The 143,109-nt window shown below is 41.7% G+C and overlaps 8 protein-coding genes across 17 annotated transcripts in view; 2 read left to right on the top strand and 6 right to left on the bottom strand.

Annotated features, from left to right (window-relative positions):
- Positions 1–267: 267 nt before the first annotated feature.
- Positions 268–8,755, bottom strand: prdm2a (PR domain containing 2, with ZNF domain a). Of its 4 annotated transcripts, none has more exons than XM_069140396.1 (3): positions 8,678–8,755; positions 2,408–6,632; positions 268–2,286 (listed from the first exon to the last, which is right to left on the bottom strand). In XM_069140396.1, exon 2 carries the CDS (start codon positions 6,562–6,564, stop codon positions 2,440–2,442), a length of 4,125 nt encoding a protein of 1,374 aa, XP_068996497.1. In that variant the 5' UTR covers positions 6,565–6,632; positions 8,678–8,755; the 3' UTR covers positions 268–2,286; positions 2,408–2,439. The 4 variants fall into 4 exon arrangements, with proteins under 4 accessions (XP_068996497.1, XP_068996495.1, XP_068996498.1 ...); XM_069140394.1 differs by having other exon boundaries at positions 8,503–8,747; XM_069140397.1 differs by lacking the exon at positions 8,678–8,755 and adding an exon at positions 8,270–8,362.
- A 6,641-nt stretch (positions 8,756–15,396) lies between these two features.
- On the bottom strand, positions 15,397–25,905 carry pdpn (podoplanin). Its single transcript, XM_069140996.1, has 4 exons — positions 25,203–25,905; positions 18,527–18,892; positions 18,197–18,305; positions 15,397–16,963 (listed from the first exon to the last, which is right to left on the bottom strand). The coding sequence occupies exons 1-4, from the start codon at positions 25,900–25,902 to the stop codon at positions 16,957–16,959; spliced, it is 1,182 nt and encodes a 393-aa protein (XP_068997097.1). The 5' UTR covers positions 25,903–25,905; the 3' UTR covers positions 15,397–16,956.
- Positions 25,906–26,649: 744 nt separating this feature from the next.
- On the bottom strand, positions 26,650–85,418 carry LOC138193024 (forkhead box protein J3-like). 2 transcript variants are annotated; one of them, XM_069140794.1, is made up of 13 exons: positions 85,091–85,418; positions 76,542–76,665; positions 75,800–76,269; positions 58,865–58,939; positions 55,579–55,662; positions 48,443–48,544; positions 44,610–44,768; positions 39,917–40,163; positions 36,686–36,964; positions 33,711–33,812; positions 31,071–31,346; positions 29,954–30,055; positions 26,650–28,795 (listed from the first exon to the last, which is right to left on the bottom strand). In XM_069140794.1, the coding sequence occupies exons 3-13, from the start codon at positions 76,151–76,153 to the stop codon at positions 28,671–28,673; spliced, it is 1,905 nt and encodes a 634-aa protein (XP_068996895.1). In that variant the 5' UTR covers positions 76,154–76,269; positions 76,542–76,665; positions 85,091–85,418; the 3' UTR covers positions 26,650–28,670. The 2 variants fall into 2 exon arrangements, with proteins under 2 accessions (XP_068996895.1, XP_068996896.1); XM_069140795.1 differs by having other exon boundaries at positions 39,917–40,130; positions 85,091–85,417.
- Positions 85,419–92,092: 6,674 nt separating this feature from the next.
- rimkla (ribosomal modification protein rimK-like family member A) lies at positions 92,093–108,058 on the top strand. Its single transcript, XM_069140417.1, has 5 exons — positions 92,093–92,337; positions 99,878–100,108; positions 102,159–102,245; positions 103,493–103,696; positions 104,976–108,058. Exons 1-5 carry the CDS (start codon positions 92,175–92,177, stop codon positions 105,476–105,478), a joined length of 1,188 nt encoding a protein of 395 aa, XP_068996518.1. The 5' UTR covers positions 92,093–92,174; the 3' UTR covers positions 105,479–108,058.
- A 1,681-nt stretch (positions 108,059–109,739) lies between these two features.
- Positions 109,740–116,168, bottom strand: zmynd12 (zinc finger, MYND-type containing 12). The gene is made up of 8 exons (XM_069140759.1): positions 115,924–116,168; positions 114,222–114,336; positions 113,268–113,439; positions 112,839–113,008; positions 112,476–112,598; positions 112,266–112,359; positions 111,550–111,683; positions 109,740–110,077 (listed from the first exon to the last, which is right to left on the bottom strand). The coding sequence occupies exons 1-8, from the start codon at positions 116,064–116,066 to the stop codon at positions 109,946–109,948; spliced, it is 1,083 nt and encodes a 360-aa protein (XP_068996860.1). The 5' UTR covers positions 116,067–116,168; the 3' UTR covers positions 109,740–109,945.
- A 122-nt stretch (positions 116,169–116,290) lies between these two features.
- On the bottom strand, positions 116,291–119,427 carry emp3b (epithelial membrane protein 3b (MAM blood group)). Its single transcript, XM_069140913.1, has 5 exons — positions 118,914–119,427; positions 117,924–118,011; positions 117,728–117,830; positions 117,483–117,623; positions 116,291–116,912 (listed from the first exon to the last, which is right to left on the bottom strand). The coding sequence occupies exons 2-5, from the start codon at positions 117,999–118,001 to the stop codon at positions 116,737–116,739; spliced, it is 498 nt and encodes a 165-aa protein (XP_068997014.1). The 5' UTR covers positions 118,002–118,011; positions 118,914–119,427; the 3' UTR covers positions 116,291–116,736.
- Positions 119,428–120,144: 717 nt separating this feature from the next.
- ccdc30 (coiled-coil domain containing 30) lies at positions 120,145–135,988 on the top strand. 5 transcript variants are annotated; one of them, XM_069140238.1, is made up of 28 exons: positions 120,145–120,231; positions 120,992–121,173; positions 123,369–123,551; positions 123,757–123,877; positions 124,157–124,347; positions 124,564–124,623; positions 124,800–124,862; positions 125,526–125,682; positions 126,064–126,135; positions 126,884–126,999; positions 127,089–127,201; positions 127,309–127,501; positions 127,743–127,841; positions 128,168–128,296; positions 128,441–128,578; positions 128,912–129,090; positions 129,302–129,569; positions 129,886–130,008; positions 130,452–130,622; positions 130,871–131,080; positions 131,636–131,793; positions 131,948–132,113; positions 132,664–132,785; positions 132,885–133,026; positions 133,207–133,343; positions 133,736–133,853; positions 134,326–134,390; positions 134,494–135,988. In XM_069140238.1, exons 2-28 carry the CDS (start codon positions 121,159–121,161, stop codon positions 134,702–134,704), a joined length of 3,720 nt encoding a protein of 1,239 aa, XP_068996339.1. In that variant the 5' UTR covers positions 120,145–120,231; positions 120,992–121,158; the 3' UTR covers positions 134,705–135,988. The 5 variants fall into 5 exon arrangements, with proteins under 5 accessions (XP_068996339.1, XP_068996340.1, XP_068996344.1 ...); XM_069140239.1 differs by having other exon boundaries at positions 124,570–124,623; XM_069140243.1 differs by lacking the exon at positions 126,064–126,135.
- Positions 135,989–136,073: 85 nt separating this feature from the next.
- Positions 136,074–143,109, bottom strand: part of znf362b (zinc finger protein 362b) — a 9,789-nt gene continuing 2,753 nt past the window's right edge. Inside the window, exons 3-9 of one of the 2 annotated variants that reach the window (XM_069140249.1) lie at positions 142,749–142,983; positions 141,996–142,100; positions 140,847–141,165; positions 140,132–140,356; positions 139,110–139,188; positions 138,857–139,015; positions 136,074–138,310 (exon numbers count right to left, since the gene is read on the bottom strand). In XM_069140249.1, the coding sequence (XP_068996350.1) occupies positions 138,194–138,310; positions 138,857–139,015; positions 139,110–139,188; positions 140,132–140,356; positions 140,847–141,165; positions 141,996–142,100; positions 142,749–142,983 (1,239 nt within the window). In that variant the 3' untranslated portion in view covers positions 136,074–138,193. Of the gene's footprint in view, positions 138,311–138,856; positions 139,016–139,109; positions 139,189–140,131; positions 140,357–140,846; positions 141,166–141,995; positions 142,101–142,748; positions 143,011–143,109 lie in introns of both variants that reach the window. The other variant, XM_069140248.1, reaches the window with a different exon arrangement.

Below are 143,109 nucleotides of genomic sequence, written 5' to 3' on the forward strand. Positions count from 1 at the left end.
AGAAGAGATGCAGTGCTGTTACACCCCACACTCTGCTATCTCTCTGATGGAGCCACAACTCCAGAGGTAAAAGTAAAGAAAGTGCACCACCCACTGGCCATTTTAGTACTTTGCATTCACACAGTGCAATAGCTGCATGTAGGACTTGATTGAGATTCTTTTAAATAACATGAACTGAGGATAAATCAATTTGTTAATCCCTACACATCCAAACATGTGATTACCTTGATTTGTTTGCTTAAGAAAGGTTGACACAAACGTCACGTATAACCTTTACATTCTCCATTTATTTTTAAACACTCGCTTGAAAAAAACTTTAGTGCAAATCATACAGAGGAATTGTTCAAAGACTGATAACATGATTTTTAAATTATTAATAAATATACATGACTCAATTTACACTTCAAAATGCTACAAGCACTTTTCACAGTTCAAGAACAGTCTCCTAAACCATCCTGTACATCCAACATGTTGCAGTCTGAATGAATGAAAGGAATATTACCAGCAAGGGTTAAAAAGGCAAACAATGTAGAAGTACCATCGCTCTCTCTCAATCATAATGCAATAACTACCCTGTATAGCACTGGATCTTTAAACTAGTAGCAACATTTTAATCAGATATAATGCGTTAGACTCCCTGCTGGAGGTAAGTGACTTCTTGCCACATTTTCATATGCAACTACAGGTTTCAGAGAAAATTACCCCATAACTGATCACGTTTCCATTTTGTGATTTATACATGTTGGAATTCATTACACAAACTTCACACATTAAACTGTTGACAACTGTTACACAGATTATAAGTAATGATGAAGTGCTTGTATGTTACAGATTAAAAAGGCCTTAACAGACTGTACTTCTAATCATTGAGTTGGGAAAACACCGCAAAACAATATTTTTGACGAGCACTTGTAGAAGAGGTGCAAAATAAAAGCCAAAAAGCGAACTGGACTACCGAAAATATGTCAGGATTTCAGAAGAAATGCAGTAAAGCCAAGCACTGGAGCCGGCTCCGTCAATGCTCTTTAGACATGAACTTATTGTTGTGAAAGCAGCACTCAAGCATCTGAACTGTACAGGATATTAACATAGTACTTCTGATTGGGATTGCAGTGCAAATACCAAATGCACAGTTTTCAAAACATTGAGAATATATTTGTGGTGATTTGAAAGCCCCAAAATTGAGCCTGTGTGATTCAGCTGTCAAAAGAGCAATGCATTCTCACGCCAAAGGTCATAGGGAAGTCATTTCTTTGAGATCATTTTCATATGGATGCATGAAGTAACTTTTGAAGGGCCAAATGTGCAAAAAGAAAAAGTGGGGTGATTCTATTCGGCTGAAACCACCAAAATAAATTCTTCATCTGGGAAACACTGAAGAATGTTTTTTTTCACCACTTTTATGCCACATTTGTCATATCATATACATTTGATGCCACATTAAGGGAATTATTCTGAAAATGTTCACACAGATATGCACAGTAGCAGCTGGGCCAAACAGATAATTCACAATTTTGATCTAAGAAGGCCGCAGCATTAAATCTACTAAATGTTACATTCACATTAATGATGGAAAACTGCCTTCCTTAACATGAATTAACATCGCTGATATCCTTAACAAGAATTTTGACACTGCACAATAAAGTGTTACTTTATTCTTATGTAATCTTCAGTTCAGAAACAATCATCCACATTCATATTTTCTTATTTTTGAAATATGACTTCCATGTACTTGTCATCAGTGACCACACTGATCACCAGAGCAAAAGATCATCTGATTCAGTGTTTAAGGCCTAGCTGCATCAACATAATCAACCCTAAATAAATGAAGCAGTAGTACAAACTCACAGACAGCATGCAGTAAAACTTTAAACCAAAAGGCCACAGACAACAGATAAGAAAAAGTGCAAATGCATGCTGAACATGATTGCCACCTGCCAGCCTCTCCGAATAACCAACCAAGTAGGAAATGAGAGCAGCAGCCTTCCATCTCATGTCCTCCCATTTCCTGCCCAATGTGTGACACATAGCATTCAGATTAACTTCAAGTTCAAATCCAAGTCACCGACAAAGAGTTTACGAAATTAAGGAGAATTCTACAAAACTCCAGGTTAACACTCAGTTATAAACATCCACTCACTGCAGTATCCTTCGTTGACTGTTTCATCTGTCCTGAATTCAGTCATTTATTATACAGTGTAATGCAGCCTACAAGTCTGCTGGGTTTACAGTGTGATTACCAGTTTTCTCCCTTTAAGAGTCGAAGGAGGTCCATGCAGCAGAGTCCTGGAAATCACATTTAACATAGGTTAAGAAAGACACGGATGTGGCATTGCTTTATATCATCTGTATTTATGATTGTCATTTAAGATGGTTTATTTATTCGCATGTGTCTTTTTATACATACCTGCTGATCCCTGATGGGCTGCCGAGTAGTCGTCAAGCTGTAGCGCTCTGCTTCGAGCTGCTGGTAACGGTTTTCGTTGCCTCCTCTCGGCTCTGGGCGGGAGGCAACTCGTCCTTCTGTGGTGCAGTCTGCTGAGGTTTCACTATAGTGATTTTAATGGGGACTCCTTTGACGCTGTGCTGCACTCTGCTGTATTGCCGCATCGACGGGTTGAAAGTACGAACAATGGGAAGTTCATTCAAAGTGGGCGCTTGTTTTGGCTGTGCTCTCTCTTTAATAATGATTTTACTTCTTTTGTTTGAAAAGACAGTTTGCACTGGTAGGATGGCGGGTCGCTTTGCGGAGCTGGACGTCTGCAGTCTTGTTTTATGCTGCGGTGAGGACTGTCGTTTCTCTTCAGCATGAGAAACCCGTTTATGCAAGTGTCTGTCATTTTCCTTTGTCACAGAGATTCCTCCTTCTTTCCTTTTCTTTATTTCCTTAGGTTTCTTGGGGCAGACAGCCATGTGCTTGGTTCTACTGCGACGCATTGTGAACTCCCTTCTGCAGTGTGGACAGACAAATAGTTCTTGCTGCTCATCCACCTGTGCAGGTGCCACTTTATTTGATGAAGAGCCTGACTTGTTCCTCTGTGGCAGCACCCTCTGGACCAACTTTTTCTTCCTTTTGCCCAGTACTTTGAACTTTACCGGTGGGTCTTGACTAGGTTTGGACCTGTTTGACTGACTGACTCTGTTCGAAGTATTGAGTCCATTAGTAGAATTAGTTGTAGACAGCACTCCATTTTGAGTTTTTGCAAAGTGCCGTAGAGGGATAGGATTCTTTCTGGGTGTGTATCGCCTTTTATCGCTGGCAGTGGCACAAGCCAAGATGTGCTTGTGTAGCTCTGGCATGTTATCAAAGCTTTTTCCACACTTGGTGCACCGGATAGCTGTGGTAAAGGTTTGTGGGATGTTGTGGGTGGTGAAGTTTGTGGCTGAAGCCAAGGAACCTGCAGGAGATCTGTTATGGTAAGGAAAAGGAGGGGGCTTGAAGCTGGGATAGTGTTGGTTGATGCCAAGACGTACATCAGGCCCTTTGATTTTGCCTCCATCTAAAGCCATGATTTTAATGGTTGTAAACAGTTCTTCGGCTGCCACGTCTACTTCACCGTCCTCCTTTTTCACCACCTTCTTGGGTTTCTCTGCCACTTCAGGAGCTGGAGGATCCGTGCTGACTTTAGTTGGGTTGTTGTAGTTTTGAGGTCTTAGTTTGCCCTTTTCTTCTTCTGTGTATGTACACTGTTGGCCGGGATGCAATTCTTCCTGATGCTGTTTCAGATTGCAAAGGTAGACAAATTCTTTTGTACATGCACTGCAAACGTAAGTCTTTCCCACACCGTGGAGGCTTAATCGGTGGTCGAGCAAAGCAGAGGGTTTGCCGAAGAGCAGCACGCAGAACTCACATTTGTAGGGCCATTCATCAGCATGGTCGCATACGTGTTGGCCGAGTTCTTTCATTGAATGATAAAGCTTGTCACACACGTTGCAGATGAAATTCTTGGTGAACGTCTGCTGTTTTCCATCAGTTTCTGGGTTATTTGAGTGTTCCTCCCCTTCAGTTTTCTCAGCGGGGGGACAGGTTTCAGATGAGAGTTCAGGCATGGAAACAGAAATATCAGCTTCATCTTTTATGGTTGTTGCCTCTGTACTAACAGGCTCTGGGTCAGGACTTGACTCACCCACAGCGGGACCATCTGATATAACCTCGGTGGGAGTAGACAGAGTTACCGATTCAGCGATGGAGGACACGAGGATAGCGGGGTCTGCAGTTTGAAGGTTGGGCACTGATACAATCTGTTGCTGTTCTATGTGATTAACAACCATCTGTGCAGGTGCTGGAGACTCAGCAGCATGTTCGTGTAAGGTAATTGCAGCTGGGACTACACTCCCCGGAGCTTCAAGAGCTATTGTACACTCTATTAACACTGTGTTACTAGCAATGTTGTAAGAGCTGAGTAGAGAATCATTTAAAGTTACAGTGGGTGTGAATGGCACTTCTGACACAGGAGCGGATTCAACTATAGGGGGATTGAGAGCAATTTGATCAGTGAGAAACAAGTGGTTCGGTAGATTTAGAGCTGGGTCGAGGGGTTGGGAAAGAGTGACAAGGTTTGCAGAATTTGTAGCTGCAAATGCAGCAGCTAAATCACACTCTGAAGAATTTAATGCATTTTCTGTGCAGATTACCAAGGGCTCGGGTGATATATTCGAGGCTAAAACCTGGATTGGTTGGCTTGGAGGGTTGGAAATAGGTGGAGGTGGTGCCAAAACTGTGATTAATGAAGGAGCAGTAGGGAGCACGGTGTGTGAGGCTGGCGAACCAAATGCTATGGTGCACGGTGAAGCTGGCTGAAGGGCAAGAGGAGTAAGAGAGACAGGTGAAGGAGTGAGAGAACTGGGAGGGAGGGTAAGTCCATAAACAAGCCCTTCTGCAACAGGCTCCACAGGGGTCACAATTTCTGAACCTGTGACTATCGTAAAGTCTGTGACTAACGGAGTCTCGGGATTCCCTAGATGTATGTTTTGTTCTCCAATTTTCATTAAGGCATTTTCCACCATACACATATTAAATTCTCCTGGGATCTTTTTTTGAAAACTCAAATCCAGTGCAGCATCAGATAAAGCTAAATCTTCATTTCTTTTGACCGCGTTAGAAAGATCCAGAGGCTGCTGGTTACAGGAATTACCGCCGGTCACGGGAGGCCAGCCCTCTGTCACAACAGGTTTCCCTGCTGGCTCCGCTACAGATGGTGTTGTGTCATCGTTCTCACTGACTGTTTGGTGCACAGGTGAACTATGCTGAGTCTCCATCTGCCCTGTATTTACAGCATCAAAATCTCCTGCATCTGGCATTGATATTTCTTCATTGGATGTTGGAGTTTGTTGTGGAGAGCTCGTTGGAGAGCCAGTCCTTCTTTTAAACCTTCCTGTTCCAGACGGCAGGACAGACAGAGAGACAGGTGAGCATGGCTTCTGGCCGTCTGTGATAAGAGCGAGTGTAGGTTTAAGGCCATCCTGCTTCTCCAGGAGCTGCTTCAGCTTTGGAGACAGAAACACAGTTCTCTCCTTCTGCACGACTGTAGACTCTGTATTCTGAGGAAGTAGATTTTCTATTAAAGAAGATACGAGTGAAGATGAGGATGACGACACAACTACCTCAGACTCCAGTTCAGTTTTAATTTGTGGTAAGAGAGGTGGTGTTGCAGTTCTCCTCTTGGCAGGAGGTTGCCCAAGTATCTCCTTGCCTATAACAGAATCTGTATTTAAAACCTGGCTGATCTGGGCGGGGTCTAGAATCAGGGCATCCAGTCCAACTAAAGTCGAAGACCCAGAATGAACCTCAGCTGCTTCACAGTTACTGACTGTACTTGTTGACACTATCTTACCATCAATGTAAAAGCTGAGATTCTCTGAAATATTGCTGGAGACATCGAGCATGTATTGTTCTGCATGTTCTCCTTCACTCTCCAGAACAACTGCAGGTGCTGTACTGTCATCAAGTTGTGTTTGCTGTTGAGACGTTTCACTGACTATTGTCTGAAGAGAGTCCTCTTGGGGCAGCGGGGTTTTGTCCACATGTCGGAGTTGCAGGTGGTTTTCATGAACCCTGCGCTCGTGGCGTCGCTTGTTGGTATGTGTTGTGAATATCTTATCACAGTACTTGCAAGCATGATGGCCCTCTAATACTCCTGGCTTGTGTGGCTGAGCTGTGTGCTCTCCAGCTGACAAAATGGAAGTATCGGGGCTGGTGGGGGAGGAAGTATGAAGCTGAATGACTGAGCCTCCTGAATCCAGAGGCTTCATCTTGTCATGCGGCAGCTGACTTGAATTCAAACCAGAAGACATGTTGTTACTTTCCCTTTTGTGTGTATGCGCTTCATCATTTGCCGAAGCGTGGGTGTGCATGTGTAGTTCCAAGCCTTGTTCGCTTGAAAATTGTCTCTCACATTGCTGGCAGAGAAAAGAGTCCATGTCTCTCTCAAAATCCTGGTTGAGATATTTATTCATGCCCGGTTCCACGTTAGGTTCCTCTTCATAAATGACCTCATCTTCCTCCTCCCCTATGTCCTCATTGTCTCCTATTTCAGAGATGTACAAGTGAGGAGAGTCCTCCATCTTCTGAGGGGTTTATATCCAGTTCTCTGAAGGAAGACTGTCACACAGGATTTTGATAGTTGTCACACCTATAGAGAAGATGACGAAAATATTAGCACTTAGCAAACTGACACATAATATAAGCGAAGTAACATTTAAGAGCTGCTGCAAATTTATTTATATGTTCAGTATAAATATTCACACGTTACAGACCAATACATCAACAATATTTACCTGCAGTTGGCGTTGTCTGCTTTATCAATCAGTTAGTAATTACTATATTTTATCTTAATGACAGACAACAAATTGCCACCAACTGATCTAACGCTTAACAAAAATATTATTACTAACAAACAGCTAGTTCGCAGCGTTGTATTGCAATTATGCTCGAATAGTGTCGTACAGGTGTTTATGGTATTGCCTAAATCCTGCATATCGTATCACAATGTTATATAGGTCATCCCTAATCAATAATACCACGGACTACATCATGTAAATAAATTCAACACGTACATAAATTCAATCACGAAAACCCTCCAAATCCTCAGCACAGAAAACAAGACACTAAATTAAACTAATATGAGGAAAGTGTATCGCGACATCTGAACATTTTACTGGTCAGAACCGAGGAGATGTTTTGTTTGGCAGATAAACACACAGGCTTTACTTTGTGTTGGAAGACAAAAAGATACAGAAATGAACCGCGGAAACCAGTTCAGTGATATAAGATGACACTTTACTAAATGATAAGAAGCACAAAACGGATCCCAGTGAACAGCTTTGGTGTGGGAGTAGCTGAGCAGTGCACTTAACCTCTTTGGTCATGTGGCAGCTGAATATGTCTTGAATAAGTCCAATCTTGTTAACTTATGCATAATGTCCCTCTGGGTATCAAGGTTACACAATGAAGGGTCAAACACAAAATAACACGCCCGCAAATTTTGTAGCACTGTTAAATCTAAATGTTATACACACAAGAAGTGTTTTCTTTTTAATGGACTAGTTGCAGGGAGCACAGGGCCAAAAATACAGCTAATCTGTCTCCATGATTACCTGAACATTCACACCCGGTGATGGCCACAGATACTTCATCATCTCTTTTATTTTTTTTTATTTATTTAATCGCAGCTATCTCTCAGTTGTTATTAGTAACGTATAAACAAATAAAGTCGTGCATAAAGTGATGCAGTTTTACAATGAGCTGCTGCACGGTAGGACAAAATGGCAGGTCCGACCGTGTGACTGATTTTAACGTGGTGAAACCCACAGCAGCTTCACACGACTGCATGCGCAATCAATCACACCAAGAAAAATATGCTCAGCTGTTATTTCAATTAAGTTTTCACTTACCTCGTTATTCAGTTTTTAAAATTAATCCTGCATAATTATTACATGACCAGCGCAGTTTCCGGGCGCTCGCAGACAAGAGGCGAAATGTAAACAAAGACTTTTAGAGCCTGAGTTTTAAACACGTTATCATCATCATCGTCATTTAAAAAAAACACAACAATCCTGTTGCACAAATAAAACTGATCCAGTCACGATGAGCAGAACCGACACTTCCTCCAGCACCGTCCGAAGGCCCAAACACCCATGTCCCTACATACAGTGCTGCAACAGGCTTATCTGACACTCAAACAAGAACATTTACGAGAAGATACTCGTGTATATGTCTCATGAACGTTGTAAGTCGGACCGGTGTCGGTTCACCAGCATCTCGCTTCACCTGGTGTGATGACGCGCCCCCGTCCTCTCGCACCATTGCTCGCTGGTCACACAACACGTCGTCACATTTACTCTTTTTTTTTTTTTTTTTTTGCTACACGGTGCAGCTAAGCTCGTCCACTTTGAGAGGTCAAACTGGCTGCCTTCCCCCCCCCCCCCCCCGCCTCAACCCCCCTCCCCCCCAAAAAACGAAATGACACACGTACAGCCGCGAAGGACCGAAGGACCACTTACCAAAAGTGAAGGAAATCAGCTGTTATCGGCCATTAAAAGTAGTAACAATGTGCTGCTAGCTCGCAATGCTAGCTCGCGAGCCCCCTGGCTTACGTTTAAGATCGAACGTTCGACGCGACAGTGACGTCACCCTGACCGTGACCGTTAGAGGAGCCGTTACCGTTTCCGTACATACTTCGTGTTCGCAGCCCAACGGCCGTAGAACGGTTTGAAGTGTTCCTCTCGTGCAGCTTGTGGACAGCTGGGGGTTTTTTTTTTTCTGACTTAATGTACCGACCGAGCTTCTGGCGTTCTGATTGGTCAGAAAAAAGTGGATGTCAACATTGAACCAATCAGGAGCAGGTTTGTTTAAAATCTCAGAAGAAGAAAAAAAAAAAACAACAACAAACAAAACACCGAAAGGCAGTTGTCACTTCAAACATAAGCGCTTAATGGCCCGCGTGAACAACATGTTTCACTAAAATGTAAGCCCATGAATCTAATTCTAAAGGCTTTTTAGATATATTACAAATATTTGTTTTCATATTACACATTTCTTAGCTGTCCCCAGCTGTTCAGCTGTTTTAGACATTAATGTTGTAATCAATTGTAAATTAAAAAAAAATAAAAAAATTAAAAATCAGGTTATACAGTTACATGATAACACTTTTAGTTTGGCGTTCACTATAATTAAAAACTTCAAAGAATAATAAAATATTCAATATTGCCACTGCAGTAACAGACTGTAAAGCATCGTTATCTTATTCATCATGATAAAGCAGTTGCATGAATGACAAACAAAATCTCCATAATATCCCCTGAAGCATTACTTTCAGCTCTTGTGCAACATCCTTTGCGCAATAACTGTAAGATAAATAAAGAAATAATTAATTCCACGTGCCATATACATGAGTTAAATCAACGGGCATACCAACAAGCCTTAAACAGTTAATTGGTTAAGGAAAAATAGCCTACCTAAAGTGTATCTAAAGAAAAGGTTGAACATAACCAAAGCTATTTCTGTCTAAACAAACTTAATCATTGCAGTGTATTAGTTTGACCTGTAGATGGCGCAATATAATAAAGTCTCAATAGAAAGAAGTGTGCTATGACTTCAGAGCGCCTCTCAAGTCAAACTAACAGTTACAGTTACAAACATAACACTAACAAGATGAATAATTAATATAAGCTTATCTGCAAGAAAGTTAGACAAAAAAACAATATCATTTTATTTTTATCGATAGATATATGCATACACTTTTTACTTGCAAAAATATTTTGTTAATATATTGGTAAATGCTCAGTATTTAATTTGGATGATGCAGTTAGATATTTAGGCCATATTTCAATCTTTTTAATTTCCATTGTCATCTCTGTTGAACAGCTGTTGAGAAAACAGAAGTCACATTGTGCTGACAAGTTGAAGATTAATGATGTGTTCTTGTATGTGTGCGTTCTCCTCCCCAGACCACTTCTCTGTTTCCCTCAACAATTGTCAACTGAATCACAAGGCACTGGCTCACATAAAGCTCACACCTACACTGGCAGAAAGCAACCATCTGGTCTCACATGGCATTATTTCCACCTCATCAGAGAAGGTCTTTGAGAGAATCTGTAGGAGTCCAACGGACCCCACAAATGCATCTCGGACATTGTGCAGCACATGGGTGGTGTTCTTATGGCACATGCATGGTTGGTATCTTGTTGTAATGGTGCATGTGGGCCGAGTGGTGTTTCACTATCAAACTACATGCCAGACCTCTGCGAGCCGTAATGAAAGATCATAAATAACAGGCCTCTCTCTGTATTCAGACTTTTCTCCTTCTCTGTATTTAAGTTCAACCTCCCAAACTTTGCAGTAAAGTTGCTGCTACAGTGTTGAACTGGAGGAACCATCTCTGTTTGCCATTGGATTCTTAGTTCGGTGGCAAGTTGGCTCCGATTGTGTTTATTTATATACAGCTTGTCACGGTATAAGTCACTGTGGACATGCCGAGTGCTCCAGCATGTCTTTCACAGCTGATGGCGATTGCAGCTGTGAAATTATAATGAGGCCTTCGCTATTGGGGCTGCTCGTCAGACACATACGTCAAATCATCGTATAAGCAGGTGCTGACCGCCTGGAAGCCGTGTGAGACGCATGGTTAAGCAGTCAAAGTTGTAGGAATGAGTTTCACTAGAACTGAAAGTATTTGAGCACTTGCAGAAAATATCACTATCAAACAGCAAACTGTGCATCATGTTTTTCATGATTAGAGATTCAAATGTGGCTTTACAGATAACACATTTTAGCAGTGGCCCTTTGCAAAAGCTTAAAGGCTCCTAACTCTGCATGCTGACCTGAAGTACACATGGATAATGTGTCTGTAAAGCTACAACTGTAGCATATGTCAAGTGATTTCTGAGAAGTTAATCAGGTGAGAAACATCATCTGCCTGTGATCAAACTGACAACATGTTTCACTGCCAAGTTAAAGCTCAACATGTTTACTATACGATACCGTATGTTGACATGAACGTGGAAACACAATTCTTAAGCTTTGTGAGAGAGGCAGTCACAATGGTGGGTGACATTTGAGGACTTAACGTGTAGGCTACCTACATAGGTGAGGTCTTTAAAATGTACTTGGCCACTTTTTTAATTATTTATTGGTTTATTTTGATCATTTTTGCATTGCTGTCAGCTGTAACAGGAAACAGCACTTCTGCATACCTACGTTATGATGTTTTCACATGTATGTGAGTGGTTGCATGTGGACATCTAGTCCTGCAGGTATGAATGTGTACACTCTAATTCGCATCTGATGAAGTTAACTGTTTAGCTCTTGTAGCCACTGCATTAGAGATAAAAGTACAATAAACAAATCAAATATGAACAATAAGAAAAAGCTTTTAGCATTTAGTTTTGTGATGCCAAAAGATTTGACAGTTATTAATATCTTTGAAGATAACATTAAAAGCAAACAGGAAGCTGAGTGACTATGAAAGTAAACCGAAACAAAGTGTGACCCAGACCCTGTGGCAATAGGCGCCTGTTCGTGCCAATGTCTCTGTGCACAATGAAACATTCACCATCCACATGAACATATAAGACAAGAGAGACAAAGAGAGAAAAGAGGGAGAGGTGGTCCACAATGTCTCTGTGTATCAGACAGATCACTGCGCAAGACTTTGGTATGAAACAACAAGGCCCTCTTATAGAACATGTGTGCCACACAGCGCACACAAAGACTCGCCTGTGATCACACAACATGTCATGCCACTTGGACAAAATTTTATTGCTTCATGGTGTGGGATGCCAGATGTGCAGGGAGAAGTATGTAAATGTGGACACCTCGGAGCACAAGTACAAAATGTACAGTACAAAAACACATGATGCTGCACATACGTGCACACAACTGTAGGCCACTGTACTGTATATTTATGTGCTGACGGCACACACACACACACACACACACACACACACACACACACACCACACTCACTGGCAAATAATCCCCTAAAGTCCAATAAACACACGTGTCTTCCAAAACTACTGCCCCTTTCTCACTTTTGTACACACATATTTTGGAGATCACACCGATCCCCATAATGTAGCACGCCATATGCACACATACTGCACAAACACATTTATTAGCACACACACCACATTAATCCATCTCCCCTTTAACTGCATCTGTTTATCTGTCCCACCACACTGGCAAGATTGTGTTATCTACTGTGCCAGCCACACTCTCTCTGACCACACACAGACACACTATCTTCCCCAACTTTGTGGACCTTGCCTCGCTCCCCCACCCGCATCCACCCTTGGGCCCAGCTGTCTGTGGCACTCAAAGGCCTATGGGCTGACATTCTTGTCATGACATCACAAACCCCTGCACTCCCCGGGCCTGGCATGTGGGGTTCGTTGCACGCAGGCAGACCTCCACTTCTGCAGAGCTCCAGTCACCGTGGGACGGTATTAATGTCAACTCTGTGAGATGAGCACTGGAGTGTAAGAACATAAATTAGTGACATATATGGAAAACTTGTTCACACCAGTGTCTTGTCTCTTGGAACTAAAACAATATTTTATCTCCATTTAAACCAAGCATCAATTTATCCAACAAGTGCATTTTGGCCAACAGTTTGGAGAGATCATGTCCCAGATAGTGGCTTTGTGAAGGCACTGAATTATGGGTATCTTTTAAAACTTTTTCTGACATAGTAAACTTTATGACAAACGGATTTATACCCTGCCCAGGGGATTCCTTTCCCTGTGGAGCCTGCATGTCTCTTTGTGGGTTTTTTTTTTGCATGTGTTTCCTACACATAATCCAGTCTCTTCCCACAACCACGGGAACACAGGGCTGGTCAACTGGCAGGTCTATGCTGGTGATAGGTGTGAATGTGTCAACCTATTAAGGATGACTCTCAGTGTGAGCTGTGATGTTCATGATCCGATGAAGACAAGTGCGTTTAGAGAATGGAGCAATGCTTCTCAAAATGAATGCAAGACTCTTTTGAAATATATAATCAGGTGATCTGATTTTAAACAAGGTGAAGTGAACAAAGCAGATGACAGAAAACATCATGTTTTTGTTAACCACACACGATATAAAATTTTGCAAGAATCCAGTCAGCTAATCTAGTTTTGTCCTATACATACGTTTTAACAAAAGAAACACGGTCATGTATTGAATTAATGTAGTTGCATATACTTGGTGTGTTTAGGCAAGATTTACTGACAGGTTGTCCACGTTCTCTTAAAATGTACCCAGAATAGATATTACTACAATGGATGAACGGACAACATGACAACAAATTTCTGGTGCTGTGAAGTTTTAGTTGCAACTCAACAGCAGGAAGAACTGAGACCAAAGTACCACTTCATTGTCACCACGCAGTGCAAACAACAACCCTTTTACTGCTTGTTCAAATAACATAAGATGACTGGAGATTACAGTATGTATGTAAAAAAAAAAAAAAAAAAAAAAAGTAAAATAGAAAAAAAAAAAGTGTAAAAACTGTCTTGTGGTACTTGTGGAAAAATAATTAATGGCTATTTAATGTAGAGCTGATTTTTAATTTTTTTTAAAAGATTATTATTTCCCTTGCTTTCCCATTTCCGGGCGGGTGTACTCTCTTATGTAAATGTTTACCGCTGCGATTTCTTATTCCAGAACAGAAAGTGTTTTGTATCCTTTCTTTAAATACTTTAACAACTATAAAACATCTTGACAAGGTAGAACTTCATAGTTATCTGTTGTCCAAATTGATAAGAGTGAGCACAGACAGGCTACAAGCCCAAATGTCATATAAGACAAGCTGCTGCAGCTGCAAACAACAAATCTTACAGAATTAGCTGAATGCCCGATGTTTATTTTCAACCCTGCATTTACAAACTGTCATTGTTATACAATCTGTGCTTTCTTTAAACTGTTGGGATTATTTTTTGCTGAGTGAGCATCAACAGCTTTTCTACAAACAGACCGGATAACCAATTTAGAGTCTCCTCTGTGTGGAATATATCACAAACAGGCAGCTAGGAGTGACCATGTATTTCTGGTTACCACTGTACAAACCGAAATAAACCGGCCTGCTTTAAGTTAGAAGGAAATATGTTTGCTGTATCCATCAGTCTGTTGGAGCTGAGCAGTTTCTTCCTTCCTCTCAGACGAGCACAGGAAAAGGGAGGGAAACTTTGTGTCGTGACTAACCTCTGACAATCACATAAATTTCTTATGTACACAAATATGTATAAACAGATACTGTATGTAACATGTGCAAACCTCACAAACAAGTGAATACACATAGCTTCTGTACCCAAAATGTACTCATACTGCACTCATATTTATGCCTGCACACACCACACTAACAGGCGGTCTTGAGTCAGATAATTAAAGATGAGACATAGACCTGTCTGTGTACTGTTGAAACGATGTGTCATGAATTTGACTGCGACTTTCCTCTGCAAATCACACTTTTATGGTGTGTCTTAAAAGCTGCCTTCGCCGAGACATTTTGCTGCAGCATGACAGTTATAATAAGTTTACCATGTGTTCATCTGCACAGAGGGCACTGAGTTTGTCTCTTTTCAAATATTTCTTGGTTTGTGTGTGGATGTAAAAGCACATGACCGATGCCGGGCCCACCCAGGAAGTGACTCCACCCTGTAGCGATGAACAGAATTCCCCCCTTGCTGAAGGGGAGAGAGAGGCAAGCAGCTTCACAGCCACGGCCCATAGCCTCTCCATTTGCCCCTCTCAAAAGACTCCATTGTTCCCCAAAGTCTGAGGCGAGAGAGTGAGCTAAAGAGAGTTATGAAGCTCGCCGTTGGGGCAGGGGCTGGGGTGGTGGGTGTTGGGCCGCTGCCTAAAACCACACGGAGGAGAGGGAGCCAGACACAGAGCATCTCTCTGTGCGACTAACAGACTACTGTTGGAGCCCTGCCTCAGCTTAACAGCACCGTATGAAAAGCTCCACAACATGACACAAAAAACACACCTAACTGTCAGAGGGCTCAACCGACTCAACGACTCGAGGCCATATGCTCCTCCATATTTGGTGCTGTTTGTCCGCCTGCTTTTTTTTTTTTTTTTTTTTTCGAAAATTTGAAGCATTACTTGAATGGGCCAATCAGAGCGGTCAGCTGGATGCTGCCCCTGTGGAAACTGGTTAATACTGGTTAATAATGTTGCACTTGGAAATACAAATTTAAAGTCATGAGTTTTTAACTGTCAAGTATTTAGGAGTGAATGCAGTCAATGTGTTCACTTGTAGACGTTTCCATGTTAGTGGCGACGTAATCTAATTGACAGGAGATGACTAGGACACAATAAACAGATATTTGAAATAGCTATCTGGACATATTTTCACGCATAAAAGACAAAGGAGAGCTTTTAGTGAAGAATTTGGCGACATATTTCTTGGAGTGTTTTCAGTTTTTTATTGAAACAGTATGAACAAAAACACTGCAATTAAATAAAAGGCTTGAACGAATCGGATGGCACAAATGAAAGACCCAAAGAGGAGTGATAGCATGCGGCAAAGCAGAAGGGAGGAAACAAAACACGTATCGTTGCAAACATTTGCAGTGTCTAAAGCCTATTCATTAAACATTACACCACTCATTCAGTGCACATATTAAACAAGGTCGTAAAGCAAGCAGGGGTAAGCTGAGACTTCATTATTTGTACACCCATTTAGCACACTTACAATTGCAAAAATAACAAAAAGCAGCAAAACTGCCCAACACTGCACTAAAACTAAGTGCAACTATAAACTGTCATCCTGTGCACGCAATCTGTGTTTAGCTCAATTCAAAGACTGGATGACTGTTCTGGTAATCTAACTATGAACAGAAGTACTATGAATGTATTGTCATGACAATGTTATCACTATGTCTAACAACCGCTGGCGGTGTGTAAGCCTGTATAACGAATAAGCCACAAGTCATCCAAGTTGTTCTTTTTGGAATGGGTGTCAGATCAAAAGTACAATCAAATTCACATTAATAATGCACTTCAAAAGTTAAAATCCTCCAAGCTAGCTAGAGATAACCAGAGACAGTGGCACAAACCCTTCTGCTAAATTTCACAGATATGTATTAGGTTTTTATATGTCAGTGTTAAAGTGGGCAGAATGTCACGTTACTCTTGCAAATGAGGGTGCCTTTTCTTTTCTGCTGGCCCTCAGAGCTCATGAGTGTTATGTCAGACTACAACTTCTGCACAGGGTGCTTCATACAGTTGGCCAACATGTCAGGGATTCTGGCTACACGAGAAAATATTCGAACTGGTGCTCAGGGGTGTTTAAGCCACAACAATAGCCAAAGGCTGCCTGTACATACTGCGTATTCCATTATATCAAATGCTAGCCTATGCAACTGCAACGTATGAGAAAGTCATTAGCTGTATACTATGTAGTCCCCTTGCATTGTATATACATCTTGTGGAACAGTACTCCTTGCTTTCTTTCCTAACCCCAGCCTCCTTTTGTTTTGTCTGTATTTCCCATTTTCTCAACATGAACTAAGTCAGTCACTACATCACTTTAAAGGAGAGAATTTTTCCCCTGAGATGTCAGATAATCCCTTTCATCTCTCTTTTTTTCTACAAAATGCATTACAAAAGCCCTGCAATTCTTTGTGACATCCCGCTGTCCCCTTGTTTTGTTCTCTTCAAGGGAAGTAGGGGCAGATGGAGCTTTTTGTAACAGCAGCTCATGGGGATCAGGGAGGTAAAGCAGGGGAGGTGAGGATGTTGGCTCATCTTCCCCTCTTGTCTCATACATGCAGTATATACATTAATGCACACAAACTTCCCTCCCCCCTCTCTTTTTTTAATTTTTTTTGGCAACAGTCCAGAGTCCTTGTTAGATTAGTTTAGTTCTGGTATCGTGCTTGTTTTTAATGATCAGAAATGACGTCACAGTTCAGTAGTTCAGAATTTCCAGAACTTTGCGCGCTCCTGCTGCTTGGCCTTCTTCTTCCTCAAGGGCTGTGGGACAAAAACAGAGAGCCCATCATTGATTGAAAAAAAAAGAGGATTATTATGAAGTTAATTTATTTGTGGGCTAGTTCTGTGTTATTTACAATTAAAATCTCCACTTTTAGGGGAACATGGATATGGACAAAAATATGGGAGGTGAAAAAAGCTGGTTTGTAGATTTAATTAACAGATTAAAGATGTAGGTCAAAAAACAAAAAAGGGAAACAGTACAAGGTTTACATAAGAGGCTTAAAAAGGGAGACATTTGGATTTAAAGCATTTTGAGAGCTGACAAGATGAGTTTTTAGACAATTCATAAAGATTCAGTCCAATATACTGAGAAAAATGTTTTTTAAATACACCGATTACCAAATGAAATTCAATTATTAGTTCCTTGGACAAAAAACAAACAAACAGAAATTGATGACTTTAGTTTGCAACTCCACTTTTGATGAACACAAGCCCTCTGTTTGTAGGGATCAGATCAAGCTGTTGATATAAAACCAGTGTACCTGATGACCACTGGCCATGTAGGCAGACACTGAGTCAATAAACAAGTTAATGTGAAGGCCAAAAGAGAGCCACTTGTCACCATGAATGCTCGATTTTCCTCCTACAAGCATGGGACTGTGTGTCAGCCAAAGGAGCAACAACTGTCAGGCTTTGTCAGTAGTTTCGTTTTTTGAGGGGGAAAAGATATATCTGTTACATATCTGTAAAAAGGTGGGCGAGAGGTTAAAGTGATTAGCTGAAAGAATCAAATAGTGAAATTTACAGAAACCATAGTGCTGTCTTTTTTGGCAGGTTTTTTGTTCCTGGCAGACCTGTGACACAAAAAACATGCATAATTATTATCATCAATCATTATCATCGTCTTGTCATAAGGGAAGGGTGTAGTCCGTGGGAATATGTGGTCCATGGGAATCCTGTCTCTTGGAAGGATTCACTCACACGAGCGAACGTCAACGCTCAAATATGTCCAGCACCCGGAGACCTATTATGGTTGAAATGCTATGGAGTTTGTGCTCGACTCTTTGAGGTCAGCTTGTCTCACAGAACAACTCTCATTACATCATTGCCTGTTTTATTTCATCACTGGATGTGTCGGTGATGACTAAATGCTTGTGCATTTAGATTCCATATTTAGAGGAAGCCAGAAGTGATGACTCAGTGCACATGGGTTCAAGCTCTCTCTGTGTATATGTGTGAGTGTGTGTCCACCAGGAGAGGTTAGGTACTTACGAGTATTTGCCCATCCTCCTCACCACAGCAATCACCACGGCGATGACGATGATCACTGCCAATATGGCACCAATCACAATGCCGACCACATGGCCAGAGGTCAGTTCATCTGTGAGACAAGAGTTTAGACATATACATTTTTTAATAACAGTTTGCATTTGATGTTACTAGTTCTATGATACTATGAAGACCCTATGAAATACCATCTACCTCCCTATGAGAAGAACCTCTGAGAAAGATACCGTGTTTTGGAATGGAAAAATGGGAGGAGAGTCATATCTGATCATTGGGGTCATATTTATTCCAGCTTCCATCCAACACATTCCTCACCTGTGTGGCTTACAATGACCACCTCTTCAGTGGCGTCTACCTTGGCAGGTATTGTCATCTCGGGCTTGTCCACAGCCTCTGTGTCCTCAGTGGTGCCTTTGGTCTCGAAAACAGGAGCGTCAGTGAGAAGAGGTTCTGGTGCCGCAGTTATAGTGTTGGCGGGGATTTTTGTAGCAACGACGGCCTCTTCGGAAGTGAATGTGTCAGAGGGAGTCACTGTGGTAACTTCAGGGACCGACGCAGGTTTAGTTGCAGGGGGTCTGGTGACAGCAGTGAGTTCCTCTTTTGAAGGCTCGGTGATATAGATGACCTCTGTTACTCTCTCAGTGGTACCACTGTTGAGGCCTGTAGGGATCTCTGTGGGGCCTGGGGAGAGTAATTAGTAGAAAGATCACATAGGTTTAATACTCATCTTTTCTCTCTTCCTTCTCCTCTCATTCTAACCAGTTGAGGCAGACTGCTGCCCACCATGAGCTCTGTCAGAGGTTTTATTTTATTATTAAAAAAAAAAGAGATACCTCTCAAGGATGAATTGTTGCGTTTCCCTCTATAATATTTACAGTATGTCTCTGTAATTTGTTTTTGAAAGGAGCTATTTAAAGTATGCATGTTGCTGATATCTGGTATCTGTGTGTTCCTATGGTGCAGCTGAGATTAAATGAGTTGGGAAAAGCGTTGTTTCTCTGAGCTACAAATATTCCTGTTAAATAATTTTCTACTTGCTGAGCAGTGTGGTGGTTGTAAATGTAAAACTTAATTTTTAAGTATTGAAAACAAATCAAATTGTATTTTAACCATAATTTAATTTCTCAATTTGGATTAAACTTTACTAATGTGAGCACAGCATTATGTTGCTATGTATGTATGTACTACATTTTGTTTTTACTAAAGTTACTAAAGTCAAGTCAATATTCAACCCGATGAGTTAAAGTTTATAAAACTTTCCTGTTCCAATTCATTTAGATAACTACGAATTTATCATTATATATCAAAAAGGGAACTTTGGAACAATACCATTATATAAGAGGACAATGCATTAGAATAATAAATGATTGTAGGGACCCACAGCAGCGTGCCTATACATTGTCCTGACTGTTGAAGTATTAGGTGCTGCAGCAGGACAACATGGTAACTGACACAGAAGATTTTCCAGTGTCAGGATGGGTTTCAAAAAAGGTCAAAATGAACAAAATACATGTTTAGATTCTTCCCCAATACCATGATGTCATAACACAACCTCTCCTCTTTCTTCCCCTCTCTCGTAGCGATTCTCCCATGATCAGCACATGGTTACTGTAACACCCCGCCCAGTGACTTCACAAAGCGTACATCCTCCCTCCATTCCTCCACCCCTCCTCCACCCCTCCATCCTGTCTTTGGAGCCGAGTGCTTGCATTCTCATGTGCCACATCCTCTGCCTCATTTCCTGTGGAGTAAGCTGCTGCAGCAACAGCCGGTGTGTAAGGAGAGCGCGGGAAGGCTTGTGAACCCTTAGCCATTTAATATGCACAGTCACTGGAGGGTGGGGTTGCAGGGACAACGCCTGGACGCGTTGGAACGAACGCAACTGAACGATTTCCAGTTTCTCTAGAGTCAGTCTTCTCAGGAAGGTTTGATAAAATGATGGATGACATCATGGTGAAATGTCAGACATGTTTTTCTTTTCTTTATTAAAAGTCATATGAACGTGTCAAACATCAAACTTTTCGGATATTTAACATCTAAAGACAGGCTTTGTCCGAGCTCAGGAGTCCATCTGCGATTGCAGTAAAAAAAAAAAAAAAAAAAGAAGAAAAGATGAACATTTTGTCCCTCCTGTATAAAGACATGTATTTATCCTTGTGTCTTTCATCAGGGTCTGGACTGTGAACCGGTCTGGGTTCAACCTAATCATTTCCCTGCAATAACCCCAGCTCCATCTTCAGCATCCTTCCAGCCACAACTGAAAGCTCAGCCTGGACAGCACTGCTTCGAAATTAAGGAGGAAGATTTCAGTGTGGCACCAAAATTACAGTCTGCAGTTAAGTTTCCACTGACAAGATGTTGGCCTGAGATAGCTCCTTCTCTTTGGAAAAATAAAAACTTCTCCCTTAAAGCTATCTTACAGTACAGAGCAGGAACGAGCCTGTGTGTAATTCTTCTAAACTTAGACTCTGACATCATGCTCTCTCCATCTCCATTTTGTCCTGTTCTTCTAAATACTTGAAATAATAGAGAATACTTTACAAGGGTAAAAATAACTCTTGAATGGCTGGACTTGTCTAACAACCGGTGCCGTCCAGCACTGGCTAGCGTGTTTCATTAGCAACAGGCGGGGTAAATATAACAAAACATTTGTTCCCACTGCGGCCGACTATTGAAGGGGGTTTTCAGATGGCGACTCCGACTGTTTGTTTGGAATGTCTGTAAGCGATGATAAAATGGTTTGTGCTTCACAGACTATGGCTGTACACTATGTGTAATCGCCCACTCAACCTCCACTAACAATTGTTTCATTATGTGTACAGTTCCCACAATTAGCTCTGAGTAGTATTTCCTCCCCACTGCGCGAACCCTCCTGGGTTAATACAGCTGCATTAGTGAGTGCTGCAGCTACAGCCTCTCTCTGCCTTTTAATTTACTTCTCGCCTGTCTCCCTCTCCATGACCACTCCTTGAGGACAGGTCTGTTGCAGCTGAAGCGTTTGAGAAGACCGAATCCCTGGAGAGAAAGGAAGAGAGAAAAAAGGAGGGCAGGAGAGTGGAGGGGAGCTCTGAGGGACTGGTATGTTTCAAAACGGAGAAGCCGGGGAGCAGCAGACCCGTGTCCCTTCAGCTGCTAGATTTCACTGTGGACTCGGTCTGTCTCTGCTTACAGCGAGATGTGTTACTATGTGTAAAGGTTAATATGTAAGTGACCCTGTGTTAATCCTTAGAGGGTTCGGAGCAAAGGGTCAGGCCTCGAACAGGACCCCTGAAGCTGGTGAGGATTTCTACCAGCACACAGAGTTTTAGTCTGGATCAAGCAGTTGAAGGACAGTTTCTCTACATGTGGGAGCTTTGTTTAATTGCACTCCTCGATACTCAGACTTCTGATAATGATGACCAGACACGTTAACACCCCAGAACAGGCTACTGTGCGACAACTCGACAGTCAGAAGTAGTCCCTGCTTCTTTTTCTTTCTTTTAATCCTAGACTGAGAAACGTCTCAATAACTGTATCATTTTGCTAATTACCAGTCATTTTCAGTGGTGCACTCGGGTCATTTTATACCTGTTGACATCAGTTTGACCACACACGCTCTCGCACTCATTTCCATGTCAAGCATGCCTGAAACATACATCTACCTGCCTAAAATCATCCTGTCACTCAACAAAGGTTAGCCAGTGCCACCCAGTTTATATTGCATGTCTTTATGCCTATAAACCTATGGATCTTTGCAAAATGGTCATTAAAGGGGTTGCTTCAACAGAATATAAAAAAATATAAAAATGTAGTAAAAAACTATTAAGATAAATAAAAAGGCTTGTGGATAAACTTTGGTCTCGCAATTTCCTTAAAAAGGCCTTCAATGATGCAGTTGCACAAGAAAGGTAATGTGAGGTGGAGTGTAAAAGGCAGGCAGGTCAAAAGACAAAGAAGTGGTACTGTGAAGAAACACAGCAAAAAAAAAAAAAAAAGCTGTGCGAAAAAGGTGGCAGCTCCCACATGAGACTTCGCTCTTGCCTGACATAAAAACAAACCTACAGAGAGTGTGAAAGAGCGAAGGAGGGACGCAACAATATGCAGTGTGAGACAGGAATCAAGGGAGTAGCAGCTTCCATCCATTACGATCACAATCAGATGCCACTGAGGTTCGTGTGTGTGATCCAAATTCACAGTGGTGTGTGGGAGGGGAAGTGTCCATGCAGCCGATGTGAGGGAGTGTGAGTGTGTCCACCTTTTGAGCCCAGGAATGTTTTTGCAGCGCTGAAGGAGGGAAATGAGAGAGATACAGGCGTCCTGCCCACCTCACCGCTCCAGCATGAGAGGCTGCAGCCTACCCCGCTAAACCAGTGAGAGACATCTCCAAAGATCCTGGGGTGTGCCATGCAACGCACCCCTGGGGATTTTAGGGCAGGAGACAGGCCTGAGTGGAATATTCTCAGCCCCTCTTATCACAGACGCAACACAATAAGTGTCCACACTCATACAGGAACTGATGTTTTTTTCCTCCTGGTCTAAATTGGATAAGAGGATGTTCAGCAGGTTCCATCTGGACTCCATCACCGAGAGGGGGGGGGGGGGGGGGGGGGAGACAAACTGGCACCAGATCAAGTAGGCCTTTAGTCTTCGGCCTTACAAGCGCGATTACATTTCAAGAATGCAATGAATGAGATGACGTGAAACGCAACTACCGTAGAAATGACAAAATAAACAGGTTGCACTGTAACTTTTTTTCAAACAAAATTAAATAACCGTGATGAAAACAAGATCTCTGACCTTTACAAGTTTATCAAGCAAGCCTCTTGATCTATTTCTAATCTTGCTAACCTTCAAAATCCAACTCCCACATCATAAAACACCTGCTCAGTTGTGTAAGCCTTCCTTTGTCAGGAGCTCTACTTTTCTTTGTCATTTTCTCTTCCACCATGTCTCACCTCACAAGACATGTAGGTGCTAGTGATTTGAGACATTTGCATCTGTGCTCACAGGGAAGGCACCAACAATCAGCTTCTGATGTCTACATGTTTCTGGACTTTCACTCTCTTCTGAGAGAAGCTGAAGCACCAGCCTCAGGTTGTCAGGGTGTGTGCCTGGTCCGGGCTAAACCGGCCTCAGCCTCCTTTCCATAAACAGATGTTTCTTTCTCCTTGCGGAAATTTTTAGAAGTATGACTGAGCGTTTTTTTTTCTCCTCGAAATGAGACTCAGTTGACGTGAGAAGTGCTCATTCCTCATTTACAGGCATGTGTCTCATATTTGGAGTATGAGCGCAACATTTGAGTCATTTCTAAGACTGGGCACGGACAAAGGGCATTGACCTCTCCCTTCAGCAGCCAGATGTGACGGGATGTTATTGGCCCAGCAAGGCAGACAAAACTCATTAAGAGGGAGACCAGGGGTGGGGTGGGGTGTGTGTGAGGGTGAGTGTGTGTGTGTGTGTGTGTGTGGGGGGGGGGGGGGGGGGGGGGTTACAGGATTCATGGGGTTTCCTAGTTAAGTGAGCAGGCAACATGGAGTTAAAAGACCTCATTTGTGAGGCTGCAGATGTGGAGCGAGCGACTTCCTTTGTTTCTCTTCTTTTTCGTGAAGCGCAGAGAGCAGAATCAAGAATCTTTCTGAGAGTTTAAGAACTTGCTTTTTCAGAGTAAACCTCAATGGAAATGGGGCAGGCATGTCAACCGGTAAAGGTTGTTGTATAAAAATAGACCCATCCCCTTTTTGTCCCCCCCATCACCACCCCGTGTCTACACCAGCGCCTTCTCCCAGGGTTAGACTCATGAAGTTGGAACAAGGGAAGGGGGCAGAGAGTTAGAGAAAGGCGGAGGGCTGTTAAGAGACGATGGGAGAGAGAAGTGTGTGTGTGTATGTGTGTGTGTGTGTGTGGGGGGGGGGGGTTAAGTGGTAATGTTCGATACCCCACCAAAGATGGGTAAATGCCAAGGGGTGACTAACAACATACGGGTAAAAGTAAAAGAGGGTGGGGTCCCTCTCTTAAAGCTCATCACATCTCTTGCTCCTCTCTCATCCATATGACCCTCTTAAATATAGAGCTTCTCTCTATTAATACACACACACGCAAACCAGCCCTGCCCTACAGTTCCCACAAGCTCCCCCCCCCCCCTGGTGCCTGCTATACTTCCCCTGGGCAAATAGTGCTGGTCAAGGCAAAGGAAGGAAGCAGAGGGAACGAAAGAAGGGAAAACATACATAGTGAGAGAAAGACAGGAGACCGAGCAGAGACGCAAAACAAAGAAAAAATCAGAGTCAAAGGATGAAAGTTGCAGCAAGAGAGAAATGAGAGACTCGGGAGTAAAATGAGAGGAAGCAGTGGATAAACTTTCAGATAAATGTGCACGGTGTACGTTACAGTTTACAGTCCCCTCCCTCCCTCCCTGCGTATGAGCTCTGTTTTTGGGAGGCTTCCAAAGGATATTCCTTTCTTCTCTTTGGCTGTGCCAAGAATTTACAGACACGAGGCAGCATAGCGGCTGCTATTACATCATATTTTTCCCTCGTGTGCAAATCAAACTTTTCCTCTTCTTCAGAGCTCAATAGCGGGTAACGGCATGAAAACGAGAGACAAATATAGTGAGGAGGGACGAGGTTAACCGTTAAAAATCAACATTGAGTATCCACTTGAGTCGCTCCCTCTTTGTTAAATTAACACCTTCAGCCAAAGTTTCGGTGATTCTCAGCTACGGTGGAACACGGGTGTCAAACTACAGCTGTAAATAAGCAGTATTAAGTGATGAATTTTTAATAAAAGCATTAATATAAAAAAAATTCCAAATATTGAAATCATATAATGTTATTAATAAATACACAAATGAAAACTGAACATTTTTCCCCACTTGAATCCAGCCTCCAGATTGTTATTGTTCAATCAACAGGGATTAAAGCAGACAAAGAGTGGTGCGGGCACATGGAGGCAGAGGGAGAGAGGGGACACAGTGTGCTAACAGCAGGACAGTGAGGGCTGAAAGTTCACTTACTTGCATGTGTGAAGGCACAGAAAGGGCCGACCAGGGCCACAAGGAGTAACAGCTGAGCTTTCATTGTGGCGAGAAAAAAAAAACCCTCTTCTCCTGTCTTCTCTCCACTCAAAACCTTCCGGGACTCCCTTGGGGGCAAAGAGCACGACACCGGAGACCTTCCACACACCGCCGAGCACACGCCAGACACACACCGACCGGCCTCTCCGGAGGGAAAAGGTGATGGACCAAAAAAGGTCAAGAATGGAAATAAAGTCTCTGGAGGAGGTTTGGGGACAGCAGCTGCCTGAGATCCTCTTAATTTGTGGAGGGTGAAGATGAACGGGCCGTGCCGGGGCTGGACGCTCTGGAGGGAGAAAAAGAGAGGTGGAGGGATGTGGAGAGGATAAGCGAAAAAAAGAGGAGCTCTGGCCACTTTGAGGAAGTGTAGCGAGAGGGAGAGAGAGGATTGGCACACTGCAGGAGAAAGAAAAGAGGGTGCGTGTGAGTGACTGAGAGGAGGAGGGGTGCTGGTACTGGTGGTGGTGGGCTGGGCGGGCTGAGGAGCCAGGGGCAGGTTGGGTAGGGAGGAGGGTGTCTGGATAGGGGCAGTAAGGTGGTTTAAGCCCTTGTGGTCCAGCCCCGTGCAAGACGTGCTCTCCCCCTTGGTGCACAGCCAGGCCAGCACTCCTGTTTGCAAACCCTGCATTATTAGCAGCATGCACGAGCAAACACACACTTGGAAATACAGATCAAATGACAGTTGACTTACTTATCAAGGAAAGACTGGATCTTTAGCAAGACGAGCGTTTTAAATGCTTTCTGAATGAATGGAGAGAGATGTAAACAGAGCTTTGAGTTGTCTTGAAAGATCCTTAATCACAAAGTTAAGAGCTGAGTACATAACAGAATAGAGCTCCACTATGTTACCTTTAGCATTCTTTAACAGTACTTAACTGTTAATAAAAGCAAGCACTGAATGAATCTAACACCTGTAATGCATCTGTATTGATCCTCTAAAACATCAATCTTGTTCTTTCAAGAAGCTTGCAGCGTACATCTGTGGCTGACAGACAGCACCAAGAGAGCTGCTTTTTAAACAGTTTGCCAATGAAAAGGCGCCATAAATACAGTTAGAACATTGTGTGACTTTCACACGGGCAAGCATGGGTGGTCTGTCCAGTTTACATGCGATAGAGGACAAACAAAGTGTTGCTTGGCACTAGGCTGACACCTGTTGGACAACAATCTATAGGTTATTTTATCAACCAAAACTGAACTTACTGTTAGTTTAGCTTTTACCTGAAAAAACTGATTTAAAATTTAAACATATTCCAAACAAGGAGCAGCCTGTTCGATTTAAAGTCATGTAAAGCTCAGAAATCTGTCTGGCATCCCTTAAAGTTTGTTTTTTATAAGACTGTTAATTCAAACATGCAAACAGCTGATGAAATAACAGCAGCAGATGTGGGGTTAGTGCAGTAAAAATGACATTTTAATAAACACTGAAACAGATTTTAACTGCTGAACCGCCATACACAGATTATTTATGACACACAAAATGCCAATGCCAGGATTTTTTTTTTTTTAAATCACTTATTTACAATATACTGAAGGTATGTACATAATGTGTCTCCTGAAGGACAAATAACAAAATACGGGTCTCCGTTTGCTCTTTCTGTTTTTTTTTTTTGTTTTTTTTTACCAGTCTTTGTTTTTCAAGGGCAAACAGAGGAGTTAACATACTGTTATTTACAAGGACAACAACACACAAACATACAAGATATATATATATATATATGCTGTTCACTGTAATACAGCATTTCATGGTAATAATAAAGAGTATTTTTCTTTTTTTTTTCTACAATGAGACCTTGTTTTGACCACCTGAACAATTACTGAGATCTTCTGAACCAAAAAGCACTTTAATGCCACCTTTCACTGTGTTAATACACAGAAATTCACTTGTTTCATATGCGTTTTTTGAGCTGTATGCTGAAGGAAATCAAAGAGGACTACACACACTAACTGTACACACAGACAAAATTAACATCACAGTGAAAAAAAATCTAAGTGTAGCATTTTGTTTAGTCTTTTCTCCTTTGCTGATCTGCTATTTATTTTAATTTATTTTATTTTTTTGAATCTCTTTTGAAACAAAGAAATATAAAGTTTCCTTTTATTTCTGTCATTCACTAGATGCTATCAAGCTTGGTGTTGTGCAAAAACTGCTCTTCTTGTCCTAAATGAGGCATCTTTAAATCACAACCAACCTTCCCTGCCTGCTCATAAATGATATGCACATTTTCCAAAATTATATCTCAGAAACTGATGTATTATGTCGACAAAGTCCAAGTCTGGCCAGTGTCTTGTTTTCAGTTTGATTAGCGGATGTTGTTTGAGTTACTGAGAAGCCTATTCCACAATATTTTGTATTACTTAGCTTATACAGCTGACAGATGATGATTTGAAACCTTTTGACCACAGTTATGGGACGCTTGCGGTTCGCCAACAGGATCTGAACACTAACAGCACCATACGACACACAGTTAACCTCACATATAGAGATGTAAATGAAAGAGATGTGATGATGAACGTTAATATTACACCCTGAGAACATGGCACAATGGACTGCAGCACACACATAGTTATGGTTAGAGCATTTCAGTGATAGAATAGACTGAAAAAGGATTAAAATTTGTGTCCAGTGTGACAGAACAAAGATCAGGAAAGAACAGTGCATAGATCTTTTTTTAAGCAGGTGAAACAAAACTGTGCCTGTTTGAACCAGCAGGTGGCGCTTCACTCAGCTCTGATTCAGGTGGATACACCATAATTTTCTTCTACGAAAATCATCCTTCTAACTGTTGTTATTGTTGTTAAGACCCACAGCCACACAGGTGCCCAGTAATAGAGTGAACAAAGAAATGTTACATGGAAGAAAGGATGAAATATTTGGACGTGTGTGAAAGAAAATGTGACTTTCTGCAGAGAGTTTGGAGAGGACACGTTTTCTGTTCATTTCAGTCACAGGTGGTGACATGTTGCAGACATTGGACACAAGTTGAAGCAGGAAACACATTTAAGAAAAGAAGAAAACAATTCACAGACGATTTGACGACACTTTGGCGACTTGTAACCCTGTTGGCACTGGGGGAGACAGCATGAGACAATTAAGAGGGCTTCGGACGTCCTTTTGCTTTGGACGATGTGCGTTTACACGTCCAAGTCTATCCCGTTTCTATTTTTTTTTTTTTAAATGATTGTCTTTGAACTCATCAGCTTCTTGTATCAGAAAAAAAAGGCTAGCAAGATTAGAAAAGTTACTTCCCACGTGTTTTCTGTTGGATTGTCGTCGGTTTCTTCACAGGTGAAAGGAGCAGGTTGGCCAGTTCCATACCTCACGTCAGCATCATCACACATCATGTCCGTGTCTCCTTCTCGTTTCCAGTTCCTCCCTTCATCTCTCTGTTCGACTGCCGGCTCAGTTTAGACAATGGAGTCCCAGTCGAAGTCATCCTGGATGTCGTCAGCAGCGAGCATCCGTCTCACCTGAAAGTGTCCGGGTGGCAGCGCGTGTTGTTGCTGCTGCTGGCTCAGCTGGCTGTGATGACCTGAACATGAAAAAAGAAGAAGATACCGTTACACACGAGATACTCACTTCAATACTGCTCCTGTTTAACTGCTGAGACCTGAATTCTTTCTTTTAAACATGTGAGCAAGATAAAAAAAAAAAAACAGTTGGAACAGAAAAATAGGGTCTGAATTGCAGACTCTCTGACTCCCGATGTCAAGGGCGTGATCACGAAGTGCACAAATCTCAAGTCAAAAACAGCAATCCTGATGATCTTGTCAAACAATACACCCCGAATTCATTAAATTCCTGACCACATAAACTGGTATAAATAACAAGTGATTCTGATGTGGTGACTCGTGTTAGTGAGCCATCGTAACGACTCTATTGATATTATTATTTTAAAAAATTACGCCTCCGCCAACCAGTAAAGTTGTTATTTACATCCGTGTCTGACTCATATAATCTATGAAATGAAGACTTTGAAGGACTTTGACCAATAAAGCTGATTCTGATAGATTACACAGTTGTTGCCATGACAGCAGACAATACTTCAAATATGGATTTTGCTGCAAAGAAGCAACAAAAACATGGATGCTTCACACAAATCTTTAGCCCGACAGCACAGAAGATCTATACAATCAGCACATTTTAAGGTGTACATCCAAGATCAGTGTCACCAACTCAGTATCTGACCACATGTGAAATATGGTCATAATCTCTTCAATTCCTCGTTATGGCATTAAATAATGTCCAGAAAAGTATTTCTGCAGAACATTATGATGCTCGGAGGCAGTTCACCTTTTGGATATAAAATGTCATCACTTTATCACTTTCTACTATTAAGACTACTGTGTGAAATTGTATCATAATTAGTGGATTAAAGTTATGGTCACAAACGTGTTTTATGAGGTCACGGTGACCTTTGACCACAAAAATGTAATCAGTTTATCATTGAGGCAAAGTAAACGTTGGTGCCAAATTTGAAGAAGCTCCCTCCAGTTGTTTTTGGGATATCAGGACAAACTGTTGTCAATGCAGAGACTAAACATTATTATCGGTGCCACATGATGACGTGTTATCTTGATTGAAGTCTGGCATTGCCAAATGTCTCATATACAAATACCTGCATTGACACATATACCCTGCATCTCTCCAGGCTCCTCCTGACCTGTTAAGTGAGCGATGGAGGAGTCACCTGTCATTGTGGGAGCCGTGTTGCTCATGGGAGGCATGTGAGGATATCCTGGTGGGCCCATCAGAGAAGAGATACTCTGTCTCGAGTCCATGTACAAGTTCCCTGTGGGAGAGCAGACAAAAGGGCAATGACTAACTGTCAGATTAGTATCCCGACTTTCACACACGCATACTTGTCTTCGCGGAACACGAGCTGTTATCGAGCACACACACAATTTCTCTGCCATCTTATGGTAAGCCAGAGAAATCCAACAGAATCTACTGTCACTCAGTGGATTTCCCACTGAAGAAATATCCCCTCGTCTTCTTATCTTTACTTCAGATGCTGTGAAACTGACGACACCCATAATTCCCTTGTAAATATATAATGGTCTAACAATGGCACAGCGTAGAGAGACTGTAATTCAGCTTCAAGGCCTGAGCTTCAGCCTCCATCACTGCGAGCAAGTGCAGAGATGTCCCTGGGCAAGAAAGACTCACTAACGCATATTTCAAGAGTGGAAATTGAGTACAGAGGAGCATAAGCATTTTAATCTTTACATTTCATTTTCAAAGTTTTAGGGATAAATGCTGTATTTTTTTTATTCCACTACAACATTAATCTGACAGTCACAAGTGATAACAAAAAAACTGAACAACGAGGCTTTTGTTGGTAGAAATTTTTGTACCTCCTAAATTTTCAAATTCATGAAACTATGATATGACATGATATTCAGGAAATTGATCGAACTTGTAAACAGTCTTTTATTCTTCTTTGCTTCATTTCCTTTTTCCTTCTTTCATCGTTCGTCTTTTTCCCCTCCTTCCTTCCTTTTTTACATTCCTTCCAACATTTAATAGATCTAACTGATCTAAAATCATACAGTAAATCTCCTTACAACTAGAGATGGGATTTTCTTACCTATAGCAACTTGTATTTTTATTTCTGACATGTGAGAGGACTTGACCGCAAAAATAAATGCTGGACTTTTAATTTGATGGAGTGCTTCCTATTGTGGTGTTGATACTTTTACTTTGTTAAAAGCGATGCTAAGGAGCATCTAGAGTACTACCCTGTCGGGTGCGAGATGCATGCAATATAATGTGAGCAGTGTAAAAACGCTGCTCTGTGCACCGACCAGTGCTGATGTGTTGGTTATGTTGGTTGTGCGGCCCGTGCTGGTTGTGGTGGCTGGGCTTCGGGTGCATGGCCCCGTGCGGCTGAGCTGGGTGCTGCGGCGCCGACGGTGGTGGTGTCGGGTGTTGGACCTGAGGTTGTGGGTGGGTGGCGCCCTGCGGGGGGATGACCCCCGTGGCCGTGAAGAACTGGTTAATGGAGGAACACAGGTCGGCCATCTGGGCGGCATCCAGAGACCAGTTGTTGAGCTCGGCCTGCCGCATGCTCTCCTTGAGACCTGACAGAGAAAGCAGAGATGGACTGAGAGTTACTCACTGGAGATCGTATCAAGCTAATGTTCTCAATATGTGACATACTTTTCTTCTTAACTAGTTCAAAAAAGATTATTTTTGCAATATCACAGTCAAATTCTGACTTTTTAATACTTTTTGCACTGTTTGATATCTACCATGCTGAATGTCAAATGCTACAGTAAATTACAAGTTGTCATTTTCTGTGTCTGTACTACATCTACAATGTAGACATGTAGATGCTGTAAATCACTTTATTAACTTGACACACTTGTTTCATCATGATCTTAATTAATATAAATGAATGTTCCTTGGATAAAAAGAAGATTATAAGAGGATAAAAATGTGATGAAAAAACAGGCCACCATGATCACTTGTTAAAAGTAGAAAACAAAGTGTGCATGTAATATATCTACAATATAACCGACCAATACAGAATTTTGTGGGGCTGATGCCAATACCAATATTAGGAAGTAAAAAAATTCCAATACTGATATGTTGGCAGACATATAGTTATCAAAAACTTGTGACGAAGATATATAATGGAGGTGGGATATTTTACTATTTAACGATGTCCAAAATGGAATCAGTGCATTGAAAAAGTGAACTTCACTGGGAATGTAAAATATTATAAATAACTAATAAATAACTATAAATTTAAAAGAAACACAAGTAGAACAATATCTAATTTACTGCAAATACCATTTTTGCATAATGTTCTGGAAAAAAACATTTCATATCCGACAACATATATGATGATAATGATATATCTGTGATAGACCAATATCATCGGTGAGGCTCTAATAATCTATATTTCAGTCAGACAACTCTCGTTTTAAATGTTTATTGTAAGAGCAGAACAAAGTTCGGTGTCTTGGTTCCGGACTCATCAGTCCATACAGATGGGTTTACACAGAGATTGGTGATAAGAAAACATCTGAAACCCCCCCGTGGTGCGTTGGTGGTGCGTTGGTGGTGTGTTGGTGGTGGGTTGGTGGTGGGTTGGTGGTGCGTTGGTGGTGGGTTGGTGGTGGGTTGAGCGAACAGGCAGCAGAACTAACGCAGGGCACCGGTGTCGTTGACAGGGCAGAAAGTGTTGGACTGGAAATTTCCCAGCCGCAATAAACCGCCAAATTTGGAGGGTGTGTATGTCAGATGATGACATGCGTTGCTTCATACAGTATATATATGTTTTCATTTAACAGCAACACTTGTGGATCTTGTTTAGTGAATGAGTTTCAGTGTTGTTCCATTTATCTTGTATTTATAGTGGTGAGTGACAATTCCTTAAAAAGTAGGCAGTCTTTACAACTCTTAAATGAGTATTGTCAGACAAATCCAGGACTTAAAAAAAAAACAAAAAAAACTCAACATCGGCCAAACAGAAGTTTAACAAATTAAAAGTGAATTATCTATCATGCATCATTATGTAGTAAAAGAATCCCACTATGGTTTACTGTCACTATTGTTCCAGCCTAATTAGAAACCACTGAGCATCGCTCCCCTGACAACATGCCTGTTCCCATTTAACGTGATGTGGAACGAGACGCTGAACCTAAAACACCCACTGTTGGTGTTTACCTCTTCCAAAAAAGACACACCCAAGCTTCTATTCATCACACCGCTGTCTGATATTTCCCTCAAATCTCATTTACGCGGCTTGTGTTTGGCGGTGAAGGAGACAAGCGGGTCGGCCCCTGCTCTTTGGAGGCGAGCCAGCGACTGTGGAGGATGGCATTACGGCGGTGTGAGGGAGGTCAAGCGTCTCGGGAGGAGAGAGGGAGACAGCAGCAGCCTGTGTGTTATAGGACCAGCCGTCGTCATCAATTGTGTGCGGATGTTGCCGGCTTTGTGCGCTGACCGTGATAAGAGGCTGTTACTGAGCTGGGACCTAATTGGATTATTCACATCATACAATTGGGAGGAGGCGAGACAGCCTGTGTGTGTGTGTGTGTGTGTGTGTGTGTGTGTGTGTGTGAGAGAGAGAGAGAGCGAGAGAGCGAGCGAGAGAATGTGAGAGAGAGAGAGAGAGAGAGAGAGAGAGAGAGAGAGAGAGAGAGAGAGAGTGGCAACCTCGCCATGCAGGATAATGACTTTTATTAGGCCACTACTATTACAACACTGGATATTATAATATTTTGCCTCAGGGTCGAGTGTAGATGAAGGCGCAGGGAGAATCATAATGGTTTAATCAAAGTAACTGATCGGCATCATAATCAATTTTCTCTGTGTTGAAGCAGGCAGCGAAGACAGCTTTATCAATGTTTATTTTAGATGTTCACACTGATGGCACCAGGACTCTTTGTGTGTGTGTGTGTGTGTGTGTGTGTGTGTGTGAGAGTGTGTGTTACCTTGAAACGGAGAGAGGTCTACGTCAGCCCAGTTGTAGCTGGTAGCAATGCGGCAGCTCTCCTTCAGCCAGTCCAGGTTGGGGTACCAGTCAGTTGACACGCCTGACACATCACACACACACACACACACACACACACACACACACCACTTTAAATAAATATTTACGAACTTTACTAAGGATAATCGATAATGTCACACCATATACGAGTTAATTCTGTTTTATCCTCGAGCACTGAATTTTGGCAACAATGGAATAGATCTACATACTGACACAAAAATCTCCCAGAATACAGCGACAACAGGACATCTACAAATTTAATTTCGAGAATCCACCTTTACTGCTCACAGCCTTTCAACAGTAAATGACTCACACTGCCTCATATTTCTGTATGTGAGGGAGGATCAAAGGCATTAATGGCAGTAATTCTGAGATTCTGAGACACCATTTCTGTGATAATGTTAAAATGAGGCACTGAAAGTGATTTTTTTATTTGAATTCATTTCATGTGTATATCTATTTGGTTTTGTTGGACTTAGTGTGTGTGGGTTTTACATTTTTGGGGGGCTTCTTTGTTTGTTTTCAAAGTCATGACTTCTGAAGGGATGTTGTATTTCTTAACCCAAGAAATCTGTTTTGTACTTCTCTCACTAGGCCGACCAGTGTCAAAAACATAATGAAAATACAATTAAATAATCAAATAAAAAATAGGTCGGATAAAGTGATTCTTTTTTTATCAATCATTAAATCATTTGGTCTGTATACTGTTGGAAAATAAAGAATTCATTTGATTACTTCAAAACTGTTTATTCATTCCAAAACTTTCATTGATAAAAAACTGGGAAAAGCAGAAAATTCTCACATTTGAGGAACTTCATCATTAACAACATTGTTGAGGATTGATTTCTGTTAATTAACTAACTGTTTCAGCACTAAAATGAATAGCAGAGTAACAATAACACATCAGCACAGCAATGCTGAACTGATTCATATCAAAAAGAAGTGAAATTTGTCTCAAACTTCTGCAAACAACCACAAGGTGGTATGAGTTCACAGAATATTCCAGCCACAGCTTTGCTGGAGGAAAAAAAAGATGCTTTTCACCGCCTTCACCACCACAAACTCAACAATACATTCTCAGGCCGAGGATCAAAGACAGAGCGGTTGCTTTCATTCATCCTCAGCTTGGTTGAGGGGAATACCAACCTCGATAAATAATGTCTGAACAGTGTTTTTCGCTGGCCTGAGAGCTCTGTTGCAGAGACACAGAGGAGAAGAAAAAAGAGACTGGGAATATGAGCAGGAAAAGCTTTGGAGATGCCGGTTTGTATCAGCCCGGCCTCGTATTATCAAATGCTCTGGGACCTTATGGAGAGAGGAATATAATATAGATGCAATGAGTTTGTACAAAGACCAGCATGCTCTGATGTGTTAGGTGAATTGCATTTATAGCAGTGTGTCCTTGGGAGTGATGAGATGTAGAATCCTTGTTAGGTGCTATATTGCCTCGGTAGATAATATATAGGAACGTGTACCATACACACCGTGTGTGTTCTTTTCACCAGAATCCGTGAAAAAGGAATGCATATTAGGAAAACGGTTTATATTGAGTTTTGACACCTCCAAGGTAAAAGTGCTCGTCTTAGGAATCAGAATCAGAATCACCTTTATTGGCCAGGTATATTTACACAGACAAGGAATTTGACTCCGGCTGTAGATTCATATGATGGCGCCAGAGTGAGAACAACAGTCTGCTGTTTCTGTATTCACATTAGACTAATTGAATTGTATTCTAACCATGCTGTTTTTATTGTTGTAGATATCTGAAGCAGTTAAAACCAGATTTTTAAATTAACGGTATGAGCGTTAATACTGGACTTTTCTTTTTCATTTAACTGTCCGTTCATTGTAATTACAACTAGGAGACTAAGATTACTGGTTTTCCTACTTTGTTGCTTGTATTTACACTTTTTACAATATATAATAATAAATAATAGCCAGTCACCAGTCCAAACTCAGAGAAAGGGAATAATTTCTTATTAATACGGCTGAAAGATTTCAAACTTGTGTCTGTAACAACATCCTTAAGCAGGGCTTTAAAAGTGTAACACCGTGGGTGATATACAGATAACAATATAATAACTACACTCCTCCCAAACCTTCAAATATACTCTGTTGTCAAAAAAATAATGTTAATGGAACATGAAAAAAAAGTTAATGTTAATAGATTTTTTTTCACTCCTATTAATATTTGCATCTATTTGGGGGAAAGTCATTATCATTAAGTTTTGGAAATGCAGTTTCCATGAACTACAATTTGAGCCCCATTTATTTTTTCTAGCATGTATTTCTTTACATTTTGGCAAACTGCCACTGCTAAATATGCCATGCTAACTATCGGGCAGTTCCTGTTTGCAGTGTACACGAGCATGTGCAACTATTGCTGGGTACTGAAGAAAACTGAAATATAAGAAGTGACTTTTTTCTGGGTTTTTTTAGCAGATTTTTTGATATTTATTAAAACTAAGTATGTGCCTAAGTGTTCAAATTTGACTTGGCTATGACTTGAAGGAAATAGTGTAAATTAAGGAAAATGGTTTTAAAGAACATGAATTGCCTTTCACCTCACACAGTATCTCTGTCCTCTGTCTGACAGTATTGTGAAATAATTCCCAAATTGCTAACATTCTGAAAATGTTCAAGTACAACCCTAATGCACTGAATGTACCTTGGCACAAGGTTTTCATTTAATTTAAATTAGACAATCCCAGTGTCAAAGTCGCAGTCTACCTGTTGCTTTTAGATTATTAATTTAAAGGAAATTGGTATGCATTACTGTCTGCCAGTGTTTTTTCAAATGCGTTGTACCAGCAGGTGACAACTAAGGTCAGAAATGTTACAATCTTTCACATACTATAGAGGCCCTGTGACTACAAACTGGAAAGATACAGTAGTACCTGGCAGCTGTGGTCTCACCTGTTGTGGCGCAGCTCTGTACGGTGTGACTCTGGTGGGACAGAGTCGGGTGCTGCTGGGAATGACCAGAGTGCTGTTGGTGCTGACCGTGCTGACCGTGCGCCTGGTGCTGACTGTGGGTGGAGTGAGGGGAGAGGTGAGGGTGGTGAGGGTGGTGCGACGTCTGGCTGTGGTTGCGTTGGTGGTGGTGGCCGCCGCTGCTTCCAGCACCAGGGGAGTGCTGGTAGGAGCAGGCGGTTCGGGCCTGCTGATTGGAGTCGCCGGGCATACTCATCAAACCTGCAGAGAAGAACAACACGAAAGTGGAAGAGGACAAAAAACAAGAAATCAAAAAAATAAACGATGAGCCTATCCCGGCTCACCCTGGACAGCTCGCCAGTCCATCGCAGGGCCAACACACAGAGACAGAACATTCACGCGCTCATTCACCCCTGAGGACCATTTTTGTAGAATCGCCAATTAACCTGACATGCATGTCTTTTAGATGGTGGGAGGAAGCCGGAGTGCCCGGAGAGAACCCACACAGGCACAGGGAGAACCTGCAAATTCCACACAGAAAGGACCAGGCCCGGAATAAAACCCACAACCTTTTTACAGTGGAACGACAGTGCTAACCACTGCATCGCCCTCATGTTGTTTCAACCATCCAAGCTTTTATTTTTTCATATATACACCCTCTCATTTACCAAATTTAAACATTAAATCAACTAAATAAGAAACTGATCATGGATTTATGACCTGTGCTCTGGCACGCCGTTCTATGACATCACGTCTGCAACACCGTTTTGCTGCACCCTCTGCAACGGCTTCATACCCAATCGGGAACGTTTCAGAAGCAAAGCGTTTTGCCTGCCTGATTATGTTGACTTGCTTTGCACCTCTTTACATTGATTGTTGAGCCTGTGGTACGGGTAATTAGGCCACAGTTAAATGGTTTATTTTCATTGTTGTTGTTTTTTTGTGTTCATTGTTATTTCCTGCTTGTTGTGCTGTGGCCTACAAATAAAGTTTTGAGGCGCTTTTAAAAACTTTAATCACAAGCATCGTCTAGAACGGACGCTCTGGTGGTAGCGTCGAAGCCCAAACGCGACGCAGATGGTTCCGGTGGAACCCAGGGGTAAGACTGATATTTTTTATGGTTCTGGTTCCATGGAGTCATAAATCTCTGACATTCAAGTATTTGTAAGAGGTTTACAATTCTTTTTAGAATCACTTTGAGAAGATGACTTTTCAGAGATAAAGATAAACACTGGGTGCATGCTGCATACATACAATAAGTAGCCCTAAAGATTGTGAAGAGTTCAAGCCTGTGGCTTGTTGCTAGTTATAAAAATCTCCCACATCAACTTATGGATTTCATGTTTTGTGTCTGTCACACAGCAGAGGACTCTTGTGAAATGCAGTTTCTATCATGCACAGGTTGCCCCGAGAGTGTGTTTTATCTTCTCTACTGTTCATCACGGATACTGACAGCTGCAGAAACTTTTAAGTTGGCAGCTACCTCGTTAAATTTTCAGATGATGTTGCATTGTTGTCTTTTCTTTAGGTATTGAACTGGACCTTGGTTGTCCTCTTCCTGTTTGTGTGAGTAGCAGAATGACATTTTATTTTCCTTAAATGTTAATGTAAGTTGAGTTAAATGTGTTAAGAATCAGGTGGAATGTTAACAGATGATCATTGAGCAGACCATCAGATATCTTCTTCAAAAACTTTATTCCTTTCTGTCAGGGCATTTATTCTTAAATCTGTCATATCAGTATTTAGTCAGGAGTCTTTTTCCCTCCTCTTTTAGCTTTAGTTTCCCTGCTTATCACTAAAAGACAGGTTCAACCTGAGCACTGGTGTTAAGATCTCTTCAGTTAATTTTTGTGACCATCAAATCCTCGAGAAATCAATGAGTCCAAGCACATCTGAGTGATTCAATGTTCAGTGCTGCCACCGGGGATTTGTTACACTTATCCGTGTATGAAGGTGTTTTTTTATCCAGTTCCTTCACTATCTCTGCTGTGTGTCTGTTTAAAGCTTTCTGAAAATGTTTCATATTGTTTTATCTGCGTTTACGCTTTGATGGACATCCATGCAGTTTTTAATTACATTTTTAACATGACTGTGTTTTGTATGGGAGTTATTATTTCTAACAGGGATGAATAAAGCTGTTCTGAACAGTATTGAAAAATTACCCTTTTCTATAGGTCTTTATGATTTGAAAATGGTTTTCATGCCTGCCTTTCCAAGTTGATCCAACTAAATGATTTATCAATTTAAAGTTCTTTTTTCTGTCTCATTCTGAAATGTAAATTGTCATTGAGACGCCACCTGAGTCAGTGACAGTGTGGTGTGTGGTCTTGGACTCGTTCTGGTTTTTCAAAGGAGATGATAAGCTCTGCTGTCTGTGTGACTCACTCTGACTCTGATTCTCAAATACAATGACTACTGACACTGTTTCCGGCTAAGCCTCACACTTAAGAGACCCTCTCAAGCACCTGCTAAATCCATTTTCCTCCTCATTTTCCTTCTAGGTCTCGGAGTTGCATCTAGTCTTTTTTATTTTTAGCGAGTATTCTCATGGTCTTTTTTTCTGCGTGTGCACCCCTGACCACCAATTGAAGGGGACTTTGTCAGAGGGTGTATCCAGGCAGCAGTTGCGGAGCTCACCAGAGCGCATCAGTCTCTTCTTTTACAGATAATTCGTGGATGCGTGCGTGTGTGTGTTTGAGAGAGGGAAGGTGATATGGGGGTGGTGCGATGGAGGGGGGTCCAAGAGGGAGGAGGCCCAGTGATCTGAAAGGAAGCAATTAGCGAGATGCTTCACAAACTTTAGAACCAATCTAATTAGCTGCTATCAAAGCTGCAGACGCCTTTGCTCTGCTCGACTACAGATGTGTTTGTGAGGCTTTTTTTCCTCCTTCTGTTGAATTCTTATTCTTAATTGCCTTTACTCATTTGACTGAGCGAGCCGTAAAATGCAGATATGCGGAACAACAGATTGTTTGTTTATTAAAATACAATAGAGTAGGAGAAGTGTGTGGCGGAGGTTAATAGTGGGATGCTTGCTATGAAAGCAATGTTAAATTGTTTGAAGTGCAAGGGAGCTTAAGCTTGTCAGTTAATTATGAGCATGAATCCGAACATGGAGGTTTACAATTGTTTATTTCCCGCGAACACACGAGTTATTGTAGCTGTTGGATACATAAACACTCATCCATATACAAAATGAGGGCAGACACCCACCTTGCTGCGAGAAGGACTGCTCGAAGACGCACTTGTAAAGGCTGCGGAAAGATGCGCTAAGGTCCTCGAAGTCAGAGAAACAGAGCTGCTTGTCCCGCGACTCCGGGACAGGTAGACCGTACTGCGGGTGTGGGGGAGGAGGAGGGGGCGGCGGAGGCTGGGCGGGCTGCTGGAGGCTCAGGGACTGGGACGAAGGCTCCGAGTGGCTGCTCACCTTCGAGACAGGCGGAGAGGAGAAACAGACAGACTGTGAGAAGGACAATGGGAGACACAGAGAAAAGATCAGTGAATGCATTGGATTCAGAAAAAAAACTGATCAAATGCTGAATTTACACTGCAGCTGAAAGACTGAGGTCAGATGTCGGCCAACTGAGGTGATGGTGCAGCACTACTGATGCAGTTGAAAAAAACATGAGGTCTTCCAAAAAAACTCAATGCGTGTTGATCCTATACTGCATGTCCAACTGCACACATGTCTGTGAGCGCTGGGAGATGAGTGTTCAATCATGGGGACATTTTGATCATTTATTGTAATAATAATACACATTTTAGCATGGCGGTAAATGTGATTATGTGATGTTTTGGAACATACCTCTGCAAGCTTGTCCCTGAGCCCACAAGCCCCACAACAGACACAGAGATACATAACATTTGATGAACATAAATATTAAGCATACTAAATACATGAGACACGCAAACAGGGTAATACAGGAGGAGACGAGAGAAGTGGAAGGAGTTGAAAGTAGTAAGCAGGGGTCTAGCAGATGGGTTTTAGGATTTTTCGTGTTTGTAAATGTATATATGGACTGCCTGGCCTTAAAGAAAGAACCAGGACATCTACAGGAGATGAGATGGCACGTAAAACATGTGACCGTAACAATTTCTGGGCTGCCTGAATTACAGTCATGCTCACTTACAAGATAAATCATGTTAATTCGTATTGTAAAGAAACCGCTCGAGAGTTCAGAATTTTGTTCTGAATGTGACACAGAATCAATCTGAACAGAAGCACTTTTAGACTGTCTGGACTATGCATGCAATGTACATTTTAATCCTGAGATGAATTTTGTTGAAATTATCTCAATTTGTTTGTGTTGCCACTGACGCAAAGTTAAGATTCTGTCATTCAACTCGTTGGCACATCATGTTCGGTCACAATGTAAGCACCTTGGGGCTGAGCCAGGGTTATCATGAAGCATCAAACTATTTAAAAGTGGAAAAAAGAAATACGTCCAACTTCTCCACGAGAGGAAAATATGAGCAACATGGCCTGGTTGGCCCAGAGGAGTGGGCCACTAGCTGTCAGTCAACACACAAACAAAGTCCTTACCTCACTGTCTGGACGTTGGTTTTTAGTAGCTGAATCTAAATGGACAAACCAGAATTTCAGTGGAGGGAGCTTCATTGTAAAATAGATAGAAAAGTAGAATTCAATAGTAATCACATGGTATTTTAAAGAAATAAATTATAGTTCAACTGTGCCTTTCAAACTCATTCCTTATATTAATTAGTTACAAATCATTTTTTAATAATTCAGCCATTCAGTATGACGATCCCACCAAATTAAATTTCACACAATAAAAATAAAATCTTTGCTGCCACTCATTTCTTTTTAAAGAAACATACAAAAACAAAATACAGCTCTTCAGATTTCTGCCTCATATTGTGAAAGCAGCCTGTCTTCCTCCACCCTCAATCATCTCATCCCAGCTGTCATCTTCCTCACCATCCACCCAGTGAACGCAAGCAATTCACTGTGATCACTGCGCCTCCGCCAATAGAAGCCAACTTACCATGACACATCACCCACACATCTACCTCCACCTATTAGTGGCAGCCTTGCCATAAACCCTCTTGGTGTCTGCAAGATCTCTGCCAGCGATGCCACCAGTAATCACCGTCACTCAGGAAGGGTATCACCTGCGCCAGGTAATGAGTCAGAACTAACCCTGATCCCACTGGACTCAACCACAGATGAGGTCTTAAAAGATGGAGGAGGAGGGGATGCGGGGAGGAGGAAAACAAAAGATGGCCTCTAGAAATTAGAGGTTAACGAGATGAGATTGCACTGACCTTTGCTAATGCAGGTGGGAGGTGAGCGGGGGAAAAGTGATTGATGGTAAAAAGGTGAGCAGCTGTTACAAGGGAGCAATAATGAAGACTTGGGATTTTTCAGCGCTCTTGTAATCTTGGACCAAATGTTATTGAGCAGAGACTGGCCGTTTAAAGGGACAGACATGAACACTTTGACAAAAATACCAAATGCAAAACAGGTCTATCTAAAGTTCCCATATTTAGAAAGGAACTTTAATGACCATGATGAATAAATAAAGCTTTTGTAGCAGCATGAAGTAAAAGGGATGGAGAGAATACAACAGACTGAAAAAAAAGATATAAAAGGGAAAATCGCAAAATGTCAAGTAGCTTCTTGCTCTCACTGGTTTATCCCATGAGGGCATGAATATAGATATAAATGACTGAGGCTGACACAACAGGAAAGCTGCTGGGCTGTAGTGCATGAGAGCAGGAATGTTCAGAGGAACTGTGTTTCTCGTGTACAAATCTAGGTTTTGGCCTGATGGCGGCACTACAGGAAAGGTCATGGGGACTCCCAACACATTTGGATTTAACCTCCCTCAATTCAACACTACAAGTGAAACCTTTCACACCGTTTACAAGTTGTCATAAAGCAGCTGTTATCAGTTAGTTTTCTGATTTCAGTGTATTAAGTTTTAGCGATTGTTGCAGCTGCTGTTGCAGCAGTGTTTTCTGCATCTGATGACCCTGTGATAAACTCCTTCTATTAAGTGTTTTGCTCTAAATGTAAATCGCTAAGCACGGGATGGTTGATGTCCTGACAGATGGGCTGTCTGATCTAGCCCGTCCTTCATAAAAAGGAAACTTATAATCATCTCTCTCTGTCTCACCCACACCCACCCCCCGCCTACTCCCCCGCCCGTGTCGCAGTTAGTCGCACAATGTCGCAGTTAGTGTGAGTAGGGTGGCCACAGTTTCCCTCCTTTAGACGTAACAATAACAGTCTCAGGGTCAGTTTATTGCCTGTCAGAGCTGGTTGGTGAGATGTGCTGTTGTTGGACATCAAAAACCTGATCCAATCAGAGCTGAAGTGAAAAGCCAGACAGGATGGTAGTGGGATGGTGTTTGTGATATATCATTCAAATATGGGGATAACTAACAGAGATAGTTTAGATAGTCTCTCCTGGAAGATACTCATATTGTTGATATTGGATGTATACACAAATAGCCATAAATAGTTATGTAACAAATGAAAAAAAAAAATGAGAGAGAAGTGCAGTCCTTGGCTCCTCTCTCACCTCCGCACAGCTGGCCAAACACAGGATTGTCGTGTTGGAAAGTTACATAGATGGTGGAGCACAGACACCCCTTATCTGAAGTCAGACAGGTATAGGAGGGTGGGAGGCAGGTTTCTGAAGCTTTTCGAGCATCAGACACGCAGCTCAGGTGGAATATAAAATCTTCTTCAACACACACACAAGCCATTTTCTTTGAAGGGTACAAGCACAGCACATAATCAGTGTTTAATTACTGGCTGATGTAATTATCTGCTTTAAATTGTATACAATTTGGCCTCTTTGTTTTAAATCTGTTAATACCGGAGTGATCGGATCATTTAGACGCATCCAAGACGATAAAGATTAATTTGTTTCCTGTCGTTTTATTTTTGCATGACAGAAGTGAGCCTGTATCAAAGCACACCAGCATTTCCCACAGGTTTAGAATTAATTTTGTGGTGTTCGACCCTCAGGGTTGTGAGGGGCTGCAAACAGTATTGACAGTCTGCAGCAAAACAAAATTCAATTCGAAAGCTAAATAATCAGCGCATATGAATATGACGTTCAACAACAAGCAGCAGAGTTTTCAATCAATCTGCACTTGCAGCTGCATTTCCATTTTTTTTTAAAGGAAGAAATGATAAACAAAAGTCAGTCTGGATGGCGTCAGTTTGACTTATTTGAGCCCAAATACATTTTCCATATAGGAAGCACTGACTACAAGTGCATATTTGATTTTGTTTGTCTATGCATGTGGAAAAAAAACAACAACAGTGAAATAATGTTTTTTTTTAAATGATTAACTATCATCAAAATTGAGTAATTAAGCACAATTGGAATTTAGGGTTTTTCTGTTCATGCAATCTGCTTAACTCTACTGATACAGAATAATTCATATGTCATCTCAGCAAAATAAATGTGCTCCGCTGAAGACCACTGAAAATATATTTGGCTGCAAAGTCTGAACATCGAAAACAAAATGAGAGTTTCAGCAGTGTACTGTAGATGCAGCGTACATGTCGTTAGCTGGTTACCACCTCCTCAGTCTGCTGAGGGTGCAGCAGACACCTTCTGTGCAGAATGAGAGTCTGGACCGGTGACTGAATCATCCAGATTGTGTCAGAATCAAGTGAAGGAGGAACATGTACAAAAAAAAAAAAAAAAAAAAAAAAAAAAAAAAAAAAAAAATTGTTTAAATGCTGGTAGTTTCAAATTTGCCAGTTAAAGATGAACAAAACAGCAGAAAAGTGCTTCTGCTGAAATGTTCATAAATAAAAGGTCTGTAGCAGCTTCAGGTCAGCTGCTGTCCTTGTGCAAAATAGACACAAGACAAGGGACTTTCTCCAAGTCGCACATTAGAGATAAAGAAGAGGTCTTACTGGTGTGTAGCTGTGCACGTTGCTGCCGCTGCTGACGGCGGTGTTCAGGTTGTTGAGGTTGACGGATGCCAAACTCGGCTCTGAAAGACTGTTGCTCAGGCTGCCGCCGAGACTTCCAGGACTCTCGCTGCCTTCTGCCTCTGGGTTGTACAGTGCTACCTACACACACGCACGCACACACATGATTCATGTTAACAGTGACAGTAACTATGACTATACAGGGCCAACATTTTTAGGCAATAAACTTTATAAACTCCTTCAGAGGCAGTGATTCATAATTTTATTGTCCCTCAATGCCTCTTTTATTACTTCTTTTTACCAATTCATTTTCAGTATGAAGCGAACACTGCCCACCTCAAGAAGTTACCCATGCACCATTAACTTACGGGACAAATCATGAGGAAATATGCAAATTAAAAAGCACGTCTATGCTAATTAATCCCGCTGCTACAAAAAGGAGGCACAGATGTTTTCTTTTTTCCCTTAAACTTGTTGATTTTGATTATATGTCCTGATCCAGACCACACCTGGTAACTCCAGAAATGACTTTGGCACCGATAAAGACAGAAGTTTGGCTTCAGAGGAGCTACGCTGTATAATGTCTTGCAGTGGAAGATCACAAAGCATTTTAAAGCAATGCCGCAGGATTATGTTGAATCATGTTTCTCTTGTTATATTTGACTGTCAGTACTTGTGAAGCGGCGTGCCAGCGTTAGCTCCAGGCTACATTTAATTGTATAGACAAATGTGAAAATATAGCCTTCGGGTGAGACAACACTAAAGGCTCTCTGGGGCAGTGCTCTACCCTGTAGAAGATCTCGTAGTGGAGAAAAAAATAAGTGTTTTTGAGTGGTGATAATCCTGAATATTTTCTGTTTTGATGGATTTGATCAAATCTGCAGTGAGTGAAATGTGCCACTGTAGGAAAAAGAACATTTGTATATGTTCACGTGATATTTGTGGTTTACATCTATCCATACGAAAACAACAGAAGGACTAATAATGACTGGTTTTAGGAAGGTTTCAAGTTTGTATGTTGTTTTTTTAGACTTCACAGGGCTTAAAGGGCCACCAATTTATGTAAAAACATTACAATACCTGAATGTGGAGATGACTGTAATCTTTCTCAAGTAAAATATTTTCTGTTATCATAATTTCCGAGTATCAAATTATAGGAATGTATTTTTCACCAACTCAGACATCATTTAATGCAAACAGAATCTCAGTGAGAAAACGTGTTACAGAAGATGCTCTGACGCACTGCTGTGCCTGCAGGACACCACCTGTCTGGATGTGGGTGGATATCATTGACGTTGGCATCAGCATCATTATCATCAAAGTCTTCCTCTCCCTGCTCTGAATCATTGTTTCAAAAATGTATAGTGGTGTCTAAGACGAGTCAGGTTTTAGTCCTTCCAGGAGGAACACAGAATGAATGCACACTGACAGGTTTAAGGTTTCCTGTTGTCTCTCTCCACCTGCTGCCTGTGTGACACACCGAACTGTCCGAAAGATGCTGCAACAGTAAACACTTGACGATCAACATCAAGCTGGCTGCTAATGAAGCTCGCCTCCTACTATCAAGTATTTAATAAAACTGGAGAAACTTTTACAGTGCAGCTTAATTATGTCATTGACGACACTGTTAAAACTAGGATGGTGCAAAATGTGTTGGTGTGACAGTGTCTGTTTTCAGGATGGTTAACTTCACCTGCTGTACTCAAGTGTCGAGTGCTTCTTTTCTCCATGCAAAGGTCTAAAACCAAAATACATTACATTTACAATGATATGAAATGCAGTTTGTTTTTACATTTAAAGGACATTTCTGCTGACAAATTAGTAATAAAAATTAAAGGTCTACTATGTAGGATTTCATGGGTTCTATTGGCAGAAGTGAAACATAATACTCATAATTATGTTTGTATTTGCTTAAAACTAAGAATCTTTGTGTTTTCCTCTCCTTATAATGAACTCTTTATATCTACATAGGAAGCAGGTCCTTCTCCAGGGAGTGTACACTGTTGTACCGCCATGTTTCTACAGCAGCCCAGAAGGGACAAACCCAACACTGGCTCTAAAGACGGCATTTGGCGTTTTCTTAAAATTTTGAGGCCACAGTGGATTCTCCTAAGTGCTTGGAAGAGGGGCGGTAAGGTGAGGAATATTCATCTATTTGCAATGTGGAGACTTACCACCAGATATCACTAAATCCTACACACCGCTCCTGTAAGTGAGGCTACATAATGCTAGCAGGAAAAATATAACCACCAAATTTCTAAAGTGTTAAAAAACTATGATCGAAGTGTTTGATTCTGGCAAATATGAGCCAAAATCTATTTAAAGTGAAGAATGAAAAACTGTGATAAGCTGTTAAATCCAGACCTTCACATCACATCCAGAGCAAACAGGCTCTATGTGAGCTGCTGTGGGACAAATTTTCTCTTTTGTCGGGGTCAGACAAAGGGGTCACTTACCACATTGTGTGTGTGTGTGGAGGGGGGGGGGGTCTATCTCTCTGTCTGTGTGTGTGTGTGTGTGTGTGTGTGTGTGTGTGTGTGTGTGTGTGTGTGTGTGTGTGTGTGTGTGTGTGTGAGAGATCAGACAGACGTCACAGGTCCCACTCACCCTCTGACCCTCGTATAGACAGTTACACCCAGTTTAGCTTTTATGGCAGAGTGTGTACGTGTGTGTACGTGTGTGTACGTGTGTGTACGTGTGTGTGTGCATTGAAGTTGCATAAGGTTGTGTGTTGAAAGTGAAGACTTAAGGCTATAGCAGTCCCAGACTCTGATGGTGAAAGAGAAAAACTGAGACTCTTTCAGCTGCACTTTTCAGTTGAATATGTCTTACATCCAGCCGGTATTAATTATAACCGTGACAGAGTTCAACACATTCTTCTCAGCAACAAACACAAATGATCTTCTTGACTTATTCATTTGTCAAAAACATAATTACACATCATCAAAAAAAATCAATATTCATTAGACTCTCACCAAGTTGCAAACTTTATCTAATATTGAAACCGTCTGTGGCTCCTGAAGTAAACTACGACGAGCACATAGCGACGTCACAGATATACAGATATAACGTATATAAAAGTCAACCGCTCATGGCTCACTGACAGCCTTGTCTACAGAACTATTCATGGAGTTGTGCTCCTGTTGATAGAAATGTCCCTCTTTTGACCCCTTTATACACCAAACTTCAGACTCACAGTCATCCACAAACCTTTCAAAATGATTTTGTTTGAGAACCAGCCAGGTAGATAATATTTCTGTAACCACCACAGTGAGCTTACATAAACTCCTGTCAATATAATCAGCAGTGACAATTAACTTGTCCACATGGTATATCATTTTATATGTATTGGCTGTCCTGTTAGATAGCTCCCCTTTTGTTTAATTTTCCATTTGGGAGGTAAACGCATCCCAAAATGACAATTTGACCAGGAAATGTTGAACAAGCGGTCGTGTTCGACTTCGCTAAATTACATGTACTTTGTGACTTAATTTCTGTTTAACTATAAGTTGTACCTTTAAATTTAATTGATTTTTTTTTTTTTTTAGCTCAAAGTCACTACTTGAAAGGTCAGTTATGGCTGCTGCACAGCACTCTGCGTTTTCCCCACCTCAGTAGCTCAAATACAAGCAGGTTGGGAATTACCTTTCCATCCCGCACCATTACTAAATTGATTATTAGAAAATAAGAAGCAGTTGGAGATACATGTCAGGTGGAATAAATGTCTTTCAACTGAAATGTTGTTCTATTTTGGATTATAACACATGACAAATTATTTCTCTTGCACTCTGGGATCTTTCTTACTGGTGTCCTACCTTGTTGGTTACAGAATTAATGGCCAGAGTGGGGGACGCCCCTCCTGACATGATGCAGTCCATCCTCAGAGACTCTGACTCCAGGCTGTAAGGAGTCGATGCCTGCAAGGAGAACAGAGCAGGGGTGTGAGAGGGAGGATCTACAGATCAAAAAAACATATGCATATATGATGTCACTTATTGTAAAAAATAATGCTGCTTTAGCTCAGGGTCCTGGTATTAGTCAGACACTTGAACACAACAGAGCTATTGTTAATGTTATTAGTAACACCTGTACTTCCCTTACTGTGGCAAGTCAAAAAGTCTGCAGTGAAAAAGGCCTGTGATGCCCCTTAATTAGAGGTAAACCTGCAGTGACAGACTTTTGTCTCGTCTTTCTTCCAGAGAGAGTAATTATAAAAACACTGTCGACATGTGCGTTTGTCATACGCTCCTACTAATCCATCGCTACTGTCGCGGCTGTAAAATTGGGCATCAATTGTTTTGAGCCACACAACTCAACACAAAATGGTTTCACTATCAGAATTTGATTTGGAAAGTCTGGAGGAGCCGCAAGATTGAAGTATTTTATCCCAATTTAAGTTAGCCAGCTTGGCTAGTATGAAGGTATTTATGTGTCTTTTTTATGCAAGCAAAAGAAGAAAAAAAAAAAAAAAAAACAGTTTTGAGAGCAAATTTCTCACTGCAATAAAATAAAATCAAGTTATACGTAAAAATATATGAACTGAGAATAAAATTATTTGCATTGCAAACAAATTTGCTCTTACAGTTTTGGAGCACTATAACATAAGCAGATCTATATGTAGCTCAACACAGTCCTCTGCTGTCAGAGGTGTGTGTTTAAAAGTCGACTCACCAATAGAAACTCTGTCTCATCCATCAATATTCCCCGCCTATACATCCAACCCAACTCACAACCAAAAGTTTTTTCTTGGCAACCAAAAAGTCTAGTTTCATAAGCTAAATTCTGATCAGAACTAACAAAACTGTAAGAGCAAATTTACAAACTTGATTTTGGGCTGCAGTGTGAGAAATTTGCTTTCAAAACTGTTTTTGCTTTTTTTTGCTTGCAAAGTAAAGACACAAAAATACCTTCAGACTGTAGGCTGGTGGAAGTCTATGGTGCTCTGCCATTTTCCTAGTATGCACTGATGTGGCCAGCGCAGGAATGTCTCACCAGACACTAGATTTACAAACTCTGTGTACTGTGAGATAGAGAGGTGTACCTGGCAGTGGTAGATGTAATCTGCATTATGTGAACTCATTTGGTAAGGGCTTGAATGTAACAGACATTCATTTATATGTAAGTTACCTGCTATGGGTTTAAGATAAAAATGTGTTAATACCTCCCCCTCAGCAAAAACACAAGTGTGAAAATGGGCAATTTACTTGTACATGGTGAGAAAGAACATTAACATGAAGTACGGTACACACTTTAAGGCACTAAACTTGAAGATACATCCCAAAACGACCCAACAAATAGTTTGTATTTATCAATTAACTTAATACAAAGTTAAATAAAGAGGAAAAACCTCAGTCAAATCCATATGTGGTATGACAACAAAACAGCAGCAATTCCCTTACGTAAATTTTCACACAATCTTTTAAGGTAATTTCTTACTTTGGTCCATTAAAACACAATGTCTCATTAGCTGAAGATCTTTTGGGACATAGTCTGTGAGTAAATTTAAGTTGTTAGTATTGATGTGTTTGTAGTTCTGACAATAAACTCCAAACATTGATTTAAATCAGTGAATTGTTACACTCTGGAGATAATGATGAAATTTACAGAAAGCATAATAAAAACAATAAAATATCAAAGACCACTTTCCTGTTGTCCTGAGTGTGGGGAACAATAAACGACAAATAAAAATCAGAGTAGCAAATACATGACTGCTTACCTGATTAAAGCTTTTATAAAGCTTATTCACCTGCCAAGTTCATCATGTTCAGTTAATAAATCGCTTCGACCATGCAATGAAAACTCAGGGCAATAATGACCAAAATTACAATAAAGTGAGCCCCTGCCATTGGCTGGGGCATTTACTTGGTAAGATAAGCAAAGTATAGTATAGCGTGTCGTATTCTTTTTCAAGGGTCAAGTCAGGTTATATCTAAATATGTATACAAATATTTTAACAGTATAACTGCGAGTCTTGCCTGTTAATTAATACGTAAAGCTATTTCAAATATGCCCTCCACTAATTAGAAATATCCAGAGGAGTTTGAAAATGAGGAGAAAAATGAAATGTGACAAAGGTTATGAGAAAATTTCTGTGTGCTGCGAGATCATGATTCTTTAGTGAGCCTCCTGAATCACCGCCGTGCCCTCCAGGCTCACACCATGTGAACTAGTCGAGGCGCGCTTCATTTAAACTGCTGGACACTTTAACAGCCTGGAAAGTGGTCACATCACTTGCACTTGATAAGATAAATCAAGCCACCTCATGCATTATTCATGTATCAAAACGTATTCAGCTGCAGTTCATCTTCGGCTGTCCTCACAAAGAGCTAAAGTAGGGTTAACTGAGAGTGAGGGTATGCGGAACTATTCAAAGATCGATGAGGGGCTACATTGACGCCCGCCAAATGAAAAAAAATAATAATAATTTTTTTGTCCTTGTCTGACTCCTTTCAGGGTTCAAGACAGCTTGCCTGCCTTCCCAAACTGCTTACAGTAAGAGGATTGGTTGGTAACAATGCAATCTTTAATTTATGATAAACTCCCAGCAAAACGGGTTGTCGGTTCCCTCGTGGAGGCACTTAAAAAGAAGACAACGGAGAGGTGAAGAGATGAGTGAGGAAGGCTTGCGGAAGAAGGCTAGAAAGGAAGAATAGGTAGTGAGATAATTGAGTGGTGACAGACAGGCGGGCAGACAGACAGGCGGATGGAGAGGCATACAAGAAATGAAAGAGTGATTATGCTGAGGGCACTGGAGATGCAAGTACTACACTAAATGTACACACTGCCTGTCTACACATTTATACGACGCATTATGAGGTTGACGTTTAGCCTCGCTGCCAACTTCAAATCTTCGACTATGTGCAACAAAACCCCAATGAAAATAGTGAGACATATTTAGCCCACCTTTTTTTCAGACGGTAATACTGCCATAAATCTTAGCACTTAAAACCTCCCTGTTTCTCCTTAGCCCATGTGACAGCCCACAGTGTGTCTGCCAGCGGTGCAAGTGAGGCGTAAGAAAAGGGGTCGAAGGGCCCATCCATGTAAGACGAGATGACAAGGCTCTGAATTAATTAATGTTTGTAATAAAAAAAAAAATCGTTGGTGAAGAAAATATGTCTAACGGCAGCCCCGGGGCCTTCTGTGGTAATTAACTGGAACACAAGCCTAGAATACTCCCCCTCCTCCCTCCTCTCCTTCTTACTCCTCTTACTTCATTTTCCATCCTTGCAGCTCGACTTTTTTGCTCCACGCACTCTCTCTACCTTGATGTCTTCTTATTTTTATTTCTGCATCCTTTCTTTCTCACTTCTTTCTGTTCTCCCCCCCCCCCTTTTTTTTTTGTACCCTCCCCAATCCCCGTCTCTTTTTACCTCAATTTTTTCCCCCAATGAGCAACAGTGATTGTGCACTTTGCCGCTCCACTCCTGCCTGAGTTCCCTGGAGAGGAGAAGACTAAAGCAACAATACGGGCACAGAGGGTGAGACAGAGGGGAGAGTGGCAGACAAACGGAAAGATAATGATCAAGATGCACAAACAGTGACGGAGACGCTGGATGAGAAATGAAGAGAGCTGACCATGATGAAAGACTCCGCCGGTTTTCTTTAAACTTGTAGTGCGGGGCTTTTACATATAAATAAACATCCGTTGTATTCAAGCGCTTGTCGAATGAGTTGACACAATGCTGATTAAGCCAAAAAAATCTGATAAATCTGGTGTCTGGTGAAACATTTCTGCACTGGCTGGATGAATGCACATTGACCATGCTCTACGGACAGAGCATGTGCATCCGAGACATCCAACAGCCGTGCCAGCAAACTTCTGTTTTAGCCCTATGCCAACTTCTCTAGACTTTCCAAAATGTTTTCAGACAGAATTGATCAAATGAATCAAGTCATTTCGAGGAGGTTAGACAGCCACACAGTAAGGATGGAGGAGGCCACAGCAGAGCGTCTGACGTAGCAACGTGTCAACAGTGTTTTTGTAGTTACTATCGCTGGAGGACTGTGGAGACAAAAGTTAAGCACTACAGGTTTAATGCAACAATCTAAAGCAGGGCCATTCAACGCCAAATCACGGTGGCTGCATTGTAAGAGCTACAAATAAGACACGCCTGCATGTGTGGGCCAATAGATATATTATCAATATTTAATCCTGTGTGGTGCAGCCTGTGGGCATTGATAGCATTGATGCTGGATGTAAACTTAAATCATCACTGAATTACAGCTTTTTTTTAAATTTCTATTTATTTGATATTTCTGGTATCGTCTTGAGGGCATGTAGTAACATGGCAACTAAGTAGGTGTAATCATTTAATGTCTGGAGCTTTTTGTTTTGAAAGAAAAGTTGATTCAAAGCTAGAACACTGTCCTAAAGAGATATAAAGTATATAATCTAGTGCTTAGCCATGGACATCAAATAACTGAAGCTCATTTGAGGTATTAGTCGATTCATCCCATCTGTTTAATGTGTTGACTGAACCTGTTGTATAGAAATTTTGGTCATTAAACCAACATTAGATCCGAGTGTGATAATCAGCCGCAGAGGAAAAACTAAATGCACAGCATACAGTAGTCAGGGATGGAGTCAAAACAACGGAGGTGATACGAGACCTCTGTCTGTGCTGCTTTTGTATTCAGACCCTCAGGTTAATGACTGAACATCAGCCGCATTCTGCCGAGTTGACGCAGGTTTACATATATTTATAGCCTCTGCTGCTGTCAATCAATTTCCCAAAACCAATTTTCATTTCTACTTCTGTGTTTCACATCTATCCTGTAGCTTGTTCCCACTGTTTTTTTTTTTTTTGGCATCTTGAAAATGGCAAAGCCAGGAGCTCGTTGTTTACATGGAATAATATATAGCCACAGGGTTGTTTAATTGTGACTATGGGTTCTGGTTCTGTCATGAAAGTGGCAAATGTGCCCACGATCGGGTATTTCTATAAGACAGATACTTTTTCTAACATTCTCTGGTCGAAGAGGGCCCAGTAATGAGTTGATATCAATCAAATAACACACAGCAAGGGAAACACTGCCAGTTCAACCCAGCAAGGGAAAAAAGGTGCATTTCTGGTAAGACCATTATTACTGCTACTCGGGTAGCGTGCTGCTCACTCTGTGCCTCCTGTGTAGACACCGTGCTACACCGTGTCTCCACAGCAGCTTCAGTCCTGCATCTATACATGAGGCATTCAGGCAGAGCACACAATCACTGGGGTTCTCTGAGCGTAAAACTAGAAAATAGACTTGAAGCATAAAAACAAACTTTGGGGTTGCGATTACGACCGTACGGTCCTGAAAAATGCAGCTGAAATGCTTCTGTTGTAAACATGTCACAGGATGCAACTCAAGCAATGAAAACATAACCTGCATGTTTTGTTCTCTGAGATACTGTGCAGGTTTCTTTTCTTCCGGCGTGAAACAAGTGTTGCGTGGCAATGAAAGTACAGGTGTTCATGGTCCCCAGAGGATGAAGGCTAACAGTTAGTAACAGAATAAGAAATGGATTTATGACCAAATATCAACCTATAACTGTCTAAGCTGTACTTTTTGTTTAGTGCTACTTAGCTAAAGTGCTAACATGCTAAACAAAGACAATGATAAATGCTTTATTACAGTCTGCTACTGCCACAGAGTTGCTAGCATGGATGTACACTCTGAAGAGATCTATTTTAAAGATAGTTGCATGGTCTGAAGCACTTTACGCAAGCGCCTTTAGAGCGTGTCCAAATCCACTTTGGACAGTTTAATGCCAAATAATCTGAGCGCAAAGTAAGGCCCAAGGTTCAAAAGGGTGGTACTAAGGTGCTCTTATTAATCATAGGTGGGCTTGACTGTAACACAAAATAAACCAATCAGTGTCATCAAGCATTCCCTTTAAAATCCAGGTGCGCTTACACCTTGATGGATTGCTATTATAATGGCAGATTGGCTAAGTAGCAGGAAGGAAATCTGCTGTGCAGCTGAAACGGATCTGCTCATGAAGAAATTAATGTACACAATAATAATCTTTCACATTGTAATGTTTTTGTCTTTAATTATTTGCATGTTTGGCATCGTGATGGACTTGTAACCTGGCCAGAGTTGTACCATGCCTTTACCCAAAATCAGCCGGGATAGGCTCCAGCCCCTCCGTAACCCTGTCCAGGATAAAGCGGGTATAGACAAAGGATGGATGCATGTTTGTGAGCTTCTGTGCGTCTCTCTGTGTGTAACAAGCAGAGTTTATGTGCGTTGTGCACCCACATATTTGTAACATTTAAATGTAATGTACCCTTAAAATAACAGTAAAATACTGAGCACTGATTTAAAACCAGGGTGTTTGTTGGTCATTCGCGTAATCACTTTCACTGCCTTAAAAATAGCAATGCACCAACAATGCACCTAACCAGACCTCTTTTTAACAGGTCCATGAGCACTCAGAGGTGCTCAAGTAAATTTGCTGTTTAAACAATGTGGGTGCTGGATGGGAAAATGACAACTGCATCAGTCTAAAACTTAGAGATATGATAAAGTTCTGGTTTTAAAAGCACCTTACTGGCCTGCTAGTGTATCCAGGCATCTTTCTAGTATGGGAAAAAGATAAAGACTGTAACTCTGTTCACACACATTTCTGTAGCATGTCAGGTGTGTGGAGCAGCTTTTCCAAACCTCTTGTTTCCCTGCTCATGTGTCTTCTCAGCCTGTTTCCACAGACAATGCTCACGCTGTCAACAAAATCATTCCTTGTGCTCCTTTGATGACACTGAGCTTGAACTGGTACAAATAAATACTTTATATAAGAATATGGAAACAAATAACAAGTGTTTGAATCTTTACTTTGAAAATGTCTGCATCGATGTTGTTTGAATACTAACTGGCTGCTGTACCACCACACTGTAAAGCTTTAAAACAACAAACTGTCCCGTCAAAAGGGGGTTTACAAAAACAGTATGGTTGAAGTACTTACTCGTTCTCCAGAGCGTGGTCTCTTCTTTGGCCTGCTGGGTACTGTGTCTTCTTTAGGGTTGGTGTCTATGGCCCAATAGGAACCCTGAATGGTGACCAAAATAAAACACACATTAGCCTCAGGTCTGTTTTTCTGTATTTCTGCAGCACTTTTGATTGCTCTGTTGGATTAGGTACACTTTAAATTCCTTTTTATCTTTTTTTTTTTTTTTTTTTTTTTTTTTTTAATAAGGAGTCAGAGGTGGAAAAATTCCACAAATAATCCCCCAAAATAAATATAGAAACACACCGGGGAAAAACAAAATATTCAAGTAAAAGTACTAAATTCTGAATTTTTATTGGTGTTATGTGTAAATACAAAAGCATACTCTCACACATGATCAAATCATGTGTGAGAGATACTGGATTTCATTGTTGTGGGTGGTAAAATGTTGAAGTTATACTATTTGGTAGAACTTGCACTAAACATTTATGTTTATGTAACTAAAACTAACAGATAAAAACCTAAAATTGTCTTTCAATATGCTGTTTGAGTAAACTAAAATCAGTCACCTGTGCACAGCGAGACAAAATCCATACAGGTAACAGCAGGTAACATATGACAGATATAATGCCACAGCAGGAATAACACTAACACACAAATACATATTTCAAAAGGAGATTAGGGAATCTTAGGAGGCAAGTAAATAAAAAATAAATGTGATCAATTTATGAATAAACAGCCAGCCATAAGTGATGCACCTGAAAATAGCAACAGTCAACAACTATAAGGGAAACCTTAATTATTGACAACCAAATCAGTAAACAAGGAAAAAATAAAAATAAAAAAAAAAAATCGAAGGGATCCGTATCAGCAGATTGTTTGTTTATTTATGTCCAGTCTTAGATTTTTTTTAAATTCCCAAATATCCAGAATCGGGCAGGCTATAAACACCCCACATATGTTAGCACAGAAGAATCACACCACTCAAACATTTCACAGCTGTGGACACAAAATATCTTCTAAATCTTTGGCGCATCTTGACAACCGGCCAGTCAACACGCTTTTTAGACAACAGAGGATGACCTTCAAACTGAAGTCTGGTTTGAACTCATCGCAAAGATCTTTCCTCAAAACCTTTTCTAATAAATCAGGAGTCAAAACGAATTACAAATCCCAAATTATATTTGAAAAAAAGGAGAAAAAAAACAACCTCTATTGTGTTCCTGTCATTGACCGTGATGTTGTTACCCTGATAAACAACAGAGTACAACCAAGCACTGTCCTTTAATCAGAAAAAAATTGTCTTGTTAAGTGTCTTATTAACCTGGAAAGACTTTCAATTTTAGGAGAACTGCAGCTTCTTAAACATAGTTTAAAGTTCCTTATCAATTTAATTTCAAATCAACATGAACCTTGAGATATTTTTGTTAGGAAACAATTAAAAATAGTTTTTACTGCAATTGTCAATAACAATATCTGTGCTGTCATAGTTCCAAGTGTGATTCTACTACTACTCATGTCAGTTAGATTTGAACACATTTTATATCACCAATTACAGCTTGTAACTGTTAATATCTGCCATTTGTCTACTTATGTGTGTCAGAGTTAAATCCGATACATTTTCACAGCTTTTCCATCTGTTTCTCAGTATCCCTCCTTATTGTGGATACGATTTTTCTCACTTCGTCCCAGTGAGGCTGCTTCGGTCTTCCTAATGGGAGGAACCAAGTGTCACTAAACAGCAAAAAAAAGTGAAGTAGATGGATCCACTATGTGATAAAACCCACGTATCTGTTGTTCTTCCACTTCTGCATCAAATCAGTTTTCTCTGGGTTTAGTTTTCCAAAAGTGCACACTCCTGCTTCCTTTCCCCAGAAAATCCACTAAAATCCTTTTGATACACAATGTTAAAACACAGCGGCCTCCAGACTAAACACATACAACGAGAGGAGGAAATCAATTGCTTTTAGGTCCTTGATTTCCTCCTGGTCTGATTCTTTTCCCCCCCTTTTCATTTTCCCTCTTCCCTCCTAAGGAGGTCCAAAGCTGCAGACTGAATTCAAGAGGTTCATCTAGGCCACACATACACACAGCTCAACTCTCAACATCTAGCTCCCTCCCATCTCTCTTATTCTTGCCGCTTCTCCTCCCCCTGTCTCTCAGTCCCACATCAGTGAACAGTACACAGCCAATTAACGTTAGCACATGCATGATTTAGCTTCTCCCCTCTCTCCGTGGCTTCAAACAGAGCATGTACATTCAACTTCTCCACACACAGATGACCCCCCCCCCACCCCACCACGCCAAGGTATCGACCGCTTCGATCCACGGTGTGAATTAAGGTGCTGGTCAGGTCCAAGTAAGGCTAATCAGAGGGGAGCCGCTCTCTTTGTGTCTTTGCAGACTATAGGCCTCCACTCAAGCCCAAGGATTTTGTTTGAATTATTTAAACCTTCTTCCCCCTAATTCATTTTTCAATGGCTCCAAAATCCCTGCAGCCTGGAGAAACTCCCTCTTCCACACCAGACCCCGAACAAAATGAGTTTTGAGAGCTCAATGAAAAGTTTTGGCCTGTCAGTTTCTCTTTTATGAAAGTGGTGGATTGCCTCTCACATTATCCCCGTGATGAGTTGAAATGCAGGCATTTGAGCTTTTACTTAAAACACCGCGTAAAGACAAGCTTCAGTGATCAGCTATAATTATATACTTCCCCCCGTCTCAGTGAGTCCTTGGATTCAGCACAAACAAGGAATTGACAATATTTTATGATCAAACTGCCGCTGCTGAAGTGGCCGTGGCAACTCTGTTTTGTAACCACAGTAGCAGCAGCGGTTTAAACATATCTAAAGCTTCCTCTGATTGTGTCCAAGAGAGAGACAGAAGCAGGTCCTAATAAAGCATAACAGATGCGTGAAAGGCCTTGCATCTGAAGGAGTGTACCTACATATACTTATCATTCATTTCTCCCTGTACCACATTATTACTTGGCAGAATCAATATTGTGGGAGCCACAGAAAACAGAGAAAGCAGCATTAGGCATTCAGCACAGCCGGTTATGGAGTTACAAATGGTTTTTAAGTGCAGAGACTGTGTATGTGTGTGTGAGAAACAAAAATAAACACGAGTGAGTGCATGTCTTTGGGTGCACTTATGCACAAGTGTGTGCGCAAACATGACACCAGGTGAAAAGTCACCGCTGCCTTATTTGTAAGATCGCTGAAATAGACGTGCAATTTCATTGTGTGTCGCAGCGTAATTCAAGCAGAGCTTTTCAGTCGTATTATATTGTTCTGGAAATACTTACTTTTCCAGGGTCGTCTTTGGAGCGAGGCACTTTAAGAAAACACTTGTTCAAGGACAGGTTGTGTCGTATAGAATTCTGCAGGGAGAGACAGATTGAGAGTGGAGGGGAAAGGAAAGGCAGCAGAGAAGAAGAAACGGGACAAAACACGGTTACAGAGTGAATTAACAAAAAAGGAAAACAACTTTTACAGTTTATCATATATCTACTGATTCGGCCCCATTCCACAGAGTTCATTGCCACTGCAGCTCTTTGATTTTTCCAGCTTTTTCAAGCACATGCCAGAAAAGGTTGGGAACCAGTGCAAAAACAATCCGTGACCTTGTCGTGTGCTCCATTCCCCCAAAGTACAAGGCAATTTCATCTTCATTCTGATCTGTGCAATGTCGCCCTCATCAAGACACAAGAAAACAGAAATAAACTGGTGATGAAGAGAGTTTGGAGTTGGAGCGAGAGCGAGTTTGTGGAATCAAGGGTAGTAGTAATACTACTAGAAGTAGTTTACAGTGTTTTTTTTGGCAGCAAAAATTAAGATACATGCTCTATCCTGGCGCTCTGCTGCATGTGTTAGAGCCTTGCTAACTTCAGCTCAGGTTTCAGATCTGGCTCTGGACCTCTGTCTTGGCTGTTTTGAAGACACTTTTTTTTTTGGTATTTGAAGGCAGAGCAGTCCTTCACTTTCTCTTCTTTACAATGTCGAATGAAAAATAACAATACGGGTCACAGTTACACACGAGTGAAGATAGCAGACGGCTGTATTGATTAAAACTGAATCATATTTGTTCTGTCAGACACACCTGGAACTGAAAACCTGGAAAAGGAGGCTGAAATACACCGAGTGTGGATGCAGTACGGGGCACGCCAGAGGGACGCTGGGGCAATGATTTGACACGGCCGTGAGGTGGGTGATGATGTCAGCAGGTGTGGGGTGTCCTAGTCTGAGGTGCTCTGGGGTTGAATGCATTTTTTTGAATATGTGAAGGGGGCGAGTCCTACACAGACTTTAAAAAACTAAAAATGTTAAGCATATAACACATTCAGTTTTAGCTATAATGAGAGGAAGCCGATGTTCCTATAGTTTGTAACACCTAGTGTTTGTGTGTGTGTGTGTGTTACGTGCATGTGAGAGGAGGAAAAGGAAAAGAGCGAAGGAGAGGGGGCCAACAACAGTGTACACTAACCTGACATGAACCCGTTCTCCCTTCAGGCTCCCATTCTCCACTCATCTGCTGCTGCTAATTAATACCACTGGGGAGGAGGAGGGGAGAAGACAGAGGGATGGGAGGTATTTCTCTTCTCCTTCTCCCAGGTTCGTACTGCGCAACACCGGCTTTGTTTCCCCAACAAAAAACACCTTCTCTCTGTCTCTAGCATACCATAACAGCCTGTTCCACCTTTGCCTCGCCCCGCTCCTCCTGGAAAAATGCTCCAGCAGTTTCCGACTGCTCAAACTTAGCGGGTCACTGGCTGCTTGTGGCCGTCCATCAAGGAAACATGTGGCAGTCGGGTGATGAAAAAGGCGAGGAGGACCGCCACCAGCTCGCTACACAACAGCAACCATCTGTTCCAAAAAAACTTTCCTGTGGGTGGTGGCGGTGGATCATTACTGTCACTTCAGCAGCCGGCACCTCTACAGTAACTCTGCTAATCTAATGCTTGTTCATTTTCACACTATTTCTTATTACCCAAGCAGTTTTTGCACACCTGTGCACTACTTGTAATGTCTGCACAACCCTCTTGTATTTCAGACTCTGCACACTCTGGCACTTTTCACCTTTAGGCATACGTGTCCTCTGTGGGGCCTGGGTGGTGTGATGAAAAGTTACATGTGCCAACATTACAAATATTTTATTGGCCTAAATTGTTTCATGCCCGTTGTGTGAAGTCATAAATTGTCCCGCTACAGTAAATCGGTAGTTTAACGTACTGTTTCTCGGTTGGTTTGGACCTTGAATCAGCTTGTTTCCTCGTGGCTGTGTCCCTTCTGATCAATGTAACACAATGGGAATACCACAAGGATATACAATGTTACACCAAAAACAAAACTGTATTAGGTGAATGCTGCATATGTAGGATATTTGTAGAGATGAACATGTACAGTGTGCTGCAAACTTGCATTGCATTGCTGAATTAATTGCTTGTCCTGTTGTCTTCATGTCATGTATCTTTCTTATTTTCATCACCATTGTGTACTTGAAAATTACATATGGGGAAATGTCTGTGCAAACATTTTCAGCAATCCATCCAATAGTTGTTGAGATATTTTAGTCTGTACCAATGTGATGGACCAACTAGCAGAGCAGTACTACTGTCCATAAAGACACGCTGCTGGGATGGCGACAAATCTAATCTTGATGAGAGTCAAAATATCATCTGGGACTGTGGATGTTGTACCATATAGGTCATATTTGTGTTGTCTTTGTCTCTGGTGTCTCCGAGCAAATAAAACTCTCTTAAACTGCTAAAAATATTATCAAGATTACATCGACACATTTTGATTTCAAGGCTTTTTTTTCTTTTAAAAGATTATAAAACATATGGTGTGTGCAGAAACGGCAAAATAATGCTCTTCTAATAGTGAATTTGCTTTTGTCAATATCACACACCCTATACACAGCAAGCTACTATATAGTCCCAAACAATTACAGTTTTACCTGTGCAGTTTAATTTACTGTATTTTTCATTGACAGTATAGAAACTTAGCTAACTGTTATGACCATTTCATTTCTAATGTTTAGCCCTTATAGCATGAAGTCCATACACGACATACATTGACGCTCCTGGTCACCCACACATATCCACGAAGGTCGAAGAAAAATAAAACAGCTTCTTCTCCTTGTCACTGACGGGAAGCTGGAAGTAAGGAAAGAACGAAAGAAAAGAAACGAGAACAATTTCTGCGCACAGTTAGCTGCAAGGACGGTGTGGGGGTGTGAGTGTGTCTTTGTCTGTACCACTGCGTGGAGAGGAAGACCGTCCTTTCACCCGGAAAGCATTAGCGTAAGCATACTTTTGTGTGCATATCGCCTTCTCTCCGACAGTTACAGAAACAGTAATCTCTCACCGAATGGGAATAGTCATCGTCAATAAATGTGCTGATTAGCAGTGCTGTGAAGTGAGACGATGAGATTCACTGCTGTGTCGTCCTTCCAACCACTCCTCGCCCCGGCCTGATTAATGAGCTTTTTGGGGCCGGGCTGGGGCCGTGCCATGCCTGCCCAGTAGCTAATGGATCACACCGTCACAGCCGTCGTGTGTGACAGTGTCTACGTGTGTTTGTGTGAAATGTAGGACGGACACTGAATGAGAGTACGGGTTGAGTCCCATAACTGTTGCCTGAGGAAAACTGAAAACAAAACATAAACATCCACTTTTTTTACTGCAGGAAACCAAACTTATTGTTGGCATATTATAATATAAAACTCTACAATCCCACTTAAACATCATTTATTTCATAAAAATCAAATTAAATAACATCCTGAATTTGGACACACACACACATACAGACACATACAGACACACACAAAGACACACACACACACACACACACACACACACACACAGTATGAGTAAGTAATTTCTTTGACAAAGAGTGCAAGGCTTTAAATGTGTGGTATGTACAATATATGCTGCTTATGTGTGTATGTGGTGGCGGTGGATGCTGCTGCTGCTGCTGCTTAACGTAGGATGCAGCATCCTGGATTTGACGAGGTTAGTTATATAAGGCAAGCTTCATAAGCATGGATGACTTTTTGACTAAATGCAATGTGATATAATGTGAAGTGTGACAAAAAGTCAGGTTTTGGAAAAATGCTTTCGGGTGGGGAGGCAAGACAGAGGAGAGGAGTGTAAGACTCTGCGTGTGTGTGTGTGTGTGTGTGTGTGTGTGTGTGTGTGTGTGTGTGTGTGTGTGTGTGTGTGTGTGTGTGTGTGTGTGTGTGTGTGTGTGTGTGTGTGGATCAGACTGAGAAAGAGATAAATGATCTAAGAGAGGATTATGAAATTGACAGATTTGATTAAAAGGTTATCTTCGTGTGTGTGTGAGCAGACACGTTAAAGCGCAGGTTAAAGCAGCCAGAGGGGCATTCAGCCCATCGGCAGGAAGCATGCTCTGTATGTATGTGTGTGTGTGTGTGTGTGTGTGTGTGTGTGTGTGTGTGTGTGTGTGTGCAGATACACCAATGAAACGGGTCACATGGAGAAGAGTGAAGTTATATAAGTGGGGAGGTTTGGAAGATTTGGGTCATGGCAGCTGAGTTAAATACAAAGTGGCAACATGAGATGGCATTTCCCCTGAACTGAGTTTAACAGTCTGGAAAAGTGATGCTTCACAAGCGTGGAAACAAAACTTGTCAGACTTTAAGAAAACAACCCTCATTACACTGAAATTGTCACTTGGCCTGTAAGGTCAGGTGCACTGGAAACACACGGCATAGCTGATGTGGGGTTGCAAAATGTTGTTACATTACCATGCATTTTCTGGATTGACAATCTAAGGTCTCCAACCCAAAGATCGCGATCTGGTTCTCAGTAGATTGCGGAAGGTTCGAACAATATGCAGTGCTTTCTACACTTAAGACTTACTTGGCAGGTATTTATTTTGAAACCTGTCCAAGAGAACGATGGTATCAACACGATTGATTAACAAGTGGACAATGTCCCCTCGCTTTGCTTCACCCGTGTCTGCTCTGACCATGTCAGTGCAGCAGAGGATGAGATCCGAGCACAGAAACTCTCACACTGAGCTTGAAAGAAACGGGAGCTCATAAATTAGGTAAATAATATGAATACAATATTTTGGGCTGGACCGCTACAGCGTGGCCAGAGCTATAAAGCGAGTGATTGTCACTCAGTGAGAGATCAAAGTTATACCGCAGTTCCGCTGTATGGCACATTTTTTCAAAATAAAAGCCCTCCAGTTTCATACATGGTCCAGGCCATAGGTTTTGACTTAGACTTGTGTTTCTTTCAGGAGGGGCAGAGTGTCCCAACTGAATGGGAAACATAGGATTTTCCTGGTTAAATCTTATATTAAAACACGTCTCATACCAGTTACACCACACACAAGTTGCGTGCACTGCAGTAGGCGTTTAGGAAACATCTGTGTAATTGTAGATACAGAAAATAACCCACCATGGAAATCATAAAGAAATGCACATGCTGTTGAATTTAAGCTGTTGTGATACAAAATGTGTATGAAGAGAATCAATTTGTTCCTGTTCACATAAAAGAAGCTTAGTCAGCTGGTTTGGGTGGAGCTCAGCTATGTTAATAAATGTTACTGTACGTGAGTAGGTCTCAGAGGAAAAATGGTTGGAGAACCCTGGTCTAAGGTGACTTGTCGCTGGGCCACTCCAGCACTAAAACATTAAAGCCCGAGTTGATTCTTTTGGGAAGGAATGTCCACTCTTGTTTGAACAGGAAAAATGATAACGACCAACAAAAAGTTTAAGACGACATTTAAAAGATGTGTAAAATCCAACATGCAAGGCCATTGTGGCTTTTGAGGTAAACTGTACAGCTTTACATTTTTGTTTAAAGATAAATTCACCAATGTGCCTTGGCAAGCTGTAACGGAAAGCCTTGAAGTCTCTACAAAGCAAGGCAGGAAATTAAGCCTTCATGCCAGTGTGTATGTTGTGTAAGTCCCAAAGAAACCTCTGTTCAGCTGTGTTTAGGGAGACTCGGGTCAAAGGGCAAAAGGTTTGCTGGCCAGAGTAACCTATGGGGGGCTTATGGAGTCTGACGTGCATACACAAATGCACACCCACAAAGCAGTATTCAGGAGAGCCTCTTCCATGCCCTTCAGTATGAATGTACCGTGTGCACCTAAAGACAGCACAAGAGATATAGAAACAGTAAGAAAGGGAGAAAAGGAAGGAAGTAACAGCAGGAGGGGATATTTGGAGAGAAGAGAGACGGAGGAGATTTTATTAACTTTCAGCTGAACCCATACAGTGCATAAAGAGAGGGTAAAATGTGGCAAGGTTTGAAGGTAAGGCAGTGGAGAAGGAGCTGGGAAGAGGGAGGATGCAAAAGGCACGAAGAAATAAAGAGCCGGAGTTGGCTGGAAGAGGGAGTGTGGGGTACACGCATATACGGACAGGTGTCTTAGAAGTGAAAGTCTCCTGGGTTCTGAGCATCATTGAGACGCCTTATTATATCCTGATGGTGACGAGTGACAGACACTCCGTGAGTATGCAAGGTTGAATACAAGTCACTACTTCAAACCCAATCGGATACATATTCATTTCATTTGATGGACCCTTCCCCCACCCTCTGCACTCCCTCGCTGAAGTACTTCACACAACTCATCCATAAGATGAGAAGTGTGTGTGTGTGTGTGTGTGTGTGTGTGTGTGTGTGTGCGCGTGCGTGTATTTCAGTGTTTTGTTCGTGCATACAAGTGTGTATGTAGGCAGGTGTGTGTGCACCTGGGCACATGAATGTGAGCAGCTATGCACACGCTTGTTCATCTGTGTGAATGTGCGTGTCTACATGCCTACATGTTTAGAACATGAGTGTACCAGAACCTGTGTGTGATGGAAAAAGGAGAGAATGGGCGCGTGTGTGTGTGTGTGTGTGTGTGTGTGTGTGTGTGTGTGTGTGTGTGTGTGTGTGTGTGTGTGTGTGTGTGTGTGTGTGTGTGTGTGTGTGTGTGTGTGTGTGTGGAGGTGGAGGTGGAGGTGGGGTTGCTGCTCTCTCTGGGGAGCTTACAAGTAGCTCCAAAACAATAACAATATACTCAAATGTAGTGCATCACTCCAACCAGCAGGACCTGCTCGAGTTGAGTGATGCGCCCTGAACCAGCTTTGGCAAATCTTTTTGACTTTTGACAATTTAACACAGAGGGGTGTCTACTTGCAAGCCCTTGTTGCATTTTAAATTTCAAGGGCTTTATTGGCAAAGTTTAAAAAAAACTAAGCATCAAAGTAGTTTGTCTAAATATCTGGACACTTTAGTTCTGTACATTTTTTGTTAACGTATGGGGAGAGGACATTGCCAATTTGCCAACATACTTTTGATTTAACTGGCAAAAATTGTTAACTGTTTGCCTGAACAAAATTCTGGCTAAGAACATAAAATTTTTTCTTTGTCAAATCGTAATTAAAAGAATAACTTTTGTAATCAACTGTGCATTAACAAAACAAAGTTGTTGTTTTGTATTTTTGAATAGAAATGGCCACATTAAAAACATAAAGATCATCAATATTAGGCAAGAGATGAGAACAATGCTCCCTTGGGTGTCTCTCATAAAGGGGGGTGTCTGGATATTTTTATCTCCTGAAGTGATGCAGTGTGCAGTCACAGGGAGAGAACTTTCAGCAGCCCTGGAGGTCCATCTGTCTGTAGTAAGAGCTATGTAGGCTGTGTTGGACAATTCTTTGACAGTTCCTTGTCGTGTCTGTTCATAAAGTTCAGGAATTACTGTGCTGCTGAAGTGTAGAAGGGGATATTACAGCACGGCTCAGGTGCTTTATCATACACCGACATCCCACATCCTCCACGACTGCATAGGGCTGCATATCTTTTGCTCTAAAAACCACAATGCTCGAGTTGTGGATTTTGCATGGAAAGGCTGTTTAAATGCTGCGAGAAGGAGGAGTCGCACTTTCGTAAACACTATACCCAAGTTTTTTGTTTTTCCTAATTGTTAATTAGTTTTTTCTGCTCATGCCTTATAGGCTATTTCAAATGAACCGAACAATACAGACATGACCCAAACAGTGACCCGAAAATCAAATATACTGGGAGGCAATATTTGCCCCCCCTCTCCTCTTCCTGGGAGTATATTTACCAAGGAGAGGTCATTAAGCTCTTTAAAACCTGAAATTACAGACTAGAACTTGTTAAAGTAAATGTTCAATATTTCATTGACTGGTTTACGTTGAAGGAGGAAGTGCATCTTGGTCTCAACCTCACTTGTCAAACGGTGACTGCATATTCTGTTTTCTTTTGGTCTGCTTTAAAGGTATAATACGTAATTAAGGAAGTAAAATTTTTTAAAACTGACTAGAACTTTTGAAATATGTTGTACTTAACTCATCCCAATTGTTTCCAACAATATTCAAAAACAGAAATTCATCATTTTAATCAGGGTAAAGATCTGTTTCATTAGGATCGCCTGTAAGTAGGTTTATATCCATTTTACCCCTATACCTGCTGTAACTTCCTGAAAAACACTCTTCTACCTGCTGTTCAAGTCTGTGAGCATTGAGACTCACCTCCAACACAGCAAATAAACTACATTTATTACATGTACCATTATCACTTCTAACTATCTCTGGTTTGGAGTTGAATTTCACCGATGTCCTTCAGTATGTGATACATTCAAAACAATGCACAATAATGTCAGACAGAATTTTACAACTGTGGTAAGTTATCATAGTGGCAATTATTTTATATTCCATCAAAGAGGTAAACTAGAAAAACTCCACCTTACAAAGTTATCTAGCAGGAACGTGCACTTGCATGTATGACATTGCATTGCGCTGCGCTGCAACAAAAGATGCAACAAAAGATGTGACTAGTTTAACTTTTTTGTGGAACCTCCTTCGTGTGTCACATCAGCAGGATTTCTGACAACTAATTTAGAGAGACAAAACCTTTCAGCTGTAATTTTTACTATAGAGTTTTAAAAATAACACAGACCAAATTAGGTCATGGTGGCACACGTCCTGTTGCTGGTTGTGTTAAGCAGAGGGCTGTGGCGAAGTGACAGCTTCTGTCAGTGGCTTTCCGGAGAGAGGAGGCGAGTGAGCAGGGAAGGAGGAAGGAGTACACTGGTCGTACTGTGTATCCCAATAATGTTTGACAGACGCCTTTTTCTATTCTCGTTCTTACCCGAGGAAATGAAGGCCATTCTGGACTGAATATAAACATATTAATTAGATGAGCAGTGTTGAGCTGTTTAGGGCCACTAAAACTGCAATGGATTGCCTGTAGGTATAAACAAAATCCACATAATTTATCTAAATTAGTAAAAAAAAAAAAAAAAACATTTCTTTCTCTTCATTTTATCACGAGCCTTTTCAAAAACTGTACATGTCTGCTCTGACACAGTCCAGGACTGTGTAAAGGTAAAGTTAAAATGGCCTTCTTCCTGTCAACTCTAAGCCTTTATGATTAAAATGTCAATATTACCGATGACAGATGACCTTAAAGTCATAAAATAGCGATTAAAGTCTCAGTAGCTGGACAGGAGTTCCTGAGAGCAAATAAATTCAGAGTTTGGAGATCCAGCAAAGTAACCTGACTTTTGTCTTTTGTTACACTCCTAAGCAGATGTTTGCTGTGATGCACAATTTATTTGTTTGGCAACCCAAACAGAAGAGATGTAGTAGACTTTTCTTCAGATTAAAATTTTGTTTCACAATACAACTTCGCGATAGAAATAGATTAAATATTGAGGTGGTTTCAAAAAAGATGTACATGTTTGTTTGCACGAAGTGTTCAGAGCGAAAACAAACTAAATCGCTGACAACTGACAAGACAGGTTTTATCATTGAATGCCAGTTTTTTTAATCTGTGTCAAAGTTAGTTTTTACATTATATCAACGCTTCCACTGTCTCTCCATTTTGAATTTTGACTTTTGAAACATTAAACCTGCAGTGTAAAACTTTTGCCTCGGCCTTCTGACAGTGAGAGTAATTACAAAACCCCCGTCATAACCTGCTTACATCATCGGCTTCACATAGTCTACTCTGTTGCTACTCTTGCAGTTAAATTAATTGCTTTGAGCATCACAACCCTCCCAAAAACAACTAATTTCACTATCAAATTTTTACAGTGATTGGCCTGCCAAAATTTGGAAAGTCTGGAACAGCTGAACAATTGAATTATTTTTTAATTAGCATTCAAGTTAGCATCGGGCTTAACTGGGAATTAGCTGGCCAGTGCAAGTCTCTGGTACGTACGCATGCTCTTCCCATTGGGAATGCCCAGTATGCATTCATCCGGCTCGATGATGTCTCACCAGACACCAGATTTAAAAACTTTGTAGACTGAGAAATACAGAGAGATTTATCTGGTGGTAATATGCCAAATCAGCGCAGTGTGAACTCATTCATTTATAAGTAAACTCTCACAGTTTGGCTTAAATCCACTGTTCATAACTGACTAAATCTGCTGATGTTTTGACTAGTCAAAATATTTAACCAATAATCAAATGATGACACCATTGACCATTTTTAATAACCTTTTCGTCTAAGAAAATAACCCACAACTTTTACTGGCACAAATCATCACAAACTTGAGCAGGGCAGCTTTAACTTAAACCAGATAAGCATCAACTTTTTCCTCCATTGTTGTTTGACATACTCGTGTTATTTTAGGTCTGACAAAAGACAGGCTCATGTCAGGCAGGATGCAAAACCCATAACGAGTGAATAAGCTCATTCTGTGGTATAATTGTTGCATTCCAGAGTGCTAGAGAAACAGTCCTTGAGCCTATTATTAGCCATATGGAGAGTGCTACAGGCCTGACTGGTTAGAGAGGGAAACAGTGCTGGATGTGCGCCAAATGCTCGAGGAGATAGCAAGAGAAATTCCTCACTTTTAATTAAGAATTGAATACTGAGACTGGTATTAGGTGATTAGTATGTAATTAAAAGCTCTAGCAGTGTTTCACATACAAGCATAATTAATAGCTGCCTCAGTGTGTGCATGTATAGACATGCAAGCAGGGCATATTGGGCGAGTATGGAAAGAGCCTAAAATGGCATATGCTGATTATCTTAATTTGTTTTTCAATTGATGGCAACAAATTTACATTAAACATTAATGTGAAAAAGACAGGTTTTATATTTTGTACACTAAAAATTATATACACAACACTTTTGTTTTTGTTCTCTAATTCCATGAGGTGAAATAAAAGCTCGAAGAATTATTTTATGCACACAAAAGGCTTATTTTTTTCAAAATACCAGTCTAAAATGTGCAGTTTTATCATGCTACACAAAGCCACAGACGTGACAAGTCTTTAAAGACTGACTGCAGGAAAGTCTACCAGAGCTGTCCCATGAACTGAATGTTAATTTTACTAACACAAGTTGTCTCCAATTTCATTTCAGAGAATTTTGCTGTACATCCAACCGGCCTCACAACCGTAGAACACGTGTAAGCAGGCCAGCTCAGGATCGCCACATCTGGTGGTTTCACCTGCGAGATTGTCCGAGACCGGCCACCCAGACAGCTGAAGAGACTAGGGCTGGGCGATTTATATCGATTTCTTTATCGTATCATGATTTGAGACTAGATATCGTCTCAGATTTTGGACATTATAATATCGTTATATGGCATAACAGTTTTTTTCCTGGTTTTAAAAGCTGCAATACAGTTAAGGGATAATTTGGTATGGTACAAGGATAATATTGTGGCACAAAAAGAAAAATTCATGACAACTTCTTATAAATCCGTGTAGCAAAGTTGAAGGTTTTTTGATTAAGAGTAAAGTTGACTGTGTAAACATGAAATTTAGATTTTGTCTTTCAGCTTTGATAGCAAAGTATTTCAAATTTAATTTCAGAGTTGAGCTTTAATATAAATTACGATGACGTATTGAATACCAACATCTTTAACACAATCTGAAGAGGGAGGTTTTGACCTAGACATCCACCCACACACACACACACACACATCTGGACAGCAGACTGGTCTAACATGACATGTAAACTGGGAATGCTAAGGTACATGTAACAGCTCTATGTGTTACTTAGTAACGAGGGGATAAACACAGTCAGAAGTGAGACTCAATAAAACAAACAGACGGCTGTGGCATTTTCCCAGTCACCACCATCAGATTCTGTTAAAATTACTCTGTAAAATACAGACAAAAGCGCGCACGCACACACACACACACACACACACACACACACACACACACACACACACACACACACACATATCAAACCCTCTACACACATAAAAGCATCATCTTGTACACACACACACACGTGTAACACTACATGCTGTGAATGTAAAGACACACAGACTGCTTCAAAGCAGAATCACAACAAGCACAGTCCAGTGGTGAAATCTGGACTATGCTTCATGAGACACAAACTCAGGGGCTTCAGTGCAGCTACAGTCACATAACGACTCTCAGCAGCCAATGACAACAGACTTCCTCCACATAGATAAGTACACTTGACACTGAGCATTGACCTCCTCCGTGCCCGGTCGCAGAACTCCCATAGAGCGTACAGGAAAGTCAGGGAGCCAGAATAATGGCCTAGTGCTGATTTATATCAGGTGATTGTCTGTGACATGTGGTGTTCAGCCAAAGGCCAAAGGCCATCGCGGCAGCGCTGCCCTTTACAACGTCACATTAGGCCTTGCTAATTCGCAGGCAATTAGCCTGGCTGCATAGAAGCTAGCCTGAGGCCACAGGGGTCGCGGGAGAGCAGGTTAGTCAGCACCGACTGAAACAAGCCATTTGGTGAAGGTACACGTCTAGACTGCATTTAACAAGTGGTAAATAATGAGAAGACCTTCACATTTCAATAATAAAATAACGGCATGATGAGCTTTGAATAGCCAACATTTTCCTCCTCATATTCAGCATGAATAGATTTAAGTATTACTTGATATCGAGATGATTTAGTAAACCGCCTAATCATTTAAAAACTTTGAAATAAACTGAAAAGAAAAAGTAAGTAACATTATTTCACCAAGACATAAAATCAGCAGAGAAACAGCCAAAAGCAAAACAAATAGACACTATAAAAACACTCAGATGCATAAAATGAGAGCTAATTAAGATAGAACATAAAACACTAAACAGAGAATACTGTAGGGCATGTGTTGAAGGTCAGTTTTTTTAGAGTTTAAAATCCTGACTGCATGGGGCGAGCTGATGGCCAAGTGGTTCGAGTGCATACCACACGAGCAAAGATGCCCTCAGCAGCAGAGTCCCCGGTTTCCCCCCCGATTGCTGCGGGTCATTGCTCTGCTATCTTTCCGCACACTTCCTGTCTAATCCTTACTGCAAAACTATCCAATAAAAAAAAATAAAAAAAATCATGACTGCACATGGAATAAAAAGAACAACATTTCATTAGATAGATGACTCACTTATGCTGACAAATAAAAGATAGACAGCAAGCGAAGGAACCCCCGTGTGGCTGTGGTTTCCTGCTGTGTACTCATTATGAACTGTGGTAAAGGTGGGCTCAGGAGAGGAGGGACACGTGGGTGCAAAGGGGATGTGAGGGGGCTGGAGAGAGCATGGGAAAGTAGAGCTGTGCACAGTGTAGGACGCATGAAGAGAGAGGGAGAGGCTGGTAGAGATAACATAGGGGAGATAATGCCGTTCCAGTGACACAAAATAAACCGGGAATGACGCAGCCTGATGCAACGCTGTTAGCATTCCACTCCAGTTGTATTTCCTCTCCAGTTTATTCCTCTGCTCCATAAAAAAAGCAACAACAACAACAAAAAAACGGAAATGCAATGCATGCGAGTTACACAAGCTGAATTTAGAAGCTTCGACCAGCTCCATAAACAAATCACTTATGTATGCATGTGCTATTTAATTTCAAGATTTTTTTTTTGTGCTTCGGATTCTGAACCTCCTCCACAGCTCCGGAGGAAGCTTCTCATCATTACCTCTCAGATGAAAAGAGCTCTACATATTCATTTTTCCAGCGAAGACACAAAAATCTCATGACCTTGGGAAGTTCCATGATTATAACTGCTAACTAGATTTGCTTTAAATGCATTTTAAAAGTGTGCGATTGTGTGCAGATTTAGCACGTTGCAGGAATCCTATGACGGTCAAACGACGTATGCATGTGTGCGATAAAGTTGGTCATGGTGTGTGTATGTGGTGTGTGTTGTCCTGGCTTCAACTCTACCGTTTCTGCACTCTCACATTATCATACAGAGCAGACGGAGTGCGTGTGCTGGGTAGTAAAACTCTCCTGTGCTCTCTGACAGCCCCCCCCCACCACACACACACACACACACACACACACACACACACACACGCACACACACCCCACATCGCATCTCCTGCTGAGCTCCCCGTGTGTAATCTGTAGACTGCACACGTACACTGCCTACCTGAGTGGGAGTCTCTCTGTGGGTGTACGAGCTTGTGTGTGTGTGCGCACGCATGTGCGGCGGAGGGTGAAGGAGACGGCAAACACGACAGACCACGTATGAGGCGTTCTCTGAAAGAGCGGGTGTTCGCCTTGAGTCGGTACATTTAGAAAACACGCATCCTTAGAGTGTGTACTCGCAACGCGTGTCTGTGCGAGCCGACGATGTCTGCCAAACATGGCAGCAAGACGATCTCCGTGTCTGCATCCCACTGTGTACAGCTGACAACGATCACCTGAACTGGATTGAACCAGACTTATGTAACCTTTTCAGCGATGGCCATGGCTGGTAGGAAACGGGCCTCAGTGTGTTCAATTGGGTCATCCAGGAAAAGAAAGTTTACAGGCTTTTCTTGCAGACTGATACAGAAATGAAACTTGTGTGATCTGTCTTAGTTTGTTGCTTTGCATGCTTGTAAAATATCAGTCCATGCGCAGGTCAATCCACAGATCTGCGCAACACATTTCCTTTATCATAACCAAACTCGGAGGAAGAAAAAACAAACTGAGTGAGCTCAAAACATTCAGTCTTGTTTTAAAAGTCTGTGTAGTCTACTGTATATTTTTTGTCACATTCTGTAATACTTGCAAAAGAAAACTATTGTGCATTGGCCTACATGGAGGGCAACACAACTCTGGGTTATGTCTCTCTCAACAAACTGCATCGATACCATGGACAAACGCCAGAACGTGCGAAAAGAAAACCACAATGCCATCAGCATAGTGCCTTAATGATGCTACTAAAATGCAGCCGCACACACAAATCAATGAATCTAGCGGTATAATTATGGGATACTAAAACATCCTGGCACTCAAGCACAACCAGCAGGAGCATGCAGTCATGAGCTGCAGTAAGAGAAAGCCTGAATGGTCTCAGTCACCCTTATCCTCTCCCTCTCCAAACAGAAAACTAATTGATTGAATCCTACATGCAGGTAAGAATCTCTGCCAACACAACCTGGCTAGTATCATAACCTTTTTGTCTCCGTTTCTGGCATGCAGCTCCGTTCAGGGAACGGTGCGTTGAAGATTATAGACGGGGAACAAACAGGCTCGTGAAAGGGAAAGAAGAAGAGAGGAAAGAGGAGTGAGTGACTAAGAGAGTGAGGGAGAAGAAGAGGGGGTTCGGTGGAGTGCAAGAGCTTGGGAGATGAAGATAGAAAGTGAAGGAGAGAGAAATAATGAGAGAAGAGGAAAAATGTTCCTACTCTCAGAGAGATGAATTGGTTGATAGTTTGCAGACAGGGTTTTGAGTGTGTCAGTGGAAGGACTATATCCATCCCCTTCTTCACTAATAAGGCAGAGAATCCCCAAGACAAAACCGCAGGGATCTATTCATTTGTCTCCAATAACACAGCCACCTTTCTGCTCATATTAGCCGGGATTTGCATAGCTACATTTGCATAAGGATTTAATAATGTCATCTGAATGAGACAAAATGCACCTGTCAATCATTTTTGGTTCAGTTGAAGGTTTCTGCGCTCTTCGAGGCAACCATGGGATCAAGTTTTTGTATTCAGAGCACTCGCGATACGAGCTCCAGAGGATGGGGTCGAATTTGCATCACGTATCAAATCTGCTAGTTGAATCAGACTTTTTTCACATCCTTTATAGAGTCTCGGTTTAGTTTTAAAGGTTTATAAGTTAAAAAATAATTAACTAGGAACTGAGATGTTTAATTGATATTATACATTAGGGCTACACGATTCTGGATGAAATCACGATTTTCTTGCTTAGAGTTCAATCAAGATTCCCTCTCACAATTTTTTTTTTTCAATATAAATGTTTGTTGCACTCATTTACCTGATAAAAAAGGAAATGCAACAAAGATATAGCGGTGCCTGATTTAAGACTGACATCTACTCTGGACACCAAAAGGGGAACATTCTTAGTTTGACTGCAAGTGCAGCAGCTTCATGAATCTGACACTGAACATAAAAACAATCAACTTCACTGTCTTGTGTTCTCTTATTAAACACAAGTATTTTTCTGTGACTTTTCTTTCGTCAGCGTCTTACTCACCCTCACTGGATCTATTTTCTGGTTTCAGCTGCTCAAGTTGTTAAGTGAGAAAGTAGGAGCGCTTGTTTTGATGACGTTGAAAATCCAACAGAATCATTGTCATTTAGAAATGAGATTGCATTGAGGTATGGATCAAGATTGTGTTTTAACATAAATAATCATGTGGGCCTATGATATATATGAGTGTACCAAGTGGCATGTTGGACCTGATTCGAAACAGACCCAAAAAAGACCCGTTAAAAACCGTAAAAGATCACTTTACAGAAATACATGAAAGTCCAATTTTTACCACCTGCAAGATCAATACATTATTCTGTAGCCAACTGTATAATAGAAAGGCAGATGATAATGTTTTTCTAACTTATTTCATCTCTGAATCAAATTCCCAAGAAGTATCTGAATATATTTTTAACATATCCCTGCTACTGATTTCCTAAAATATTTTTTTATAGTAGCGACGATAACAAAACACATAATCAGAGCCGGATTGTGTTCAGATACATTCAGATCCCCACGCATATTAAAACTCAGACCTGTGGCAGCAAAACAAAAGCCCCACCTAATTAGACAAGTACAATTCCAACCCTGTTTGACTCCGGTCAACTTAATGTTCATTTGAAACGGGTTATATAATTTGCAGCCGTTGACGATGTTTTGTAATTTTCTCTCTTAAAAAATTGCATCCCATGATGTTTTATAATACAGGTATTTCACCGTCCTGGAACCAGACTCATATTGGAGCCAACTATCACAGCTCAACTGTAGAGAGTAAAAACCTAAATAACATAGTTTATGTTTTCTGTCTTGTCTTACCTTCCAGCCGCTGCCCGCCTCTCGGTAGTAGGGGAAGTTGTCACAGATCCACTGGTAGATCTCACTGAGCGTCATCCGCTTGCGTGGTGAGCCGTTGATGGCGAAGGTGATGAGGCTGGCGTAGCTGTAGGGAGGTTTACCGTCTCGGTGCTGCGCGGCTTCCTCTTGGTCCAGCGTTGTTCCTGGGTCCAGGTGTACGATCTTCTTGCCGGGCCCGTGCCCGTGCCCGTGATGGTGCACATGGAGGTGGTGGCCGTGGTGGTGGCCCCCGTCCGCCTTCTGGATGGCTGCCCTCATGCTGAGCTGGGGAAGCCAGTCCATTGAAGTGAGGCTACTCTCCAGCTCAGAGGTCATGGTGTTTGTCGGTTCAGGGGGTCGAAAGGGGAAGGTAAGAGGCTCTGCGACGTGGCGTATGGAGGGTCTCCTGTTGGCTCACTGAATGGGTTCTGTGCAGCAGTCTTGGTTCAAGCCTGGAAAAGCAGGAGGTTTGTTTACCATGCCTATTCATCTCCGTTATCTGGAGCAGAGACACTTGGCAGAGACACATGGATGTTAACTCGCACATTATTTTGCACATACAATGTAACCTTGTATAATGGAAAACTAAATATGTTGGCATGTCTATCACTTTAATACTGCACATGAATATGATCTGCAATGTGAGCAATGGATATGAAAAAAAAAAACTTTTATCAAACTATACATTACGTGTGGGGGACTAGGTAGGAGTTCAGTGTCTTACTCTTCCCATTCCTTTCCATCTTTCTTTGGGCCAAAGCATCTGGGGAAGTCACCGAAGTGAAAGGTAGAGTCCTTCCCCCGTTCATGTTCACAAGTTCTTCATTTAGCCGCTGCAATGGCCGCTGCTGCAACGTACAAACACAAAACCACACAAGACGGTGAGCTTGCTCTGCCAGACAGCCTTCATAAGATATTAATATCGCACAACCGTTCAACTGGCCTCGGCATCTGTCCAACCCGATTAAAACTCGTCTCTCTTTCTCTCTCTGTGTTCTGTCTATCTGGATTTCCTCGCACTCTCATTCCCTCCAAAGTGGAAATGGCAATTGGATCTGCGGAGTGACTAAAAGCTGGGGAATTGTTTTCACAAGTGCCTGCCAAATGGGGGGAACAGCTCGGGAGGAATTCCAACCCTCTAGAGGAGTTGAAAGGCTCGTCCCCTTTCCCTCTCTGTCTGCCCTGCCACCATCAACCCACCACCCCTCCAACACACACACACACACACACACACACACACACACACACACACACACCTTGTTCTCATTCTAACTCTCGACGTGCCTCACTCTCCTGTCAAGTCAAGTCCATGCCCACCCCCCCTCGGAGTATCAGATCCTTGTCAGACAGACACAAACAATGAAAAAAACATGATAACCCTCGACGTCTTGCTTTGGTAGCTATTTTTAGAGCGACACTGAACTTTAAAACGTGTCCTGTGTGGGACAGAATAGGAACTATATTTTTTGGTAGTGGGAGCTATTAGCAGGAGTTTTAACAAGATTTAGGACATACGGAAGACAATCATTTGGTACACACAAGAGAAATTACTCACTAATTGTTCTGTACTTCATTCAGTCACAGAACATTTGTAGATTTGTCACTACTGGACTGAGAATGTCATGTAACTGTTACTCATCGCAGGCGTGAGGATGTTGCTTTCAGACTGATTCAACAAAGAAAATTGTCTTGTTTGGTGCTCAGTGCTTTAGGAGGATAAACATTCGGAACATACAGGTAAAGAGACGGATACGAAGTAGGCTAATGCCTGTGAATTGTTAACAATGGTTGGACGCATTCAACCCTCTAATTATATAGAAATCTACATCTATACCTTTATCACTGTCCCATGCAGTAACCTTCCTATGTCCTTGAACAACAAAGAGCTTACGGGCCCACGCATTCTCCATTCATTCTCACTGTATAAAATGAAGGTGGGAGAACTTCAATGAGCCTGCCTACGAAGACAAACACAAACCCCTCTGTCTCTCTTTCCACCAATCCCCCTGGAGAACCCAACATACCGGGATGAAAAAGAAGAAGGGAAATACTGGGCTCCTGCGAAAAACCTTGCTTAATTGCAAGTAGAGAAAAAAAACAAAAAAACAAACACATGTTTAGCAGCAGATTCGTCAGGCCAAACAAGCCAGGCAGCAGGACTAGGGGAAGGAAAGGGGAACCGAGAGAACACATATGCCCAATGAGGCCTCTTGCACAACACCACCCCCATCTCCTCCTCAAGGCCCTGCCACTGTGGGAGAAGCCACAGCCAACCCCCTCCTCCAAAATCCCAGGAAGCCATCTTAATTAGTGCACCTTCTTTCTCTTCTTTTTTTTTTTTTGCTGGAGGGAAGGTAGCATTGCTAGTTGTACTGGTGGTGGGTAGGTGGGGATGGGGGTGGTGACACACAAGACATAGAACAACAAGTACTTATTTTCCACTCATTAAAAGGAAGCTCAAGCTGCAAATCAGCCTGCCACAAGCCCCGACCTGCTGTGCTGCCGTGGCTGTTGTTGTTGAGAAGTTTGGAAGCGTGGGCTGGCTGCATGACGGCACGGTGGAGCTTCGCACCGCTCGCCTGGTGAGGATTTGGGATGATGAGTAATAGAAGAGAGCAGAGAGAGACGAGGAGGGGCATGACTTGGCTTCTGGGGATAAGGTCCCTGCTGGGCGGGTAGACACAACCAATTACCTAGTCGACTCAGTCAACTGGTCCCACAGTGACTGAGCTAACCTCAGCACTCTGCCTTTTGTTTCTGATATCTGCTGGGTTTCACGTTGGCCTCAGAAGTCTGCGTGGTATCAGGGCAGAGATATGATCACTGCAGAGAAGACAGCTTTTACAGCGCTTATCTCGGGGCTATCAGTTTTACATATGAAATACATTGTATTGTATAGAAAGCATAGACACCACTATGAAGGTGGTTTATTCATTCAAGTAACTGTTCATGGTTGTTTGAGTGTAGTGAAAGAGCAATAAGTACAATATAATGTGCAGTGAAACAGAATACTAACAATTCGTTCTATCTTAATAAAAAAAAATAACAGATACAGCAACTCAGCATGTGTCCGTCATTTCACTCGTACAATATAATAGAATAATTAGGTTAATTGCTGATTCTTAATTGGCCGTAGATGTGAAGGTGAGTGTGGATGGCTGTCTTTCTTACTGTGTTGGCCCTGTGATGTAACAGTGGCCTGTCCATGGTGAAGTCAAAAGAGAGACGTTCCAGATAATGAATAGATAATTGAATGATTGAGTAGTTAGCCTAGTTTGTAGAAAATGTTATGGGATTGTATATACACCATGGAGTTCCTAAAAAATACTGCAGCTCCATTCGATTTTACTGGTTGGCATTGGCCTATGATAGATATATCGGCATCAGCATACGTTGTCCGATATAAAAAAGAATTCTGAACATTATGCAAAAAAGATGCTTGGGGTGAATTTGAAATGTTTCTATTCATCTTTTCTTTTTCTTTTTAATTAACAAATTCTCATTAAAGTTCCCTGTTTCAGTGCACTAATGTCATTTTTGTCAAGTTTTTCATTGAATTTTTTTATTACAAGTGTTTGATAACCATATTTCGGTTGATATATCGATATCGAAACTTATCAATATCGGCATCAGCCATAAAAAAAATTCAGTATTGTCTGTTCTCCAAAAATACATTCCTTTTTTGGACACATTTAAGTGTCACTTTCAAAAACGATTCTTTTATGACAATAAAAAATTATGGGAGTAATAAAACTGAATGGTAAAGTTTCAAAAGGAACCTAATCAGAAAATTGTAAAGTCCATGTTCAACCTATCAATAACAAAATGTATTGGTTTGTATTCATAAATGCATGATTGCATGATTATTTGCAAGTTTAGAAATAAATATGCAGAAAACAGTCAACTTTGTGGCGGTTCAGAAAACTGTCCTAGAGAGAGGATCTCTGTTGCATTACAGGGGACGACTGATTCTAATGTAATGATTGGGGTAATGCAATCAACTTAATGCCTGCAAATACCTAAAATTAAACTGTGTATCACTGTTCAGGAAAGCTTTACAGGCGAGGTACATTTCAAAGAGCTCAAGTTGAATGGGAAATAAAACGTGGTGAGAGGGGGATATTCTGGCTGCTGATCATACGTAGAAGCAGGGTTTGATTAAACAGTTTGATCGGCTTCAGTATGAATGGGTTTACAGTTTTAGAGATAAATGTTTGGCTAACATTAGTGGGTATCAGAAGAGGTTCAAATTAAGGTAGAAAGAAAAACACATGGTAATCATAGATTTTCCCATAGAAATGTAAACTTTGGTATGTTGTCAGTTGCCAGATATTAGGTAGCACTTATAGAAAAGATTGCAAGCATTAGAGAGAGAGAGAGAGAGAGAGAGAGAGAGCAAGGATTTGGACGTTTTTGTACAAGAAATCTTTTCCTCCCAAAAAAATGTAAATACCTCACTCTGCACTGTGGATGGAGCTTGCATGACTGGGAACATTGTCCCTTTAAAAGAGTTGAGGGTACGTGTGTGATTGAATGTATTCACCCATTAGACTTTGTAGCTGTGATGCACTCACTCAGCTGTATGCATCACTAACAGCTAACAGTCCCCCGCTGCTAGCAGGCTTTTAGACTGAGAGAGGCTTTACAGTTCTGCATTTTAATAGAGAACTTTGAATGGAGTGACGGGGGATGGGTGAGAGGAGGAGGAGGGGGGAGCGAGCCAAAGGAAAGAGGCATCAAAATATTTTCAGAGGAAAATGAAGTAATGACAAAATACCCACCCGGAGCGAGCAGAGCAGAGGGGGTTTCTGGGAAGGACTGCCTTGGCAAGAGGAAGGCTAATGTGTCAAAAGAAAGTCTGTAGGCATACTGAGCGCTGTCATGTCTGCAAGTGTGGGCCATTCAAGGCAAGGAGGAAAAGGTCCAAAAAGCAGTATTGAATGTCTTAATTACTTTCTGCTTCAGCACCAGAAAACATACCTCTGAAAAGGTTCAATTCCAAGATATCAAGGCAAATCGGTTGCCCACATGGTGACTGTTTGCTCATCCCTCAGTGGAGCCGGGTTAAGCAATTATTATTTGATACTGTCGACTTATTTCTTTTAAAGGAAACCTGAAGAGGACTGTTTCAAAGTGTCATACATTTCATGGCCTTAGTCTTTAAAGGGAGCAGTCAGGCCAACTGATGGTTGAAAGGAAAAGTTCGGGGAAAAAAACGGAGGATGATAATTTACCCATGGCAAAACAACACCTTCATCAGCAGTTCATGAATACTGCTGGCTGGCCCAAGTCAACAAAAGTTAATCCAGTGGATATCTCAGCTGACACACAATGCACTGATTCACAACATTTCTCTCAAGTCTGAAAGAAAATCTGATTGAAAGAAAGGAGGCAAGAAAAATCAGTAGGTTCCACTGAATCCCTCAAGGCCTAGAATAAAATATTTAACTCGATAAGCCCACACAGAACATAACACCTGAAAACATCTGCCAAAGTAGGGGGAGTTAGCGACCCAGAAGACTTACTACTACCGACGAGGAAAAAGCTATCAGAATTCGAGATTCTGACAACGGCGAAGTTAAAAAGGCATATTTTGTCATAAATAAAACATAGGAGTGCAGCATTTCGGCAAACTCCCCCAACGAAAGGTCCCAGGAGAGAGATGGGATGCTGTTTGTGAACTCATGCTTTGCACAGTAAAGGGGGCTATAGCACTGCGTCACCACGACTCCAACTGCATTCCCACATCCAGCCCTATTCAGCGAGGACTAGTCCTCTTTAAAAATTCATTAATTTACAGCAAAAATAGATTAAAGAGCCCAACTGCACCAACCTAAAAAGTTTGGCTTGTGAATAGCATTAATAATGGAAGCGAGCATCCTAGAGGCTCTGGCTCGGAGGCATGGCTTAGGTTTTGTTGCGCTTTATAATGGAGAGTAATTTGCATTTTTTAGAAGTATTACAGCTTTTTGATGCTTGTTTATAATTACATTGTTTTACATGCAAATTGGCCAACAATTGTTACTCATTAAAACATAACCAGTAGAGTACAACACTCGGCTTGTGCAAGACACGAGCTTTACATCAGCTTTACAATGGAAGCTTTGCACTGAACTCTCGTCGCTGGCAGCACAGCTGTTGAGTTCAGTCCAAATGACAGCCCTTTAAAAGTGATCATCCCCTGTTTTATCTTTTGCATCTTTCCTTTTCAAATCAGAGCGGTGCTTTCCTAACAGAATCAAAGAGGTTTTGACAAGATAAAAGGATTTGCTGCATTTGAATTCAAATTACGTGTACTTTCCTGGGGACATGACAAAAATTACAGTGACTGGGAGCACTCAGGGAATTTAAAGGTACTTGAAAAGAGAGAAAGTCAGCTCTAATGTGTTGTCAGATTTATCGCCAACCCGACCTGATGACAGAGGAGCCTGCTATGGTACATTATAGGTAAATCAATATCTGATTTCAAGGCCCAAATCTGCTCACATCCACTCACTTACAGGGGTTTGGTAATTACTTCTAATAGCAGGTCATTTCGATAATGACTTTGTCTAAGTGATTATTTGAACAGCTGATTATTGATATGACCTCAAGTAATTAAAATGACCGGATGACTTCGTAACGTTGTGGTGGCCTGATAATTACAGAGGCAGATTAAAGTGCTTCTAGCTGAAGCAAAGGAGACCTCCTTCTTATAATAGCTGCTGCCACGCTGTCTTCGAGCAAGGTAGCTCGGCAACAGCCCCTCTAGCAGAAGTGTTCACGACAAAGACCAGAAGACGGCGCCCAGGCATCTATCCGTCCAAAAGAAGAGCGTGGGCGTCTGTGTTTGCTCACAGCATATTGTTACTTATTAAGTTTTTCCATTAAGTAAACAGATCTTTCCAAGGTTAAACACAGATTCTCTTGAACAGCAGCAGGATGAAAAGATGAGCCCACAGTTTGTCTGTTCACAGGCATCAATGCTGCAGCTGAGACAGACAAAACATTCTCTGTACAGCATGTCAAAGAGATTGGATTTTACTTATGAGCTGCAAAAAAAAAGACTCCTGAACGATACGTGCTAGCGTTAATCATGCTGAGATTTTCAATAAAACAAGCTCAGTGTGAACATACCATACAAGCACCAGGATGAAGGGATTTGGTTTCGATTCTATATGTACTTAAATTTTTCTAAATATAAAAAAATCAAGTGGATGCTTACTCTACTAACACAAAATAATTTTTGTCCCAAATTGTGAGAAGTTGAGTGTCTTAACTCCATTGTGTTTTAATTGGGTGGCAAATCATTCTTGGCGGATGGTAAGAAGAAAGTCTGGCTGCCCATCATTACTTGAGAAGTAACACAAAAAGAATATATTACAAGTCATAATGAATATGCAGAGACAACATAAAATTTTGACAGCCATGACTGATTCAAAAACTGGCATATGGAGTTCATCTTTATCAAATAAAGTGAGATGCATGTAGTGCATCCACAAATAGCCCTTAATTCAACTTTCAAAAAGTCATTACTACTCTCGCTTCTTAGCGCTGCATTTGCTGACATTGACGATAATTACAACGACCTTTACGATGATAAAACACAAATCAGTAAAACATTATGAGGGCTCCTTCTCTTCACGTTTCATGAGATTCCGCATAACGTTTTAATGAGGCATTTAGGGGTCTATGAGTGATCTACTGAGAAAGTCTACAATGGCAATCAGCAGTGAGTGTGGCAGCTGTTCAGCAATTAAAAAGCCAAATTACCCTCAATCAACACCATTTACAAGCACAAGTAAATCTCAGTACAAATAATGATGAGAGAAATCTGTTCAGACAGCTCTCATCTTGATAGGAATTAGAGACGCATCCAAATCAGGAGCAGGGTGTTCTCTCTCGAACGCTTTCTCAGTCTGCCGCACACAAACACAAACACAAACACACACTTCTCCTTGTCTGTGTATTTTTGGTGAGATGAAGTTGTGTAGTACTAGCTGGCTGTCCACACTGCAGCATGATGAAAGATATCGACTCCTTACAGTACAAGACGGTCACCTTTCATGGTAAGGTTATGGTGGCTTTTCATGGAAAGATACTACACCGGCCCATTTGAGGCAGCCTATAGAAAATAAATCTATAGCGGAGGAGCATAACTGTACCATCAAGAAACTCAGGTTGATGGAAAACTGGAAATAAAAGGAACCTGCACGCACCGTGATAAAAAAAAAAAAAGACAGCACTCTATAGAGCAGTTTTAGCAAGTTACAATATTTTCTGTGCATCAGCTCAACAGTTAAAATGTTAAAACAACTCTCCTGAATTAGTTCAGGAAAAAAATTTAATATAGTGCTTTTGGCATTTAATATGAAGCACAGGCTGATGTCTTTTAAAAGCAGTATATATGATGCATATCTGACTTGGTATATTGTAAGCTTTAATATTTTATATGTCCTTTATAAAAATGTCCTACACTAGACACCGGGAGCCTCTGATAACTTTGACATGCGACATGATGTATACAGGTATAGATTGTATGCACGCAAACACACTGCACAAATACACAAGACATACACAACACTCCAGTAAAAAATTTAACATCACCAGGAATAAATAATTCATTCATTTCTCAACACATTGCATGGCGTTTAATGACACCTGGGGATTAATATAGAGAATGTTATGTTGTAAAACAAAAGTTGGTCAAGTCTTACGAATCCCCTCAACCCAATTAGTGAGACCTGACTATTTTTTTACTGCCGTTACTTGTTTTACCTTCAGTCTTACAGAAATCCACCGAACTGCTGTCTTCTAAGATGTGCAGCTTGATTTAATACTTGTAAAAAGAACATATAGGTTTCCCTTAACAATGAAATAATAAGGCATGGGACACATCGCCGTGGAGCCCAGTCTCCTGTAGACTTCCAAGCTTCCACTGTCATCACTTCTAAAGTGTTTTCAGTTGTGACCGGCACTGTCCTCTGCACATTTCTACTACTTGGTCAATTGTTTTATTCAGCCCTACTTTCGTGACAGCGTGTTACCTGACCGCCCCGCGGTGTTAACGGCACCACGCAGGCACACATGTAAACTTACAGAAGTTGACACGATTTTAAGACAAATGCGAAACAGTCTGCAGGCATTGCATATATAGTGACAGGCAGCGAACTTGCCTGCCATCAAGTCAAAAACCGATGGCTTTTAACGACACTTATTTCCCCGGTAATTCAGTGTTTCTCACAAACCTCCATGACTTAACATTCAAAAAATTATTGTGCACAGACTACTCACCGCGTCGTAGGTGAAAATGAGCCGGATCAATTTTTTTTTTTTTTTTTTTTTTTTTTTTTTTTTTTTACTCTCACTGGTTCAGAAGCTCCAGACGCCGATTCTGCACTTGAAAAATCCCCTTCGAAGACAAAAGCTACGGTGGTGCCTCGGGGCTGTCACGCTCGTGCTGCGTGCACGGTGCCCTGCAGGCGTCAAACTGACCGCTGCTGTCTGTGGTCATTCGACAGTCATGACGGAAGGACTCGACCCGCTATTCGCATTTGCGCTCAGCAACACGAAGATCCCGGGTCTCCTCTGTGCTGCGCTCGGCTGCTAAACCACCGGAACTACTTCCAACGCCAGCCGGAGCACGTTGAAGATAAATTCATGCACCACAATGGGAAAAATGAAATCACATCCATTTAACTAGTTCCCGATTTCAATATTAATGAGATTCTACTCGAACGTGCCTACCATACTGATTACAAAAAGAAATGCCTATCATATGTTTAGACTAGCAAAAAATAAACAATCAAAAGCATATGATGTGATGTTTATTCTTTTTTATTTTTTTTAATTAATATATGGACAATCACAATTATTGTTTTGGCAGTGAATTGGACTGTCTCATTAATTAAGGGGATTAAAACCATTAAAAAAAAAATCTGTGTGTTTGGCATCCTGACACCAAAATGAATGCAGACATGCAAAGAAGCTTCAATAATGGTGTTTACACTTTGCTAAAAGTGCAACAGTAAAGGCACCCTGTATTTAAACTATTCTGCACCACCAACACATTTGGGGCTTGGCACTACATGTCTTATCTGTTGCAGTTGAGGTATTCCTCAGTTAGACTTCATGTCTGTAAATTGCTGATTTAATACTGGGGAGAAGCCTGATGTGAAGGCACAGCGCACCCACCAGGAGAGGACATCAGTCAGAGCACCTCGTTGAAGCTGAACATTTTCAGCCATAGAGCAGGGATTTGTTTGGCCTTCTTAATTCATGCCGTCTCAAAGGTGCATATATCACTTTATAGTCTCAGAATGCTTTTGCAGCAGTGTTATATTTGTTGTTTTGCATGTAAACATTAGATATGAATGCACATTTTGTGTGACATTTCTATTTAAAAGTGACACGTTTTCCTCCCTCGGCCTTGAATATACCCCGAATATTCTTAGAGATTTCAACCATCAAATATACAATAGGCTATATGTACATGTTCAACTCAGTTCTGAGAATTACAAGTTTAGCCAACAAAGGCATCTTTTGTGAACAGGAGCTGCTTTATCTGTTACAGTATGGTAGTTTCCTTAAGGACGAGTAGTAAGTTAACTGGAAGTAGCTCAATTATATTATGACTGCAACAATCCAGATTTAAATCTGTGCGGACACAGTGGGCTTCTGCATATTGTGCTTGCTAAGAACACAAGTTCCCCCTAACAATTAGTTCCATAGCTCTGCTGATGCATCAGCAAACAGCCCACTCTGTAATCCCACCATAAAGCTTGTCATTTGTAACCAGAGAAGATGAGAGGATGACTGAAACAATGTACACAATAGAATAAGTCAGAATTAGAAACATGCATGTCTGATGTAAAGTACATTGATTTACCTTGTTGTTGAACAGTGCTACTCAAACTTGCTTTGAATTGGAAAGCTGCTTTAGATTGTTTTATTGTTTGTAAGAGGAGTAAATGAAAGAAGTGAAAGTTCAGCCTGGATGCAGAAAGCGGCACTGTTTCAGCCAAAAGCTTCTCATTTCTGAATACATTCAGGCTTCATTGGTAATGTCCCCTTGAAACTAGTTTATATTTAAATAAAAAAATAACGTTATGCTAATTTTCATGTCTCTTTATTATGAACTATCAAATCACAGTCCACTGTGCCTGCACTGTGCTTCTGCAATTGTGATGCAGAAACCTGAAACTTCTGGTAGACTCAGTATGAAGTTTTGACTGCATTATAGGTGACATCTTCTGTTTAACAGTTAAACTTTCAAAATGAATAAATTTGCAGCGTCTATTTTAGTTGAGGGACAATGAAAGGCTTTCATTTTAAGAGTTTAGCAAAGTAGTTGGACTTTCTTGTTTGAAGTCATATTAGAAAATGTCTCATCATTTCAATGGGATCTTTCAGCTTTTCATAAATACCAATGTTCAGCTGTCAAGACAAGTACAGTTTTGATCATTATGTAAATATATATTACTGTAATTATTCTCCACTGATCTTTTAACACCTCAGCAATAAGTCGGACTTCACACAAATGATGTGTTTTTTTCTGTGAGCTTGGTCACATGATGTATCACAGCTGGGCTCATAAACAACTCAGTGCTGCACTCGTCTGGATGGTGGGGTTGCTTGCAGTATTTAGTGAAATATTTGTCATAGACCTTTAGGATTGAGTACAATCTAGCTATGTCTATATCTATGTCAGATAGACAGACAGACAGACAGACAGACAGACAGATAGATAGATAGATAGATAGATAGATAGACAGATAGATAGATAGATAGATAGATAGATAGATAGATAGATAGATAGATAGATAGATAGATAGATCAAATGAAATGAAATGAAATTCATAAAAGAAAACAAAAGGAGAAGGTGGATGACGGTCTTCTGGGCCAACTGTTGTAATCTGTTATTCCACCAGCAGAGGTCTCTCTAGCCTAAGACAACATGTTGCCCTAGTCCAATGTGCACTTCAGTTTCATTTTAATCACATTCAGACCTACTTACAAAAATTTGTCAACTGTGAATAGTTGGTTTATAGTTTTGCGTATCACGTTGATATTGTGTCTTCTCAGGTGTCTCATCTTTGCAAACTGCAGCCAGGCGTGACCTCCCAGCCAACAACAATGAACGGTCTTTCACCTCATGATGACTAAACGTAAAAAAGCTCATGAGCTAAATATTGTCTGCTGATTCTCCAAACATTGAAGGGCTTTTAGTCATTCGATTAGTGGAGCTTTCTGTTGTTCTTCTTCCTTAATCTTCATATTTCATCCCAAACATGTGCGTGTCAAGTAGCCCATACAATGCAGTGTTTTGGTGAGAAGATATAAGCTTTTATTTGATTGCTGCGGTTCTTTTCGGCACAGAATCGAACCAGATGGGAGGACGCTCTTGCAGCAGAAAACGCACGTCTGTCGTTTACTGCGAGGCGTGCGTAAAAGACAAATGTGTCTGTCGTCCGCCTACTCTGTGATGATTGGGCAGCACAACAGGCTCTGCCTGGTTTGATCCTGCTTCCTCTCCGACGTAGCACGTCCTCGTGATCAGAGGATGCTAAAAGAAGCAGACAAAAAAACGTAAATACGAGACATATCGAAGTATAACATTGAGGTTTTCCATTTTCATTTTTATTTATCTCAATCTCTCATCTGCTGAATCTTCTTGGCTATTCCACTTAATAAGAAAGACTCCGAAAAAAAACATTCCCCCCCCCCAGACCAATGTCTTAAGGTATAGGCTGTTGACAATCATAAATAGAATCAGCTTTGTGGTACCATATTCATTTGGTTTATTTGTTAATTTTGGAGATATTTCGTGCTATTGATTTAATTTACCAGTTGAACAATAATTTGAACTTTAACTGGTTTAATGAAAGATACAAATAATGAATTATTGGGAACAGAGTTGAGACTGCATCCAGTCAAATGCAGCTAAAAATATGAAGAGATGTTTGGAAGGCTTGCTTTAAGAATTTCCTTTTATATTCATGCGTTTGTGTTGTGTAACTTCCATAATAAAAGTAATTTAGAGCATCTGTATTGCCAGAAGAGGTATGACATACCTTTCTGTGATCATCTGCTCAGATAATCTTGAAAGTGATGTTGTTAAAACATTTTAGAGAAAGGAAAGGCTAGAATTACTGCCTCAGGATTACATGCCTCCGCCAACCAGTCAAGTTGTAGTTTACATCCATGTTTGTCCATCGTATAATATATGTAGTGAAGGCATTCAAGGCATCCTTATGTGACCTCATGCTGGGCCAATAAAGATGATTCTGATAGAACACAAAGTTGAAGCCATGACAGCAGACAATACTTCAAAGATTTATGGGTGGTGCAGTGGTTAGCACTGTCACCTCACAGCAAAAAAGGTTCGGGGTTCGAATCCGGTCCTGGGCCTTTCTGTGCGGAGTTTGCATGTTTTCCCTGTGCTTGCGTGGGTTCTCTCCGGGTTCTCCGGCTTCCTCCCATCATCCAAAAACATGCACCTCAGGTCAGGTTACCTGGCGCCACGCTAGTGGCAGCCTGCTGCAGCATCTCCCCCCTGAAAGCCCCCCTGCTGTAGTGAAGAAATTTCCCCTCGGGCATTAATAAAGTGTATAAAATCAAAATCAAATATGGATGTTGCTGCTAAGAAACTACAAATTCTAAAGCATGGATGCTTTACATACATCTTCACCGATTTAGGATCAGACCAACTGTGACAAGGCATCACATTCACAAGTATGGGACAGACGTTAGGTCAGAGTAAAACTTGACCTTTGCCCTTTAACCACCAAAATCTAACCATTTCATCTTTAAGTCTAAGTGAACCTTTGAAGAAATTCCCTCACAATATTGCTCCTATAAGACTTGGTTGGACGGACAACCTGGAAACATAAACCCTCAGCACAGGTTTTCAACATCACGAGTACGAGTGGATGGAGGAGGTAGAGGATGGGAGATTCTGAGACGCACTATCTTCCCACAGAGCCCTGACATCAACATCGTGGAATAAACCTGAGGTGACATGAGGAACAAAGCAGTTGAGACCTATAAAGAAGCACAGTGCCGAGTTCCTGAAACCTGCCATGTATTGGTGGTGTAAAGACTGAATACGTGTATGAGCAGTTAACAGCATCACCAAATGATCTGATATCTCAAAAGAGTTGAGAAAAAAGGTTTAAAAAAAAAAATGACAACAGATGTGTATCAGAAGTTATTTTCTCTCCCAGTAATCATCTCACCACCCCTCCGATTTGTCTTCTGTCTGCGTATAAAAAAACAGGATGCAAAGTAGTTCAAACTAGCTCCATCTGCCACAACATGCTGCTTACACATTGATGTTTCATTATTAAAAATCTAATGATGTCATATATAATAATATATCAATCTGAGGGACCAACTTTAATATTTAACTACATTTTGCTTTCTAATAACTTTACAAAAGTAGGATATTTTTTTGCAGGACTTTTAGTTGTAATAGTGTTTTTACATTATTGTATTGGTAGCCTATTTGTACTTATCTAGATATTTCTTCCACTACTGCCAAGTATGATGAAAAAAAGGATGGTACTTCGATTTGGGGATGCTCTAAATTTAAAAACTTAAATTCCCATAATGCTCTGGGGTACATAAACAGGAAGCACATTGTTGCCATAGAAGTAACTTTATGCTTTTAGCCTATATTTATTTACATTTTGGTAAATAACCACAGTTAAAAGTACCCCGAATTATCTGTTAGAACTTCGTGTTTGCAGTAAATCCGTGGATGTACAGATAACTATCACTGAAATCTGATCACATCAAGACAAATTTTAAAACGTGATGATTCTCGGGCAGATTCAGGGGCGTCGTTTTTTCATAATGACTTACGGATTTATTTAAATTGGACCCCAGGTAGTCCTCAGTATCCTCGCGAAGTGTAAGTAGAACTGAATCTAAACGTGTGTGTGTGTATAATGTGTGCTTTTTAAGATTTGACTGCCTCCCCCCCATCCTCCCTCACCCATCCTCCCTCACCCTCACAATGATAACCACAACAGTCAGTTGTGCACAAGTACAAGGACAGAGCGGAAGAGAACAAGAAGTGGGTCACTCGCATAATTTCTCTCCGCTCTCGCACGGAGGTATTTTCCCTCCACTCGGCCGACACAGCTGTCCCCGGACGGCATCGGGAGACAATAGCCGCCGCCTGAATACGACCTATTTGTAAAATAAACGCCTCTCGGGTCTTTAGAAATCGATGCAGAACGGACGGAAAGTAAAGGAAGACAGCAATGTGTTGGGTTTTAAGATGACCTTGTTTCATTTCCTGCCACTTCGGCATGGAAACAGCGCCGTCGGTATTCGCCAGACCTCCTCGCACCGTCTGGTCTGAACCGGTTCGGAAAGTGCGCGGTCTCGTGCGTACTGCAGACCCCTCGCGCTGTTTCACGGTGCACTCCGCGCGCCCCTCCGCCCTCCCCCCCAAAGCCCCGCCTTCGCCTTCCGTCTCGTCGCCCTCTCATTGGTCGGCGCGGTCGCGCCCCGCCCACATCTTCCGCATGCTGTTTGGCTCGCGAGACGGTTTACGAGCCGTGATTGGTCGACGCCCCTCCGAACCTTTTGTTTTGGGGCGGGGCTCCGTGTTGCCCGTGCACGGGCGCGCGGAGAAGTGGAGTTGTAAACGAAGCGCGTGCACTTTTCAGCACCAATACCTCGTGGATAGCAGCCAAACGCGACAGAGTGGAGTCGTGTGGGTTAGCTTACTTTTTTTTTATCGTACAAAACCGACGACTTTTGCGGTCAACTCAACCGCTGCAGTCACAGGGGGGGAAAACTTTATTGGCAGTTGCGAGTCGGCGAGCGGAAATACAAGGCGGCGCAGCCTGAGCTTTGTTTGCCCCGGCGGCAAGAGCTGCAGCTCGGTTGAAAGAGAGAAGTTTTTTTTCGGGTAAAAAAAAAAAATACCGTTATCTTCCGCTGTGTCGAATTTTCTCGGTCTGGGTGAAACCAACTCCACCCGGGAGGACTAAATGGCTGGAGGCGAAGGGGGAACAAAGGTGATACGAGACGATTATTCCTCCTAACCGGTTCGGTCCACAGCAGCGGTTGAGCCGCGGTCCTGTGTGTGTTTTTTTTTTTTTTTTTTTTTAAGCCACATCACAGCCTGCTTCATCCCCGCTAGCCGCCGAGGTCTCCATTGTGTGAGCATCTCTCTCTCTCGCTAGTCCACCGACGAGCCCCGAGTCCCGCGCTGCCGCTGCACACCTGCCGCCCACACAACCGCCTGCTTTCAGCCGGATTTTTTTTTTTTTTTTTTTTTTTCTTCTTTTTCTTATTAACTCTTTGAATCCACCTGTCGTCGTCCCGTCCCACTCACTCCCCCCCCAAAAAAAAAAAAAAGATGTGTTCTCGGGTTTGGTTCGTGACCGACCGGCGCATCAGCCAGGAGTACCCTCAGGTCCAGATCCTCCGGGCTCTGAAGGAGCGCTGCGCCGACGAGGATGTTGAATTCCGCTCCCTCCTCATGGATCAAATCGTGCTGACGATCAGCGAGGGGCAGCTAGGCAAGTATCCCCCCTCTTCATCAAAGTCTACGTGGCGGTGAACTGTGTGGAGCTAACGGCTGACGATGCAGCGGGGTGGTGGTGGTGGGGGGGGGGGGGGGAGGTGGGGAGGTTGGTTTGAGTCCCGATAGCGCTTTTCTACAAAAAGTTAATGGCAGACGGTCATTGTTTGGGGTAACACACTGCCGTAAAGGAGAGGAGAGGAGAGGGGAGGAGAGGAGAGGGCTGGCCCGGTCTGCCTGCGAGTAAGGAAGCAGAAGTGTAAGCAGCGCAGCCGTGACCGCCTAACCCACTTTCCAGCTAGACTGCCTGCAGACTTAAGGAGAAGCGATGACGCCTGATTTAATTTCGTTGAATACGTTGCAAACTCAGATTTACTGAAGCACCTCAGAAAAAAAGGGAAATCTTTTTTTTTTTAATTTTTTTTTTAAAGGTAATATAGAAGAATAGTTATTGGAGAACATGGTTTTAATAGTGAAATCAAATTGAGCTGGTGTTACACGTGATGGAAGCTGTATGGTTTATGATGTGCTTTGTTGTGTTGATCTGGGTTTTAAATGTGGAAAGCTGGCAGCTTATGTGGCTCAGGGAAGAAGACGCAAACGTGTTTGAGCCCACTGAAAGGGTCGTAAGTTTTAAGTCCTCGGTTTAATATTTGCTTCATAAGATGTTAAAGGTAGTGAATTAACATCAGATGTAACCACTACCCAAAATGATGTGTTAAAATTCGTGAAGCTGATTCAGCAGTCTAGAGGACAATGAATAAAGGGGTTTTGGTTCAATGAAGAGAAACACAAATCGAGCATTTATGGAGCCATAAGCAGGATCTGTTTGCGTTACATTGATTATCAAAAAGTGAAATCCGCTCACCATGTTTTAGCTTCACGTGTCGTGATTATGTTCAATCGGTCATTTTGTACCGTCTTGTCCAGACCACAGTGTGTTCAGGTTGTCATGAAATGACAACATTTCACCCGCTGACTCAGGAGGCCTCAATAAAGTGCCAGTAACAGTAGGAACTCTCAACAAACGGACACGCATTGAATTTGGCAGGGTGGTGTGAAGTAGGGTTGTGTCACCAGATGAGAGGTGCCACAGTTTCAATTAACTCACAAATGGTGCAGGCTGAAATTGGCAAAGGCTGAATAGATGAGAGAAAATCTGGAATGAATAAGGGCGAGACTGGGCAGCGTGTCCCTCGCTAACTGTTACCTCATACTGCTACTGTACTAAGGCTTAGCCATGGCGAAGCCGCACAACATGGGGTTTCACACGGCAGCAGATGGGCATTAAAGTGGAGGGTGTGCGTTTAAGAAGTGACGTACGTTTCACGTGCCACAATGCAGCCAAACGAATGTTTGTGAATATGTAGAATTTGCTATTTGTCGCATTTCTACAGTATACCAGAGGAAGTTGCGTTCAAATGCAGCTTTTGCTTTTATGGCGAGATCATCTGACCTAAAGAGTAGGCTAATCTATAAATAACAAAATGCTGGAGCCATCTAAGAGATTATACTCGTCAACATTTATACGTGGATAGACGGCTGTCTAGACCTGTAACAAGTAGCGAGATGTACACATGAGCCAGATAGTTAGCTTGACCTGTAATCCATGCTGGCCTTAAATCTGCATACAGCTCCTGAGCTCTGGCTTGACATCACAGATTAACGGCCAGTGGGCAGATTGGCCGCGCCGTAGGCTTGCTATGCAGGAAGCTACAGAGCGTGCACTCTGCGGCTGGGGTCTTGAGGTGCATGCTGTCCTTGAGCATCTTGCATGAAATGCAGCTTCTTCCCCCCCCCCCCCCTTTCTTTATATTAATATGAATTACACACACTTCATTTACATTACATTTAACTGACGCTTTTATCCAAAGCGACTTACAACACACCGACGGTTCACCATCGGGAGCAATTTAGGGTTCAGTGTCTTGCTCAAGGACACTTAGGGGCGTGGACAGGAGGAGCCGGGGATCGAACCACCGACGAGCGTGCAACCCAGTCTACCGACTGAGCCACGGCCTTACACCTGGATTTCAGACATTTTGGGGTTTTGCATTGAAAATGACCTTTCAACTCCAGACAGGATTTGGCATCTTGACTACATCATCTATATCAAAATAGAGCTGCTTTATCGTGTGTGATGTGCATATCCTTCCAGGCTGCATGAAGCTTCACGTTGATTAGCATAAGGACACCGTACCAGAAGCAGTAAACCATTTGAGGCGGTTGTGGAATTTAAAATAAATGTCAGGAAATACATCTACATGTGCAGTGAAACAAGATCAGTCAGTGTTGATAATCTTCCACATTGGAAACTTAAGTGGTATTTCAGCATACTGTGCTCTGTAATGGCCTTGTGGTCATCGACCACCTCTTTATCTGGTTGAAGTTATTGACCACTAGTGGCTGTTGTCCTGTCATGTGTTTACATTTAAATAAGATGTATACATGTGGTATTTAAGTATAACTTATTTAAGTTAAAAATGTAGAAGCGAATTTACAAAACAGCAATGTTTTGAGGCTATAACAGGAAACATTTTATTCCAATAATCATTTAGGAAACATACATACATATGTAAAAAAAGGCTCTGATCTCAGAGCTTCTTCTAAGATCAGCTTTCCGCTGGTCGTGGACGGCCTTTTCGACCTGAACCAGGAAAGTTCTTGCACACATTATGTTTGTCTTAAGGTCGGTCATAATGCAACGACCACCCAAAAACTGCTAAACACTTTGACAACTGGCCATGTCAAAGGTTATCTCATTCTCTTGGCTCATTTGTGTGATCTCAGGTGGAGGTCCACGTTTCACCCTGAAGTTAATGGCTTTAATGTGTCCCAAGGAGGGATGATCAATACACACACACACACACACACACACACACACACACACACACACACGTGCTCATCCTTGCGTTTTAATGATGAATGATGGCCCCTCACATGAGACAGCTAAACCCAGCATTCAAGCCAGCTAGAGATATTTCACATCCCATGATTGAACAGATTTAAACATAGACCGGATATGAATTGATGTCACAATCCTCTGTGATCCATGCGCGGGCTCCTGGACACACTTTTACCTCAGCGATGATAAATGCAACACTTCTGTGTCAGTGAACATGGAATATTAAGGCATGCTCAGCATCTTAATTTACCATCTGAGGGTGTATCAGCAAGGTCAGAGATGAGGCTCGGATACTTTAGCTTTCATGCCATTCATTCTTTGGTTGTTTATGAAGTGCAGACTTTATGAGAAATTAGACTAAATGATGAATTGCAGTATGGCGAAGATGTTCATTTGATTTGCATCTACAAACTGTTGTTATTTGTTTAACAGGTGGTTTAAAAAAACCACGTGATATTATAAAGTAGGGAGATTTGATGGCTCGGTCATACCGTTGTCATTGCTTACCAAACACTTTAGGTCCTTTATGGCCAAATAAAAGAAAGAAAAAATGTCAGTGCTCTGCCAAGTTATGTTAACATTTTAAGATAATAAAGTGGCTGTATCGTCGCTTTAGGGCTGTGACTCAATTGCACATGTTTTCTTCCAGGAAAACAGCTTGTTTGTCAATTAGCCAGCAGTTTCTCATTTGCAGGTTCTCAACATGCAGCCTGGAAAAGGGCCATTTGCATTTTATTTGCTTTGCCAAAGAGGCTCACAGTACTTGATTTTTTCCTGCAGATAAAAAAAAGCCTTCACAGAAGACAGCTACGTCACACAGTGAGTTTTATATATTATATATATGTATCATCCGCCGACAGCCCGTCTCCCTCATATACATATATAGTCGGGCAGAAATTGACAGTCACGCCCTAAAAAGCCACCTTTACTAACACTTATTATTATGTGAGTGGCTGACACATCTTCCCATATCAAATATGACTATCTGTTCTGAATGTTTAGGCTTTCTTTTTATATATGGCCAGACTACAAATGAACTCTGGTGTGTGTAATTTGTATGATTGCAGTGGCAAAAGAGAGACTCTGAACATTCTAACTTTAAATGATGTCAATGATAAAAACTGTGGTGGGAATAAAACGCAGATGCCCACAAAGCCTCAAATATGATTGAAAGAATTACGCATCCTTATCTTCTCCTCTGGTATTGTCATCATGCCACAAAAATGGCACGCCCTACAAGATAAGTAAGGCTCTGTTGGTTAAGACACATGACAGCACACAAAGGTTTTTGATTTTTAAGTAAAGAAGCATATTTTGGATATTTGGACAACATTTATCCTGCATACCATTGTGTCAAATATATAAAAAAATAGCCATTGAGTAAGGCTCAGGATGACTGTAGTATACAGACTCACTCTGCCACTCCCGAGTACGTTGTCTTTGCCATTCCGGGCAACAAAATATATAGTAGTATATAGTATTTATGCATAGTACCACATATAATGGATTATTTTGGTATTTTAAAATATCCTGACTCATCACTAGAGATCTGAAAATGCCAAATCACAGGTTAAATACACTGATGTTCACCGCTTGATCTAAATGCTGCTGCCAGTGTGATGTAAAACAAGATTTTATTTTCAAAAAAGTATTTCATATTTCAGAGCTCATCAGTTTAGATTTGTAACTTGGGTGTCATCATATTAAAGCTTCATTATGTGACCACTCTACATCTCATCTGAAATGCATGACAGTAATATCAAAATACTTCCCAGCCCTAAACCAAGCACATAAAAGATGACTCTAAATTACAGCGTGGTATCGGTTTGACTCATTTTATCAGATAATTCTTCAGTAGCAGTTTAATGATTTTGCTAAAATTTTGACATGCCGGTCTGCTCGGTTTTTGCCAAACATTTTTGTTGTCTTGTGGCATGTCTTGTCGACTTCAGTTAGTTCAAGTGCAGGAAATGCCAAAGTGGCGAAGTAGCCTGCATGACACAATACACAGGCCTCTGTGCTCAGTGAACAAACGTGGTTGTTTTTTTTTGTTTGTTTGTTTTGCACGGCCTCCCAGTGGGCCTACTGTATATGTATACTGTATGATGTGTGATACCGATGACAGATATGCAAATAAACCATTGAAGGCATTGTTAGCCCAAACCAAACCATGTGAACCCGTGGGTTAACCTGCTGCCCCATCAGGCTAATGTAGACAGGATATCCAGAACTAGAGAGACTGCATTCAGGGCTGACAGGACCCGCCTGCCAAACACTGGCACAGCCTTTTGTGTGCCTGCTTTGTGACGTGGCAGCGGCATGCACAGAATGCTTGTTATGCTTGTTAGCTTTGTCAGGCAGATGGAAAATGGGACGCAACTATACAGTCCTTTTGAACAATGGAAACATGTAATTAATCATAGAGGTAAGGAGAAAAAAAAAATCTGTGGTGGCTATAAACAGGCCACACCCACACTCAAATTTCGACATCGTCTCACATGAACCTGTGCTGCGGTTGTGCTACACTGGAGCGGTCAGGGTTTCTGGAGGTTTTTGTAGCGGTCACATGACAGCACGGCGCACGCGAACACTTGCGCAGATGAATAGGAGTGATTCATCCCGCTGCCTCGTTGGTCTCTGTTTGGTCCCCCTGGAGATGGAGACGAGCGCTGTGAATACTGTCTGTCAAAAACCATGAGACCACATCCCCTGACACTTCCCACTGTAACACCGCTCACAGTGCTCTCAGCGGCCGCACAATCAGAGCAGTGTGCGACAGCGCTTGAATAGGGCTGGAGAGACAGTGAGTCCTCCTGCTTCTCTGCTGAGCTCGTGAGGAGGAGGAGGAAGAGGAGGAGGAGGAGAGAAAAAAAAAAAACCGGGAGGGGTGTGGTCTTTTCATGGCTTCGTACTCCTGTTTTCATGCGCCACATCCCCTCCCTCCCCTCACGCTCTTCCTCTGTTTTAGCTGAGAGACATCCCTGACCTTTTCTGCCTGCCTCCTTTCTCTTGCCCCCCCCCCCCTCTCCCCCACCCCACCCCCCACTTTTTTTTTTTTTTTTTTTTTTTTTTTTTTTTTTACACCTGTCTGTGCACACAATGACCCTAAAAGCAGCGTACAAGATGCGCACTCCGCCGGCTCGATGCACGGTGCGTCAGTAGCTATCTGTCTCTTGTTGTTATGTATCCAGCAACCGTCAAGCCTCTCTTGACCTCTGATGATCTCAGCCAGTGCCATTATCAACATTGTGAGCATGCAGAGCAGAAGATGGCTGAAATTAATGTCACGGCCGAGGCGAAGTACCGCGTCAGTGAATGTAAATATCCGCCTGTGTACGCAGGGTTTTTTTTTGTCACTTAACCTGTTCATCCTGGTGAGCTGTCGGGTCGCAGCCTCAAGACATCGTACAGTCTGTTTTCCACCAGTAAAATGCTGCCAAATCTCGGTCCATGGCAAGTGACTTTATCATCTGTTTTGGCAAATATCACGTTATTTTCAAATCTTGCTCTGTTCTGCAGATTCACATTGGCATTGATAAAGATTTTGAGATTTGTAGCCTTTCTGGAAAAGTTTTTTTTTTTTTTTTTTTTTTGGTGTTACACCAGCAACCATCATATTATACAAGCTTCCCTTTGTCGACTCTACTCTGCTTTTCCATGGCTTATATATATGCTGTGCTGAATCGAAATGGCCGATCAATGACCTATTCAGATGTGTTCTGTTAGCCTACTGTGGTTACTTAGCTCGCATTTGCGTAATAAAAGCTGAGACATTGAAAACCAATTGAACAAAGCACCATTATTTTCGCATCCTCGATTCATTAGATTACACTGACATTGCATTGTGACAAATCAAATATGATAGCCAATTAATTACAAAGGCGTGACTGGATTGTAGTAAAACAGATCCTCAAATATAGAAAGTACTTTCCTGCTGTACAAAATACTGTTTGTAACCCCGCCTGTCTCGTGTGATTACATTTAAGACACGCACCCATGTGGTTTCAGACATCTCTCACACTGCCCCACATTGTGGCAAAATCCCTGAATCAGCCAGGATATCTCTTTATGTTATGGCAGCACTGCAGAGAAGTACTGTATCTGGTGTTTGGCAGTCTGTAGATATTCGTATCAGCAGGTTCCAAATTCGTGGCTCAACACCACCGGCTGGCCGCCTCTGCTTGCTCCTATAATCTGGCCAAATCCCAGTCATAGCTGCACGGTGACGATTTGGGCAAGTGTCCACAAACAGTCTTCGTAAGAGGAGTAAACTTTTCCACCAGTAGATGATGGATTCCAAATGAAACCAAACACATTTACAGTGTTTCCAAGCTTTAAATGTGATTTAGGATGCAACGGGAGCTCTAGACAAGCTAACCGTGCACGCGGAGAAGACCAGCCAGACGATGACAGGTGGCTCTGGCGCAGTGAGAAACTCGCATGAAACTGATATTATTAAGCTCTCCCTGGTGAGTGCTCTTCTGGCCACGTGTGAGGTTCAGGTCGAAAGTTTTATTTTTTGAAATAATTTGTATTCCCGCTAGCTACCAAATGAACAAATGTCAAACCAATCCAGGATTTATTGTCTCGTCGTGGTCATTTCTTTCCTAACCATCCCCATCTCACCCTCCAGGTCTGCGAGTGGAGCAGGAATTGGTGACATCCTACCCGCAGGTGGTGGTCGTGCGGGTGCCAACGCCTTGGGTTCAGTCGGACAGCGACATCACTGTGCTGCGCCACCTGGAGAAGATGGGCTGTCGACTGATCAACCGGCCTCAGGCCATACTCAACTGCGTCAACAAGTTTTGGACCTTTCAGGAACTAGCCGGCCACGGCGTGCCTCTTCCTGACACCTTCTCCTACGGTAAATCGAATGTGTATCTTTCTTACATTGTTTTGTGTTGTGGCAGTACTGTAATACCATACCTCAGACGCACAAAGCAGTTTGCTCTTTCGTGGCAATACCCAGCAAGTCAGCCATTAAGCATGTGATGCAACTGACCTTAATGAACACGACTTCCCAATGTGGGCAACAAATAAAAGCCGTGAGTTAAGGTGGATGTTTTTCTGTTGTTCCACACGAACGGCATGTTCACGCTGGGTCGACCCCTGATGTTTGGCCCTCGGGCCTCTGTGCACGCAACACAATACAGACTGTAATTCCCTGAGCTGAGTACATAAAAGAAGTGTTACGTTCAAATGCACAAACAAAGAAACACAAACACCCTGGCTCTAATAGCGGTATCCATTACAGCACCCACAACATCGAAAAAGAAGTCCCACGGGCCCCTTAATGTGGATTCTTGCGTACAACACTCTCTTTATGAAATATTTCCTTCCTGCTTGGTGTTCATTGAATACTATACGGACAAATGTTACTGCTGAAGTCAGTGATGTAAATGATCAGGTAATATAACCGCAATATCTATAGTCGTATGAGCGGCTGCATAAACAGCAGCGCTGCTGTCAGGTATGTTTTTTGATTTTTTTTTTTTTTTGACATTTCAATCACATTAGTTGTATCACGGGCTTTAGTCCTCACGGGTCAGCGTAAAACGGATTAATAAGCCGCCAGTCAGACATTCACTACTCCACCGCGATTACTCAAACACAGACACGATCCCTCTTGCATACCTGGTCAGAGCCTCATACTTGTCCACCAAACCACTGATTGTTTTCAGTTTCTCCTACACCATTGTTTCGCTTTCTGTTGTTGAGAAAGGCCGGGCCGCCATACTACAGAGCCAGACTGCTGTGTTTATTTGTTTTGCTGATTTTATAAGATAAAAACAAAGACGGACTACCAACAGCATACATTTATTTCTGTTGTCCAAAGTTCAACAGTGCTGTGGTGTTTGTGAGAGCAGAAAGAGAAGGATACAGACACAGGGAGAGAGAAAGAAAGAGGAGGGCAGGGAGGGGAGGGAGGGAGGGGAGGGAGAGGGAGAGAGAGGGAGGGAGGGGAGGGACGGGTGTTTGGCCTACATTCCATCAGTCTCTCTGCACAGTAGGCCTGTCTATGCATGCAGAGCAGCTGGAGAGCTTATGTAACACCCCCCTCCACACACACACACACACACACACACACACACACACACACACACACACACACACACACACACACACACACACACACACACACACACACACAATCCCATTGCCCCCCCTTCATGATTTTTCAAAATAAAAGATGCCATTGCCTCCCTCCCTCTACCTTTGCAGCTTATGATGGTTGGAAGCAGAGTTGTCCACGCTCTTCTTCTTCTTCTTCTTCTTCTTCTTCTTCTTCTTCTTCTTCTTCTTCTTCTTCTTCTTCTTCTTCTCCTCGGCTCCCTCTGTTCTTTCCCCTCTTACTGAAAACACATGTGAATTGGTACATCTGGAAAAAGCCATGGGACAGGGTAGTTCACGTCTGTTCCTTTGACTCAAAGCCAGTTCAGGTCTGAAAGGAAAGACGAGGGGAACGAGAGACGGTAACAAGGAAAGTGGCGAAGGGGAAATTAATTATTAACACCTAATTTTTGTTCAATCATTTTTTTTTTTTAATAAATTTGATTTTAGTCGCTTCTCAAGCCAAAGCAGAGAAGGCTGAAGCACATCTGTTGCTACAAGCTGCCGTTATAAATCACTGTCAGATATGGTCAGCTGCTTCACATTAATGAATCGTTCAGTGAGTCCTCTGTTCCACTCTCATGAATCAAGCAGCAAGTATAAGCTCCGGACAACACTCCTACAGCCTGGCTGTTTTGAGTCACTCCTGTTTCCATAGCGACGGACCACAGTCCCCCTCTCCACCCCGCTAAGTCGGCTGTCATGTGTGAACCGTGCTATCAAAACAAGGACAATTTTTTTTCATATATTTCGCTCCGTGGGTGTTTGCCTCTTTTGTGTCTGCATGCGTGGGCGTTCCCCAGGGGGGCACGACAACTTCCGTAAGATGATTGACGAGGCGGAGCCACTCGGCTACCCGGTGGTGGTGAAGAACGCACGTGGCCACAGAGGTAAGACAATCAGTCCATTACGTCGTCTCATCCGTTCTGCTGGCCACACCACACCTCAAAACATTTCTACGCTGTTCAGCCCGCCCTTATATGAAATTCATTGACCCGGTGTTAAGTGATTAGGGCGGTGGTGCTGCAGCAAACACGAACAAGAAGCTTATAATGCTCCCAGTGTGGTTGCTAGGCTAATCATGATAGATTATTGATAATGGACCAAAGTTTCCTCATTTTGCCTGAATTCCCAAGCTTGTGTGGGAAATTTTTGCCGCGAATGTTGCGTTTCCTACAGATCAGCCCCCGGTGTCTGCTGACCCATTGGCCCTTTCCCCATTCATAGTTATCGACACTTGACTGACTCTACCATTGTTTGAGGAAATAACAATGGCCTTGGCCACCCGAGGCTGCCGTCGCAGCACATTGTTGGGGAAAGCAGCCGTTGGTCAACCACTAACTTGACCCTTTTTATGGAGTTCGGCGTCTCGAGAGCTGCTTTCAGTCTCTCTGTGGTTGACCGTTGACACTGGCTGAAGTCCAGCTCGCCTTCCTTGTCATGGCTGCATATAAAGGCCTGTGAACAAACACAAAGGACTGTCTGAAAATTGTATGAATCATTGGCATTAATAAGTGGATTAAGTCCCACATTTAAATTCAGCGCGTTTTCCGTGGCCAATTTTTCGGATGTGGAATTGATGTGATTGACAACATTTTGTATACCACTCTCCAAACAATGCTTTAGTTATACAAACTAGTATTGTTCAGATGTCTAACTGAGCCACAGGACCATTATTCCTTGCTTGTCTTGTTTAAACGTATGAAGTGTTACATCACGCCTGCCATTGTCCATCTTCTAATGTTACAGCGTTGTCTCATCATTGTTTGGATTGCATGATGTGAACAGACACTTCGCAATCACATGATTTTTACTGGAACAGGGGTCAGAGGTCTTGACAATAAGCAAACAGGGCCGAGCGGTGCTAATTAAAACCGTCATCTTCTATCCTCTGTGAGAAGAACTTCAGTGGCTGCTGAGAGCACTGGCCTGTCTGTTATATGAGATATGGGAACTGGCATGAGACTTGGTCAGCAGAAGCAGCTACTTGTCAGTAAAACTTTACGGAGGTTTTCCAGCCTCAGCTAAAATTACGCAAGCATCTTATTTGCTCAATAACAGAAACGGGCCTCTGACTCGTGACGGCCTGAGGATAAGCTCATCTTTGCTTCTACTCGCTCGTCCTTCCTTTTCCAAGGCAAGGCTGTGTTTCTGGCTCGGGACAAACACCACCTGACAGACCTGTGCCACTTGATCCGCCACGATACCCCCTACCTGTTTCAAGAGTATGTCAAGGAGTCGCACGGCCGTGATGTGCGGGTGGTCCTGGTGGGAGGCCGTGTCATCGGCTCCATGCTACGCTGCTCCACTGATGGTCGCATGCAGAGCAACTGCTCCCTGGGTAGGAACACACATTTAATGATCACACACATTTAAGTACTGAACTTCCTTCCTTTTCCTCTCCTCTCCTTGCAGTTGACAGCATTACTACACTGGAACAGTTGTTAAGTTTGCAAGACTAATCTGTTTTAATTGGGTAGCTTTTCATGAAGTGAATATTTGGATAATTTATGAATGCTATATTTCTAGTCATGTGTTTAAATGGTCCTGCTGTTGTTCGAGAATGAAAGCTGTTCTAGTTATTATTAAGATTTGTAGACAGGGCAGACACACATTGTGTTATGGGTTTGTGGTTTTTTTTTTTGTTTTTTTTTTAATTAGCTAAGTAGTAGATATGTACAGATAAGTCATTCATTTTCATTTGAATAAATGTTAAGTTGCTCTTACCAAATGAGGTAACACAAGTTTGATTGAGCTTTTGGCCCACAGATGAAAGCCCTTTGCTGTTACAGTTTTACAAACTGAGGAAGTTGTGTCTCTGTGGCGATATTCCAGGAAAGAATTACTAGCGGTGCAATTAGTGATGCATTTTCTGTCAACCAGCAAAAATTTGTTCTGCCAGAAATTGTGGGTGGCGCTCACCCAACAGGCTCACTCTTCAACTCACTTGCTGCGCCCAGCTGCAATTACTGCTGATCACCAAAGGTGGCGCTAAATCCAGAGAAACGGCCATCGTCCAGATTGTTACTTTAAGACCTTTCGGGGGGAAAAAAGGTCACTCTTGTATTTTGCAGAGTAAACACTTATATGTGCCTCTTGTATGGAATCACTGGACTGCTCTGATCATTCTTGTACACAAGAACAAAATGAAAAATGCTCTTAACATCTTTCAAACTTTTGGTATAATAAAAGTATGATGATCCATCTGCTCCATAAACCAGTTACGGGATCCGGTGGAAGAAGTTTGTCCTGAACTACCCTCGAGCAGCGCAGCATTCCAGCTGATGAGACTGATTTTCGGTGTCGGAGCACGAGCAGTTTAATTCGCGCTTAGCTGTAATGCACTGTGACATATTTAGGACATCAGTCATCAGATTATTCTGCATTTATGTAACAGTTCATGTTGACACTTCTCCTGACTCGAGGCTGATGTGGTGTTTAATTCTAGGATATTAAATATTGTAAAAAGATAAATCCTTTGAAATTATCTAAAATCATCCACATATTATTATTATTATTTTTTTTTTTAAAGTTTGATTCATAAAAGACGAATTACATTTTGACTATCTGATTGTGAGCGCAGTGGGTATTAACCAGCCGGACGTCTCTTGACTTCGTAGGCGGCGTCGGTATGATGTGCCCGCTGAGCGAGCAGGGCAAGCAGCTGGCCATCGAGGTGTCGAACATCCTCGGCATGGACGTGTGCGGCATCGACCTGCTGCAGCTCAACGACGGCTCCTTCGTGGTTTGCGAGGCCAACGCCAACGTGGGCTTCATCGCGTTCGACCAGGCCTGCGGCATGGACGTGGCGGGCATCGTTGCCGACTACGCCCTGTCCGTGCTCCCGAGCCGCCTCACCCGCAAGATGTCCCTGCTGTCCGTCGTGTCGAGCACCAGCGAGACCAGCAGCGAGCCCGAGGTGTGCACCGTGCCCGCCGGCCGCGTCTCGCTGCCCGAGGCCGTCTGCAACATGAGCATGGGGTCGACCTCCAGCGAGAGCGACCCGGAGCTGGCGGAGCCCTCGCAGTCCTCGCCCCGACAGTCCACAGACCCCGACCTCCCCGATCCAGCATACAACTTCAACACGCTCCTCGCCAATGAGATCAAGTTATTGACTGAGTGAGATTCAAGCAGCATCATGCACACACACACACACACACGCACACGCACGCACACGCACACACACGCACACACACGCACGCTCATCACACATGCATATTCAACACACACACACACACTCACTCACCTGTACGGATGGCAACAAACATTCCTATGAAAACGCATATCAGTCCAAAAACTATTGAAACATAAGAGGTTAAATGCAAAACAAGAGCAGAGAAAAACAGAACACGCATACTGACATCACCACGGAAACGCAACAACATGAGCCTTCCACTTTAAAGAAGAAAAAAAAGATCTGAGGCTGCTCCCCTGACTCTCCTCTCTTTGCACCTCTTTTCCCAAACTGCAAATCCCAGTAAACTTAGTTCACGCAGCAGCATGATGGCGAGAGTGGGGAAAAAACGGTTGTAGAGAAGATAACCTCCAAATTGGCCTCTACTCCTTTTATAATTGCTATTTTTAGGTGGGCGAAGGGATTCCCATAATTCCACCGATCTGCTATGTTTTTAATCCTCACAATACAGGAACTTTATTTTATCTAGACTATGTTGTCATAGGAAATGGTTTTCTGCTGAGACTTTGGTGGATTGTAGGAGAAATGAAGTGTTTTCAAGTTGTTGGGGAGAGGAATACATCCTCATGCTAGGCACATTATACTGTCAGTTCCAATGTAGCAACGTTGTGTTCCCGCCCGGGACACAGAACTGGATGAAGTCCATCCTGCAGCAAATAGAACAAAGAGGTCCAAATTTCATATCAAATTTACTGCTACTCATAAGAAAGGAGAATTCACTCCTCAATGTGCATGTCGGTAATTCAACTAATACATTGTTTACACTACGTTTTATTTTATTATTTTTTTTTTTTTTTTATCAGATTAAAAACAACAAAATGCTCTCAAAATTTAACATTTACGAAATCCCACTTTTGAATTGCTGGAATATAAAAGTAGCTGGTGCAGCCACGTGGACAGACGAGGCTGACCAGGTGTCAGAATGATTTACCTTTCATGCATAGCTCCGAATATTATTTACCAAAGTGACATACGCATGGTAACAGTGCATCATTCTGGGTGCTAACGGTGTCTATAAAGTCATTCTCTGTTCACTGTGCATGAGGCATGCTAATGTAATCTATTACCTGCCCTGTGCCAGGTGATAGAAATAACCAGTAGCAGCTCTGTTTCAGAGCCTCAACCTGGAACATAAAAAAAAAAAATTAAAAAAAATGACTCCACCTCTACTCCATTTTTAATTTCCCATTCCTAGAGAGTATGCTTGATTAGCCTTACCAGCAGCAGCAGTCTGCTGCTTTTTTAAAAACTCCATTAAATGCCTAGCACTTTATAACAAACAGATGCATTTTCTTTTTTCTTTTTTTTTTTCCTTCTCTCTCACTCGGATGACATATTTAGGAAAAGATGAGACAGAGTGTGAAAGCTGCGTCTCCACCTGCAAGCAAAATATACCTCAAAACAGTGACTCCTCACTGCCATAGGATGACGTAGCTCTTCAAACATACAGTACATATCAGCCTGGATCTGCCCCTGACGCGCCAGGTGTTCCTTCCCTTTATGTCTAGGAGCTAAAAAGATAGTTGTGTATTATTTTTTTTGTTTCTTTTTAGCTTTTATGTAAATATTTAGGTAGCAAATTAGCTTCACAGCATACTAGTAATCCAGCTGATGAAACTGGAACAGCTGAAGTAACTGCCAACATTGACATTTTTATAAGCTATTGTGGACAAACTAGTTTGTACAGACCTGCAATATTAAAAAAGGTTGAGACTGAAATTTGGTGCTAACATTTCTGGATTTGGTTAGATGTGATTTCTCAGTCATATTATTTGTAGACTTTACTTTTATGTTTTCACTTTTTTTTTTTTTTTTTTTGGATATAAAAAAAAAAAAAAAAAAAAAAAGAACAATCCTAACCCCCCCAAAAAAATGTTGGCTTGATGTACAAACAAACAATGGAAACTATATTTTTGCAGTCTCCTTGAATGGAATGTTACTTTTTTTCTTCTTTTTTTTTTCCTTTAGATAAGAAAGGAAAAAATAAATCCAGGGATTTCAGCAGCCAAGACCTTATTGTTTACAGTTTTTGTTTCTTAGGATGGACCTCCTGTACACCTTCTGAAGTACATAACACAGTAGTTGTAGGTTATGCCATACATTAAGAATAATTTACAGCTCTGATCAAAAGCACAAATACAAACCCTAAATTGTTCCACATAGTGCCGTTTGTGTTTTTTAGGCTTGTAACCCTTTCTGTTGAACACAACTCAGGGAAGCAGCCTGGATCACAGCCCTGACCCCTCAAAGTCATGACATATCCATCCGAGCTGGAGACGTGTCAAAACACAACACACACCTACAAAAACATACATAAGCAACAATGAAAAAAAGGTTGTCAACTACAGTATAAGACAATGTGGTGTATACCATGGTTAACATGCACTTTTTTTCCTTGCTTGTTTTCTATTGTTCCTTGTTTACTTCCTAATTTATGGTATTTTTTAAAGAAAAAAAAAGTGGTTTGTGTGCACTAATATTGTCTCAATAAAGTGAAACCGCTGTGAAGCTTGATTTTTATTTTCCTTTTTTTTGTGGGCCGACTTCACTAACTGTCTGAAATCCAACAGGGCCCCGGTGGAGGGTGCCAAGTCTAAATCCACCAGACAACAAGAAAAGCAGCTTTTATTTTGAAGTCTGCTGTCGAGTGATCACAGTGGCTCCACTGAGAGAACAACAGCATTTACACTACTGTGATGTTGTCCAGTATCCACATAATCAAAGTATCTGACAAACAAACTGTGAACTACGCTGATGTCCACTCTCTTGGCATGTAAGGGCCGCAGGGGCTCCATCATGAAGTCATATCCCAACATAAACACTTACGTGGGTGAACCATCGACAGTTGTTGTCCCCTATTTTTTTAAGTCTGCGTCTTTGTATTGAAGTCATTCCACCTTGTGTACATACGTGTAAATGAAAGATCACATATCGTCTCGAGACATTACTATCCAGCCATAGGAAACAAGTGAAATGTTCATATCTCCCCTAGAGCTCCTGGTAGTTTATACATCATCCACAAGCTGACGGAGCACATCTAACCACTGAAGGTTTGCTTCACAGTGCCCTGACAACTTTCAAAATGCCTCTTCATTGTCTGGTTTCCTTTGGGAACACTGATTTAAGGATCACAGCTTAGTCAAGGTCCCAGTTCAGACACATGTCTTTCTGTTTGGTCGCTACAGACCAGGGGGCCAAAGTGGATACAAGGCATGGAAGCTACTGAAAGAAACCGGGGCACCGCATGCTTGTGACACAGGGAAGGAAGAAAGAAAAATCCCGAGTGTATCGGGCTGTGTGGTGCTCGGCCAGCCTGGAACAAGCATGTAGGGACCTCTGGACGAGTCACTGTACAACAACAACAACAACAACAACAACAACAGAGCACAAGGTTTCTTTTTAATTCCAAACTGCTGCTAATGTATATTTGGTTCAAAAGTTAAAAAAAAAAAAAAAAAAAAGGGAATATGAGAATAACACAAGTGTTTCCGTGTTTTGCTGCCTCTCATCACATAAAAATGAATCTGAATGCCAAAAAAAACAAAACATTTTGTTGTATAATTGAGTACAAATTACACCAGTAGTGAGATGATGTTAAAAAGGGTTGTTTTGATATAAAGAATAAATGTTTCAGAATTGTATATATTATGTAAGATTTCACAGCGATCATCGGGTTCCTTTAATGTCTGTTTTAAAACGAACCTGAGGTTTGCTAAAAGGTTTACAATATTCTTTTATTTACAGAAGGAAGATGCAATGTTTTTGACTCAGTGAAATAATGCAGCTCCCTGTCGATGACATGTAGACATTAGAAGTCTTTAAATCATATCTGCATATGGTGAATTAATGAAGAGGTTCTTGATTGATAGGTACGAAACAAAGCAAAAACATTGCTTGCCCTTGACCATTATTCTGTTCTATCATTCTGACACTGTTACGAAATGGATTCCAAAAATCATGTAATTCACAAATGTGCAAAATGATGTAAATATATATCCCTCTTCTTTTCTTTTTTTTTTTTTTTTTTTTTTTTTTTTTTTTTTTTTAGATTAAAATAAAGATGAGTCATTATTCAAAACCTGAACATGTGTCCCCTCCTCTCTTTTTTTTTTTTTTTTTTTTTTTTTTTTAATCAACATTGGATGTATTTGCTTAAGAGCCATGAAACTGAGTACAAAAGTAATTTTCTGTCTGACAATATTTTCTCTTTATTCAATTCCAAAAGCACTTCACGACATCTGGATGAAGACTAAATTACATTATAAGGTCTGTCATTTTTTTTTTAATTTTGTTTGAGCAATTATCAGTTTCCATATTCACAGTGTGAGGCTACGCACATGTCCCGATGGAGCAGGGGAGGTATGGGGGGGGGGGGGCGCAGGGCACGTACAGTGACTAGACAGAACCAGGATGTGGGTCTGTGTGCACGCTGTGCACCAGCTGCAGCAGGCCCCGGATTGGCTCTGTCAGGTCATGGTTTGGTATCAGCTGGCTGGCCTGCAGGGCTGTGCTGCCAAATCCCAGTGCCTGGCATGCAAACAGAAAACAGAAACGAACACAGCAACTGCAGCTGTTACTCTCTGGGGAGAATAAAGCCGAGTTACATAACGATATCAGGGAAATTGGACTGCCACCCGGTTGATTTACCGCACTTTAACCTTCTGACAACCGGATCTTACAAAACCACGCACGCTTAAATGGAATCATGCCGAGCCCGGTGAGGAGTTTACTCAGGTTGACAGCGTCATTCACGGGAGTTCCTGCAGCTCCTCCGCCTCTGTAAACAGCCGGGAATATGCGTTGTGTATGTGTTGCTAAAGTGTTTCGTGTTATATCCGCCTACAGCTCTCAGTATTGGGTACAAAAGCCGATAGACTGAGCAATAGACTCTCCTGTGTAACATCTATCCAACGCAGCAACACCGTGAAACACGGACAGAAGGTGAAATCAATCATGTTCCTATGGACATAACGGTATGATTTTACAGTGATACACTTTTCTCAGTGCAGCGCTGACACAGCAAACCCACAAGAAGACCATTAAGTTGGCAAGAACGGAGGGTATAAGTCACCCTAAAACCAAAGTTACCATGACACACCACCATCATTAAACTCAACGCCTAGTTATTTTTATTCGTAGGTCGACAGATACAAGGAAAAAGAGACTCAACAGAAGACTGCCTGAGCAGATTATTCTTCAACCATGGTACCACGACATACACACACCCATTTCAAGAAGCCTCCGCCCAGCACAAGTTTCTTTTAGAAGACAAGAGAGTCCCATAGTTTCTCCGAGGATACTTATATCTGTTATAGCTGACTCGACACTCTCTGGGGGAAAGTAAATAAAACTGAATTCACAGTGAAGATCAAAAATACTCTTCAATCAGCTGAAGGATGAAGTGGAATAGATTCCAGGCTGGTTTAACTTATCTTGCCACAGTGAGCCCTGGTCCTTATTCCTGCAGCTGCTGTTGGATAGCGGCTGAAGTAAGAAAAACTCCAGCTGCATTTCATCCAGCCCTAACAACCCACCAAACCACCCAAAACAGGACAAAAATAAAAACACATGAATTAACTGGGGGGGGGGGGCTTTTTTTTTTTTTTTAATTTTTTTTTTTTATGACTTTCTGTTGTTCTATTCATGTATTTCTACTTGAGCGTGGCCATAAGCTCCAATTCAACCTTCAACCTCCCTCTTACCCAAGAGAATCCACTCAATTTAAAGAGCGACACGGGAGGCCCTGCAGAAATCTACTGATTCATCTCACTTCGAAACAGTTATAACTGACACATGCCTCCACCCAGAGAGAAGCGGAGCCTTCAAACCCAGGTGGGAGTCAGGAGGTTGAGACGGTGCCATCAACTAATTCCCACCTTATCTTTACAGCTTCACCAATTAGAGATAATCCCCACTTGAGACAGCAGCAGGAGGAAAATGGGGAACTGTGTGATGGTGTTAAACAACCTTTAAATCCTTAACCTCGTCGGGTGGCTCACCTTTACGTATTCTCCTCCCAGGAACCACAGCATGGCCAGACAGTGGGCAACCAGTGCAATCTGACTGGAGTCTTTCTGGTCAATCTCCAACACGGTTCTTAACATCACATCCACTTCCACTCGCTGGGCTTTGTCTGATTGGGTCGTGGACACAAACGTCTTTCAGCTTTTACAGCACAGCATGGTCTTAAATACACACAACACTACTAATTATGCATCTTATTCACGCAGCATTCAGGTCAATTAAATTGAGGCCTGTCTGGATCTTCTGTATAGTTCGTGCAAGCATCACTTCCTTCCACGCCCACTTTTTCCCGGTAAACTCCCTAGACGGTCTGGGAAATTGCATCGCAGCTAACAGGCTTAGCATCATATGTAGGGCAGCAGCTGTGATGGAGGGCAGTGGTGCGGATGCCGCACAGCCAGAGATGTGTCAGCAGTGGTCTCTAGTCAGCCCTAAGCATGCTAGTGTAAATCTGGGGTTTAGCTTTCAGATTGCACAGCAAGACAACTCAGCTAAATATAGCCCTGTTGACCTTATTTTTCCAGTGATACGCCAATGGATCTCCTGGCTGTTCAGAGTCGGGGCATGATGCATTGGTGATGTCATTTTCTGATTCTGCGGCATACAGTATGATAGGATCAATCGGGTAGATTGACAAAACCTAAACGCTATTGTTTTATATTACATTTATACTGCACATATTTGATGTCACCATAAGTGGAGTCCAACAACTCGTCGGGGTGGTCGACGTTTTGGATGTGGTCCTCGACAAGTTTGGTCAGACGTCTGTGCCACATATGGGCCACCTACAATATTAAAAATAAACAAATAAAAAGGACTGTAAACTATAGGATTAAACAACAACAACAACAAAATGTAAAGAGATTTATGCACATGGGCAACAACATCGGACCTGGCATACCTGGGAGTACAACGATCGGGCAATTGGCATCTTCCCCTGTTTGGCAAACACACCGGCCATGAGAAAGTAGCCGCCACAGGTGACCGTGCTGTCCAGGCCAAACTCCTCACTGGCATAATATATCTGACAACATCAGAGAAATGTTGGGTGGATGCACGTTACAAGAAGTGAACAAAATACCGTACACTCTGAGAGATGGGCAATGCGCACTGTTGGTCTTCTCGACTGTGAAGGGTCACGGGTTTTATTTGGTGAGCAGACTGTTGCTGCTCCTGACTATGTCAACAAAGCTATTGTGAAACAGTTCCAAAAAATTAATACGCAGACGCTATTTCTAACGAGAGTGCTAATTATGACACAGACATCAGTTGCAAAGTCGTGCAGAGAAGCTTCCAGGTTTCCAGTTGCTGCGTGGAGGCGGCCCAGACTCCTGTGCAGCTGCTGGTGGACAGCGAGACCACAGTCTGGGTTCTTCAACACATACCACTGTGCTTGAGACAGGAGGTCCGACACCAGGACTAGATTACTCAAACCTGGAAAGTACAAGCCAACACAAAAATAAATATTTTATATGCACGCACAATAATGAAGTAAAAACAAATCTATTCAATCACCAGAGTTTCAAGGTGGACACCCGAGATTAACGTTACCAATTAATTATCTGACCAGAATGTGAAATGTGCTCACAATCTCCCCTTCTGTTTCTGAGATATGCCAATATGTTCACAAGTGTAAAAAAAAAAAAAAAGGAGACCGATTGAGCTGAGAAACCCTTTTGTGCTCGGCCCTCACCCATGTTGGCCTCCGCCAGCAGCAGGTAGGCCGGGACCAGCTGGACCGTCCTGGGACCGTGGACGTCGATGCTGCAGCTCAGGCAGAACTGGGCGGCGGGCAGAGCCTCTTCGTGTTTCCCCTCAGAAAGCTTGCTTTGAGCCACCAGCCTGCAAATCTCAATCAGCTCTGCCTAAAGAGGGAACCAAACCCAAGGTACAGATCAGGTTACTTTTACCGAATCATAATTCATCTTGGAAGAAATATTACATAACAGATCCCACAGGCAAACCGCTCCTACTCAGAGAGGGCAACCGCTGCCATAACCCTGCGGTATTCTTCAAACATTAATCACTGAAGATGGATCTGACTCTGGAAACAGTGTGTGTTCAGACGATTGAATAGAAACCCCAAAACATGCTCGTGTCCTGCTTCCCGAACTTATATCAGTCACTGTGCATCACAAACTCCTCTTCAAAAAAAAAAGAGATGAGAAAGAATGAGAGCTGCAATTACACGTCTTCTGTCTTTTTCCTCTTCATCAACGAAACCATCAGTCCAGTTTTTCTTCTACTTCCCTCTGCAGTAAAGTGCCTATTCAACAGTTTCACTCAGCTTGTGTAGTGAAAGAAAGGAAATCATTTTTCAGAATCTATGCCAGTTTTTTACTGATGGTAAATTTACTGCCTACTCTGGGTTTGGATCTGGCAACTTTAGTCTACAAATAGAGAGGAAGTTAGGCACTAAACTATTTGGAAAGAAATGATGACTCGTTGACAGACTTCAGAGGACAAAGGGAATCAACCCTCTCATGGCCTCAGGATATCGCTTTTCGGAATTCAAGTTGTTTTTTTTTCTCCCTGTGTTTTCCTTGACAGTTAGAAATGTAGTGAGAAGCTCCAAACGGGATACACGACACTGTATATTTCATAGTTTGTCACATGTGTGATCCCAATGCATCACACCCATCCTCACCTTTTTAGACTGTGTTTCTGGGCAGCAAACGAGTGCCGGGTTGCGGATGGGAATAAGGAACTGACAAATTCTCTGGTGGATCCCCACCCAGTCGGCCCGCTGGTGCTCTGCATCGCTGAGGAATTCAAAAAAAAAAGACGGGTCATTTTTATTTTCCCAAACACACTCCCTCCCTCTCAGTTTCCTTCTCTCCTTTCAGCCACTTTCGATACCAAGAGTCGTCGTGGTGTTGTGTGAAACTTATGGCTGATATTTTCTCAGCTATCAAGCTGTTGATAAAGTCTTATGATCAGCTGAGCTGAAACGTGTACTGTTGAACAATAGCCGGTAAGAATGATTTGAAAGCATTGGTCACATTGCCAGATAAATAAAATTACATTTAAATGAACATAAAATGTTTCTGGACAATATATACATTTAAAAAGCTCAGTCTCTATCCAATTTAGGAGATAGCCTACCATGCGAGTGCACAGAGGGCAAACTAAATTGTATGCCATTACATAACTGGTCTGTAATTTTGTTCATCTGGCTCTCCTCTTCTGCACCCTTCTGTGGAAACTGTCTTGGTTTTCCATGTGTTTTTCTTGCTGTGGAGCATGTGTGCAGTGTATTTGTGTTCATGGCCTTCAGACAGCAGCAGTGAGCAGGCAGGAATCTGGCCACGTCACATCCACAGCAGTACGGACAAAGATGAGCACAAATCAAAGTGGTCTTCTCAGGACTCATAACACACCTTCTTGTCTCTGCCGAGCTGCTGAGCTGCAAGAATACTTCTGCCCGACAATAAACAGCCAAATAAAATGTTACGGCTCATGTGGCTTGGACTAAACCTTTTTACCCCTCACAATGTTGACGATCTTATTCTGACTCAAGTAGCCAATTCCAAAGACATTAAAAAAATATATAAAAAAATCCTTATTGCTAACTAAAGCTAACTCAGATCTGAGCTAAACCAAACTTGTTTTCTCCCTTGTGGCCATTGTTTTTGATGTGATGATGATATAGGGTACACATTTTCATTAAATTCAAAACATGTGCTTCTCACTCATTTATTTTAAATGCTGAGAGGAAAGCAAGCGCAATAAGTGGCTGTAAGCTCCCTGAGACTGGCTTTAGTAGCTCATCCCTGAGCCCTTAGTAGCTCTCCCCTTTCCATAAATCCCTTCAGGGAGGGATGTCACCACATGCCTCCCCCCCCCCCCCCACCTACTCCCTCCTCCTCCTCCTCCCCCCCTCTTCCTCCCACACTGTGCCAATGAGGATTTCACCAAGCGTCTTATGAGTCCAAGTGTCCGTACTGATCCACGCACGCCACAGGTAATGTTGACTTACATTACAAGCCAATGCTGACCAAATCATATGATCAAAAACCGGGCAACAGTCTCACGAACAAAAATAAACCGCTGTGGTAATGTAATTTCCAGCTGTTCCTGCAGTCACATAAACGCCCCTCATACCGACTTGCTCGGTGGTTTTTTTTGTTTTGTTTTTTGTTGCGGAAAAACATGGCGAACGCTGCCACCTAGCGACCAAACCGCAGACACCAAATTCCACGTAAAATAAAACAGTTTGACATTTTGAAACTGCGCTTTTACGAATAAAGAGGGAGTCATTAACACGAGCAGCGCCTCTTTTCTTTTTTTTTTTTTTCTTTTTTTTTTTAGCGACAAACCAGCTGTCAGCTTGAATAACTCGAGCTTACCAGTAAAAAGTGACCCGACACTTGGTGCATTGGATGTGCGCTATTCTTTGACAAAGTTCACACATCTTTTTCATTCCTTTGGGAAAGGCGAGAGGAGTTATCCTGGACGCCGCTCCCGAAAATGGAGGTTCAGTTTCCATCATCACGAGAGTCTTGTTTGAGACGGTAGCCTACAGCCGGTATTAACTTTGTTGTTGTTGTTTTTTTTACCACATATAAAGTTACCTTACGACGCTATGGGGGACTGTAAGTTTACGGTTGCTATGGCAGCAGCCTCCCTCTCAGTTTGCTTTACACACCAATGGATTATACCATTTCACACCAATGGATTATACCATTTCACAAGGACTACAAGTCTTCTGTTTTGTGTGATATTTATTAAGGGAACTATTAAACACATTCTACATATCAGTTTGAGGTACAAAAATAAATATTTCCAGTTTGCTGTGGGGGGGAGGAAAATAAAAGCCATTCGATTGCCTCATACACTGTACATTACTAATAAAAGATATATGCTGTTTTGGTATTTTGGTACTCCCTTGGTCAACACAACAATTGGCTAAAAAGTTCAAATGTCTTAAAACAGAGGGCAATCCATAACTGACTGATATAAAGGATTCTAAGATCGTGATATAGCCTGTTGTGTCCTAATGTTTTCTTCCAGGATGCATGTACACACAAATATAAAAAAAAAAGACAGGCACATTAGCTGAAGCCTGAGCACACACGCATCATAACATAGGTATTTGTGACTCCTGCAAAATGAACATTTCTGATAAAAAGGAAGTTCTGGTGTTGTTTTCCTTTTTCTGGTCACTCTTTCTTACGCAGGTGGATGTATATGACTCCACTACACAGCAACAAAGGGACACACACCCAGGCCAGGATGAAGCAGTAGCCAAAGTGTCCTGGAGTCAGTTCTTTGGAGTCTGGAAGGATTTCCTTGTTGTGTAATGTGTAGATGAGAGCTGCAGAAAAGGTCATCAGGCCTAAAGAAAAAACAAAAAAAGCCTCAATTCATTTACCTATCAATTATTTCATATACAAATGATAGCAACAACAACAACATACTGTATACAGGGGGGGATGAAAAACAATAGAAATCCATGTCAATACATGAAAACATTTTTAGACTTGTGTTGCAGGAAAATCTGCAAACTCTGTGCCACTGTTGATGTAACTCAGTCAATGTTGACACAAAAACAATATGTGACTTTGATTGCAGATTTGCCATTAAAGGCCCATTTCAAATCATAATGGGCTTCTGGTGCATTCAGCTTAAAAATAAACCACAGGGACAGTGACAAATATTTCCTGCAAATACTTTAAAGTACTGCAAGTACTCAAGTGCAATGGTTTGACATCCAGTCAAACCATTGCACTTGAGAAGAGCAATTCTTTAGGTGTGCTGTACCTTAAATAAAAAGGCTCTGGTCTCCAAACATTCAACTTATTTTCCCGCCATCTGCTTCCCTTCTAAGTTTGCAAGTTTCATACTTTTCTGAAGGCCTAATCACACAAAGACACGTCGATGGCACATTGTTTCACTCCACTGTTACCTGCAAAGACTTGACACAGTCCAGTGAAGTAGAAGAGTCCCCCCTTAGACATGGTGAACAGCTGACCCAGGAACACCAGGAAGGAGACCGAGGAGAAGACCACTGAGAGAACCATCAGGACCTTCACTGCTTGAAGCCACTCTGACGGAGGAAGCCATTTAAAACCATTTAAAAAAAGCCAGTCATAATTACCTTCTTTTTTTATTATTAAAAATCAGGTAACACAAAATGAAATTATTCCAAACCTGTTTCTTTGGTGGATGCACACAACCACGTTCCTGTGGCGTTGTCAAACCTACAGTTGTACCATAGGTCTGAGTTTTCCATGCCCTCCCACACCCACCAGGACTTTGAAGAGGAATTACACATCATAGTTAGATATGTTACACTTATGAAATAAGTGAAAATGAACAAACACGACATCCTAACTACGACTATTACCTTCTCCATGGTGGCAATGAACAGCATAGCCAGTGTGATGAGATGCAGCAGGGTGACAAACATAAGCAGGTATGCCATTTTCAAATCCCTGTCAAAAGCACACAAAAGTTTAAATTTAGTATTCCTGAATGACTGCATCCAAGAGTACAGCAAGGAAATGTTGCGTGGTCAATTTAATGTGTTTGTCAGTTCCACTGTGAAAATCCTGTGCTGGGTAACTTTCCTGTTTTGCCTTGAAACATATAAATGGAAAATGTGAGGAGCTGAACAGAGTATACTCTGTGTTACATAAGCTCACGCTTCAAAAGAGAGTGCAATGAGGTATTTTGAAAACTTCTCCTTGACTGGCCCGTGTGTTGCCATCGTTCAGGACGCTGGCAAAAAACCTGGGCGGACCCACTGAAATCTAAATAGTACCAAAATATTTACCCAGTTAACCTCTCTACCCTTCTGAATGGATGTTTATTTTTCATCATGAAGGGTTAACAGTCTGTAATTCAGCTTACATTTGGATTTCATTAAAGTCCCTCTGCTTGTAAACTCAGATGAAATTCAAATAAGAAGAAAAGCCTGTCGTCTTACACAGATATTTGACATTGTCATGCAGTGCGAGTAATTTCAGTTCACAATAAAGAGACACTCAGTGAGACAAAACAGACGAGATGCAGGGGAATAAGAAACAGGATGAAGAGGTCTGTGTAAATCTAAACAAATTCTGTGAAAATGAGGATTTCGAGTAACCCCCCAAAAAATACACATCTTCAAAAGAAAGTTTCTGACATGATCTTTATCTTCTTTTGAAATATTGTTAAAACAAGTAGTAGAAACATCTGTTAAAGGCACAATTTGATACATATTCATTCCTCTCTCAGTTGGAAGGAGGAGTGATGCAAGGGTGACCTTTTCTCTTAAAAAACGAATCTGGTGGAGCCATGATTTTACAGTACATTTACTGAATTACCATGAAAAATCAAAGAAATATCCACTTACCCTAAATATTGCTTGTTCCCCTGAATCAGACCTCAGCAGCTTAGGAGCGGCTTCACCACTCTACAACATCGTTCCCCACTTGGTGGTCCACTCTTTTCTAGCTTTGCCACACCTCCTTTACTTTTTCAGTCATTCAGTGCAAAGTTTCCAAGGAGAACGCCCATTTCCTCCGTGCAGAACAGAGCTCCCTCTTGCTCTGCCTCACAATCCATCAGTGCATCACCATCCAAAAAAAGTTTCAGCTGAGACCCACCCATTGGCAGAGGCACATAAAACCACATGAAAAGATTTCTTCTGTAAACAGTACACTTAAAGTGCTACTATCCCTCATCCATTCACGTTAGAGCAGATATAGAAAATAAATACACTGCTGCAACATGACTCCCATTTCTGCACAAGAACATAATTAGTTTTTTAAGGGAGTACTGGTCAAACATAGAGGATATATGGGCGGGATACTCCTTCCAAACATGCCGTAGTTTGTGTTAGGGTGAAACTGAGGTGAGAGCAAAACAACAAATTAACGCGCACATTTTTAAATCACCAGTTACACACATACATATAGATTTAAAAAAAAAAAAAAAATTTAAAGAAGAGAGAAATTAAATGAAAAGAGAAAAAAACTCTTGTAAACTTATCTCTGCATTGTTTTTTATTTTAGAGGTAAATGATTATATATAGCCTGTGTATATATTATCATAATAATAATAATAATTGGCCTATGAAAAAAGGTAATTGAGTTAAGTGCTAAACACAATTCTGTTCGTTCAACTTCCAGAAGGAATAAAGAAAACAGTTGGTCGCCATCTGCTGTTCACATCTAGTGACTAATGAGAAAATCTTAATCAAAGCAATATGAACTGACAGTGAATAAAGAATGACACTGATTAGGATAGCATGTATTAAAACCTCTATGATTTGGACAGATTACCTTTTTTGAGTTGCCTGATTGACAAAAACTAAACAATTTTTTAAGGTCGTTCAATTGCCATAAACTTCATTTTGGGCTAAATCCCTGGGTGAACCTTATCCCGATTAGATAATCTCCTTGGAGTGATTACTTTATTTACAACAGTTGTTATTTACAACAACAATATTCCTTGGGATATTATTTTACCAATAAAAATAATAATAATAATAATAATAATAATAATAATACACAAGCACCGCAGTTGATTGGTTGCGACCTTTCCTGATCGATTGTCCCCTGCTTCGTCTGGATGGTACGGTCCGTTGCCTAGGTGCCAGCAGAAGCCAATCCACTCCGCCACGCCTGTCGGCAGCATTGGGCTTTCCTTTCGCTGTTACTCTTTGAAAGGTGGGTACAACTTTTACTGTGCAATGCATCGCTCAGCTTCACCGCCCTGGAGACGCTGGGGTTTAAACAGGAGTCCTGAGATATCACAACGAAGTCCTTAACGGAGTCCAACCGGTTGCTGCGAAACGGCCACTGGGAAAAAAAAAAAGAAAAGCTACGGCTACTGTTAGCGAGCTAGCGTCAGCGTAATGTTAAGTATGCTGTGGTAACTTTGGAGCTAACTTTGCTAACTAGCGAACACGGCGGGGAGTCACATTTGTCGGGTTGGGTTAGTTGCCAGTTTATTAACAAATCCCGTTTTCATAACAAATATGTGGTTAGCAGGGAGCTTGGCCAAAGCGGCTGCTGTCCTACTAAACCTCTCGTTTGCTCCTCCTCGTCAGACATTTTGGAAACAACGCTGAGCCAACAGGGGAAACAGATTTTAATTAAGTGAAAGTAGTCACTCTTAAAGATACAAAAAAAACAACTAGTGGCACTGTCTACAATGCAGGGAATAAGTATTAATCATGTTGCTAATTGCATCACTCCCAAATGCAGGAGGGGAAGCTCAGGCGCAAGAACTGTTAACTTGAATGTTTATGTTAAAATATTAATTTAAGACAAAGCAACAGACCAAACGGAGCTAATCAGATGTAATGTGTCTTAGTTGTTAAACCGTATGAGGCTGATGTAGGGAAGCTCTCAGCTTGTGACTGCACGTCCTAACATGACTTGACAGCATTGTTCTGAACAGTTTCATCTTATTTTTGTTTTGCAGTTAAAGTCAAGGACACCAGACGTGGTCCCGGATGGATTACAGTCACAATGAGTTGTTTTCTGTGGGACACTGTGTCGTCAGGATTGTTCTTCGAGATCAGTATTTCCACCCCTAAGGAGAAAGTTCATCACTCACAGATGCAGCTTTGCCAAACTTAACGCTTGACAATGGATCATGAAGAGGTAACACTCACTCCTCACAAACGCAGCAGTGCCAGTCACTGTTTAGATGCTTTGTACACAATAAAGTGTTATTATTGTTTTAGGCTACACAGTTTGTGACAGTGTTGTTTTTCTCCGAGGTCCCCCCCCACCCCTCTCTGGTTGCAGTATCTGCTGGCATTTTTAATTTGTGTTCAATTTAACAGATTTAGGTAAATGTAAAAAACTGTTGATTTACATGCAACAGTGGCTGTTGGTGACAATATAGTTTATCTCGCATCCATTGATATAACAAAACCACAGTTTTAGGATGGTGTTTGTAATTTGTGTCTGATCTTTGAGCCATTTATTTCACAGGCTCATAGATCGTAGTGATGTTTAAGTACAACAGGCACATAAGAACTGATGCCTAGCCTGTGACAGTGGGCTGCATGTTGTTGGAGCCGTGGCAGCCTGACAGAGTCATCTGAAGGCTGCACAGGTGCTGCTCAGGTTACAAGTCCTACAAAGTACAGTATTGAATTCTGCAACAGGTGTTTAGTGGTGGCATGCCACTCTGACGCTGTGTGTCTGTTAACAGATCAGTTTTCAGCAAGACTGACAACCTTGATGTCGACCAGTTTTGTTAATAAGTTAGTTAGCTGTCATATTACATTACATTTCATTTAGCTGATGCTTTTATCCAAAGCGACTTACAATAAGTGCATTTCAACCATGAGGGTACAAAACCAGAACAACAAGAATCAAGAAAATACAATTTCTTCCAGAAAGCCAAACTACAAAGTTCTATCAGTAAGATGCATTTTCAGTGCTACTAAAGTTCTACTGTTCAAGGTAAAGTCTGAAGAGGTGTGTTTTTAGTTTGTGGTGGAAGATGTACAGAGTTTCTGCTGTCCTGGGGAGCTCATTTCACCATTTAGGAGTCAGGACAGCAAACAGTCGTGATTTTGTAGAGTGTTTAGCTCAGTGAGGAGCAACAAGCTGATTGGTAGAAGCGAGCGGAGGGAGCGGGCTGGGATGTAAGGTTGGACCACGTCCTGGATGTAGACTGGACCCGATCTGTTCGCAGCACGGTACGCAAGTACCAATGTCTTGAAACGGATGCGGGCAGCTACTGGTAACCAGTGAAGGGAGCGGAGGAGGAGGAGGAGGAGGAGGAGGAGGAGGATGAGGAGGATGAGGAGGAGGAGGAGTAGTGGGAGAGAATTTAGGAGGTTAAAGACCAGTCGAGCTGCGGCGTTCTGGATGAGCTGCAGAGGTCAGATGGCGCTAACAAGTAGACCTGCCAGGAGGGAGTTACAGTAGTCCAGACGTGAGATGACCAGAGCCTGGACCAGAGCCTGGACCAGAACCTGGACCAGAGCCTGGACCAGAGCCTGTTGTTGCAGTGATGTTGGCAGTAAGAGAGAGTTGACTGTCGAGTGTCATGCCGAGGTTCCTAGCAGTCAGGGTCGGGATAACACAGAGTTGTCCAAGGTAGTAGTCAGGTCGAGGGTGGGAGAGTCTTTCCCCGGAAGGAAGAGCAGTTCAGTCTTGTCGAGGTTGATTTTCAGGTGGTGTGAGGACATCCACTGAGAGATGTCAGTCAGACAGGCAGAGATTCGTGCGGCTACCTGTGTTTCAGATCGGGGAAAAGAGAGGATCAGTTGGGTGTCATCAGCATAGCTGTGGTAGGAAAAGCCATGCGAGTGAATGACAGAGCCGAGAGAGTTGGTGTACAGAGAGAAGAGGAAGGGACCCAGGACGGAGCCTTGAGGGACACCCGTAGTGAGAGGACAAGGTTCAGACACAGATCCTTGATTACTCGGTAGGTGCGGTCATTGAGGTAGGATGAGAACAGGGAGAGGGCAGAGCCTGAGACACCGAGGTCCTGAAGGGAGGAAATAAGGATCTGGTGGTAATGTAATGTAATATCATATTGATGTAATATCATATTGATTTGAAATGATTGAGAAAAGAGAAAAGAACAGCATAGAGACACAACACACATTAAACGTTGGGCTGGTTGGTGTCGCCGATTATTGAAGATCACAAATATGCAACCTGTGATACCTGAAGTAAAAAGCACAAAACTATGGGAGGGAGAAGAACAGCATAGAGAGATGACAAAATTTTTTAACAATAACTGCATTATGATACAAATGTGGGGGTAAAAAAAGAAAAAGCATCCTCAATAGCTGGTTACAAGACACTCAGTTCCTCCCCTGATTCTTCAGTTGTGGTCGGAGCAGGACCAGATTTCTAGGCGGCTTCAGGAGGATGGATTGCCACCAGAGGCCGGAGTGGAGGAGCGGCAGCGCCACCTGTGGCAGCAGCTGCTCAGCAGGGAGGCAAAGCTACAGTCAACCAACCAGGAGTTGCAGACCTTACGTACGCAGCAGGCCACTGAGATGAAGGAGGTGAGACACTTCTTTGGTGTTTTCAGTTCACCAAATGTCCCAACAGTGTCACAGCTTTTTTTGACCTAACCAATTCCCAATAATTCACAACGTATAGTGTCGTCTCCTCTTCTTTGAAGCTATAGACACATTAAAGAGCTGTAGGGTACAGGACAATGACAATTTCTCAAAATGGTATTATTCTGTTTTTTTGTGACTTTGTCAGGTGGAGAGCTATGTGGCACATATTCGTGGGCTGTTGGAAGAGCGTGAGTGTCTGACTGCAGACTATGAGAGAGACAATGAACAACTGCGACACGAGCTTCTCCAGATCAGACACCAACAAGGTGAAATCAGTGCAACTGTTCAGCGTTAGCATTTTTTGCTTTGGGTTGTAGCCAAGCCTGAGTTACCAGATCTCCTAATTGGAGTATTTCAAACAAACCTCAGCTGACATTTTTTACTTTCCATGAATGTTATAAAATAATTTATACCAAACCATAATTTCTCTGATTTGGATATGAACTCGTGTGCATGCAGGCACAGAGAGTTATCTTGTCTAAAATGTTCTTTCAAAATCTTTCTAAACAAACTAGTGACCCGAGGAAATTCCTTTTTTCTTCCAGAGATTCAGAGCAAGGAGCTGGCAGAGATGTTGGTTCAGGAGGACCTTGGGGAGATGGGCTTGAGCAGCCCCAGTGAGCAGGTGGCTTACTTGCTTGTGGAGAGAGCCACACTGCTAGAAAGGCTGGAGGCCGCTGAGAGGAGACAGGAGAATCATAGTCTCACTGGCAACTTAAAGGAGGACGACCACCAGGTAAAGAGCTGACCTACATGCATCGGGGACTGTTGCATTTCCTCTGAATGTCAGGTCTTCAATGGAAACAAGCCACCCAAGTGTCTTTTGAAATGCTTTGGCAGCTAATATCGTACATAGTACTCGTGATATGTAACGGTTAACTATCCAGGGAACATGCAGGTAACGTATAAATGTGGTTAAGTGAGTCTCTGTCTCTTTGTGACACCTTGACAGGAGCAGATTCGCCATATGATGGGGGATGATATGCAGAAGGCCATAGATAACATGACGAAGGTGAGGTGTCTCTCATTTTGCTCTGGCTGAGTTACAAGTCTGAATGAATTCCATGTTTAACTATGTTTGTATAAAAGAACAACATAGTTTTGTTAATTCACAGAGGGTACAGGCTGATGGTTATATAGTGTCTGTTGTGATTCTGCACACACTGGTTTTCCCTCTGTTCATCCCAGAGTCCCTGGAAGAAGCTGTTTGGCCTGCGCAGGTCTGGTCAGAGCAAACACAATATTACCCCTGTAGGTTTACACTACACAGTTTATACTAACTAAGTCACTAACACTGGTGTTGTGATAAAGAACGTAACTGCGGCATCACTGGTTTGTTTCAAAGGGATGAAGCTTTTTAAAATACATTCCACGCTAACGGATGTGCCTTAATATCTGCATGACCACAATGATGCAGACAACCCTGCTTGTTTCACTACCACATCTGTGAATGTAATTTTCTAGTGGTGTCCTCTGAGCCTAACAGTTAAAGTGCATACGACATAATGTCCACAGTTTGACTCCCTGCTGGATGGACCTTTGTTGCATGTCATACTCTATTCACCTCAATCATTTCCTTTCTGTTTCTACTGTTACTGTCAAATATACACAAAAAAACTGATTTAAAGAATATTATCTCTTGCAGATGAGCAGTAATGGCATGACAGGTAACAAACAGCATGTGTTCTTTTTGTCCCACTGGTTTCTCTATGCGGGTAAATGCTGAAATATAAGATTGTAATAATTCTCCCTGCTCATTTCCAGGCCTTCAATGATGATGAATGTCAGCCTCAAAATGCATGTCTCTTACAACTGCATGTTGGGTCACTTGCATTTCCAGTCTTAACTACCAAACCTCTTTCCTGCTTTTCTCCTGTTATTCTAACCATCCATGCCTCGTTCTTTATACGTTAGGCCCGTAATGAAGAGATTTCCAGAGAGCGAAATGAGCGGCAGCGGCTGGAACGGGACCTGGAAGAGGCGTCTAGGAGGTTGGCGATGGCTCATCAGGATATTCGCAGACTCACCAATGAGCTGGATGCTGCCAAAAACAACAACCTAGACCCAAGTGGTATGTTGACAAGACCTACAGTATGCATGCCTTGAAAAAAATATTTTGGTTGTGATGTTTTATAGACTACATGTGCCTGGACAATTTTGTATTGCATAAGCACTGAAAACGGCCCAATCCTGAAGGCCCAGATTTCTACTTGTAGCTCCATTCAATTAACTAGCCAGCTTGTTGTCTCTGAACTTTAAAATGTATTGTTGTGCAGAGTGGCTGTCATGTCTTCCTTTAATGAGTTATCAGTTACTTGTTACTCATCATCAGGTCAAAGATTTGGTTAATATACTTCACTTTTCATTTCACTTAGTAATCGGTGTTCTTTATGTAAGTACATATTAGTGACTATTATGCTTTATAGAATTACAACTATGGTTATAATTTTAGGGTCTGAGCTTCAAGGAACTGTTCAAGAAGTAGAAAACCTGAGGAGGGAATTGGACAAACTGAAACACTGTGGTGAGACATTTTCTAGTGTGAACTTTAGTTTACTATTCTAAAATGCTGGCTGGCTAAAATTTGGTTTGTACCAGTAAGGTTGGATAGTGTTTATATATTTATGGTTTAGGTTGTAACTATTGATTTTTAGTTGTATTTAATGTGTTGTGATTACATTTTCTTTTTTAAATTATTCAACAGCCCTTCACGTACAGATTAATTACACACCTAGCAACTGATATAATGTTCAAAAACCGATTATTTTTTTTGTTGGTATTTTGTATTTCTTTATTTGTCTAGATTCAATCAATGTGGATATAAGTTACTGGTAGAGACACACTGCAGTACCTGACTAGGAAGTTGATTTAATTACACAACTTTTGTACTTCCCTTATAATTTGGCATTATTGGAAATCATAAAAATAAACACCATAAAATAACCAGATGGATATCAAAAGACACAAATTTAAATCTAGTCCTAACTATAAATCATGTAGGTTTTATTGACTGTGATTTTCTTTTGGGACTAAATAAGTTAATTTTAAACTCAAGTTTCTCAACAAATCCATTATTCTGGACAAACTGATCATCTGCCCTTAACAGTAATCGTCCAGTGTAGGTATTATCTTCATAATTATTTAATACAGTGCGCGTGTGTAAAACTTTGTTTTGAATTTGAAAATGCAAAACGAGAGAGAAAAATATAAATTTTCATGTGAAATGTACTTATGTTTTCAAACTCCATGGTCATGGTTTTGTCTCTCCACAGATATGTTGAATCTGCAGAGAGCCAAAGAGCAAAATGAAAAACTGGATGCTGAGAACAAAGCTCTGAGGGAGCAAGTGCGTGTTGTAGAGTCTGAAAAGAAGAATCTTCTGGACCAGGTTGGCATTTACTGAATTTCGTTATGAAAATTTAAACTCATAAAAGTTGTTGCAGCAGCTTTGCATTGTCTGGTGTTTTGTTTGTTCAGTTAACAATGAATGAAGACGCCAAAGAGGATCAAAAGGGAAAGAGTATTAGCAGTGAACCACAAAACACTCCGTCTGCCTTGTCAGCTCAAGAAAAGGATCACATTCACAAACGGTAAATGCATTAATTCTTCAAGAACCACATCATGGATAACAACGTGACACATTTAAGTCGACATCATCAAAAGTACTTACCCCTTAATCACCATTGTTCTCTGTTAGGTGTCATGAGGCGGTGGAGGACGGGCTTGTGCAGGTGAGAGAGCTGCAACGGCAACTGCAGAGGCTACGCAAGCAACAGGATGAGCTGGAGGAGAGGAACGAGGAGCTGGAGGCCCTGATGGGAGAGACCCAGAACGCCAGCAAAGAGGAGAGGCATCGTCATGATGGAGAACTGGAGGGACTCCACAGGAGGGTAACGAGCAGAACTGAATTCTTACTCGACATCGCTTCATATTTTTTTTTAACTTGATAAAGGATGGATAATTTACCTAATAACTAACTGGGTTCAGGAACATTTCTCAAAGAAGACAGCCCGTTTGACAGACATTTAAATAAATGTATGTCTTTAACTAGAAGAACACACAAAGTAGAATTTGGTACTGAAAACAGTCATCTTTCTTATGGCTGGGTAATAATCTAAACTGGCCACGCAGATCAAAAGCCTGGAGGCCGAGCTGAAGAAGCAGGATGCGCAAGAAAAAATGCAAAAAAATGGAGAAGAGGTCAAATCAACAGAGTCCTTCTTACATTTGGTAAGAAATTAATCACTTTTTAATATTATTAATGCTTCCACTTTAATTTTTTCACATTAGGGAGTAAACAATGTAGAACATTGTGGCTTGTACTCAAATTTAAACAAATATCTGTGATCATTAAAAGGTCCCCCTGAAGCAGAAAGAAGAGTAATACTGCTTTAAATGTAGCATAAAGTGTGTTTTAATTGGTTTTGGCATTTAGGAGTGGCAACAAGCCAATAAATGTGTAAATCCATTTACTTTCTTGTCCTATCAGCAGTGTGAATTCAGTGGCTCAATGCATCCTGTAAATGCTTTGTGCTCTCCTTTCTCCGTGTATGAAGCACTTACGGGACAGCAGCCAGGAGAGACTGGCCCTGCTAGAGGCTCGTCTGACTGAGGAGAAGGACTGGAGGAAACAGCTGGAGTTAGACCTCAATGCTGCTCAGTCTGCCCTCAAAAAAGACAAGGATGTAAAAATCACACGAAGCAACAACACCACAGCTATACAACCGTGTGGAATTCATGTTACAGTTTGAGAAGTTTAGCCCTGATGTAAAGAATTAACGTTTTATTTAAAATGACACAAAAACGGTATTACTCTCCCATTCTCAAAGGCTTTGCAGATAGGTGAGCGGGAGCTAAAGAAACTGAGACTTGAGGTCAACAGCCTTCAGACAGAATGCCAACAGGGGAAAACGCTTATCAAGAGCCTTACCCAAGTCAAGGGGGAAAAAGCAGTTCTGGAGGAAAAGGTTGGTTTATTTTTTTTATGTCTGCTTTGTCTCTATGACATCTTGAATCGGAGTCATTTTGACCATGATGAAACTGTCAAAAAGATTCCTTCTACAGAAGTAAATGATTATAAATAAGAGGAAGTATTTAAATCGGAATGAAACATTTTAAATATACTGTGGACATCCCAGCTTGAATGCATATCAAATGGAAACATGTAAACATAAGATGAAAATACTGTATATTGAGTGTCAACAAATCTAAATAAGCCTGACCACATGTCAACAAACATAATTATGTTGTTATGAATTGACAGTAGAGTTTCTCACCATCTTTCTGGCTGTGGCTGTCAGGTGGCTCAGATGGAGCGTGCCCACAACAGACTCCAGAGCGAGCTGGAACGCTCCAAGGACAGTAACCAGACCCAGGAGGACCTGAGAGGGAACAGGCTTCAGGTCGAGCAGCTGCAGGAGCAGGCCGACCGGCTGACCGCTGAACTCAGCAGCCTCCGGACAGCACATAACACCCTGAGGTGGTTTTCAGCTCAGATTTCAGAGTGTAAACAGTGCTGCTTCATGCGTAGTATTTTTGAGATACGTGGGTTGACATAGATCAGTGTTGGGAGGAACAATGATAGCTCTGCTGTAGCTGGTTTATTTTTACAATATTTTTTTTTTCATGGCTCAAGATAAGGCTACAACACTGCAGCTTACTTGATTTGCATATACTCGCACATTTTCCAGGGTTGAGATGTCCTCTGAGCGGCTGCAGATGGCAGAGCTCCAGGCCGAGCTAAGCTCCAGTGTTCAGGAGAAGCTGACAGCTGGTGGGGAAAGAGAGAGACTGGAGCTGGAGATACAGCGCATCAACAAGCTGCTCCAGTGGCATCAAGAGCAGCTATCCTTGACAAAGGAAGCACTTAGTAGAAGCCAGAAGCCTGAACTGCATACAGCTCATACAGACTCTAGACTTAGTCCAGTGGAGAAGACCAAGGATGAGTGCTTGGATCAGGTAGGACTGGTACCTTTGGGAAGGGTTAAAAGGCTCACATTAAATCCTCTTTTAAGACGTTAATATATGAGATGTTTATATGTTCAGAAATTTGGGCGATATAGATTGATAGATAGCGGAGGGTGAATCTCCTTCAATGTTACAGCTCAGATCAAAGTACAGCTGTTCAGCTCTGGCGTTCCTGAGTAAGGGACGAGGACACTTTTCTATAACTGACCTTTACCCTTAACTTACTTGTGAACGAAGGCAAGCAGAAAAGGGAATTTCCTCTGCCAAGATCATATATGATTCATATGTACGTGTGTTGTGTTCATAGCTCTCAGATTTGAAGCAGGAGTTGAATCATCTGCAGAGGAAGCTGGGGGAAGAGCGGCAGCTGTCCTCTCAGCACCAAATGGCCCTTCAGGCTCAGGTCAACGAGGCTCAGGCACGTGTCAAGGTACATATGATCGTAACACATCCTCAACAACCATGTTGTTTCTGCAGTTTACTTCCTTTACATTCAGTATTTTTGTTTTTCAGTTTATTGTATAATTAGTTTTTCATGTTGCTGAATTTGACCTGATCTGAGTAACATCACAGATCTGAATGACGTGACAATAATATGAACGAAAACATTCAAAAGTTTTTATGTTAGCATGCCATCTTCCTCTCATTTAAATACAGAACAAATGCTGATTGATGCAAGCTGTACGTCTCACTGTTTCAGCGATGTTGCATGCTTTTAATAGAATGTGACTCTTTATTAGAATTATGGAGGGCACACGGGGTTTGCTTAATAATTCATAGCAGCCACGAACATCTTAGCTGGGGACTCTTGGCTACCTGCAGTCATCTGTACTCCTTTTAGCATAAACATCCCAACACTGTTCCCATCTTCAGTCCCAGGACTCAATGCTGAACCAAAAGGCAGAGGAGGCTAAACAGATGAAGCAAGACCTGCAGAGGGCCCAGAGCCTGTTCACCTCGGCAGAGAGAGAGCTGCGCTACGAGAAGGAGAAGAACATGGACCTGAAGAGACACAACACTCTTCTGGAGCAGGAAAAGCTAAAGGTTGACACTTAATTGCAGCACATTTGGAATTCCCTGAATGCCTCTGACATTTACCACCTAATCATCATTTTAGTCACTTAGTCTTAGTCACTTCCCTGTAAAAGCGTCATGAGGAAATGTGTAACTGTAACGTAAAGTTCGACGGCTGAGACATACAGTATATAGAATAAATGGCTTAAAGTTTTTATTTTGGTGGTATAGCCTTTGTTTTTGTGTCCATGCTCTGATCACTCTTGTGTCTCCTGTAGCTTTGTGCAGAGCTGAAGCAGGTCCAGACCAAGCTGGTCCACGTGGAGCAGAAAGTCCAAACTCAGGCGGCTGAGTGTGAACGTCAGCAGCAGAAAATCAGGGACCTGGAACTCGACCTGGCACGTAACTGCACAAACCGCAGCGCCACCACTAGTCTGCAGGAGGACCTGCAGGCTGAGAGGGCGCGGCTCATTGTGGCTGACAAGAAGGTCAGTTCTGCTGCAACAACTCGTAGCCTGGTGGTCCCACGGACACACTACTGTGTTAAAGATATTAGCGATCAGGGTTTTGCTGCTGCAAAGTCCTGATTCCTCCGCAGGAATAAACAGTTTTATTATAATTCTGCTGTTAAATCTAAATCTCATGTTTGTTTGTTTTTTTTCAATCCAACATGTGTTTGGCTTTAATTTTTGATTACAACTTTCCCAAATAGGTAATCCCAACGTTAAGTGGCCTGTTTTTTAACCAGCTTTGTTAAGATGATTATCTCTGGTTGCCAATTTTAGGTTCGATTGAAGCGAGTTCACACAAAGTTAAACTTGTGATACAGACTCTTAGTGATTTGCCCCAACAGTTCCTCCTCTGTTGTTTGGGTTCTCATTACCAGTGAAAACCTGCATACTGACACCAATTGCCAACCTTAGAGACTACTTCTGTCAGACCTTTTTGGGAAATCCTGGCACACTCTGGAAATGAATGGGAGGTTGGGAACTCAAGTTTGTTTGTCTCACTGAGTGAAACCTGTGGCTCTGCTGTGATGAAAGGTGTTGGAGCTGCATCAGCAGCTAAAGAATGCCCAGCACCAGCTGCGAGTGGAGGAAGCTCGGGCCGGCGAGAGCAGCCGCATGGAGAGGGACAGCAGGGATCTGTCTGACACCTTGTCAGCCCTGAGAGCCCAGCAGCAGGAGGAGCACATCACCAGGTCACACAAATTGCAGGGCTGCTAGTAGTATGGCAATAATGAACTTTTTTTTTTTTAAGTTTTAGGTCACAGTTGTGATCCAAATTATGTAAAAGCTGTCACCTAGTTTTGACCCTCCCTCCATCATCTTTTCTTTCTACCACTGCTTTCTCAGGAAGCTGTTAGAGCAGCGTGAGGAGGAGCTGCAGCAGCAGGTGCGTTCCCTGAGGCTGAAGGAGGCCTCGCTGACCAGGACAAACGCAGAGCTGAGCCACCGTGTCCAGCAGCTGGACACCCGCCTGTCCATCCTGGAGGCTGAGCTCAGCAAGGCTAGAGAGGAGGTGAGGAATGGTGGTCAACAGTTCGTCACATGTCACTGCAGGGTTGAGGTGAAATTGAGGTGAAACTGTCACATCTTTTCAAAAATTCTGTGCAAATGTGAAGCACAACTTGGATCCACAGGTGAGTTTTCAGCCTGTGTTTTTTTCTCAGATGTTTTTTCTGACGTATTTTGAAAGGTTTGTACTCCCAAAGATAAAGTTATCATCCGGAGTGTAATATAAAGTGATAATTATCTGTGAGCAGTGCTGACAACTCATATCCACAACATTGTTTGTACATTCTGTGAGATCGCTCACCTTATCTGTACTTCTGGTTTAGAGTTGTGTCAAGATTTCAGTCAGTGTCTGCAACCCAGTAAATTTCCACAAACAGATTGATGCAATCTTTAACCTGCGTACACCGTCTTGACATTAAGCTGCAATATATTGTGTTTATACAGTGTATTGTAAATATTAGACTGCTTGTTTGTCATAGGTATATTTATGTAATATATTGTATATAAACAATAATTAAAAACATTGAAATGTATGTGTTCTCTGTGACCTCCAGGCAAAAGACAGCCAGAAGTCAAGCCACAGACTGCAGGAGGGGCTGGTGGTCAGTCAGCAGGAGTGTGAAAGACTGCAGGGGGACCTGCGGCAGGTTCTCCTCCAACTTGACACACATGTCAGGCAAGACGCATAACAATTACGTATAAATACAAATAAATAGTAATAATTGAGTCGCAGGAAGTCATTGCTTTTATTAATGTCCTCTTCTCCACCAACCAGGAAGTACAACGAAAAGCAGAATCACCACAAGACCAAGCTGTGTCAGGCCAAGCAGGTGTTTCTTAAAGTGACAGCACAGAGGGACTGCACCATCCAGAAACTGGAGAATGACCTGGTGCTGGCCTCTAGCCTTTCACATAAGGTCTCACACACACACACGCACACGCACACGCACACACACACGTGCGCACACGAAGCTGTCTAAGACCCTTTACGTCTAAATACTCCTCAAGTGATCTTTGCGCTTGAAAAATATTTTAGAAAGTCTCTCTGTTTCCTTTTCTTTTTTTTTCTCTCTCGTCCCCATACCGGTGGCCTTTAGGAGAAAGAGAGGATTCATACAGTGATGGAGGAAAATGAGAAGCTTTTGGGAGATAAGAGGGAACTGTTACGGAAGATAAGTGAGGCAGAGGAAATGGGCAGCAAAGGCATGAGGACTGCTTCCACAGTCCAACACAGGTATCCTAATAAATCACTGTTCTCACACATACATATACCTGCTAAACGACAGTGTGAAATTTGCACGTTATGAAATAAAATTTGTTTTGTCATTTATTGATATTTCTAAACCAACAGCAGAAAATATCATTGTTAAAGAAAAATAACATGAATAATGAATGAAAGCTATACAAAACTGCGGCTGTCTAAAAATGAACCGTTGTATTTAATGAATACTATAAAAAGAAGTCTAATCTTTGATCTAAATTTATCTCTTAAAGTTTTTATTTATATTCCTTTTTGTCCTTCGTTGTCAGCCTAAGCTGTTATGAATCTCCACGTTAGTGGGGACATAAAGGACATATGGGTGAATTGTTAAGTTATGAGTGAGTGTGAACATTAATGTGTTCAAGGGTCAACGTCTTGGAAGTGGAGAATAGACAACTGCAGGACCGAACCCTGAAGCTCTCCAATCAAGTCAGTTCCTTAGAGCGTGCCCTGAGGAACGTCCAGTCCTTCTACAGTTTGGAGGTAGAACCGTACACATCTTTATGCCTTAGTGGGGCATGCCACGCACAATTCTTTACTCTTTCACCTCATAAGAGATTAGTATAATAGAGCCGTAGGTTCACATTAAGGGGAAAAAAAACAAGAGGAGGACATGTTTTGCTTTTTCTTTTGGATTTCAAGAACAAAGTTGAGATGTCAAATTTTCTGCTTTATTCTCAAAATTCTGTATAAAAGAAATCTTGCTCCTCTGCTTTTTTTTCCCCCCTTACGTGGCCCTATTACTCCATCTGAGATTACTAATATGCTATGAAACATTTCAAATGTAGGTTTTTGCCATTTTGCTGTAAATGGTAAAGGTGAATTCTATCACAACTGATGGTTTAAATGTAATAGAAGCGACCTAACTTAATGTAAAATGCTTGATATGCCCCTGTTATATTGTAATAAAAAAACCTTGATGTTTTTGTTGATAATTGGTTCAAATGCCCAACAGAATGCCAAAAAAGGGCTCAAATCGGATAGTCTCTGTGATGGCATCTTGCATAAATCTGCGCTAAGGTAAGGCAGATTTGAGATGACTAATTGTTTGTTGAAATAATGTATTGATTGGCATTTGAATTTTGCGGGTTGGCATATCATCATTGTTTTGTCATGTCATCAGTCTGACATCAGGTGCCTGTGACCCAATGGACATCCTGGACGCTATCTGTCGTGCCAAGGTGGGTGAGCGTGTGATGGTGGATGGCCCCCGGGCACCTTTCCCCACACACCATCCCTTAGAGCAAGGATACCTGAATCTAACCTCCCCATTGATTCCGCCGACCTCCACCGAAGGCACAGAGGAGAGCTCTGATGTCAATAAGCAGGTATGAGAGGTGCTACGGTAACGGTGTGGTTGTTGCCTTTGTTTGCAACAGTATTAGGTTGCACTACAGCAGCTGCCACTCACACTGCAGACAAGAATTTCACCACAATAATGAATAATATAGAGAATGCAAATAATTCTTGTTAAAAGACAGTAATAATGAAAGGGACCTTCCACTATAGTTCTGCTCAGGGTGACATCTCTGTTGTATTTGAAAGCAGGTTCTTGTTTGGCTTGTAAGAACTGTATTTTGTCAATCAGATATTATTATTTGAATATTTGAAAGGAAACAGGATGCAATGTGAGATTTAAATTGGAAGCTAAACAAATGGCACAATTTCGTATGTGTGCACAACTGTGTGAAATGTGTTGAAAGCTCACGGAAATGATTGTCACGGTGTTTATTATGTAAATTTACATAGGTGAAAAAAATGTGCTTCACGCTCGTGCAGTGAATATCAAATAGACATTTCATGAAGGGATATTTGAATGAGACTCGTATAAACTGAGCACTTTAGAAGAAGTTTACTTGTGTTTACATTTGGAAAGTTGTAGCAGGGGAAAGCAATAGTAGGATATCAATAGTATGGATTTCCTTTTTCCCGTTTTTTTTTTTTTTTTTTTTTTTTTTTTTTTTTTAATCTTGGCAGTGTTTTAGTGCCTAAAATGTCAATGATGTATATTTATAGTTTTACCCGTGTCAAAAAAAAAAAAAATCACATCAGCATTTTTTCCCAGATGCCAATGCATACTGAAATCATATATAACATCTAAAATGTTGTGAACCCATTTCATGTCTGCTTCATTCTGAGGTAGGTCACCCCTAAAGGTTGCTCGGTGCAGCCACTTCAGTATTTACGACGTGCAACTTTGCTTGTAGTTTCTGAAAATCAAAGCATCCACAGGAGTTCTTTGTCTATTTAGATTTTCCGTCAACCTCAAAGGTTTCCAGTCAGGAAGTACTTGTACTTAAGCTACAAAGGCCATTAGTAGAGAGGCACGTGTGCTGTGTACATGGTATTAAAGACATATACCACTATTATTATTTTGTATCAATAATAGTTACACACAATGGAAACCATTATCTTCAGTTGTGTCTTCAATGTGCCTGAAACGATGAAGTGTTGAACTTTATCTTGCTGCTGCGTGAATACGTCTCATAAAAAAAGCCTGTTTGATAAAGATAGAAGCTGACTTGTGATAAATAGGAAACTTTGACTTTTGTTGTATTTGTAAGAGATTTTTTTAAACATAAAACTATTTTCATAAATAAAAGATAAATTACAAATGTTATGCTTGTTTTCGTCATTACATCTCACTGCAATACCAGATCTGTTGGCAGACACAGTTTTTAGGACAAATGAAGAAATCAGTGATTCATTAATTTATAACAGTCTGTTTATTAAACAAGGTAAAGATACAAAGCTTTTTTTTCCTTTTTTTAAACATTGATAACCTTAGTTGAACTTCTCAGTCTTGGCTGTGCATATTTAGTCGTCTAGAAACTGTATATGAAACCACAATGCAAGACAGGAAAAAGTGTAATAAATCTACGCAATATCTTTTCATAGAGAACATGGGTTAAACAGTTATACAGATTACAGCTCAGGAACTCCATGCGGAAGGAAAAATAAATCAAAATGTTTACACGACTGAATACTGCAGAACACAATACAGAGTAATGGAAATGGGATGATGGAACAGTTAAGGCTTACATGTAAATAACTCATATAAAACATGAATATTAATAACATACAGGTAGACTAAAATAATTACAGTTACATAAACTTTTACAAAACCCAAACAGAACATGTTTATGAAAACTTAAAAATAGGTACTATAAATGAGTAACATGTTTTACAGTACAGCAACATGTACATTTTCCCATTATCTCAAAAGAGAGAGTAAGTTGAAGAGGCAGGGTCTGTTGTTGGCGTTAAATGTCTGTTTTCAGGCCAGTGGCTTGAGTAATAAGTTTTTATTCTTTTGAAAACATACTATATACTGTATATGTATTTTACATTATTCTCAGTTCCATCTCAAACGTAACGTCTAGCCGTAGCACCTTTTCTGAAGTGCCCTGAAGAATACAGGGTGCCCTATTAGTACCATTCAGAGGTTACCATTACAGTAAAAAATACAACAAACAATACTGTGTACAATTAAAAGAATAGTAAGGAGAAAACAAAAAAGCAAAAGGAGAAAATCCACCTCTGCGTAAAAATAATATATGCCTACTGAATATGAATTATACTGCAGTTTATTCCAAATGGGTAAAGCTTATTAAAGATAGATATAAAAAAAAAAAAAGAAAGAAAGATAACTGGGTTAGAGTAACTGTACAATAACTTCACATTTTGGTCCAATGGTTGGGTTTAAAATTTACTGCTCAAGTAAAATTTTATTTCAGCTGAATTGTGTTTTAAAAAAAAAGAAAAAGAAAAGGGCTGACACTGATACATGTGCAATGTACTCAACGAATACTTCTAATTCATGGAAATTAAGATGTTTAAGCTTAACTGAAAGCAGACATACACCATTACATGCTTTGCTCTCTCTTAAAACCTCACCATATATGGCACTATCTACTGGGACGAAAGTAAACTGAAAACAAAGTAGCAGTGTTTTTTTGATCATGTTATGATCGTAAAGGTGCCGTAAAGGTGAACATCAAAAATGGAGTGGACAGAGTTTGGAAATAAAAAAAACAAAAAAAACATGAATCTTTCTTCCCTTCCATGTTGCTCTGTTTTGTTGCCTCCTCAGGTCAATTACACAACTCCTCAATACAATCATGAAATGTTTCAATTGTCATCTACCGATTGCCTTTCTTCAAATTTAGATGACCCTGTACTTGCACGAACATGTGAATAAAAACAAAGTAAGTAACACAAAAGACTGTTATTTGTACACAGTCGGTACTCTTAGCTGCCACAAGTAATGCCCTTTGGCATTTTACCATCCGACAAGATTGAAACAATTTGAGCCAAAACCACAAGGCCTAAAAGTGCTTTAAGATTATCTTTGGATGTCTCCAGAATACACCCAGCAAACGTTTTCTTTTCACTTTCAATTCTTTAAAAGGGCAAATATCATCTGGCACATTTTGGAAACCCATTTCATGGAAGAGGGAAAAAAACAACAAAAACATTTCTAACGGCCAATGCATCCAGCGGTTTACATGATGCTTACGAAAGTGCTTATTAAATCTGACGCAAGACATTCTTTGCCGCTCGAACCTCCTGGACAACATCTAGCTGTATTGTTACATTCACAAAATAACGCTGTGCTCTTTTTTTTTTTTTTTTTTTTTTTTTTGACAGACGGCCCGTGTCAAGACGGATGGAGACAGTCTGTTTACTGAATCTAACACTGAATGCTTATGTCAGCTGTCATAATGCTAATGTAAGCCTTATGTAGATGGCTGTGGGTGCAGGGCCTCATAAGCTCCACCCCAACGCCGACTCTGAATCCTGCTGCTGAATGACCCGGGAGCTCAGATGAGGGAGATGCGTATGGGGATGCTGGGGGACTCGGTCCTCTGGGGCGAATGGTGGCTCACTAGGTGCTCCACCACCGTGTGTTTGGACATGTGCTTCATAAGGTAGGTCTCCTACAAAGACGTGAAAATACACCAGATACAATTATTATACTGCCATTAAACAGCAGATTGAATAACAACAATAATAATAATAATAATAATAAAAAAAAGTTTTTTTCATCTTTAAAAGTTTAATTTCCTGAATTACTGCTTACTGAATTCCAATTTTTTTGGACATTTGACCCTTTTCTTAATCACATATTACCTCAAATGCTAACTGAGCTAATGTCAATGATTAAATACATATAACAAACCACAAGTACAAATTATTAAGTTAACTTGTACTTAGAATGACCCTGTGTGCAGAAATGAGGAGTGGACTCTATTAAATTTATGTAAAAAAAACCAAACAAAAAAACTCATGTCTTTTCTACATGTTTGGATTAGAGCAAGAACATGTTGAATTGGTGAAACATCCCAAGCAGGAAACATGACTATTTCTAGTTGAAGGGAGTAAGTGCATCATCAAATGCCATTGGTTATCAGCCACATGAACAGTGTCTGAAGGTACACTGAGAAAATCGAAGACAGCAAACAGATAAGCTGCGGTTTACTCACTGAGGTGTATGCCCGGCCACACATGCTACAGCAGTAGGCCTTAGCGTTTTTGATGGCATGCGCTGACAAGTGGATCTGCAGTGATGCAGAGTCTGAGTAGGCACGGTAGCAGTTAGGACATTTATACGGCTTGTCTTTATTGTGCTGCCTCTGGTGAGACTGTCGGGGAACAAACACAGACGCAAACTTTGGTGATTTTGAATGAACCTGTTAACTAAATGTTTTGAAGTAGTATGTAACAGTTGCGACTGACCTGGAGGTTAGACAGCTGGGTAAAAGCCTTTTCACATCCGGGGTGAGCACATTTATAAGGCCGATCGCCAGTGTGGATTCTGTGACAAACACAGCAGATAAGAAAAGTTTGATGTCAGAGAAGATTGCAGTTGAGTCATCTAAGGCACAGCAGCCCAATATGGGACCCGGGGGCCGAGTTTGGCCCTTACCTTCTTTGTTCTTGTCCCGTCATGAGATTTTACAAGCTAGTGCTTATTCTGCTTATTCTTCGGTGCTGTCAAATCGAAACCCTGATGACTGATACATTTTGTGAAGTTAAAAACGACATAATGAGTTTTACGGCAATGTACGGCACGCTGCTGTTCAGTTTCCCTGTTAAATTCCGTTGGCCTCAGTCTTATCTACAAAGAATGATGGTCTTCTCTCTCTGTCCTGCTGATGCTCGTGCTGTTATTGTCCTACTTCACTGACTAAATATTAAAGAGTCGTGTTTGAATTATTCAGACATTTTTATTTAAGACTTAGAATGTTAATTTTCTGTAAAAAATATATCACATTTTAATGAAATGTAATTTCATATAACATAAACATTTATTTTTGGCCTATAGCCCTTCATCCAGATTAACACATTTTTGGCCCTTCGATTTAGGGACCTCTGATCTAAGGTGTCGCAAACAAGATCAAAGTATATTCGTAATAGATTTTACAAACTTTCACTGCATATTTAAGAGAAGAGAAATAGCTAGAAAAGTGAAAAAACTAAAAAAAAAAAAAAAAAAGGCAACATGTAACTAAACCAAAATCAAAATGCCCCATATGATTTGCATGAATTTGTTAAGGGATTTCTATAGACAACTTTTTTTAAAAAATGTTTTTAAATCTGTAAATATTGGTCATCTGGTAGCACTGAGTCAGATTCCAGATGCCCAGGTAAAGCTATAATATAGGCAATTAGCTGTATCTCCACAGAGGCTGTTTTTTTTTGTTTTGTTTTTTTGGACACTAACTTTTCTTCTGCTTTGTGTTCACAGCTTGACCAACCTGGTGTGCTGCTGCAGGTGTGACAGCTGACGGAACGAGTTCTCGCAGTAGGAGCAGTGGTAGGGTTTGATCCCCAGGTGGATGCGCAAGTGCTGGGACAGGTAAGAGGCGTTGGCGAACGTCTTGGAGCAGTGGGGACACTTGTGTGGTTTGGCCTCTGTGTGGGACTTGGAATGAATCTGCATCTCTGACTTGGTTAAGAAGGTGAGCGGGCAGACTTTGCATCTTGGTGATGAAAAGAGACAGAAACACATACGAATGATCAGATCATGTGATTTTGGACAAGCTTAGCTTAGCTTAGCTCCACCTCCACATCACTACCTCATCCTGCTTGATGTCCAGGGAGTGTCAACCAAAGTTTGCATCGTTCATCCACCAGCTCTACATCACCACCACCAGTGCTAGACTTTGGGGGTCCTGTAGCTCGTCGCCAATTGTTTTCTCTCATTACCACAACAAATAATGTGATACATTTCCAAATCGTAATTACTAAAGCTTTCATCCATTCAAGTGAAAGATGGCTCCATAAACTCTCAGTGAGTCTCAATAATCTACAGTTTACCTAAAACAAAACTTGTCTCAAGCAAATCCCTTTTGATTCTTTGCAGACTATAATTAACTCTGTAAACTGGCTTTGCCAGATCAGCACTAAGGTGAAATATCCTCCCCCCTGGGATGCAGGGAAAACAATAGTAGCAGCTTTCTTGTGTCCCACCTGTAGGTTTTGCCCTCTTTGGGTGCAACAGTGATGCAGCCTTGGTCAGCGAGGATGGGGTAGGGCACCACCAGCAGAGGACCAGCTGTGTTTTCAGCTTTGATCTTCTTCCTTCCCCGAGGTGCCTTTGGTGGGGGACCCAACAGTCCTGCCAGACCTCCAACCTTCATGTGGTCCATGCCGGGACCGCTAGCAAGCCCAGAGATGATGTTTACAGAGGGGGCACCACCCAGGCGGTTCTGGCTGCTGGAGATCGGAGTGGTGGGGGTCAGGGCCTCTGAGGTGTTGTGGCTGTCGGGTCGAGATAAAGGAGCCAGACCTGAGGAGGGAGGAGCCAGAAGTTCATCAGCACACACGGCTACTACAGCACTAAACATGACTGTAGATGACTGTAGAGGCTTATGGATCATTTCAGGAACATATCGGTAATTTTTTTACAAGTTATAGGTACTTTATACAGACATTTTTCAATTTTAAATGCAGGCTACTCAGTTTTAGCTTTCATAGTTTATATTTCCTACTATTGCAGGCAGCTACTGGCTTCTGTTCATTTCCATGACATAATTATCAGACTCATGAAAATTGCTTGAATTTGAACAGCCACTCAACTCACTTGATAGTCGTTTAAATATGTGGATAACAGCGCACATTTTCAGACAGTCTCTCCTGAGAGGCATTTACAGCGGTACATTTGTTGTTGCACACGAAAAGTGACAGAAATAGTCGTGTAAAGAATAAAAAAAAAAAAAGAGTTAAAACTCTGCAAACTTATTCTATCTCGAAAGCAAAGTAAGCTTGAATGTTGCATTGTTTGTTACAAAAACTGTCAGACATACCCCTCTCTTCATCCCCAACTCCTACAGTGTACCAGAGAGGTGTCCTCCCGTCTGACAAGTGCTTCTGTTGAAGTAAGCTGACCCCAAAAGTATCTTAGTATGTCCACATACAGAACGCTGAGTGTATTAGTGCAGTAAATAGTTCCCAGAGACTGTGTGTCCTTCACCTTAACTGTGAGTGTGTGCCAATCTATCATGACAATTGCTTAATACTTTGACTTGTCACACTTCTGTCAATTTAAACAACACCAGAGACTGATCGTTTTACAGACCCCCCCCCACCCCATGTCAACAGACCGAGTGACTACAGTACCTGAGCGATGGTTGAGCCGGCCAGGTTGCTCCACGAGCTGTCTCATGTGCCAGTCTTCCCATAATCCCTTGGCCTTCACCGCCGACTTGTCGTCCATATTTCCATCTGGAAGGTATGAGGTGACGGCATTTGAAAAATTACTTGATGAAAGAAAATCATCATTAGACCTTTTATTATCAGTTAGAAAGGTTATGTGTCTACACAGCTGCCGGACTGATGAGTTTTATGACTGATACTCAAATGATACAGTTTCAATACCTACCTAGAAATGTTTCTTTATAAAACCCTACATTTAACAAACGCTTCCCAGTCCAACGATGTCTAAATGTTATCGTTAAATGAGCAGGGACTTTTCTTTGGAAAAAAAAACAGTAAAAGATTTGACGAGGTTATTTCTTTAACAAAAAAATATCTGAAGCAATGGAAAAAGTGTAACACCTGCACAATTAATCCAAAACCACAACTCCAACATTTAATCCAAATGTTTTGATCCAGCTTGGATTCGTCAGGTCAAAATTTCGCAGTATGTTTCGTGGCTTTTGGAGTAAGTATGCGGGCATTACTCACTTTCCATTCAGGCTTTTCGCTGTAGTCACCTTGCACTTACGCGGTGTGTGTATAATTGCACCCCCTACTCAAAATTTGCAGGTATTTGACAGATTTCAGCACTTGATGCTACAGACACACCCGAGTCTGCACTCTGACAGTACGCAGGTCTAAAAAAAAAAAACAACAATAAACTGAAGACTGTACCTGGTCCAGCACTGGAGGCGGGACGAGCATGTAGAGCAATGTCCGGCTGTCCAGAGCCCTGCGGCTGCTGGTGGTGGCCCGGCACCTGCTGCGGCTGAGGCTTTGGCATCGACATGCCATGCTGAGCGCTGCCATCCGGGGACGAGGTGGGCACCAGTAAAGACTGCTGAGAAGGGGTGGAGGTAGGCGGCAGGTGCAGGGGTCGAATCTTCTCAGCCATCAGCTGCTCCTTAATCTTGTTAATGAGGACCAGGTTATCCAGCTGAAAGGGTTAACGGGTCATGCTCAACAGAAAACAGCCACCGTGTGTGAATGTCGTTCATGCCCCCAAAACACATCGCAGGACAGAAAACGCTGACCA

Source organism: Embiotoca jacksoni, unplaced genomic scaffold (genome assembly GCF_022577435.1).
Source record: "Embiotoca jacksoni isolate LCO1_2020_lvr unplaced genomic scaffold, fEmbJac1.0.p SCAF_9, whole genome shotgun sequence".
NCBI lineage: Eukaryota > Metazoa > Chordata > Actinopteri > Embiotocidae > Embiotoca > Embiotoca jacksoni.

Excerpts from the sequence above, each read along its gene's own strand:
- rimkla (XM_069140417.1), top strand. The coding sequence starts at position 92,175 with ATGTGTTCTCGGGTTTGGTTCGTGACCGACCGGCGCATCAGCCAGGAG. Across the intron at positions 102,246-103,492 it reads GAACGCACGTGGCCACAGAG|GCAAGGCTGTGTTTCTGGCT; the intron begins GTAAGACAATCA and ends TCCTTTTCCAAG. Across the intron at positions 103,697-104,975 it reads GCAGAGCAACTGCTCCCTGG|GCGGCGTCGGTATGATGTGC; the intron begins GTAGGAACACAC and ends TTGACTTCGTAG.
- emp3b (XM_069140913.1), bottom strand. The coding sequence starts at position 118,001 with ATGGCATACCTGCTTATGTTTGTCACCCTGCTGCATCTCATCACACTG. Across the intron at positions 117,624-117,727 it reads TGCATCCACCAAAGAAACAG|AGTGGCTTCAAGCAGTGAAG; the intron begins GTTTGGAATAAT and ends TTCCTCCGTCAG. Across the intron at positions 116,913-117,482 it reads ACTGTGTCAAGTCTTTGCAG|GCCTGATGACCTTTTCTGCA; the intron begins GTAACAGTGGAG and ends TTTTTTCTTTAG.
- prdm2a (XM_069140396.1), bottom strand. The coding sequence starts at position 6,564 with ATGGAGGACTCTCCTCACTTGTACATCTCTGAAATAGGAGACAATGAG.
- zmynd12 (XM_069140759.1), bottom strand. The coding sequence starts at position 116,066 with ATGATGGAAACTGAACCTCCATTTTCGGGAGCGGCGTCCAGGATAACT. Across the intron at positions 114,337-115,923 it reads TGTCGGGTCACTTTTTACTG|CGATGCAGAGCACCAGCGGG; the intron begins GTAAGCTCGAGT and ends TGAATTCCTCAG. Across the intron at positions 112,360-112,475 it reads CCCGATCGTTGTACTCCCAG|GTGGCCCATATGTGGCACAG; the intron begins GTATGCCAGGTC and ends TTAATATTGTAG.
- LOC138193024 (XM_069140794.1), bottom strand. The coding sequence starts at position 76,153 with ATGACCTCTGAGCTGGAGAGTAGCCTCACTTCAATGGACTGGCTTCCC. Across the intron at positions 58,940-75,799 it reads AGGCGGGCAGCGGCTGGAAG|AATTCTATACGACACAACCT; the intron begins GTAAGACAAGAC and ends CTCTCCCTGCAG. Across the intron at positions 31,347-33,710 it reads AGACCTCTCTCCGTTTCAAG|GTCTCAAGGAGAGCATGCGG; the intron begins GTAACACACACT and ends TTTCTCTGTCAG.
- ccdc30 (XM_069140238.1), top strand. Across the intron at positions 128,579-128,911 it reads AAGCAGTTCTGGAGGAAAAG|GTGGCTCAGATGGAGCGTGC; the intron begins GTTGGTTTATTT and ends TGTGGCTGTCAG. Across the intron at positions 132,786-132,884 it reads CAACTTGACACACATGTCAG|GAAGTACAACGAAAAGCAGA; the intron begins GCAAGACGCATA and ends TCCACCAACCAG.
- pdpn (XM_069140996.1), bottom strand. The coding sequence starts at position 25,902 with ATGCTGCTAATAATGCAGGGTTTGCAAACAGGAGTGCTGGCCTGGCTG. Across the intron at positions 18,893-25,202 it reads CTGTGCCTTCACACATGCAA|GCCCCACAGAGATCCCTACA; the intron begins GTAAGTGAACTT and ends TACTCTCCCCAG. Across the intron at positions 18,306-18,526 it reads GGTCATTGTAAGCCACACAG|ATGAACTGACCTCTGGCCAT; the intron begins GTGAGGAATGTG and ends CTTGTCTCACAG.